This window comes from Berghia stephanieae, chromosome 2, assembly GCF_034508935.2.
Source record: "Berghia stephanieae isolate SIO BIC M18660-M18661 chromosome 2, UCSD_Bste_1.3, whole genome shotgun sequence".
Lineage (NCBI taxonomy): Eukaryota > Metazoa > Mollusca > Gastropoda > Nudibranchia > Aeolidiidae > Berghia > Berghia stephanieae.
Genome location: NC_088361.1, coordinates 32,618,126 through 32,730,625, shown reverse-complemented (window position 1 = coordinate 32,730,625; position 112,500 = coordinate 32,618,126). Strand labels below are relative to the sequence as shown.

At 35.6% G+C, this 112,500-nt stretch overlaps 4 protein-coding genes across 8 annotated transcripts in view; 2 read left to right on the top strand and 2 right to left on the bottom strand.

The window, feature by feature from the left end:
* LOC144964737 (peptidyl-prolyl cis-trans isomerase B-like) overlaps positions 1-1,098 on the top strand; it is a 10,812-nt gene extending 9,714 nt beyond the window's left edge. Inside the window, exons 5-6 of the mRNA XM_078899297.1 lie at positions 32-216; positions 695-1,098. Of these exons, the coding sequence (XP_078755423.1) occupies positions 32-216; positions 695-865 (356 nt within the window). The 3' untranslated portion in view covers positions 866-1,098. The remainder of the gene's footprint in view (positions 1-31; positions 217-694) is intronic.
* Positions 1,099-16,660: 15,562 nt separating this feature from the next.
* Positions 16,661-49,882, bottom strand: LOC144964734 (uncharacterized). The gene is made up of 16 exons (XM_078899292.1): positions 49,565-49,882; positions 46,270-46,376; positions 45,455-45,533; positions 44,913-45,091; positions 42,619-42,647; positions 38,541-38,612; positions 37,831-37,905; positions 35,210-35,277; positions 34,503-34,589; positions 31,691-31,817; positions 31,340-31,464; positions 30,519-30,616; positions 28,969-29,161; positions 27,521-27,616; positions 24,655-24,760; positions 16,661-23,301 (listed from the first exon to the last, which is right to left on the bottom strand). The coding sequence occupies exons 1-16, from the start codon at positions 49,617-49,619 to the stop codon at positions 17,691-17,693; spliced, it is 7,107 nt and encodes a 2,368-aa protein (XP_078755418.1). The 5' UTR covers positions 49,620-49,882; the 3' UTR covers positions 16,661-17,690.
* Positions 49,883-49,899: 17 nt separating this feature from the next.
* Positions 49,900-80,750, top strand: LOC144964733 (ras-related protein Ral-A-like). 2 transcript variants are annotated; one of them, XM_078899291.1, is made up of 6 exons: positions 49,900-49,989; positions 61,709-61,842; positions 64,097-64,305; positions 66,866-67,040; positions 70,986-71,073; positions 78,611-80,750. In XM_078899291.1, exons 2-6 carry the CDS (start codon positions 61,735-61,737, stop codon positions 78,649-78,651), a joined length of 621 nt encoding a protein of 206 aa, XP_078755417.1. In that variant the 5' UTR covers positions 49,900-49,989; positions 61,709-61,734; the 3' UTR covers positions 78,652-80,750. The 2 variants fall into 2 exon arrangements, with proteins under 2 accessions (XP_078755417.1, XP_078755416.1); XM_078899290.1 differs by lacking the exon at positions 78,611-80,750 and adding an exon at positions 67,619-67,765 and having other exon boundaries at positions 70,986-75,764.
* A 17,205-nt stretch (positions 80,751-97,955) lies between these two features.
* LOC144964732 (inositol polyphosphate 1-phosphatase-like) lies at positions 97,956-112,035 on the bottom strand. Of its 4 annotated transcripts, none has more exons than XM_078899287.1 (7): positions 111,726-112,021; positions 110,713-110,994; positions 109,194-109,416; positions 105,982-106,099; positions 104,191-104,334; positions 103,259-103,433; positions 97,956-102,407 (listed from the first exon to the last, which is right to left on the bottom strand). In XM_078899287.1, exons 3-7 carry the CDS (start codon positions 109,401-109,403, stop codon positions 101,888-101,890), a joined length of 1,167 nt encoding a protein of 388 aa, XP_078755413.1. In that variant the 5' UTR covers positions 109,404-109,416; positions 110,713-110,994; positions 111,726-112,021; the 3' UTR covers positions 97,956-101,887. The 4 variants fall into 4 exon arrangements, with proteins under 4 accessions (XP_078755413.1, XP_078755414.1, XP_078755412.1 ...); XM_078899288.1 differs by having other exon boundaries at positions 110,713-110,805; positions 111,726-111,915; XM_078899286.1 differs by lacking the exon at positions 110,713-110,994 and having other exon boundaries at positions 111,726-112,035.
* Between the last annotated feature and the right edge of the window lie 465 nt (positions 112,036-112,500).

Genomic DNA, 112,500 nt, shown 5'->3' with positions numbered 1-112,500 from the left:
AAAAATACACTGTTGAAATCCATCCAAATAGGTGACAGCATATTCGGGAAGAATTTCGCAGACGAGAGTTTCGCCATCAGTCACAATCATGCCGGATGGGTGGGCATGGCCAATTTTGGAAAGGACAGTAACGGATCACAGTTTTACGTATTGCTACGGACTGCTAGGTGGCTGGATGGAAAGCATGTTGTTTTTGGCAAGGTCATCAACGGAATGGTATGTGGAAGCTTTATACAATCAATAAATTATAGGTCTATTTTATTTAAATAGCGTCAACGTGTGCTTCAAAATTTGTATTTATTTCCTAAGTAGACTATGTTAAGCCAAAATTCAATTTCATACAGTACAATTCGCCTGTTATTATAGTACTCTTCACTGCTTGTGGCTATGCACTCATTTGACTTCCGAACTGGTCAAATTCTTCTTCTTCGTTCCCCCTCATATAGTCCCTGTTTGAATGTCTTGTTGGTGAAGGAACACCGTCTTCCTCAGCTCTGTCAGTGGCCCATATAATTTAGTCAGCAGAGTTTGTTAACAATTCTTTAAGATACAGGGAGGTAATAATATAATGAAAATATCATTTATAAAGGGCACAGTATGTGTTAATGTGTTAATGAATCCAAACTCTGACCTCCTTAAATAATACTCTACGCAAATCTAATCTCATTCGACTAAAAAACCATTCTTTCCTCAGGATCTCATACAGAAAATTGGTGAGCTGGACACCAATCAAGGAAACAGTCCAGTGAACCCCGTGAGAATCGTCAACTGTGGCAGTCTCAAGCTGAAGAGGCCATACAGTTTGGACGAGTCACAATTCAATACGGACGGTGATATTGAACGAGTTGAGGGAGACGAAATCTAAATGAGTTGAGGTTGGGTTGAGTGGGTCCTACATTGACAGAACCTCTCTCTCTCTCTCTCTCCTCTCTCTCTCTCTCTCTCTCTCTCTCTCTCTCTCTCTCTCTCTCTCTCTCTCTACTCTCTCTCTCCTCTCTCTATCTCTCTCTCTCTCTCTCTCTCTCTCTCGCTCTCTCTCTCTCTCTCTCTCTCTCTCTCTCTCTCTCTCTCTCTCAGTTTGTCAGTTTGGCTATAAAAAAGGAGGTGGGGGGGGGGGGGGGGAGATGGAGAGGAGGGGGGGGGGGGTGTCAGTGCGTGACCATATTGTTTATATGTGACCAACCGCGTTAATCTAGTATTATGCCGGAATGGACTTATCTGTCTCAAGTTCATTTTTGAAAATCGAACAAAAAATTGTTCCGTCTTTATCTGCAAAATGCGATTTATCCATCACAGCAGATTTTATTTATACAATAATGTGGTGGCTCTAATATTGTGTTATTGGGTTGAAAGATAAAAATGTTTAATAGTTGATCATATTTGTTGCTGTTGGTAATATCTAGGAATTCTGGTGGAAGAGTGTTCCATTCCTCGATGGTTCTTGGGAAGAAACTGTTTTTATGAGTCTTGTTTCTGTGTGTTGGAATTGTGAACTTACTGCTATGATAATTTCCTTGTGAATATACAGTGTTGTTACTAGTGTTGATGACTTGTTGGGCTTTTTTTTTTACCTATGTTTAATAAAATTTAAACGTCAGAGAGAGATCATAACGATCTGATATCTATATTCTTATTTTTTAGTTGCTATTAGTATTAAATACTTCGATGTAACCTGGGTAATAAGCAGCGTATTCAGACATAAAATAAATTGTGAATTGAATTGAATTGTACGTAGTCTCGGCTGAGCTGCTTATTGGCCTGTATGGATTCAAAGGAAACTATAAATAGAAGTATTCCATCTGCTGATATTTGTATCGTATTATTTTGGTTTAATACAAAACAATGATAACGACATTGACGGTGTACTCTTATTCTATGGATAAAGCTTAGTAGTGTTGTGTTTTTTTTAATTTATTTATTTATTTAAGGAGTTGATGGCAGTTATTTTAACTCATCATAAACTTGGGACTTAGAGTACAAACACACACACGCCACACCATAGTGCGGTAGATTATAATAGTGGATGAATATGGATCTGATGAGATGTTGGGTTCCCAGAGATTCAGTACTTAGTCCGGTTCTTGGGGGGGGGGGGGGGGGGGGGGGTGGGTAAGTCGGCCTTCTGCCTAAAATCATCAGAAGTTTCGATCGATCTGCCTTACCACCAATACGCTGAATGTAGGCAGTTAAACTGTCCCCAATACGAGAATTGTGCAATGGGTATCAAGTATCAGGCATTAGCGATGAGTGCATTCAAAATGTTAGAAGTAGATGAGTGAGACGAGGCTGTGACTCAACGACGTCAAGACAGGAACTGCATGCGAGAAATAAGAAATGGAAAAGTGAAATGGAATGTCGTTGAAGCAACAGATTAATAAGTTGGTTAAATATCCCTCTTTTCAATTAGAAAAGTTTGTTTCCGTTGAACGATTCATAATTGAGGATGGAATATCAAACGTGTGGTTGTGTTCCTCTTGCTATCAAAATTAGATTACTATAATGCTCTGTTATGTAGCATTTCAAAGCATAATCTGAAACGTCTGCAGACTGTCCAGATCAGTGCTGTCAGACTAGTATTCATGAGACGTAGGTGTGATTCTGCCATAACTTTGCGTCATTTCAGCCCAGTAAAAAGGAAGACGATTGAAGAGTGAATAGATTTAGATCTAGCTATCGACGGGCAAAGAAAATTTAACACAATGGTCAACAGAAATCAGAGGTAATTCCAAGAGTTGTTTTTGTTTTGTTTTTTTTTTGTTTTTAAAGGTTTTACGACGCTTGCATTAAATTTAGGCCATATCAGCGCCAGTAAAAAGGAAGAAAATTGTATAGAAAAAAAAACATTCTACATGTACAATTACAAGGACTTGAAGAAAAAGCATGACAAAAGGGAATGGTACAAATAGAGAACAGATGTAGATTCCAAGAGCACAGTTTCATGTACTTAGTTTGAGATCACCTAACACAGTCTCATTCAGACCAGCACAAAATCCCACTAAGAGGAACACACTCAAATGTTTGTCATATGTCCAGCCTCAGTTAATAGTCTACTAAAGACAGAAAGCAAACTGGAAAAACATTATAGGGGGGCCGAAGACACAGTAAGTGCCATCCTGCCCACTATGGGAGGCAAGGAACCCCACCCAGAAGAAAAGGTAAGACAAAGGGGAATTGGTTCAAATAGGAAACAGATGTAGATCCCAAGACAAAGACAGAAAGCATGTTGGAAAACATATTGGGGATAGAAGACACTATGGGAGGTCAGGAACCCCACCCAGCTGCTGAACATTTCGATCAAATAATCAATTCAAAATCAATCAATAAATTATAAGACAGCACCAAAAAAAAAAAAAAAAAAAAACATACAAACTCTAAATGCGTACAGGACCCATCAAAAATTTTATTTAATTTATATACGAATATTATATGTATGTATATCTCAATTTTTATGGACAAATCTCACACAATAGTAAAGTATTCATTGTACATCATGTTCAAAATCTAAAGTCCTTATGACAATACAGTTTTATTTATTTTTCTTCTTGCAGAGAGGAATGAGGATTTTGGGAATAAAACTGAAAAAAAAAAAGAAGAAAATGTACAATTTTTACAAATTTGTATCATGTAGAGTATATATATATATATATATATATATAAATCCATATACATATATAATATATTATCAATCAAAAACACAATAACGATAGTAGTATTAGTAGTACATAGCATTGTTGTCATGATTCAATAAGAATAAGATTCTGCAATGATTATAAATATTCTTATTTTGAATCATGCCTTTCAGTACACCAACAAATACTTTACATATTCAACCGCTCTTCCACTCCTTCATTTAAGAAATACTCAAGCCTTATCCACACCCTCGAGCTCATTGACATTATAATATTTAAATAAATAAACGTCAAAACTAATTTCCTATGATTAAATTCAATGAAATTTGCTTTTGAAATAAATACTGATTAGCCATACTCCTGAGAAAATAAGTAATAAATAAGAATAATACTACAAGAAACAGACTGGATAACAAGGATGAAAATGGCATTTGGGTGTCTAACCACAAACAAACTTGACACGAAAAGAATGTTTTTCACAACAAACCATTATGAGCGGTAGGTATGTGGTGACAGAGATTCGTTTCTTTCTTTATTTTTTTATCTAATTTTTTGTTTGAGGTAAAAAGACAGTGGTATTAAGTTATTATAAAGATCTATGGAAATATCTTGTTTTAATCAAATGTCCTTAAGTCTGCAATTCTACTCAGGATAGCTGATGAAAATTAGTTACGTTCCATTGTTCTTTAAGTCACTTAATATCTCGTTATTTTGTGTCAAATTTTACAAAAGTCAAGATAGACCTTTTGTCACAGAAACCAAGCTCAAGTTTCATTTCGTTTATAATTAAGGATTTTATGGTGCTTTCAATCCTTTTAGGTCATTTCATCACTCGACACAGTAAAATGATGAGATGATTAAAATGAGTTTAGAGAAGCATTCTCATATTATATTCTCACAAACCCTGAAAAAAAAAATAGGACAGCTTATAGTGTTGACACAAGTTTGATGAAATCTTGATATTATAAGGAGATAGGACCAGCCGTTTTTCCCCCTTTTTACAAGCAGGTCCTGTAATTATAAAATGAAGGCACCCGCCTAGTTTGAAATTGAACCTGTTTGTTTTGTTTTTAAGGGTTTTACGGCGCTTGCAACACATTTAGGTCATATCAGAGCCAGTAAAAAGGAAGAAAATGGATAGTAAAAAGTTCTAGAATTACAATTAAAGCACCCAAGAAAAGGTAAGACAAAGGGGAACTGGGAACAAATAGGGATCAGATGTAGATTCCAAGAGCATACGACCAATGTACTTAGTTTGAGATCACCTATAAGTCTCATCCGGACACAAGCACAAAATCCAACAGAGAGGAATACACTCAAATGCTTACATTATACACTAAAAATAACAAATATAATAATACATAACAGAGAGATGATTTACAAGGAAAAAAATATCATCTCCCAAAACAATAACTATGCATTTGACTGTTTCCCTCCCAGCCAAGACTCCAACCAGGGCCAGGACAAAATCAAGTAACCTCATTTCAAGACAAAGACAGAAAGCATGTTGGAAAACAGATATAAGGGGATAGAAGACACAGTATGGACCTCCCTGCCCGCTATGGGAGGTCAGGATATACCCAGGGTATTGAACCTGATATGGTCTCGATGCCTCGCTGAAACCAAAAACCTAAGCATTTAGATATATGTCAGATCAGAATAGAATTCGAAACCAAGGTGGTCTAAAGGTAAAGAAAAAAAAAATTGCCATAACAGTATTGACTAAAATCAATGACTATAAAAAATAAACCAATAAAAACATTTTAAAAACTGCCTTTGACTATCACAGGCAGTGTTCTTAAAAACAACTTCCAACTGGTGAAGTAGTTTTCAGATTCTTGCCACTCCTGAATCCTCAGTTAAAAGTCTACTGAAAATGGTATCTTGTGGTAAACTGTGCACGCTTAAAGTATAAAATCAAGCAGAGGATGGTTTTCTCTAATGTATGCGAGAAAATACATCAAACCCAGAGATGCGAATTCTAATTTAAAAGTGTCAGTTGCAAAATCAAAATCATGTTTTTAAATCATAAGAACCGTTATAAATGGTCAGCAAATCAAAAGAGGAATACAAGGGGACATGCTGTGCCCCTGACCAGATGTAAAAAAGAACCCAACTTTTATTCCCTCTCAGCCAGTCTGCATTGATTTGACCAGTATTTCTAGGCTAGAACCTTTATTAAAGTTACCAAAAATATCTTTTTAAAAATCGCGCAATGCTGGCTTTTGTGAATATCACAACATTAATTATTATAGCAATGTTTTGATGAAGCCAATAACAATCGTTGATTTTTTAAAACGAGTTTTCCCTAATGAAGCAATATCAAAAGTAAATTACATTTGATTAATATTATTATTGTTAACAACAATAATAACAATGATAATCGTGATGATGATGATGATGATGATGATAATAATAATAATAATAATAATAATAGTAGTAATAAAAATAATAACATTAATTACATCCCTGACACGTGTGACTAGAGATTTCCTACTAAAAAAAACTATTGGTGTCTTTTTTTTTATTCAGTAACATAGACTTGGTGAAGGAACTCAATTATTCTTATATTGTCTGTTGTCTATTTCATAGCTATAATTCAAAATTCATTGATTAAAATAACTCTCTTACATGTCATCATCACTAGCATTGTGGCCCTTTTATTTCTCTACTATAACAAGGTGAGAGTTAATTACACAAGTCTATCTTTAAAACAAAAGTCATTTATGATCCTTGTACTTCCCCAAGTTTTATCGCTCGTGTAAGTGTTATATGAAAACTAGTTTATCAGTGCTGATGGTAACAAAAAGCGAAAAAGGAAGAAAATTTTGAACAGTTGTCTTTAAGCTCCATTTTTACTGCAATAGCCCCCCTACTTTAGAGCAATTTAGATCATAAATTTGAATTGACACAGCTAACTTCTGCAGAGTGAGAAACTGCACCTGTAAGTACCCCACACATCAACTCTTCTCACATTCAAATTGGAAATTGGAAAGAGGGGAGGAGGGGGACATCGGCACTGGTTTATAATGGAAATAAAACTCTTTAACTCTCTCGAGTTCACCCTCATTGAAAATCCTACAAATTTGTTAGATTATCCATGCATGTGAACTCGAGAGACTTAATGGCGAGTACATGTACTGGTCAAAGTTTTAAAAGTTTATCCTGAACATAACAATTAAAAAAGACAGATATGATTATTTACTTCTCTTTGCGGATGCCCATAATATGTAAAGAGATAAAAGTACAATAGTCATTCAATTAAACCTAGGAAAAACAAAAGAAAAAAAAAAGATTGAGGATATCCATACGAATAGAAAGAAAACTGCAGGTATAAATAAAGAGAATATGCCATTTGTCTAATGTTGTAGGTCCATTCGCATGAGTTCAAAGATTTAAAATAAAGCACATTTATTGTGACTGTACAATGATGATAATAAAAGGATAAAAAAAAAAAGAAATATTCAACTGTTAAAATGTAAAAAATGATCAGTCTCACAACAATTTTTTTAGTTTGAGTAATCAAGTCTCGTTAATTAAGGATTTATAATTATAAAAACCATATTAATGCAAAAGTTTGGTGCTAAAAATTTGTTGTTTTTTTTTTTTTTTGACTGAGCGCATTTAATTACAAAAAACAAAAAAACAAACAAGAAATGGATCTAAAATATAAAAATACCTATATTCTGTAATAACCTCATTATCTCCAGATCATTAGAAAGAACTGATTTAACGTTGACAAATAAAAGATAAAACATTTAAAATTTCACAAGTTATATTCATGTTTTTGTTTTTAAGGGTTTTACGGCGCTTGCAACACATTTAGGTTATATCAGCGCCAGTAAAAAGGAAGAAAATGGGATAGTAAAAAGTTCTAGAATTACAATTAAAGCACCCAAGAGAAAGTAAGACATAGGGGAATGGGAACAAATAGGGATCAGATGTAGATTCCAAGAGCATACCACCAATGTACTTAGTTTGAGATCACCTATGTCTCATCCGGACACAAGCACAAAATCCAACAAAGAGGAATACACTCAAATGCTTACATTATACATTAAAAATAACCAATATAATAATACATAACAGAGAGATGATTTACAAGGAAAAAAATATCATCTCCCAAAACAATAACTATGCATTTGACTGTTTCCCTCTCAGCCAGGACTCCGACGAGGGCCTGGAAAAAACCAAGTAATCTCATTCCAAGACAAAGACAGAAAGCTTGTTGGATAAGATATAAGGGGATAGAAGACACAGTATGTACCTCCCTGCCCGCTCTGGGAGGTCAGGATCCCCACCCAGAAGTTATATTCATTTAACCTTTCAAATAAATGTTACCAGCGATGACTTAGTTGGCCCTCCCCCTTATGAGTTTATTTCTCCCTTATTATTTTTTTCTTTCTTTCTTTTTATCCTTTTCATATTTTTTTTTTCAAATCACAGCGCTGTGACTGTTCTCTGTGAAAGCTGTATGTAACAATCGCAGACCTTTTTCCACCAAGAGTTAAAATCACATCACTGAAACTGCTCTCTGTGAAAATGGTATGAGTTGAAAGTTTAGTGGTTAAGTTAATCTCATTTTCCATTGCCTTGTCGTCACCTTGGACTTGGACAAGTTTGAGAGAAGTACACACAGTAAAAACAGGTTACTGAAATTCAAGGGACTTGGTATTGTATTTCGGTTGAGGCAAACCTCACTCAGTTACCATGATTTTCCAGGGGTATTATTATTCCACCGCTTTCATTCATCCCACTGTCACATAGAATGCATCGCATTAAATTCTTCAACTGCACGACTTTGTTGTTGAAGTAGTGAAGTGTGTTTGTGTGTGCGTACGTATATTTGCACATGGGGATGCTGATAGCTCAGTTGGGAGAGCACTCGCTTCACACCCAAAGAGACTGAGTTTAGATTTTTCTGCCCCCTCCGCCCAGCAGTGATTGGGTAGCTGGGTCTGTTAGATCTAATGGAAAGTATTGTGCAATAGACTAGCGTCCTATTCAAAGGGTAGCAAGCAATTGCTATTGTCCATTCCACGCTATAGAAACCGGAGTAAACTCCAGCTCCATGAGTCGAATGGCTCTGAAGAACTTTTTTTAATGTGCACATAAACAAGCGTAATGGTAGTAGGTGCCAAAGGGAGCAATAGTATATAACTCCAATGTCATCTTGATACTCCCAGTCAGCACATTGACATTGTGCCCTCACCATCAAGGAAGAATGGACTGGTATGGTCAGGGTGGATTTGGTTGATAAGGGGAAGTGAGTGGAGGAGTAAAGAGGCCACAGAGACGAATAAGGCATTGTGGATTAGTTTGGGCAGAGAGAGAGAGAGAGAGAGACAGAGAGAGAGAGAGAGAGACAGAGAGAGAGAGAGTTGGTGGTGAAGTGGAGAGGGTTTCAGCCAGCGGAGGTGTGTTGAATGGATACGAGAGCACATTGGGCAACAGTTGTAAGGGGATTTTTTTTTGGTTATCAACATTTTTTTCTTAGGTTTTTCAGTTATTCTGCAATTTCTTTTCGGTTTAAAGATTATTTGAGCATACTGGCTTTCGGTTTATTCATACTTGATTAACAGAAATAAAGAGGAAAAAATGACAACATTTTGATATCTTTTCGGTGTAGTGGATTTTTTTCGGTTTAGACAATTGTGGTTTAACCAGTTTTTACTTTACTTACAAGAAAAAAGAAAAGAAAGAGAAAAAAATAAAAAGAGGTGATAATGGTTAAGAAAAATTCTTCAAATTGTAAAGCACTAGACATTTAAAATAATGTTTTTGGATAAATCATAATACTTACACAGAGAAAAAAAAAAAAAGTAACTAGCATTTATCACAAGACTCGACCATTCCTAAATGAAATCAAAATCTCACCACATGCATTTCAAAATGGCATATCTGCATGATCAAAACAAATTCAGAATAATAACAAAGAAACAGAAAATAACATGGAAGATAAAATGCAGGTTTCAACATTCATACTAATCACAATGAATATCACAAGCCCAGTACTAAATGCTGCACATTGACTGAGAAAAGCAAAAAAAGTGAGGTATGACATGGAAGAAGAAATAAAGAAACAGGGGGACATGGGGGGTAACAATAACAATTAATAATCAATTGTCAACCAAAATGATGCTTTTCGAGAGATCAGAAATCTGGAACAGAGAACATAAAAAGGGCAAGCATTTGATGTAATACTAAAACAAATGAAAAATTCATACTGCCTTACAATGACAATTCAAATTTGATTTTTTTCATTTAGGCCAGAAAACTTTCACTTCAAATTTGATCAATCAAGATGACCCTGAATTTGTCCAAAAAAATTTAACCAGAGACTTCTTCAGAATAAACATCTTTGGCAGTTTAATCTTAATGTTTGAACAAGTCTGGAATCATCTTAATCGATCTATATTTAGAGTTATAGTTTTTTGTCAAAGTGAAAAAAAAAAAGTATTTTGTCAGTGCCTCCAGCAGAATATGTGGCAATTAAATACTGTACATGAAGTTTATCCTTCGTGATCGCAAGTCCGGGGGTTTGTCACATTACAGTACTTACAAACAAACACCTTTTTTAGACGGATAGAATCCCCAATCCATTTTTTCCTTCTGATTGCCCTTTAACCGGGTACGAAGTGAAAATTACATGGTTTAATGAGGAAAAGCTCAATAAAGATGCTGGACATTTGGGCCATATGTCCTGCAAGGGACACTGGCTTTTAAATCTAGCAGCTCTTTGTAATGATCAATAATTTCCTTTTTTACACTATTCATCACCCATTTGTCACTAATATCCCAAAAATGGATGGATAATTCAGTCCGATGGCAATTGTTTGTAAGTACAATTGTCTTGAACTGCTACAGATGTAGTTGTGACATTAAATAATTACAATTCAAGCACAATAACATTTGTACAATTACTCAATTAAATAATAAAATATGCAGTTTTCAAGAAAAATTCATAATAAATACACATGAATAAAATGTGAGCAATAATAAAATGTGTTCAAAGAAAAATGAGAAACAAAAACAAGAAAAGGACACATTTTGCCAACGTTGAATCCTGTCTATTTTCTAAGACAATTGTGTTCACATCTTTATTCCATTTACTTATTGCTGGATTGTTCAAGTTTTAATATGGGATGTACATCTCTACCTTATCTTCCACCATCCATTTAAACATACAAGTCCAGATTCCGATGCGTATAATTTTTTAATCTCTCAGATTATTGCCATTTAACATTTTAACAAACAGAAACTCCACTTAATAATCATTTGTCTGCAAATGGCCTCTGGAACGATACATTAGAATTTTAAAGAAGTAAAATAAAAAGCCTGTCTTCTATTAGTTGCAAAATTATGATAATCCAATAAAAAGGCATTTTGCACATAAGCCCACCCTGACTAGTGTGAATGCTTATGTTAAAGCAAAGGAATCGATTTATAAAACTTTTTCAAGCATTTCATTAGCGTTCATTTAGACACCAGATTCGCATTGATATGCCAATAGTTGAATCATCTATACCGATATTGACAGCTTAGACTATACCACTTTTTTTTCTATACAAAGGCTTTTTCTTTCACAAAAAAAAAAAGATCCAAAGAGTTATTACCTCCCCCTTCAATCTCCTCTTGTCTCAAAAGGCCGAAGGTTTCCCTCCCTCCCTCCCAATAGTTTGTCTTTGTTTTAAAGGTTTTACGGCACTCGCAACACATTTAGGTCATTTCAGCCCAAGTAAAAAGGAAAAAAATGGAATAGTAAAAACAAATTCTAGATTACAATTAAAAGCACGCTAGAAAAGTAAGACAAAGAGGAATGGTACAAATACAGAACAGATGTAGATTCCAAGAGCATACCATCAATGTACTTAGATTGTGAACACCTAAAAGTCTCATTCAGATACAATCCGACTAAGAGGATTACACTCAAATGCTTACATAATACATTCAAAATAACAAACATAATAATACACAACAGAGAGATGATTTACAACAAAACATATCATTAACCAAAATGATTACTATACATTTGACTGTTTCCCTTCCAACCAAGGACCCGTCCAGGGAAAAGACAAAACCAAGTAATCTCATTCCAAGACAGAAAGCCAGTTGGAAAACAGATATAGAGGTATGGAAGACACAGTAAGTGCTTCCCTACCCACTATGGGGAGTTCAAGAACCCCACCCAATTCTTCAGAATTCAAAAGCCAGCAATTTAAAGAAAAGAGAGAAAAAAGGGCAAACAAACCTCACAGCCACCCTACCAACCAATGATTCTAATTTAGTATCTTATTTCATTTTACTTCAAATTCCTGCAGCTGCCAGATAGAACATGTAAGAAAATGTTTTTCATCTTTTGATCGATTAAGATGATCCAACAATTATCGAAAAGTGTCAAAACTATCATTTCTTTGAAGTTTGACAATACATTCAACTGCTTCCCTCTGTGCTATGGACCGATGCCAATACCTAGAAAAGACCTGAGATATGGAAATCCAGAGCAAAGACAACAGCTATGGAAAGAGAAAACAAATATAGAGGAGCAAAATACACAGCAAAGGTTACCTCTCTGCAAACCATGGTTAAAATTTTTAAACCTATTAACAAGATGAAGGTCATCTAATAAGTTAATGTTTTGTGTAAAGGTTTTCTGTATAAAATGAAGAAAAAAAGAACATTTTGTCAAAATATGGTGGTGCAATAGGACAGTATGATACATGGAAGTAGAAATCAAATATAAGAGAATGCATAGACTTTTGCTGGTAGCACCCACCAAATAACCAAAAAAAATGGAAGCTGATAGATGGAAAAGGTTACTTAGTTCACATAATAGGACAATATTCTTCCTTTCTGGGCAAAGCCATTATATTTCAAAATTATATCTTGTACTGGCTTTTCAGACTTATACTGAGCTTCTAACTTCTAACTTCTTTTATCGCTGGTGTGATAGTCTTCATATTACAGATCTGCAGTCTGTCTACTCTTACTCGCTGCAGAGAGAGGGAGAGAGGGGGTGGGGGAGGGAGGGAGGGAGAGAGAGAGAGAGAGAGAGAGAGAGAGAGAGAGAGAGAGAGAGAGAGAGAGAGAGAGAGAGAGAGAGAGAGAGAGAAAGAGAGAGAGAGAGACAGAAGGGGGGGGGGTTGTTTTTAAGGGTTTTACGGCACTTGGAACACATTAAGGTCATATCAGCCCAGTAAAAAGGAAGAAAATGGGATAGTAAAAAGTTCTAGAATTACAGTTAAAGTACCCATAAAAAAGGTAAGGCAAAGGGGAATTGGGGAATTGGTTCAAATAAGAAACAGGTGTAGATTCCAAGAGCACACTTTCAAAGCACTTAGTTTGAGATCACTAAAAGTCTCATCCAGACACAAGCACATGTCCCGACTAAGAGGAATACACTGAAATGTTTTACAAGTCATATATAATATAAAGAAACATAATACAGTGCGTAACAGAGAGATGATTTACAAGGGAAAAAAATAATCTCCCAAAACTAACTATACATTTGACTGTTTCCCTCTCAGCCAGGGCATCTGGCCAGGACCAGGACTTCTTCTTCTTCTTCTTCGTTCCTCTGATGGACATCTATGGCTGCAGTCCGACATCTGCTATGAAGTCTGTGGTCCGCTTTAGGTCCTCAGCCTCACCATAGAGCTTTGTGTTGAGTGTTGTAGGGGTGACCCAGTGGTTCGAACGTTGCACGTTGTATAATGGGCAATCCATAAGCACATGTAAAGTGGTTTCATGGTCGATTCCACATGGGCAATAAGGGGTTGTTCCAATACCTAGCTTTGTAAACATATGTCCTCTTAGTCTATTGTGTCCTGTTCGGAGGCGGAATAGAGTGACTTGGCTACTTCGCTGAATGGCATGGATTGGATCCTGCTTGTTGTGTTCTAGGTGTGTGTCATTCCTTTCTTTGTCTATTTTTAGCTTTATTATTTTCTTTTGCTGATGGTAAGTGATTGACGACTTCGGTTGTTCCTTCTGGGCTCCTTCTTTGGCCAGTTGATCGGCAATTTCATTTCCATATATACCTACATGACTTGGAATCCACTGCAGCACAATTTTTCCTGTTTTATCAGATAAGCCCTCAAGGGCCTCCACAGTGTGTGCGGCTTCAGAGTCCTGGTAATTTTCAATAGACCGGAGAGCATCATCAGAGTCTGTCAAGTAAACCACATTTTTCCCGTATATTCTGTGATCTCTGGATAGTTCTTTTGTTGCATTGAGGATGGCTTTTTCTTCAGTTTTAGTACTTGTGTACATTGAACCCACTGATACAGATATTTTTGTTTCTGTTTTATCTGTCCAGTGTATGAGTGCACCAGCACCTCCATTCATGAGGGGGCCGGAAACTGAGCCATCTGTATAAACTCTTATCCAGTTGGTCATTGGGTATTTTTTATCGATCATCTTTAGGGTTTGAGCATTGTCATTATTGCTTCGAATGTTTTTCTTGTTGATGGTTATGGATTTTTGTTTCTTTTTCCACGGTGGTGGTTTGAGATTTGGGACATTGATTTGGGCAATATCTTCCTTTGGTGTCACTTTATATTCGCTCTCTAGTTTTTGTCCCAAGGCGATGAAGTTTTCCCTTTTGAGTCGATTCTCTTTCTTTTCCATTGTACTTGGATGCAGTGGTTGGGATTCCATGAATTTTATCTTTGAGAATTGTGTCACTATTTTTAAATTTCGTTGTTCTTTGAGAGGTTTTATTCCTGTGTGGGTTTCCATCTTGAGGACCAGGACAAAACCAAGTAATCGCATTCCACCAAGACAAAGAAAGAAAGCAAGTTGGAAAACAGATATAGGGGGATAGAAGACACAGTAAGTACCTCCCTGCCCACAATGGGAGGTCATGAACCCCACCCAGAGAGAGAGAGAGAGAGAGAGAGAGGGGGGGGGGGGTAAATCAATAGCAATCTGCCAATGTAGTGTGAGTGTGAGGCTTCAAAGAGTGATAAACAGACAAAAGCACGGCAATCCTACCAAAACAGACATTTTTTGCTGAGTTGGCTTTACTTATCTGTCAGGTCATATCCTTACTGCATATCAAGAAGAAGAGCTCATAAGATGTTGAACTATTAATATCACGTCATAAAATATATTTTGCCAGGGAGAAAATAGTAACATTAAATTATCTAATGCAATTTTAAAGCAACATTCTGAATAATGTAATCTAATAATAAAAATAAAATAACAATTACAATATTACTATTATTATTATCGTTCTTCTTCTTATTATTATTATTAGAAGTATTATTATTATTACTATTATTATTAATAATAATAATAATAATAATAATAATAATAATAATAATAATAATAATAATAATAATAATAATAATTACTTTACTTCACAACTATAAAAAAAGAAGTTTACATGACAAGATATTGAGTGATTAGAATAAGAGGTTTAACAGAAAACTACAGGTCAATGCTACTATAAAAAATATACAAAGTTATTATATGTATGCACAACTACATATTGATTCAAAAAACAAATTATCATAAAATCTTAAAACAATAATACACAGATACACAGTAGTCACACTATTTTACAGCAGACGACTTAAATCTAAGCAGTTCTTGTCCAAAAATATAATATAAAGTGAGGCAAAAGTAGAATGCAAATACTCAAGGGGCAATTTTCTTCATTTCAAAGGGCAATTTTAACATTTTTGCACAACTCTTACAACTAGTCGGGTTTGGTTTTTAAAAAATAAAAAATCTGAAATTTCCTTCAGCAATATGCATTTCTGGTTGAGGTTGAGCAGTGTCATTATTTGTGAGTATAGAATGATATTCATTGTCTTTTTTTTTCCTTTTTTTTTTTTGGGGGGGGGGGGGTGTTATGGCGCTTGTGAAAATTTTAGTTCATTTCAGTAAAAAAGACGATAGGAGAAAAGTTGCAGATCTTTAGTTAAAGGCAACGAAGAAAAAGTAAGACAAAAGGGACTTGGTCAAAACCCATCAATGTGCCTGCTTTGACATTACCTAAAAGTCTCACCTAACACGAGCAAAGGATCCCAATATGAAGGATACACTCAAACGGTTACTAAGTACCCAATATATTATTCAAAAACTTAAAGACTATCATAGTACATAACAGAGGTGTTTTATAAGGAATAAAATATCTCCCACCCCCCAAAAAAAGGGAACTTTACATTTGACTGCCTCCCTCTTAACTAAGAACCCCTGCCAGGATAAGGATTAAACCGAGCAATCTCAATCCAGAATAAATACAGAGAGCAACATGGAAAGGGAATTGAAAGCAGGAATAGAAAGATACAGCAAGAAAGAACTCTCCATTCCCTAGGAGGGGGGGGGGCTGGAATAACCCACCTCAATATTTATTATGTCTAAAATTTAAGATAAACCAACTTTGTGCAGAACCATGACGACATGAAACTAAACAATATGTTGTGATCAGATCAGAACCGAGAGGGTAAGTGTTGTAAACTTATTCTTACTTAATGTATATTATATACAGTGGAAGTCGGATTCAACAAGGTCTTGAGGATTGGACCTCAAATCTCTCATTGAATGCAACTTTGGTCTTGCAACAAAGGATAACTAGTGAAAAAGTTTGTTTAGATAGCTCCTTTCAGACGTACTAGACTGTACTGAGAATATTTTGGGATTGTTTGGTTTTGTTTTCTTTCTTTTTTTTTTTTTTTGATAAGCTTGTTCTTTAGGGGGGGGGGGGGGGGGGGGTCTTTTGTTTTTACAAATCAATAAAGTGAAACATTCATTCCATTTCTCATATCAAGTTAGTCTCTCTCTCTCTCTCCATCTCTAACACACACATACACGCAAATAAACTACTAACAGTGCCTGCCACACCCAGCTGTACTTTACATATCCACATCTACCAACCCTTTCCCTTCTTGCCTTTCACCAGTGAGAATTCTACACATTATGGTAAAGTAGCAAGTGCTACCCTGATTATGTACTTTTTTAAAGCAGGGTACATACAAGATATTATTGATATTGTAATTGTACGATGGAATGCGACTGAAAGCTTTTGTTTTATTTTGCGGTTAGTATGTGTAGCCTAATTGACCTTGCTGAATGCGACTTTCTGGGCTAAGATGCTCGTTGAATGCATTTTTTTTTTTTTACAAAGAAAATATAGGACCAAGAAACAGGGATTTCTGAATCCGGCTTCTCAATCAATGCAACCTCACTGAATCCGGAGCCTTGAGTTTTAACTCTAATTTCATAACTGGTGAAAGCATTGCTAAGATACTGAACCAGATATAAAAATAAAGAAGAATTTATTACAGTTATCTATGTCAAAGAAAACATGCCATTGAGATCCAACCCCTGGCATAAGCTCAAATACATGAGACTATGCCAAAAAGTCCTTGCAGGTCATAAGAGATGCAGGGGAAAAGTTTGCTTTGATACTACAGTTCCTTAAATAAAAGTTTAAAAATTCAACTAAAGAATACTAGAAAGGCTGATTATTGCATAATCCCACATCGTATCTGGAATATTTATATTTCAAAATTTAGAGTTATTTTTCTACCTTATCCTTATGTTTTCTTCATCACAAGACCAGAGTTTTGAAGTGATTACTGCTATACACTTGATGCCAGTGTTTCAGATTCGAAATCATTTACAATTATCCACACAAAAAAAAAACAGGCAGACTAATAACCAAGAAATGTTCCATCGTTTACCTATTTCTTTCAAAAAGTAATAAAGCAGCAATGACAAATCTGTCTTTTTATGTCATTTGACACGGAGATGATTATAAGTTACAGTTTAACCCAGCAAAAGACAATATTAAGGTCAAAGCAGCAGTTAAGGATTCATAATTTGATGTGTTTTCTAAGGCAACAATGAAATGGGGATAAAGATTTTAAATGTTCAAAAAAATCAATTATTCTAATAATTTGAGTAGTAAGCCTGTTATGCAATATAAATACACAATTTGTTTTCCTTAACAACTGTCATATTGCATTAGATGCATAGATACTTATGCCTCACTCAATACACTCGAACCAAATAATAGTAAAAATAAAAAGGCAGCATATTATAATCAAATCAACTGTCACAGCCAAGAGCAACATCCATCAAATCATCATCAATCTCAAACGGGGAATCAGATCCCCTGGGGGTGGAGGCCCCAGAGTGGGTCCTGGGGTAGGCTGGAGACTTAGTGGAGAGGGCCGATGTAGGTCTACTGCTATTGCCTGTTTGAGGAGAGAATGCAATCGACTCGAATGGACTGGAAGGAGGCATTTTATTATCACTTGATGAACCAATAGGGGGAGTGTTTATTCTATTAATGCTTGTTGGTTCACCAATCTTGTCAGATTTTAAATTTAAAATTGGGTGAAGGGTCTTAGGTACTGGACTATGACAGGAACTGTTTTTGTTTACGTTTATAATATTACTCTTATTGCTAAACAATTTACCCATGGGCTTGACTGATTCATCGTCAATGATGAGATCATTGTCAGGACTACTAATATCACTGAGGGGACTTTCGACAGATTTAGAAAGTTTTCTATCAGAATGTGGTACTACTGGTTTCATAGTATTAGATTGAGGGATCACAGTGGCATGACTGTCGCTATTTTTATCAAAAAACCTATTGACTTTACTAGTATCAGGTGATTTCCCTAAATCTGGACTGGATGTTCGTTCTTCCAAGTCTTTAATTGATGGCACCTTGAAAATCCTATCTTTATTCAATTGAGACATGGAAGGGCTCTCACCATTTGATTTTGGCATATTGATGGAAGGCGATGGTGTCCTTGACCTTGCCAAGGGACTTTGGTGTGATGGGAATGATGGAGTTGAACTAGGTGACATTGTTGGTAAAGGAGAAACTGTTGATGATCTTGACTTATGTTTGACATTGTCAAAAGAATAATTACAACCATCATCAGTTACAGAGGGGTAAACATTTTCCCCTTTTTTAATATTACACTTTGAGACATCATCTTTGTCAACACAAGTTTTTGATGAAGTCATTAAAGAACTCTGCTTTTCAGACAGCTGAGGTTTTTGAGATTTAGTGGAGGGATCGAGATTGCCATGTGGAATGATTTTGTTAGACGTTGAATGGTGACTGGGGTCAATGGACTTTGATTTTTCATTAATGGATAATGAAGACACACCACGACTATCACCTTGAATTTTATCACTAATTTCTTTGCTATCTAAAGATTGACTAGCATTATTACATTTTGGAGTCGTAAAATCCAAACTGGCACCAACCGCATTATGCTTCAATTTGTCCACGATTGCTGATAAGGAACTTTTTCGACCCCGTACAGCTGGCAGATTAACTTTACTTTTCCCATCTGCATTTGATGAGTGAGATGGTGTCGTTGTAGCTACTTCTGACACACTTCCTGAAACAGAACCATCATCATGGGAAGACGTATTGCCATTATTACTTTTCTTCTGCCCACTTGAACCGCTTTTCAAGTCTAATGAATTACTACTTGTCACAGATTTAGTATTGGATGATGAGACTCTTGTGGACGAAGAGTTTTGGAAAACACTCGTAACAGTGGTGGACAAAGGTTGAGCAGAAAGTTGGTGTGGTGAGGATGTGTTTGAAGGAACAGAAATAGAATTGTGGGTTTTTTTGTTTGTGTTCCCACTGGTGGAAACTATTTGCTTATTCCCATGGCCATGACTGATGTTTGCTGTGGTTGTTGGCTGACTGTGAGATGAAATTACAGAAGTTGAGTCACTTGAAGGCCTTATTGCATTTTTCAAAATGGATGGTTTTGTGGTGGTTGCAGAGCTTGTTTGTCCGCTAGAATGCTTTTGAGATGAGGATGATGAATATAATGATGAATTAGATGAAGATTTTAAAATTGGAGAATTCTTTGAGGCACCTTGTACTGATTTGATTGGAACGGTGAGGGGAGACTTTCTGCTGGAGGATGACGATGACATGCTCATTGAATAACGGTTGGATGACGAAGCTGATTGGACATTGGGGGAGCGATTTGGATTGCTGATATTAGGTGATCTGTTAATGTTGGGTGAGGAAGTAAGACTGGGTGATCTATTCAAATTTGGAGACTTACCAGAACTCGAGGAGAGATTTGGGGATTTACCAGCACTGTTTACACTGGGAGACCGATTAGAACCAGTCACACTAGGGGAATGACAAGCGTTGGGAGACTGACTTATGCCTCCTGTGTTTGGTGATTTGGTGATGCTGGACTGAGAACGAACACTATTAGACTGAGAACTACTGAATCTCTGAACATTAGTTGAATTGCTGTATGAAGAAGCCTGAGACGTTTTCATATTAGCACCAGCAGAATTTACATTACTCATTTTAGCATGAGGATTGATATTGTTGTTCATTTTAGCACCACTACTAAACGATTTTTGGGATGAATTTGTACTTGTATTATTATTGTTATTATTATTACTAAAATTAGAATTAGAGCTGCCATGATTCGTATTTTTGAGGATAGAAGAAGGACTGCTTGTTTTATTACCACTACTCCCTGATTTTCCTCCCAATGAATGAGAACCTGTCTGTCTGTGACCTGAAGCTGGACGCACTGATTGGTTACCCACTTGACCTGGCTGACGGTGCTGAGGCCCCATTGAAGATCTGTTGTTGAAAGGCAATGCTGGCCTGTTGTTGCCCCAAGAACCTGGGGGTGCCATTCGATTGTTGTTGTAGTTGAAGTTGTTTCCAAATGCACCTCTCCCACCTCCAGGCCCAGGTCCAGAAGGACTAACAGTATTATGACGGCCAGCCGTATTATAGCTATTGTTGGACTTGGAGCCCGATGAAGGACTCTGGTTGGTGCCAGCTGCAGGATCCAGACTGGAGGTTCGATTGATGGAAGCGTTAGATGAGGAAGACAATTTAGGTATTCGAGGCAAGCTAGCAATTTTACTGGTAGTTGGGGCATTGGGAAGGATGCTGGATAAAGAAATTTTAGCTGTGGTAGTCATTGGAGAATTTACAGATACGGCTGCCAACGATGAAGATGATGATGAAGCTGAAACAGATGCCTGATTTCGACGTTCATGATGTCCGGATGAAGATGTACGACGTTCTAAAGAACTTTGACTACCTGTTCGTTTTTCTGTTGACAGTGACGTTGAAGAACTACGCTTATCCATTTTCATGCTCCCAGCAGTAGTAGTTGTTGATCCAGAGATTTTTGGAGTGGACTGACTGATACTGATAGTGGTTCCAGAATTGAGCATCGTCAAAGGCTTTAATCTGATTGTTGCTTTGGTCACCAACTTTGGATCCGTTTTGGAATTAACTGAATTACCTGATGATGCTTTGGTAGAAGATGCCCCTGGTTTAACTGAGGATTTTTGCACTGAAGACTTAGGTGCTGTTGCTGCTGCTTGAGGACTATCAACTTCAGTGTCTTTCTCTTTGAATAAATCAATCACAGGCACAGGAACAGGCACAGGCATGTCCTCAGTCACTTGTTTACTAGATAATACTTTGTTTTCTCCCAGACTTTCAGACTGCTGTCTGGGAGGAACTTTTGACTCAAGAGGACTTTCTGATAATTTTTTACTAATTTCATAACTCTGTTCTGTAAACTCAGAGAAATCAGACTTATCACTTTTGTCAGTCACAGTCTTTTTGGCAACACGAATCTTCAATTTAGGAATTTCACTTTTTTCCTCATTCTCAACAGTTCTGTAAACAGACTCACTAACAATATTATGCTCAGTTTTCTTTCTCTTCTTTTCCCTTCTTGATTCTTCTTTTTCCTTTTTCCTCTTTGTGGAATTTGTTGAACTTTTCTCCTTCTTCTTTATCTTCTCCACTTTCACTTCCATACTGGGCTCTGAAGGCTTTTTCTGTTTATTTGTGGATATCTGAAGTCTTGTGGGGGATGAAGAGTAAACATAACGTGACATGATAGGATTATCATCATCATCCTCATCACTTTTAAAATCAAATGTTCCGGTGCTATCCATTTTAGAGGAATGCAAGTCCATCTCATCAACAGAATTACTTTGCTTCGTTAAAGTCTTCAGATTATTTTGCTGCTTCAATGTAAATTTCAATGAGACTCGTCCTTCTGCTGAAAGCACACCAGATTCTTTGTCGAGCACTTCAGATTTTACCATAGATTGCTGTTGTTCTTGCTGTTGCAATTTCGACTGATCCATCAAATTGTCAAAAATGCCTCGAACCGGTGGCTTACTCTCGACAGGGAGAGGAAAATCTACACTAGAAGACTTTTGTAGGACATTCATTGTTGAAGGCTTGATTTTGGGTTTTACATCGTGCATCATAGCATGGTTTACAGGTGTCTTCCCTTCTCCAATATTCCTCACCTTGTCGGGTTGGAAGGTGGAATTGATGAGCTGATGCTTGGCCCCCGTCGATGTTATCGGGGGCCCATCAGAGGGTGCCAGTAATAAGCTACTCAATTTTGAAAAGGAGCAGCTTGTTGGCGTGATATTTCCTGCATCAGCTGGGTCGTAGCTGTTTGCCCTACCTACCTCTCCCGACCCTTTGAGGAATCCCTCAAGAGAGGTAGAGGCGTTCTCGTTTTTTGAGCCCTGTGGTGAATTTTGAACGTTTTGAACTGAGTTGGGTATCCTACCCATGGTATTATCGCTTTCGTAAAGCAGCACGGATATATCTGGTTCTGCCTTCATATCCTTGTTGCGTGTAAATCGTTTATCGAGGCTGTCGACACTGTCTACCAACTTTTTAAGGCTAGATTCGTCCTCTGTGAGATCTATAACATTGCCCTGCGTCTGAGGTCTCACAGCCGAGTGATTGAGCATTGGGTGGTGAGTTGTGGCATGATGACCATGAGGAGAGGACATTGATGATGGCATGCCCATTGTCATGGCAGGGTTATAGGTTGTTGGGTCAATGCCTACGCCCCCTATATCCATCTCCATGGAACATCCCAGGTTGGAGAGACGATCTACTGAATCATTACTACTGTCACTTGCCAATCTCTGTTTGGCAGGAATGGCTGGGGGAGCATTGAAATCAGATTGAGACTTTCTCTTACGCTGACGTTTAGTGGTGGTCGAGGAAGTGGTGTTCTGAGGGGGATTTGGTTTGCAGTTCATGGGAATTATGTTTGTGGCTACAGAAGTGTTGTCATCTAGAAGTCTAGACAACATGGGATTATCATTAATGTCTGACTGATTGTTTCCTGGGGTATTCCCCTTTTCCTCCTCCAAAGAGGAAGTGCTAAGAGCAGGAGTGAAAGCCTTTTCAGATTCCGGGGACAACAAATTCCTTTCATTGTTGAAGGGATATGTGTTGTTAGAATCAGATGACATGGTGCGAAATCCCTCTAGACTGGGAATCATGTTGTTTCTGGACTCTTCCATTATGGTTGGCATGAGGTGAGTTGCCTGTCCATTGTTGACAGATGTTTGCCCTTTCGTAATCATATGAGGAGATGAATGGTGCTGCTGCTGAACAGGATAGCTTGGTGGGGGAGGAAGTGGTGGTGGATGAGGAGGCTGAGGGGGTGGCCTGCTTTTTGTAGGTAATATGCTGGCTTGCATCTTAGCTTGTCGTTGCTGCATTTCCTTCTGGAGAAGAGCCTTTTCTAACCTTTCTTTCTCCTCTGCCAGAGCTGCCTCCTTCAGCTTAGCCAGATGGGATCGGCCCTTTCTGATCAGCCAACGGAGCATGATTGGGATTGACATGCATCTGAAATTAAACAATGACAGGTGTTTATTGAAAGCCTCTTAAATAGATGTGCCCTACTTATACACTATAAGCGGCTATATGGTCTTGTGGTATGATACCCGCTTTTGGATCAGAAGGTCCTGGGTTCGAGCCTCGCTCGGCACATAGTTGAGTATTTGGAAAAGGCTCTTTGCTCATTCTCTTACCATACTCAGGTGTAAAATGAGTATCTGGCCGTTAACAGTGTTGCCTCTACTGAAAAAAAAAAAAGTAAAATCACATAACAGACGTCTGGTCTCGCTCTACATATCAAGTGTTGCTGTTGGTCAGTCCCTTTTGCAAAGCACTTTGTGGATATTGTGCTAGGTTTTCTTTCTATTTTTTTTTTACACTAGAGACTTTGGGACCTGTAGCCCAATAGCAGTGTTTAAATGGAGAAAAGTACTCAACACCAGACAAGCATCATGCTAAGGAGAAAAAAAAAAAACAACAATCAGTTTCATGCTTTTGGAAATCCAAAATAGGGGTTTGAGAATGGAAATAAGAGATGTCACTTTAAGTGACTGCAGACATTTTCTCTTTCTGTCATTTTTGCCAATCAATCAAAATACTGTAAATTCAAATATTTTGATTTCATTCGCATTTAAGATAAGTTGGACAAAGTGTCTATTATTCAGTACCGACTGGACATATCTTGAGACGATCTCTCATATATTTCCAATGTATAGATATCACCCGGGGATCTTTTCTTTTTTTTTTTTTTCATTTTCTAAGTGGAAAAAAAACAAACAAAAACAAACCTCACGAAATTACAAGTTAAGTGTCAAAAACATAGTATATCTTTATATCATGAATTAACACAACTTCTATTTTTAAAAACCTTCCATCCCATGATTGGTAAATTCTTCAATCAACCATACAAAATTATGATGAAATGTATTACAGGAAAGAGGCTGTCATTTTTTCTAAATAAGATGTGTCCAAAAATCACAACTTACAAGCAAAGAATATGTTCTAAAAGCTCAATGAAAATTAAAAGAGTGTTTTTCTAGAGTACAGTATGTAAATGCATGTTTCATATTCACAATTGCCTAAAATAAACTATTGAATTGTTTTACAGAGACATGTCGTTACAGTTATTACATTATTCTTCCCAAAAACATTTTGAGTAGAAAAAAAAAGTTTTCATTTTCCACAAGCAAAATACATTTCGGATAGGGGATTGCATGTTCAATTAAATAAATTGTAAAGCAAACAAGGTCTAAAGAACATAACTATGATGACATCCACAGTTCTGACACTTGTATTCCTTAAATAATTCTAATTTCCCTAAAGAATCCATCATCACTTATCCATTGTGAGTTTCTAACATACCTCTGAAATACCCTTGAAATAGTGTCATCCGAACACATCAAATGATCTGGATTGGTGCAAGAGACTTGACACTTCAGACTTGTTATATCTGACAAATCAATATCAACTGAAACAAAAAAGGATAGTGGCTTTTAACTAACCATTCATAATCAAAAACAAAACAAAAAAATCTTCAAATAAAAAAATGGAACGATGGAGAAATGATTAAATCTTAACACTAGTAAAGCAGTGTTAACGAAGGAAATGTTTTAAAATATTAAGCGATAAGAGGCTTCCAATACTCTAAGATGGTATAAATACAAGTAAAGGTAAAAATCAAAAGGCTTTAAAATATAACATTACAAACATTGAACAATTCTGACACAGTAATTATGTTAACAATACAAAATAATTTGGATTTTTACAAACTGTGATTAAAATGTTCACTTTATAAAATATAAACTTTAAAAATTATTTCGATTTATTCATCTCTATGGGGAAATTTGTTTTTCAAGTCTACTTTAACTCTCTTAGGACTAATCCTGTAAATATACGGGACTAGTCACCATCTTTGTTTTTTAAGTGCTCATGCATGCGTGATCGTCTTCAACGTTAGTTAAACATTTTACTGTTGAATGGTGCAGGGCAGGATAATCGATTACTAGTTTCAATTTTATAGAGATTTAGAGCAAGTCAGTCAAGACGGACAAAAAATTGATATTTATCGATATTCTTAGCTTCACAATATGCCACTCAAAAGTGAATTATACTCAAGAATGATGTTTTATTAGTTACTTTTGACATTTTTGTATTGTTAGGTGTTTTCTCTTAGACTCAAAAACAGGTTTTAGAAGTATAATAATAATACCCATTTTATTCATTACAAATCATTTTCCCAGAATTTTTGCAGAAAACCAAAAAATACACATTTTCAATAAATCTCAACATTAAAACTGTAACAGATAGTGGTGCAGTTTATGTTGTATATAATAGTAAATTTCAAATTAATTATCATATTTCAGTAAGATACAACAAAAACTTTATGATTAACTTGGTTTTTTAAAAACCTAAAAAAAAAAAAACAGTCTTCAACGGTTGTAGAGGTAAGAAAACCTAGTCTCAAGAGAGTTAAGGGAAGACAGAACTACTGTGAGTATCAGCAGAAGTCAGGCACTGAAACAGCTTTGATGTAAAAGTATTGAATCAAGTCCCTCCAGTCTCAATATGTTACCACAACTATTGCCAGTATGTTCAAATTATTTTGACTAATGACACCAGTGGATAATGGACTACATAAAAAATACATTATTCATAGTGCCGCGCTGAAGACCGGTCTGGACCGCGGTCCGACGGTCTTTTAGCTGTGAACCGAAGACCGGTCCCAGAGGGGAAGATCGGCGGCGGTCCTCACTTCTTATCACCTTTCAACTAGTGCTGGGCGGTCCTTGCAAAGACCACGGTCCTACGGTCTCGCGCCATAGCCTACTACTTCCCCAGCGATTCGTTGCTTCGGTTGCCTATCTTCCACCAATCACCACCCATCCCACTTAATTAATCGCACCCACCCCCCTTTGCCATACACTAAACGACACAGACGACCATACAGGCAGACGGCCACCAACCTCCACTCCGCAAACCGCCCTTTCGTGTGTGAGATGGGGGGAACAGGAGGCGCACGCCTTGGACGATTCCATTATACGGGGTAAATTTCAAAATTTACTACACCATAATGATCGCAATGACAATGATCTATGGTGAAGGCATGACCCCTCTTCTCTAATGGGTTATTGTTTGAAATGTATGTGACTACAAAAGATGTGTGTGTTTGTGTGTGTGTGTGTGTGTGTGTGTGTGTGTCGAACCTAGCAAGTAGCAAATCCGATTTTTTGTTTTCTTTTGTCCATCTCTTGTCACCACTCCTTTCTATCGCAGTGTTGTCATTTAAAATAATACAATAATATTAAAATTTCGTTTGGTGTTTTTACTAATCAAATAATATGAGTTTCATTAGTTTCTTCCTTCCAAAAAACCCAGTTATAACGTCTGAATTTAAAAAAAGTCCAATAGAATATTTGGGGACCCTGATAGCTCAGTTGATAGAGCACTCTCTTTATACGCAAAGGGCCAGAGATCGATCCCGGGTGCAGTCGATTTTTTTCTGAATCCCTGTCTACTCAGCAATGAATGGGTAGCCGAGTTTGTTAGATCTGGCGAAAAGTCACCATCGACCCCTCTTATCACCTCATCCACCCCCTCTTATTATAACTTCATGTCTCTCTCTTACTCTTCAATGCTCGCTGCCCTCTAATGTGTGTGTGTGGGGGGGGGAGGGGGGGTAGGAGTTGCGTGTGTGTATCAACGCCACGAACAACTCGATCAACGCCTTGGGCGATGCCATTATGCCATTATCTCCGTTAATGGGGATAAATTTCAAATTTTATTAAATTATCGAAGTAACAATGAAGTACGGTGAGCAAATAAAGAAGGCATCACCCCTCTTCTCTAATTAGGTTACAATTTGAAATGAGTGTGACTACTCCGTGTGTTTTACTCCTGTAGGCCACGGTTTTCATCGTGTAGCGGTCTTTAACGGTTCAAGAATGAACGATCCCACGCTCTCAAAGGTCAAACCGGTTCGAATTTCCAACAGTCTCTCAGGAATGTTCAATGTCGAAAAGGACCGGTCCTTGCGGTCTTCATTTCCCAAGGACCGTAGGACCGTGGTCCTTAAGCTTGCCAAGGACCGCTCAGCACTAATTATTCATGGAACTGGTTTAATGTTATCCTTTAATATGATGAGACAAAATGGAGCGACACATTTTAGAATGAGGTAAACATATCATCAAATGTATTCAAGCATCTTTCTCCTCCTGATAATTTGACCTACCTGTAATCAGTGAATCGTAAGCTGGATGTTCAAATGCAATGGTCAGCTGCTGTAAAGACACAGCATTCACCTCAAACACAATACTGTCTGCGGTTTCTGGATTGAAGAAAATTAATGGAATAATGGTTCAATCTGTTGTTATCAAACAGATAATTACCCACAGTGTTTTATGCTACAATTATTTTTTAAAAGTTTGGATTTCTTTCTCCAAATAATCATTCTGCTTTACCGCACACTCCGCTAAATCTACACATTTATTCAAAGGATTAGGCAAAATGGAATGCATAGAAAACTAAATTTATGCTAAGGACATCTAATGATCAAAAGGGTATTAATCCTGCAATTTCAGCTCTCAAACTGGCATGCCAGAACGTTCCAGCAAACCTTCATCCATGAGGAGATGCAGTGAACCAAGTACAGCTTTTGATCTTCTTTAATATTCCTACAGCTCTTGCTGGTTATATCAGAATCGTAAAAAGGAACAGGGAGCTCAAGATATTATATATTAGGACTTAGGTCCCAATAAAAAAAATTATACAAGGGGGAAACGTCAAAAGAAGAAACTAAAGAATACCCCAAAGCATTTTATCAATGGGTCGTTTTAAAAAATCGCATCCAAACACAGCCACTGGAGGGAAGCTCAACTGTTATAGTATGTAAACCAATAACAATCATAAGCTAAAAGGAAAGAAATAAAAACCATCCACTAAATTTATTTATTCATATATCAGTGATGATACTCACAAAAAGTCAAAAAGGAGGAAAAGTCTCGGAAAAACGGAAAACTCACCTAGAACATTCTTGCACCACAGGAAAGTAGGCAGGATGACTTCTTTTGAGTGCTTGAAGAGTACTAGTGTGTTTTGGGCCTCTTTCTAGGTGGGGGCCCAACCTGTTTGGATTGCTTCTTTATATGAAGCTTATAGGATCGTTCAATTTTAAAACGCCCGGAGTCCAGTAAAAGGAGGAAATTTTTTATATATATATATATTTTTTTTTTTTTAAGAGGTATTATTAAAGATTTATTATATTAAAAAAAAGTAAAAGGAGGAAATGAAGGAAATATCCGCGGATCGAGGATCTGAGGAGGAAAACCGAGGAAAGGAAAGAAAACCGCGGATTTCCGCGGAAAAGTATCATCACTGTTATATATAGCATATTTCCAAGGATTCAATATGCTAAACACACTTCATTTAATAGTTAATTTATTTTTTTTTTTTTTAAGAAAGAAAGAAAGAGAAAAAAAAAAGATAAAAAGAATATTAAAACAAACACCAAAAAATTAAAAAACATACATTTGACTGTTCTCTCAAGGATAATGGAAAAATCACCCTTTTCCAAGACAAAAATAAAAAGTTAGATGGAAGGAGAGGAAGAGATATGGAGGAAAAAGTAAATCTCAAACAGAAAAATGTCATTTATTATTTTTTTAAACGGGAATAACTCACCCATCTTGGAATCGGGCCTGATACAGCTACTGACAATGATATTGAATAGAAGTTGTTGTCGTAGATGATTGAGGATTTTTGGCACATGGGTGGGATGAGTAAAAGGAATACGAGAGACCATCACCCCTTGCTGGTCCTGTGATCCTCCATTCAATCCATTTAGGATGTAGACATGATGCTGGTCAGGTAAAGACTGTTGAAGGATTCAAATTAAATATCTAATGCAGAAAATGATATTAATATAATACATTAGTAGCTCTATTTCTTATTGCATATAATAGTCCACCGGCTTATTAAATGCATCAAGTTGTTTAGCGTCTTTAAGTGTCAAAAGTTATACACATACTCAGATATTATCATCACAGATGGGATAGTCAAAAAATAATGTACAGTTGGCTTAAATAGTCACCAAATTTTCTAATGGCTGCCATCTTTAATTTTGTTCACTGTATTTGCCTGAAACGAAATTTTTCAAACCATTTTTGCTCTAGTTCAAAATGGTTCAGGGAAAGATGTAGCGTAAATTAATATGAAATATATATAAAAAGTAAAGTTTAAAAAGAAAAAAATTAATTAATTTAACTCTTCCATTTGTCCAAAGTGACTGAGTGTTTTACAGCATTGCACTGTGATCCAGACGGTCCTGAGTTTGAGCCCTATCCTACTTCAGGCATTTTCATTTATTTCCTTGAGCAAGATTACTAACCACCAATTTGCTCACTTAGACAACATGGGTGATTCCTGTTGACGACAAATATCCTTTTTGATGGATTATCTATATTCCTTCATGGAATGCCTGGGCGACGGGATCTTATGGCGCCGCTGCGAAAGGTGTAATTTTTTTTTTTAATTTTTCCTCTTAACTCTTAATATTGCCCTAGATAGATAGATAGATAGATAGATAGATAGATAGGAGTAGAGAGGAGAGAGAGAGGAGAGAGAGAGGGAGAGAGGAGAGAGAGAGGAGAGAGAGAGAGAGAGAGAGAGGAGAGAGAGAAGAGAGAGGAGAGAGAGAGAGAGAGAGAGAGAGAGAGAGAGAGAGAGAGAGAGAGAGAGAGAGAGAGAGAGAGAGAGAGAGAGAGAGAGAGAGAGAGAGAGAGAGAGAGAGAGAGAGAGAGAGAGAGAGAGAGAGAGAGAGAGAGAGAGAGAGAGAAGGAGAGAGAGAGAGAGAGAGAGAGAGAGAGAGAAGGAGAGAGAGAGAGAGAGAGAGAGAGAGAGAGAGAGAGAGAGAGAGAGAGAGAGAGAGAGGAGAGAGAGAGAGAGAGAGAGAGAGAGAGAGAGAGAGAGAGAGAGAGAGAGAGAGAGAGAGAAGGAGAGAGAGAGAGAGAGAGAGAGAGAGAGAGAGAGAGAGAGAGAGAGAGAGAGAGAGAGAGGAGAGAGAGAGAAGGGAGAGAGAGAGAGGAGAGAGAGAGGAGAGAGAGAGAGAGAAGAGAGGAGAGAGAGAGAGAGAGAGAGAGAGAGAGGGGGTTGGGGAATAAGCTAAATTTTTGCTCAAATCGTGGGTATTGTATAGAATCTGCAACAAATATATACAAATTATTTGTACTTACAACATGAAGCCTTTTGCTATTATTTGGACTGTGTGAAAGTGACTCAAGGATAAGAGACTGCAGACTTTTCACTTTTCCATCTTTGTGGATTTCTAAGTCTGAAACAAGAGTTGGAAATATATGTCAAGTAAATACAAAGATGTCTGACATTGTGGACTATTAATGTATTGAGGGAGGAAAGGAGTAAAACATAAATTATAAAAAAAAAAAAAAAAAATAAATTAATAACATTAATTCTTTATAAAGTGTTTGTGGACATCTTTTGCACTGATGAAATAATATTTTAGATTTTAGAATATTTTCATTGACAGACATTTTTTGTAATACCAATAGGCATGTGGTGCGTTCCAATATTTTATGCTAACAAAGCAAAAATCCTTAATGGAATACAAATTAAAGTTAGATGTGTGTTGTAGTGTTCGTGTCATTTGTTGATTATTGCGCATTCTATTAAATCTCTAATCAAGATCTCAATCAAGGCATTTCTTGTAATAATAATAATAATAATAATAATAATAATAATAATAATAATAATAATAATAATAATAATAATAATAATAATAATAATAATAATAATAATAATAATAATAATAATAATATAATAAGGAAGAAGAAGAAGAAGAAGAAGAAGAAGAAGAAGAAGAAGAAGAAGAAGAAGAAGAAGAAGAAGAAGAAGAAGAAGAAGAAGAAGAAGAAGAAGAAGAAGAAGGAGAAAAGAATCTGGATCCATAGAAGATTCATCCGAACAGAGAGACTTTGTGCAGCCTTACAAAACCTAACTTAAACTCCAAAACTTGTATTTAAAGAAACAAACAACTTACTTGTTAGGGCAGTGATCTTTTGAATGAGATGCGTAGAAACAGGGATGCTTTGGGGCAGGACAAGAACAAAGCTGGCAGGCAGCATGGTGCTGTTCATGGAACTCCAGCTAGAGAAGGAAGGTAAGCTGGTTGGAAAGACAAATATATTTATTATATCATAAGCAACAACATACCACCACGGAGAAAGAAAAAAAAAACAAAAAAAAACATCCCATTGTTTGTAAGCCCCCGAACATAATTTTTTTTTCTCAATGAAGGCCATTGTCAAAGCTTAAACCACTCTTGGTTACAGCAGGGTATATTTGGCAATAAATAAAATATTCCAGAGTTATCAGTGTCTTAATGACATACCTTTTTCCATCAGAAGTCTTGCTGACAGTCATGAGTGGCATGGTCTGTAATTTATTGGATGGGGAAGACTCCCCTACTGCTTCAATACAAACTGTGACGCTTTGACCTAAAAAGTTATCTGTGATGGCTGGAAAGAAAAGAAAAGAGAAAAAATCAGATGCAAAAGATTATTTTCTTCACAAAATTAAAACCAATATACGCCATATACTTATAAGAGATATATGAAGTCCTAAGGGAATTATGTCAAGAGGTACACATTAAAAAAAAAGAAAATGAAAATGGGTCTGGCAGACATTAAGAAGGGAGGAAAACTGTGCAAAGAAAGTCCTTAGTGGGTGTAACCCACAGTTATGTGAAACAGGTTACCACAAACAACCTGACGACAAACAATAAATAATGAGTAAACTATCGTAAAGATGTCCTGAACAGAGACTGACTCAAATAGAAATCAGTGGTAGATGCCTTTTACAGGGGCTCCTTGCCAAAATAGCCCCAAAGAGGAATCCGAATACATAAAAAGTGGAATTTGAGACCAAATATTGGAATCAACTTACTGGTTATTGACTATGACATGCTTTGTTGCAGATAATGTAATAGACAACCAAAAGTACTCAAATGATACAATATAAAATCTGCAAAACTGTGCAGATTGTTTAAAGATTGGAAAGGTGTCAAATAATAATAGCAGACACAGGCCCTGGAAGTCTCAGAGCAAAGCATTGAATGGATGGATTTACTTTAACCTTGTCAGGACCCCCCCCCCCCCCTCCCCCGCACCTCATAAAACATACATACATACAAATACACACGGCCAACATTAAATAGGGAAAGTAGCCGACTGTATTCAATAATACTACCAAGGGAGACAACATATAATATTACCTAGGTCATTGACCTCACATATTGGAGCCAACATAATAATAATACTTCAGTCATTGACCCCCCCCCCCCCTCCTCTTCAATGAAATATACTATTATCTGACACCAACTGCATACACCATGATAGTACTAATCAGACACACGAAATGTGGTTTGATTGACCATAGAGGGTGATGACATCGAAGTAAGCCACAGCTCACACTTTAATTTTTTTACTAGACATTAAAAAAAAAAGAAATTTCCTGGATTTGAAAAGCAGAATTTTTGTCTTGAATCCAGAATTTAGACCAATTAAGCGAAATGATTCCGCAAAAAGCAGGAGGGTAGGAGCCTCTGCTTTTATGCTCTAGATGGAACAACAAGGATTAAGTCGGTAAGGTAAAGAACTCTTAATTTCATTATGATTCTTTTAAAAAATAGAACTTTTTAGAATATGAAAGCATTCCAAAGTTGTTGAAGAATAGTGTGGATTGTTTTTGTTTTTAAGGATTTTACAAAGTTTGCAACACATTCAGGTCATATCATCGCCAGTAAAAAGGAAGAAAATGGGATAGTTAAAAGATTCTAGAATTAAAATCAAAGCACCCAAGAAAATGTTATACAAAAGGGAAATGGCTCAAATAGGAAACAGAAGTAGATTCCAAGCGCACACCATCAATGTACTTAGTTTGAGATCACCTAAAAAGTCTCACCCATACACATGATCCCACTAAAAGGAATACAGTCAAATGTTTACAAATCATATTTAAAAATGAAAAGATATAACAGTACGTAACAGAGAGATGATTTACAAGGAAAAAAATATCGTCTCCAAAAACTATAACTCTACATTCAACTAGTTCTCTCCCAGCCAAGGTCAGGACAAAACTAAGTAATCTCATTCCAAGACAAAGACAGAAAGCAATGGGACAACAGATAAAGGGGGATAGAAAACACAGCAAGTACCTCTCTGCCCACTGTGGGAGGTCGGAATCCCACCCAGAACGGTGTGGGGAGGGAGGCGTATTAACTAATAAAGGATATTATGTATACATAATGGCCAACTTTACAGAGATCAAAAATAGAACATCCTGATCCACACAACCAGTTTGGTCCTTAAAAAATGTTATAAATCATTCTCATGTTTATTGTGAAATAGTAATCCAAAAGATGAGATACGTTCCCTTCATTTTCTGAGTTAAGTGTAAGCGATATCATGAATTTCTCATTGACAACAAAATTAATTCATAATGCTTTTACAATCAAATAAATTCATAATGAAAACAACAAAAATTATAAATGTTATTTTAACCAATCAAGCTATAGTTTATGCTGAAATGAAGGTTGTATGCAAATAACTAAAATAAATTTTGAAACTAGTTAACACAGTATAAATATTAAGATGATATATAAATAGGGGCTCTGCATAGATTTTTTTCCCCCAGGAAAATTCAGGTAGAACAACGAAGTGGTGGGTGTGGAATAAAAATAATGCTGTAGTAATGAGAGTGTGTAGTTGCATTTTGTTTTTGACAAGTTCTGGGTTTTTTTAACCTTACCTTTTAACCTTTGTGCGACTATGTGGTCTAGTGATATGACACTCACTTTCAAATAGGAAGGTCCTGGGTTCAAGCCTCGCTCGGCGCATAGTTGAGTCCTTGGAAAACGCTCTTTACTCACATTCTCTCACCACACTCAGGTGCAAAACGAGTACCTGACCATTAACAGCGTTGTCTCTGTCCGAAAAAAAATGTAATATTGCCTAACAGCCGTCATGTCCCATCATATATGTTAAGTGTTGCTGTTGAGCATGTTTAGTGGATATTGCACTATATAAACGCTCACTTTTTAATTTATTTTTTTCCTCCCCATAATATTTTACTCTTTTCCTAGACTGTCAAATCGTAACGGTTACAATTTTACCATGACAGTTGATCGCTATACATTGACATACCTTCAACAGTTAGAGGGTGAGCAGTTAAAGATTTTTTGTCCAGCAAATCATATGGTGACACAAAATAAATCAACTTCATTGGTTTTCCTGGAGAATAGAAAAATTGATCATGATGAAGTCAAGTTTTATTGTTTAACTGAGAGTGAACTTTTTAGGAAAGCAAAGCATGAAAAAAGAAAGACATAGATGTATGGGACCCATCACCTGGTATTAAGAGGTGTCAGTGCTGATGGTGCCAAAAACTGAAAAGGGAGGAAAATTTCGAATGATTGCCTTTAAGCCCCATTATTTTTACAGCATCCCCCCCCCCCCCCCCCCCCCCCACACACACACATTTTTAGAGCAATTGAGATGATAAACTATCATTGATACTCTAGCTAACTTCTAAGAGTGGGAAACTGCACCTATCTGTCCAATCAAATCTCTCACTGCCAGTACATTTGATTGAGGGAAATATAACTTTTTAAAAAAGAGGAAATTCCTCCTCTGACTCAAAAATCGCGGATTTCCGCTGATCCGAGGAAAACCATCAGCATTGATGTGTCATTTATATGCTGAGCTATTGGGTTTATGGTCAAATATATAAAAATTAGGTTGTTTTTTTTTTAAAGCAAGAAAACAAACAAATCCTAAAGCTTCCAGTTTTAACTACAACAAAAAAGGTTTAAAAAATTAAATTTCTTGATGGACAAGCAACTTGTACTTACCTGCCATTCTTGGCAACATGACGCCCAAAGGACACTTGTGAATATAGTTTGCTACTCCGCTGATTGAACTAGAATCAAAACAAAAAGAGAAAGAAAGAAAAAGATACAGGAACCAAGTATAATTTTTAAATAGACAAAATAAAATATAACACTGTTGTATAATGACAAAATACATTTTCAAAAATTGTTAACCAAAAACTTCTATGTTTAGATCAGAATTATATACTTTTTAAAAATCTGTCTATGTACTATGGGCTGGCTTGTATGTCGAATATTGTATTGATTTTAATACTTGGGTCTCACATCATCAAAAATTTAATCTACATAGCAGCCAACTTTTCAAGGAGCTAAAACAGAACATCCCATCACTTCAACTCAACACAGCACAATATGATAATCATAATGGTAATTAATTTATCTTCTAGACGCCTATATAATAATCACATAAACTGCAGATTACCATTTCAACTGTACATTAGCACAGCTTAATGCCTGTCAATAAATATAGTCCAGGAGTTTGCTTGGGTTAACTGCTACTTTTGTAGTAGCTTTTCCACTCTTCAGAAAATATGATGTAAATTTAGGCTTACAGCAAGGGGTGCAGACTGATTTTATGATAAGAAGACTAGCCAACATATCTGTGCTGAGGAATCCTCTGAAATTGGTTTTGTTCTTCCTCACGTTCAAATCATTCACAAGTTGAGTGAGGGATGGTCAGAAGTAGTGCCGCGCTGAAGACCGGTCTGGACCGTGGTCCGACGGTCTTTTAGCTGTGAACCGAAGACCGGTCCCAGAGGGGAAGACCGGCGGCGGTCCTCACTTCTTATCACCTTTCAACTAGTGCGGGGCGGTCCTTGCAAGGACCACGGTCCTACGGTCTCGCGCCATAGCCTACTACTTCCCCAGCGATTCGTTGCTTCGGTTGCCTATTTTCCACCAATCACCACCCATCCCACTTAATTAATCGCACCCACCCCCCTTTGCCATACACTAAACGACACAGACGACCATACAGGCAGACGACCACCAACCTCCACTCCGCAAACCGCCCTTTCGTGTGTGAGATGGGGGGAACAGGAGGCGCACGCCTTGGACGATTCCATTATACGGGGTAAATTTCAAAATTTACTACACCATAATGATCGCAATGACAATGATCTATGGTGAAGGCATGACCCCTCTTCTCTAATGGGTTATTGTTTGAAATGTATGTGACTACAAAAGATGTGTGTGTGTGTGTGTGTGTCGAACCTAGCAAGTAGCAAATCCGATTTTTTGTTTTCTTTTGTCCATCTCTTGTCACCACTCCTTTCTATCGCAGTGTTGTCATTTAAAATAATACAATAATATTAAAATTTCGTTTGGTGTTTTTACTAATCAAATAATATGAGTTTCATTAGTTTCTTCCTTCCAAAAAACCCAGTTATAACGTCTGAATTTTAAAAAAGCCCAATAGAATATTTGGGGACCCCGATAGCTCAGTTGATAGAGCACTCTCTTTATACGCAAAGGGCCAGAGATCGATCCCGGGTGCAGTCGATTTTTTTCTGAATCCCTGTCTACTCAGCAATGAATGGGTAGCTGAGTTTGTTAGATCTGGCGAAAAGTCACCATCGACCCCTTTTATCACCTCATCCACCCCCTCTTATTATAACTTCACGTCTCTCTCTTACTCTTCAATGCTCGCTGCCCTCTAATGTGTGTGTGGGGGGGGGTAGGAGTTGCGTGTGTGTATCAACGCCACGAACAACTCGATCAACGCCTTGGGCGATGCCATTATCTCCGTTAATGGGGATAAATTTCAAATTTTATTAAATTATCGAAGTAACAATGAAGTACGGTGAGCAAATAAAGAAGGCATCACCCCTCTTCTCTAATTAGGTTACAATTTGAAATGAGTGTGACTACTCCGTGTGTTTTACTCCTGTAGACCACGGTTTTCATCGTGTAGCGGTCTTTAACGGTTCAAGAATGAACGATCCCATGGTCTCAAAGGTCAAACCGGTTCGAATTTCCAACAGTCTCTCAGGAATGTTCAATGTCGAAAAGGACCGGTCCTAGGACCGGTCCTTGCGGTCTTCATTTCCCAAGGACCGTAGGACCGTGGTCCTTAAGCTTGCCAAGGACCGCCCCGCACTAGTCAGAAGTCCTAACATGAAGTGAGCAAGTCTTTGAACCTTCAACACCCCAAGAGAATCAATAAATTTGCTTACTGCAATCCACCGCTGAATTGAGGAAAGCTGAAGGAATTCCTGATACAAAGCTTTCAGTGCTAAATATTTTGAATTCATACTCCAGTTTGTCCAGAATTGTCTCCATCCTTTACAAGGACCCAACATTAAACTTTCTGAAACACAACTGTTCTTGCATTACCCCCCCCCCCCCCCCCCCCCCCCCTCAGCATGTTTCAAGATCTCATTTTCTAGAGGGAAGTTAGCAATTATATATAGCCTTCAGAAAATAGTCTCAGTCACACTTATAAAATAGCAGTAATTAATTTCCATCAATTCAAAAAATTTAATTAGCAGGTCAAATCGTAACAGTTACAATTTTATAGTGGCAGTTGGCCATTATGATTTTAGAATTCTTTTTAATGTATAAACAATAGTAGTGATACACACCTCTGAAACTGTGCCAATTGATTCAGGTCTTTCTCTAATGACTGGAGAGCAATAAATGCTTTTGATTTCAGTTTTCTGTGAAATAAATAAAAATGGAGAAAAATATATAGGAAAACATATATGAATAAATAATCTTTGAGACCGATAAAGCTGAGTTGGTACTTTACCTTGTAACAAAGCTAAGTAGTCTTAAACATAATATAGTAATCAACAACTGGGATAAGAAAGCTTGAAAACAGGCTCTTCAATGTGTTGATAAGTAAGTCACTCTACACACATCTTACCCACTCCACTCATGTCATTACCAGACAAGCACCAAGGATGAAAATTGGTTGAGTGTTTAATATATTTTCTATATATAGTGGATGAGGGATAACTCGATACTTGAGAAAAAAAATTCAGTTATATGAAAAGTTAGCACCTTGATTTTTTAATAAAGGGAACTGGGAATGGGACCAAAAAAAAAAAAAAAAAAAGGACAACAATCTGACGAACAAGAAAATCAACTTATGTGGCCTCAAGTTATCTGTTGCCTTCTGTACATATATTTTTGTGTGTGTCTGTGTGTGTATATGTGTGTTGGTGAATATCTTTTATTTCAATTGTCTTTTTGTTTCCTATTAGGATAAATATGTATATACAAAAACAATTACAACAATTCTTTCCATTGATAAACCAATCGTATAACTCATTTCAAACCAAATACATACTCATCATTTGTGACTTGATAAATGCTCTGTAAACCTTGTAAATGCTCCACAAACTCTGAGAAATCTCCCTTCCTGTAATCAAAAAGCAAAAATATCTTAGACAAATGACAAATATGAGTGGTGGCAAATGAATAAAGGACATAATTTGAAGAAAAGAATATTTCAATTTATTATCTGTGTTCTTTTATGACAGCTTTGCTTTGCTTTGCTGATCTGTCTGATTTCAAATCTTGTTTCTAGCTAAATTGGAGACAAGGAGTTTGAATGGATGCAAAATGAAAACTGAGAGAATTGGATTTTAAAACGATAGTTTTAATCAATTCAGATATAACTAACTCATCTTAACTTAACAATTTAAAAATAGTTCTATATATTTCATTTCAAGATCAAACGATACAAAAACTATTATTTCATCATAAAGGAATATCATGGCAAGGTTATTTTTTTTAAATATTTGACCCAAAATTGTTTTCTTTGCCTTCTCACTGCATTTCAACTTTTGTGTCTTTACCTGGTTTTTCTGATCACCCACATATTTCAAACAAGTTCATTTAAACCTTTAAGAATGAATTACTACTTCTAAATCACGATTTATTTGTTCACATCTGCAAAACCAAACCATTGTCAGATAATTGTTCAGGGACCTCGTTTCTTCAGATGTCTATAGCAATTTCAGACCTGCCAACCGTCTACAGAAGATTTCTGAGAAATTCCCTAAATTCCGCGGAAGATTATCATTACTAACAACATGGGTGAGGCAAGGTAGGCCACAAAAGCCTGAAATTCATTCCCAACAAATCCAAAAAGCCTGAAACTTATTTTGAAATTTGAACTTCTGTCTCAAAACAGTATTATGTTGGGGTGATCTTGAGAGCGGAAATGAATTAAAATCCATTTCAAAAAGCTGTAATTCCAGTTCCAGTTTAAGCCAGAAATCTTGCACCCATGCATTAGTGATAATAATATTTATAAGAAAGGGGTAATCAAGCATCGACTAGATACAATTCAGGGTGTCTAGCAAGATCTCAGACTGAAATATCCTACCTAGCAACCTAAGAACCAAATGCAGCACAAAGTATTCCAAATACGTAAAAACACACATATGCTAATCCGTTTGCTTAGAATTGAAGTCTTCATTGTGACTTTCATCGAAAAGCAGCACATAAAAGTCAGCCTCTTTTACTATTACTAATACTAACAAGTGGTTTAAGATGACAGGGTCCAGTCTAAAAGTTGCTAGATAACTAACTTTAGTTCTGATACATTTGAATCGTTTTGAAATAACACTTTCCCATGGGATCAACATTCCAGAACAGAAAAAATAATAAAAGAATCCAACTGCCTTAACTTAAGGAGCAATACAAAACTACAATTGTAAAATAATGAAATAATTTAGAAATGCATAGCTGCTAACCTGGTATATCACTTGTGAAGAAGTTTTGGGGATGAAAATCATTGCGATTTAGCTAAAATACAGGAGATTGCAGTTTTACTGACTAAAAGTTTTACAGCAATTGGTTTTTAAAAATGACAAACTCTATTTCCTTTGGTGCAATACAATGGTTCTAAAGTAGCAGCAGTAAAGTGAACCTCTAGATTTAATTAGCAGTAATAAAGGATAATATTTATATTCTCTTGTTAGTTAATTAATACTTTTAGAATTTATTGACTAACAAATGTATTATGCTAGAATACTTGTTGCTTAGGACTTTAAGTCTACAGAATGAATGAATGAATGCATAATCAGAATGTGGAATGTCTTGTCACATATTGATGTTATACTAAATTATAATTTCCATAAACGATCAATAAAGTATATCTTATCTTAAATACAAGGAAATTCCCACTTATATACTTTGACAAGATAAACACACCTAGAATGCTATATATTTATTTCTTTTGAACCTAAACCGTTACAAAAGCTTGCTTGTAAAAAAAAAAATAAGGATAAGATCACTAAATTATTTTTAAGGATCAATTTCACATTCTACAAAGTGACAAAGGAAAAGACCAGCAATGTTTATCTTTATAGGCATTTAATTTTCGGATTGAATGCCTCCCAATCAATCAAAGATGTCGACGTAAATATATTTTTACTTAACACAATGTAATAAACAGTGAATGTATGAATACAATCTGAGATGATTAAAAGTAAATTCCACGACTATATGTGCATATTTCTATACCAATCTACAACACAGCATGAAAGTTTTAGCAAAAGAAAAAACAGGCGTGAAAAATGATAAACTGTTGATATTTATTATTTATGATGTTAATTTTCCCGACACCAAAGACAAAATCAGACCTCAAATGACTGAGGCGAAATTTCCGACCTATCTGGCCATCCTTCTCATTGTGCATAGCAAATTCTGATTCAATCATTTCAATCATTTATGGTTTCAGCAAATCAAAGACATAATCTCCACAGAGACGCCAACTTTAAATTTGACTCACAGGAGTTTCAGACACCACTCGTAGGAATTTCAATGCCGAAAGAGGAATTTTCGAACACAAGAAAAAGGAGTTGGAATGGTATTTGGCATTGTGTTTACATATTGTACAGTTCTAAATAGATAACTGATTAGAATTTTATTATGATACATAAACACATTGCCAAATACAATCCCAAAGTTTCCTTATTTCAAATGAAGTAAAATGCCAAAACATAATGGTAGAAATTGTAGTACTGGTGGTAGTGAGGATACGGTGGTTTTGGTGGTTGTAGTAATAGTAGTAGTGATGATGAAGATGTGATAGTGGTTGTTGTTGTCGTAGTAGTGATAGTGATGATGATATGGTGGTGGTGGTGGTTGAAGTAGTAATTGTAGTGATGATGATGTGGTGGTGGTATAGTGGTTATAGTAGTTGTGGTCGTGATGATAATGGTGTGGTGGTGGTTGTAGTAGTGGTGGTAGTGATGATGATGTGGTAGTGGTGGTTGTAGTACAAATGGCAGTGATGATGATGTGGTAGTGGTGGTTATAGTAGTAGTGGTAGTGATGATGATGTGGTGGTGGTTGTAGTAGTAGTGGTAGTGATGATGATGATGTTGTAGTGGTGGTTGTAGTAGTAGTTGTAGTGATGATGATGTGGTGGTGGTTGCAGTAGTAGTGGTGTGATGATGATGTGGTTGTGGTGGTTGTAGTAGTAGTGATGATGATGTGGTGGTTGTAGTAGTAGTAGTGATGATGATGTGGTGATGGTGGTTGTAGTAGTAGTAGTGGTGGTAGTGATGAAGATGAGGTGGTGGTGGTGCTTGTAGTAGTAGTGGTAGTGATGATGATGTGGTGGTGGTTGTAGTAGTAGAGGTCGTGATGATGATGTGGTAGTGGTGGTTGTAGTGGTAGTAGTGGTAGTGATGATGTGATGCTGGTGGTTGTAGTAGTAGTGATAGTGATGATGATGTGGTGGTGGTTGTAATACTGATGGTAGTTGTGGTAGTGGTAGTGATGATGAAGTGGTGGTAGTAGTAGTTGTGGTACTAATGATGATATGGTGGTGGTTGTAATTGTAGTGGTAGTGATGATGATGTGGCGGTGATTGCAGTAGTAGTGATGATGGTTGTAATACTAGTGGCAGTGATGATGATGTGGTGGTTGGAGGGGGGTATCCTTGGAACAAATTGACCTCACCGGAATTTGATGGAAGTTGCCCGGAACCCGGAATTTTTTGCTCCAGACCAGAGTTTTGGCATCACTGCCTCCAACTACCATTTTGACTCAAGAATTTTTGTGGTTGTTAGTTGGTAGTGCCCTTACCAGATGGGGAATGGGTCCAATCCCGGGTTCAGTTGTGATTTTTTAAAATGATCCATTGTCCACCCAGCAGTGTTTGGGTGGCAGAGTCTTTAAAATCTGGTGGAAAGTACTATGCGATAGACTAGCATCCTATCAAAAGGGCAGCAAACAACTGATAATGTCCATTTGGTGCATTAGAAACAGACAGACTTAGTTTTAGTTTAACGGAACACAGATTATCCAAAATCATCTGAAGAAGTGAGTAAGTTATAAGTAAAATGTATCACTGACACACCCATAATATATTTAAAATCTAAGAACAGATAAAATGTTTCACTTACTTCAGAATCTCTTTTAAATCCGGGCAGTCCTGCAAAAAAAAATTTCTTAATCAAAATTTATTCTAAAAAAGACCAACTATTACCAAACTAAATAATTACACATGAATTCATTATGATAATTACATAATTCAGGGTCCCCAGACAAATCTTGAAAAATGTTTCAAGATACCAAAAAAATTTTTAAGACCTTTATCCACAACCAATCGGGTTTCCCTATCAACAAAAAATAGAAAAAAAAAAATTTAAAAAAAAGAATTTCTCATGCAATACTGATTTGCAAGTGAGCCAACACCAAACATATCAATTTAAATAATATCTCATGCATACTACAAAATTACCTTTTAATCCTTTGCTAGCTTTAGTTGTTTATGTCAACAGAAATTATCCACCTGATCTCCTTAAATGATTCAATAAGTGTCTTGAGTATGCCTACTACTAATGTTTAAAAAGTTTGTTGACAACATTGTTATTATATCACCAACCACAGTCATTAATTCATGAAGGCAAAGCGCTATACTTGATAAACACCAAACCTGTCTAAACATATTAACACAACTATATACAGTCCTTGAAATATTCAATTACAATGATTTCAAAGAGGCTACTTTTTCCTTAGTTTGCTTGAAAATTGAGGATATCTGATCCTCCTTTTCCTTTGCCAATTTTCTTAAGGCATTTGCAGAGGTGGATAAAGCCCAAATGTTCATTCACTCCAGTGACTTTCTCTGCTTTATCAGATTTTTTAATACTTTCCTTCCTTAAAGAGATAGCATTATAAAAAAACTCCAATTTCTATTCTTTAGGACCGCAACCTACTCATTCTTTAAAATGTTTTACAGATGTCCACCAAATACAAAAATCATGAGACAAGAGGTATGTCCTATCGTCCAACTAAAAAAAAACCAAAAAGGTTTACCCCTAAAATAGAAACTGATTACCAGACGTGTGGCTCATTTTAATGGAAAAAAAAAGAAGAAAGAATTTTACTTTTGTTTGCTCGCTGTTTACTTCAATAATTATTTTTCTGACTTAATTCCATTTGATATCATGTATAAACATTATCAAGGTCCATTTATCTTTTTGAAATACAGCATTATAATAATCTTCCCACACCACCACCCATCGAAAAGATGTCTCAAAAAGAAAAAAAAAAATCTAGTTCAACAAGGTCAATTTCAGCTATGACTGAGAAACATCTGATTTGCCCTGAATGTCGCATAGTTCCCAATCTTGTATATCAGTTAAGATGGAGTTTGGGATAAAAATAAGAGAGATGTAGCTAAAATACGGGAGGCTGCCGTGTTACTGGGAAGAAATCAAGATCATTGCATAAAATAAAATAGAGTACATATTTCAATCATTTGTAAATGGAAATAACTTTGATAAAGTTTATCTTTATAAGAATTTCATTTTCTGATTGAATGTCTCCTTATCAAAGATGTTACTTAACACAATCTCTGTAACAACTATGAATAAGTATGAATAAGATATGAGAACATTTAAAATATATTCACGCTTATATTATGCATAACTTTAACTTTATGCAAATTCTCAAAACAACATGAAAAGTATTAGGGAAAAAAGGGTGTCATATTTATATGTGATATCTAATAAAGACATGGTAAAAAATCAACCAAAGTTGGTCATCACAAATTGGCACATTTATACCAGCAAATCCCTGACTTTTTCCAGACTCCCTGAAAAATTCACCTTTTCCCTGATTTGCTGGGGACCCTGATAATTGATATTAAATGTGGTAGATAATGTTGATTGTTGAGGGCCCCTCTTGTAGCCAGGCAGAAGGTGTCGTAACATTCAAGTTCCGGGTTCAAACACCCATTGCCACAAACGCTGGTATTCTCTATTGTCTTCTGCAACTTCTCTACCCACTTCATCATAGTTATGCATGCAATTTGTTTATCTTATAGTTTAGATAACATAATCGTTCTTCAAACATTTTAGAATATATAAAAGGTTAATTTTCAAAAGCATACTACTTTTGGTCAAGAGATTAAGGTGTTCAAATAAATTTAGCATAAGACAAACCATATCTGACGTGTATGATTAGAAATATGACAGTTCTTTCTGAGGCCAGAATCACAGGCTCTTTCACCTTCTTGTATTATAATTATAACCTAAATAATTACAATAAGCTAATCTGAAATCTAAGAATTTTAATGCATTTTGATTGACTAACGCATATGAAAGCACCACAATTCAAACATCACTGGATGTGTACCAAGTGAATGACTAAAAAAAAATATACCTAAATAAATTGAATCGATTCTACTTACCATGACATCTCCCTGAATTGATAGTTTCACATCCAATAATTCACCACTATCACTCAATCGTATTTCAATGTAAAATGAATCCATGCCTAAAGATATCCTTTTGTCCCCTATATCAGTATTCAGCCCAAGCTGTCTGCCGATAAGATCCAGCCTCTCCTTTAGCGTTTGTGCAGATAAGACTAAATGAAAAATAAACATTACATGATGACAACTTTTATCAATCAGCTGCAGAATACATCAAAATTCGATTTTTTTTAAAAAAAGAAAGAAAGAGAAAATAAGTTGTCTATACTCAAGCAATCCTTGACTTTAATCACACAGTATCATTGTCAATGACAACACCGAAAAAAATATTATAATTTTACTTTAATGACCAGATTCAAACAGCTATCGATATGAAGATCCATGGAAAAATGGATCAAAAAAGAACACAATGCATGAAATGTTACTGATAGGCACACTGTGCTAAAACATGTGTGCCCAAAATGATGGTTTATGACTGTAGCCTACAATTCTAACTCAAAACAAAAAAAGATACTCACCCTTAATCGCCTTTTGCATCTTGTCGAGGCAATTTTGAACAGGTGCAACATCCACAGCTTCATTCTGAGATCGCCGTTCCTGAAATTTTAAATAAAAAATATTCTTCACTCCACATGAAACATATCTATGTATTTTCCATCACACAACTTTAACAAAAAAAACACAATCCTAAATCACAGAAAAACATATTTCAAAATGTTTTTTTTTAAATAATACAAAATATATTTATAAAAAAATAATATTGATGAAAAAAACATATAATAAATCTGACAATATTGATAACACTAAAATTCACCCTCTAATCAGGTTTTACAAAGAAAGTTTTACCTCTTTGTCATTCTGACCTGCTTCTTACTATTACAAAAAAATTTGTAAAATTATGAAATATTGGTTACAATTTCAAAATATTATGAACAACTCTAAGTCATTAAACTTATTGAAGTTTACAGTTGATACCAAAAATTTAATGGATTTTGAAGTTAGTAAATTGTTGATTTTAAAAGTTAATCATAGTGATTTCAATTTCTATTTCCTAAAATTTACGAATTTTTAAATTTTCAAGTAGGCTGGTCTGGTCATTTCGTGACGCTCCTGTTCCAGATTTTAACCTTTACAGTGAGGCAAGCATTTGATTTTACCATTTTTACTAAGAGAGCTGTGAAAGCAATATTCCATGTTTGAAAAATTCAATCCCCAGTTAAGATAAGAAGATACATTTATGGATTGCATATGTAAGGTTTTGACACCATTCAAATGACAATTTAACCCTAAATTCTAACAATAACACGGAAGTGTGAAATTCATGTATACTCACAGCCACAGCGGTGCGCACAGAATTGATGCTATTCATCCATGACCGGCTTTGAGACATTTTATGCCGCAACTTGTCAATTAATGGAGCACACTTCTTGACCTTAGGCTCTGTAAAAAAAATTTAAATAAAAGTATTGTAAAATTTTTAATATTAGAAATGATAATAAACAAGAGTGCTTGGATGTTACATTTTTATGCCGACAGATTGAAGTTAAAATATGCTTATTTAACTTTGCGGCTTAGCTTTGAAGTATAAGAAAAAAAATTGAAAAAGGCAAGTTAGCAGTAAAAGAGTTGCTTCATCGATGTTGATGTGGTGATGGTTGTAATAGTAGTAGTAGTACTAGTGATTAGTAGTAGTGATGATGATAATGACATAGTGGTTAGTTGCAGGAGTGGAGGTAATGATGATGGAGGTGAGGCTTGTGGCAGTGAAGATGACGATGTGATATTTATGATGACACTTGAAGTGATGGAGGCTATCCTGGGAACCAGAATACCAAACCAGGATTTGATGGAAGTTGCCTGTAGCCCCGGAAAAATTAGTTAAGGCCAGACCAGTGAAACCGCAATTTTGGCATCTGTTTCACCATTCATATTATTCAAATTCCAATCCATATATTTATATTTATAAAAACAGTGAAGTTGATATGAGAGCAAAACGATTTACCATTTCAATCAATATTCCTTGTGAGTTGTATTTTGTGGATAATTACATAATTGCTATGATGAATTATTCCCAAAGGTAAAACAACAGTAATACTTTTATATATGATTTTGTCTTCCCTTTTGTCTTTCTCGTCAAATAAAGCGGGTTTAGACTACCTATTGATAGTTACTAGAATCATAATTTTGATTTGCATTAATTTTATGCAATTATCAATAATTAAAATATGTTTTTTTAAACCAACAAACAAAAGCTATGCACCCATGGGAGACTATTCAGACTGAGTAAATAATCTGTTGATTGCACATACACATTGGAATTTGAGTTCGAATAGCCACAGGAGACTATTCAGACTCGAGTCCGAGTAACAGCAGCCTTTTTTTTATTATCGGGGGGGGAGACCCCCCGTACCACCCCTTTTTTTTTTGTATGGGAGGAAACCCCTCCAAACCCCCCCCCCCCCCCCCCTTGACCCTAACTAAAGAAGATACTATAACTAGACCTGTAAATGAGCTCTATAAAAATTGACTGAAACTCTTCGACAAACTGAAGATTCAATTATTTTTTTTAAAATAAGGGCATCATTGGAGAGGAGAGTGATAAATACAATATATCAAAATAGTGGGTGTTATTTCTTACTGGAAGTATGACTGCCATAATTTGATGTAGAAGGAATGCTAATAAGCATGTCATTCATATAGGTAAAGATGACTTCATCAAAGTCATATTCCTGCCTCTGGAATTTTTTTGACATAGAAAAATAATCACCATTATCATCTTTTCTAGCCATGACCAATTGAATTTATTCCTCACGGGACTCACATCTTTATCGATGCTCGACAAGTCTGAATTGCGATCCACGAACAGACAGCTCAGCCATTGTGAGAACATTAGAATAATGTAGCAATGAGCAAACTTGATTTTCAATCAGTAAATGACAGAGAAAAAAAAGCTTAAATATGACTTCAGGCCAATACACTGAATTATTAAGTAGAAGTGAATTATCAAGAAGAAACTTCGGCAGGCGTAGCGGAAAAATTCAAAGAATCGAAATGAAGGTAAATCGCCACAAAACAGCAAGTTCGCTTGGGCTTGAGCAAAACAATGCCAGAAAACGTCCTGATTTGCACGGGAATTAATTAGGCTACTTACCATTGTTCCTTATGATCAGGTACTCAATCAGTGAAGAAACGGTCAACCAGTTTGTTTACAACGTGAGGCAATCGAAATGTGCTTGTAGCAATCTATTCTACCTTTTGATTTGAAGATGTCTACATAACGGACTTGCGGCATTTCGCAATTTACTTTATCATAGTTTTGAGACTCGAAGGGTAAATGTGGTCAATTTTGGCTTAGATGAAACAGTGAAATTTATCGCTCGGTGGCTCAGTTAAAATTGGCTACAGTTGGAATCACGACGGATTGGAAAGTGAAAAAATAATTTAACGAAGGATGTGTGAAAATACCCAGGGAAGTGTTCAGACACGCCTTTTATAAAAAGCGTCGCTTTGTCTTGGCAATATATACATCGTTAATATAAACGGTCCCCATGAGCTATGCGTAGCGCTGTGGAACACTCCTAATTATTTTACGGACATTCGACTACGATTTGTGAAATCTTTCTTTTTTTATTTCTTTCCTTTTTTAAATATTTGAATTTGACAAATTGACTGATTTCAGTTAATTGACTGAGAATTTACAGGTCTATATAACCTGATGAAACATGTTTGTCATCATTTGCAAAATCGAAACTGATGGGAAACACAGTAAGTAATGGCATCAGACGGAATTGTAAACGAAAGCTGACACAACAAATTGTTTTTGAAATTAGAAAAATCACACCATTTGCTTGATAAAACCTATCACTATCTTAAATAGTAATACTAAAATACTAATTGAAAGTCCATAATGGCTAAAAGATTACCTTAGTAATAATAAAAATGCTGTGAAAGTACAGAAGTCCTCCCAAAAAATTCCCTTGATGATGAAGTAATGGATTTACCTTTTGAAATTTGAAGCTTATTAATAAACACACACACATAAATAAAACAATCTTAATCTTAATTTAGAATTTTAAAAAAGAAATATTTTCAACAAATGTGAGAGAAAATTGGGGCTGTTGCTTCATCATCACATTCCATGATTTTTAACTGATGTGATACACAAATTACCAATGACATTTCTTCAGCAGATAGTTTGGTTTGCTTTTCTTCCCTCGTTTAGTTTTATTAGAATAATCTAATTTAGATAAGTTAAGTAAGAATGAAAGAAGAGAAAGTAAGAAGACGCCAGCAAAACCATCATAATTTGTAAAAGTAAAATGACTGCTGATGAAATTTCAACAATCGATTTCATAGTTGCTCTGCACTGCTTCGATAATTTCTTTTGGAACCCAACATCCGACATCTAAATCAAAATCATCTGTCCACAACAAAATACACTTGTCACTGGTCAGGTTTTTTTTTTTTTTTTTTTCAAATATGAGAAATTATAAGAAATTTAGAGGAAGAGATAAGTCTGCTTCCAAAAATGTTATTATTCAATTCAACGTGAAGATATACGTAAGCAGAAATCAAAGTCTTGAGGGGGTCGAAACGTTTGAATTGGATCATACTCTGTTGATAATTACCGTGCGATAATTGGTGCTCCAGATAAACAGTGGGTAACCCAGCTTCATCTGCCATCTTTGATTGTGCACTCAACAATTTTCAATGGCCTCTACCTATAAGTAGCAGCTTGCTTCGGCGTATGGTGATGGGATGCATGGAAGTCCAGCAATAAATCCATTGTGAATAACATAACATTTCATTTAAGTCAATTCAAAAAAGAATCGATGTCCATGTTATTATCATTTTTTTCCAGAAAACATCAAAGATATGCGTAAATTTGCATCTCAGGCACTCGTAAACGAACTTCCCCAGCCGGGGTCACTACGCAGGGTCACCGTGACGTCAGCGATCCCATCACACCTTTGTAACTTTTATCGCCATTTCCAGTTGGGGAAATAAAAGTTCATCTCTAACTGTTTACATTCTCTTCATTTTGTTTTCTTTGGTAAGGCTCTTATGTGATGATGGGGAAAAATCACGACACACTGAAAAATATACCATTCAGTTCTTATGCTCCTGGCTAAGTTTTCTGGCGTCCTTTATCAAGAATTAAACGATGTGTACCGAGACCCGGTGTCGAATGATAATAATGAGACTTCCAAAAATATTAATATGATTCTGGCACTGACTGACTGACGCTGTGAAGGCGGAAATAATAAAATAAAATCGAGAGTTGCTAAATAGATGACAGCAAAGATGCTCTGCATTCATACCTGGATACCTACCTGGATACCTCTGTATAGAGCTTTTAGACTTGGTGTAGTCTCCTTCGCTCCTCCTCATCTATTAATGATTGGACCAATTTTTATAATTGAACTTGTTTCCTAGGGTGTTGCTTATCTCCAACTCTGCTTTGAATTTATTCAAATTTTTTGCTGATACTGTGGTTTCTTGTAGTTTATTCCAGTTATTTACAATTCTAGATGAAAAAAAGTTCCTTCTTTCATTTGTTTTAAAACGTTCTTTTTTCAGTTTCTTGCTGTTTCCTCGTGTCTGAATGTTCTTGTTTGGTTTAAGGAATCCTGCCTCTACCCTGTCTATTCCCTTTACTATTTTATATGTTTGGATCATATCTCCCCTTCTTCTCCTGTAATCTAAGGTCGGGAGATTTAATTCTTTCAATCTCTCACAGTATGTTTTGTCTTTCAGGTGTGTGATAAGTTTTGTTGCTCTCCTTTGCACTCTTTCCAAACAGTCTTTGTCTCCCTCAAACTTCGGATACCATATGCAGTTAGCATATTCCAGCTTTGATCTAACCATAGTCTTGTAGATGGTAGTCATGTGTTTTGTTTTCAGATTCTTGAAATTTCTTTTCACTATTCCGAGTGTTTTACTAGCCTTAGATTGAACATCTTTAATTTGCTTCTTGAAGTTTAGCTTCCTATCAATAAATACTCCTAGGTCTTTTTCCCCATTGGATTTCTGCAGGGGTTTTTCTTTCATTATATAGTTTGCTTCTCTGTTGTTTTTTCCTAGTGAAGAACTGCACATTTATCTACATTGAACTCCATCTGCCATATTTCGGACCATTCTTCAAGCTTTTTCAAATCTTGTTGTAAGGTGTTTCTTTCTTCTTCTGTATTAGCTACTCCATAGAGCTTAGTATCATCGGCAAAGATTTTACATTTAGATGATAGATTGTCTGGCAAGTCATTGATATAAATCAGGAAGAGAACTGGTCCCAGTACACTTCCTTGTGGAACTCCACTTGTTACCAGTCTCTCTGTTGATGCTGTTCCATTCACTATCACTTTTTGTCTTCTATCTTTGAGGAAATCTCGGACCCATTTGACTGTCTGATCATTAATTTGATACTGTTCCAATTTCCTGATTAGGCGCCAGTGTGGAACTTTGTCAAATGCCTTTCTGAAGTCGAGGTATATGACATCTAAATTGTTGCCTAATTCCAGGTCTCTCGTCCAGTCATCCATTGTTTCAAGTAGGTTTGTTACTGTAGACCTTCCCGCCATGAAACCATGTTGATCTTTGCTGAATAGTTTGTTCTTGGTCATATGATCAACCATTTCTTCTCTAATCAGCTGTTCCATGAGCTTGCAGACGACAGATGTCAGGCTCACTGGTCTGTAGTTTTCTGGATTTTTTCTGTCTCCCTTCTTGAATATGGCTGTGACGTTAGCTTCTTTCCATTCCCTTGGTAGTCTTCCTTCTTTCATCGACTGGTTAAATATCTTGGTTAGGGGTTCTACTAGCTGCTCTGCTAAGTTTTTTAGGATGTAAGGATGAAGTTTGTCAGGTCCAGGTGATTTACTCTCCTTTAGGTTTTGTAGTCTCTTCATTACTCTCTCTTCAGTAATCGGCCATTGTGTAGTATCTATATTACTTCTTTTAGCAATATCTGGCAAGTTTTTCTGGTTCTCCACTGTAAAGACACTTGCAAAGAAGAGATTTAGCACCTCTGCCTTGTCTTCATCTTCAGATGCCCAAGTGCCATCTTCTTTTTTTATGTCACAGGTTCCCTGTCTTGTCTTCATTTTACTGTTTACATAACTCCAAAATACTTTAGGATTTTCTTTGGTTTCCTCTGCTATCTTGTTCTCATACTTTTGATGCGCTTGTCGGACTATTTTAGTAGTTGCTTTTCTCACTCTTTTGTATTTGTCCCAATCCTCTTCCTTTTTGCTTCTAGAGTATCTTCTATTTACTGCCTTCTTCTTCCGTAATGCCTCTCTCACTTCCTGCGTCATCCAAGGTTGATTTCTTCTCCCAACCCGGTTCCCTCTGCTTTTCGGGATGTTTTTCTCGAAGCATTGGTTAAGTACTCTGGTAAATCTACTCCAGTTGTTTCCTACGGTGTCCTCGATTAGTATTTCCTCCCATTTGATATGCCCCAGTTCCTCTTTCATACTCTCTAGATCAGCCTTCCTATATCTGAGTGTCAGTTTTTCATCTACAGTCTCTGATGTCGCCCTCAGTTGTAGGAATATGGTCGCATGGTCGCTTTTTCCCAGTGGGGGCTCAGTCTTAGGTCGATTATGTCATTTTCTTCCTCCATCAATATCAAGTCCAATACGTTGGGCTTTTGGTTTTTTCTCTGTCTCGTGGGTTCTTTTATTATCTGTTGTAGGTAGCAATCTTCAATGGTTTCTATGAAACTTTCCTCCAGGCTTCCCTCTTTTGGTTCGTCCATCCCTTTCCACTCCAGTTCCGGCATGTTGAAGTCTCCCATAATAATCATCTCTGAATGTTTTTTTTTGTGATGCTCTCCTTATCATCTCCAACATTCTCTCATTATTTTCTCCTGTGCTATTTGGGCTCCGATAAATCACTCCTACTAGTATCTGACTTTGTCCAGTTACTCCAATCGAGCACCAAGCGCTCTCCCTAAAGTCGTGATCTGTGAGTTCCTCTATGGGGTTAACCTTGAGGTTCTCTCTCACCAATAAGTATACTCCTCTGCCGGAAGTTTCAAAATCTCTGCTAGCTATTATAGTGTATCCCTCAATACCTAACTCTGCTATGGTTGGGTGTGTTGTTGCATTCTTTGGCTTAGCTTCTGTTATTGCTATTACATCTGGATCTTCTTCTTCTGCCATAGCCTTTAGCTCCTCTCTCTTATTCATCACACTGTCTGCGTTCGTGTACATGAACTTCAGGGTATTTTTCATATTCACGTGCTGCCCCTCCTTATCATTTACTGGTACTTCTCTTTTTTGAATTTTCTTGTTGTCTTCGAGTCCTTGCTCAGAAACATTTTGGGCAATTGGACTGACACGTTTCCAATATAGTCATTCCTCATCCCAGTCCCAGTCATTTCCTCCAACATCGCTGTCTCTCTTTCTTATTTGTTCACTAAACTTTTCCCTGAAAATGACCCTTTTCTTATATATGACTACATCTTCCCCTGCTTCTCGTCTTCTCTTCAGCTCTTCTCTTAACTCCTTGGCCTGCTCTCTTTGCATAATTGTTTGGTCAGCTCCAATATACACCTTTTGTAAGCATTCCCGTTTATGGTCTTTCAACTGTTTGCTGTTCCTAAGAGCAGTGTTACGCTGATCCGTTGACATCAGACTTATTTTCATGGGTCTTGGTCTATCTTCTCTTCTGCCCAATCTGATCACTTGCTCTATAGGGTTGAGGCTGTCTTTGTTTCCATGAACCTGCAACTCTTTGAGTACCATTTGGGCTTTTCTTATATCTTCCTTGTTGTCGCCATCTTTAGCTTCTGGTATGCCATACATAATTACATTCTTCACTCTCTTAGCCCTTTCATTTCTCTCCTCTTCTAGTTCCAGGTTCTTTTTCACCATTGCCTGCTTCTTCTCCTCAGTTTCATTGATTTTCCTCATTTCATTTATATCTTGTCTTACTCTATCTGACTTTTCTTCTGTACTTCTCTTGAGTCTCTCCTTAATCTCACTCGCCTCAGACATAGGGTAGGCCTCTATCTCATCCTTTGCTGTTGATTTCACTATTTCTATCATCTCCTCTGTGAATTCACCTTTTGGAATGATATTCACACTTTTATCTACGTCTTCTACTTTTTTCCTGAGTTTATCTACTTCCTTTTCAAGCTGCATGAAATTGCCCAAGAACTTTGAGGCCACTTTGTTGCAGGACTTAGAGCAGTAGTAATGCAGCAGCGGACATTCTTTTTCTGAGTCTTTCTTCAACAGTTGATAGGTGTCATCATCTATCTTTTCACACAAAGTATGAAACCACTGGTCACAGAGCTCGCACTGTAAGCATTTCTCAATCTCTTTGCATACATATTCACATTTTCCGCAAGTCTCAGTCCCAGCTTTTGCTTTTGCCTTATTTGTACTCATCGGTGCAGGGCTTTCTTTCCTACTACTGCCACTACTAGTACTGGCACTGCCAGATCTACCTTTCCTACTACTGCTGTTTAAGCTCATCTTCTTACTTGTTAAATGAATAGATCTATCTAAGTCTTAGCTGTACTGTATCACTGTATCTTGTTGTTCACTCCAATCTGATAAGTATCTAACTAATCTCAACTAGATATCTCAAGTACACACACAAGCCGGAATCCTCTCGAAGGCAGAAATTACATAAATCCAATTCGAAAATGAACAAGTTTTGATGTCCGATATTTCATTCAAGTTTTGTGTTTCTGGTGAGGGGAGCGAGAAGATTCAATATCAATATTGAATAATAATATTGAGTACTATTGTCACTGCCAAATATTTCTAGAATTTAGATCAAGAAGATTGAATCAGGAGAGAAATGTAAACACGTCCGTCATCTTGGATTCAAATAATAGTTCATAATTTTACTCAAGGGCATGCTTTTCATAAGTTTTAGGGAGAAACATAAGTCGGGTTTGTATTCGTTAGTAGATCTTATCTAATCGTCCAGCTAAGGCCTAAGGCTAAACTAGACGTCTAGATGAAAGTTATCCTACAGTCTACAGTAGCTACAGATAGTGGGCAGAGAGGTACACACTGTGTCTTCTATCCCCTTATATCTGTTTTCCAACATGCTTTCTGTCTTTGTCTCGGATTGAGATTACTTGGTTTTGTCCTGGCACTGGCCGGAGTCCTAGCTGGGAGGGAAACAGTCAAATGCATAGTTATTGTTTTGGGAGATGATATTTTTTTTCCTTGTAAATCATCTCTCTGTTATGTATTATTATTTTTATTTTGAATGTATATTGTAGGCATTTGAGTGTGTTCCTCTTTGTTGGGATTTGTGCTTGTGTCTGGATGAGACTTGTAGGTTATTTCAAACTAAGTACTTTGGTGGTATGCTCTTGGAATAAGCATCTGATCCCTATTTATTCTCAGTTCCACTTTGTCTTACTTTTTCTTGGGTGCTTTAATTGTAATTCTATAACTTTTTACTAACCCATTTTCTTCCTTTTTACTGGCGCTGATATAACCTAAATGTGTTGCAAGCGCCGTAAAACCCTTAAAAACAAAAACAACAGTAGCTACAGTCTTGTCTTGAGGGATTTTTTTTTGGGAGGTGATAGTTTAGATTTTATATAGGCCCAGGCCAAGACTCTTATAGGCTAGTGATACCCAACTTCAAGTTCAAGTGGCGTGGTCAAGACTGAATCATGAATGAAAAATATTCATTTATAGATTTTTTAGTGAGTTGGGGTGGGGGGGGGGGGGGGAGGATTTAGTTTAAAACAAAATTGCCATTTAATTCATTATAGTTATAGTATAGGATGTCCAGCGAATTAGGCTTTCAGTGCCTTTGCTGATCTAAGGTATGGATAATTCTTTGTAGTCATCTCAGTTTGATGGGGGGGTTCAACTAAACTGAATCTATAGTTGAAACAGAGGCTGTCAAATTGTCTCTTGAAGGCGTTGAGATTTGGAGCATCTATGACTGAGATTGGGGCCTGGAGCTTCCATGACTGAGATTGAAATTGAAAGGTTGTTCCATTGATCAATTACCTGCTGTCTAAATAAATGCTGCCTGAGTGATGTGTTGCATCTGGCTTTGTTCAATTTATATTTGTGGCCTCTGGTGTTACTGTCAGCAAACACAAATAATCCAATCTGGACATAGTCCGGGTCATGTGGAAATTTATATGAGTATGAGTATGTGTATGAGTTCATCGTAGAGGGCCAGTGGCCCGTTGATGGTCTTTGAATCGGTCTCCACCAACTTGTGGAGGTCGAAAGGCTGGCTTCAATGGGAAATCGGTGCTGTATTTTAGATCCTGCAGGAAACTGTCAATTTGGCTTTTAAAGCTGTTTATGCTTGGTGCTGTAACTATTTTTTCAGGCAGGCTATTCCATGTCTCAACAATTCGCTGACTAAAGAAATTTTTTCGGATGTTTAAACGGCAATTTTGTTTGGCAAGTTTATAACAGTGGCCTCTTGTTCTTTTGTCCTTGTTAAATGTGAGGTAATCTTCTACGTTTACTTTATAGAGACTGTTGGTCAATTTATAAGTTTCGATTAGATCTCCTTTCAGGGAGGTCTAATGCTCTGAGTCTATCATCGTAGCTGAGGTTTGAAATTTCGGGAACAAGTTTGGTGGCTCAGCGTTGGACATTTTCAATAAGTAAAGCATCTGATTTATTGATGGGGGACCATACACAGTTTCCATATTCCAAGTGTGATCGTATTAGATTTTTTAAAAGAGTGGTTAATATGGGTTTGTCTATATATAGTCGAAAGATCTTCTGACAAGTCCCAGGATTCTATTTGCTTTGTTAAGTCTTTTCACAGTGCTAGCTAAAATTCAATTTGGGGTCTTTTTCACATAAAGTACTTTCCAAATTGATTTCAACTCCCTTACTATCCTTCATCCTGTAGAGATATTGGCTGTTGTTGTTTCCTAGGTGCATAACCTTGCATTTATTTGCATTGAAACGGAGTTGCCATTTTTTAGACCACAACTGAAGTGTGTCTAGGTCATCTTGCAGTCGGCCAGCTTCTTTGACATTATTTACAGATGAAAAAGCTTTGGCATCGTTGCAAACATTTTTATGAAGGAGTTTACTGCTTCGGGCATGTCGTTTACATAGCATATAAATAAAACTGGGCCCAGGACACTACCCTGGGGGATCCCAGATAGAACTGGTTTCCATCCTGGGCTCTATTTCATGGAGCGGGACTACGACGATAGTCCTAGACTAAATCCGTAGTCTCAGACTAAAAGGCGTTATAAGCTATTCATGAAGCCGGACTTAGACTAAACGGGTGAAATTTACACCCGCGATTTAGCAGGCGTAAATATCGTAGTCTGGGATTAAATTTCAAAATCATATGTGCTCTAGGCTGGGGGAAGTAATTGTACAGCGATTAGAACAAGGATACCCGACAGTTTTTGATTTTATATTTATTTTTATTTATTTATTTATTTATTTATTTTTATTTCTTCTACTACTACTACTACTACTACTACTACTACTACTACTACTACTACTACTACTACTACTACTACTACTGCTGCTGCTGCTGCTACTTTCACTATTATCATTACTCCTAATACTATTACAACTACTACTACTACTTCTACTACTACTACTACAACTACTACTACTACTACTGCTATTACTACTACTACTATTACTACTACTACTAGGTACTACTACTACTACTACTACTACTACTACTACTAACTACTACTACTACTACTACTACTACTGCGACTACTATTACATTTCTATTATGTCTTTTATCGTCCATTATTTCTAGAAATTTCAGTCTCTCACTGGCCTTATCATTTCTATCACCCCACGCTAACGATTCGTTCACACTCCAACCATCGTTGAGTACAGACGATCCTATTTATACTGCATTTCATTTTTGTTTTTTGTTTTGCCGACGAAGGGTTTGTACCCGAAACGCCCATTGTCCGTATTGTTCCCACCGATTCCTCTCCATTATTCATTCGTTAGTATTTTAGGGACCCCATGCTTCAGGCAGCGCCACCGCTCTCTATTTAGAACAACGCTACACAGTGGATAAGTGCCATCGTTACTTATATTTACTAAAAACATTACACACACACACACATTCTCAAACAATTTTTACACTCCTGAACTTGTCTCACACTATTTTTATTTGTGGGGCCAAAATAAAAATAAAATAAAACGATCAAAACAAACACGAAGAAGAAATAGATATGATTTCTGTGTTACTTCGTATGACGCATGCGCAGCTGGAAAAGTAACACATTTCTATGACGTTTTGCGATACGTTTCCGAGGAATCCTCAGTTAAAAATAGATTGACCTCTGTAGTCTGAGACTTCGCTAGCGTAGTCAGAGACTTGATAGTCAGGGATGAAGTCTGACTCCATGAATAGGTTACTTTCCGTAGTCTCGGACTGCCCAAAATCTTGGACTACAAAGTCTCAGACTTTGCTATAGTCTGAGACTACCATAGTCTCGGTCCAAGAATCAGATCCCAGATGCTTCGCCATTGATCACTACTTGCTGTTTGCGGTTTAGCAGAAAATCTTGCAACCATCCCAACACACTGCCACTAATTCCATATTGATCAAGCTTATAAAGTAGGTGTTGGTGAGGGACAGAATCATAACATTTTGCAAAACCTAGGTAGATGGCATCAACCGGCATACCATTGTCAAGCATTTGAGTCCATTCTCCAATACAATCAAGGAGTTGTGTAGTGCAAGAGCGTCCACTAAGAAACTGATGCTGGTTATGTGACAAAAAGGGGTTCATAAAGTTCATTATGGCTTCTCTAAGACAAGATTCCATTTGCTTGCAGATTACTGAGGTCAAGCTTACTGGTCTGTAATTTGATGGGTCCGATTTTTTACCTTTCTTGTAAATAGGACATACTTGAGCATTTTTCCATTCGATTGGGAGTGTCTGTTCAACAAGTGACTTATTAAAGAGTAATGTCAAGGGCTTGGAAAGTTCATTACATGCCTCTCTCAGTAATTTAGAGTGGATCTTGTCTGGCCCCATTGCTTTAGAGGGGTTTATCTTTTTTAGCTTTTCTAGGACCTGCTTTTCAGTGATAATGGTGTCTTCAAGAAACTCATCATGCCACTCCGTTCAAAGTCAGGAAAGTTTGAGAGCTCTTCTCTAGTGAATACTTTAACAAAAAAGTCACTGCTAGTTGTGGAACCATCGTTCCTTTCAAGGTCTACTATACCACTCTTAGATTTTAGTTTAGAGTTTGCATATTTGTAAAATGGCTTTGGGTTATGCTTTGATTTAAAGGCTAATTGTTTTTCAAAGGCTCTTTTAGCTTTTCTTACTTCCCATTTCACTTGGTTTCTGAGCTTAGCATACTCTTTCTATCATGTCACCTCTGATACATCTATATAAGCCATACTGTGAATTCCAATCATTTTCAGTCGTTCTTCATAGCCTTTATCTTTTACACCCGGTATTATCTTTGTTGCTCTGCGGAGCACACCTTCTAACAACTTCTTGTCCTTTTCATATTTGGGTGACCATACTGAGTTGCTAAATTCCAGGTGAGGCCGATCTAGGGCATTAAAAAGTATTCTCATGGACTCCAAATTGAGAAATGTAAAGGACTTTCTAATGAGTCTAAAGATTCTATTGGCCTTAGTTACTTGGATCTCAATGTGCTTTGAAAAATGAAGTTCAGTGTCAACATTAACCCCTAGGTCTTTTTCAAATTTAGATTCACCGAGAGCTGTCGTGTTGTTACAGTGGTGATTTCTCATTTCATAATTAAGCTGACAGTTTTTCTTTCCTAGGTGTAGTACGATGCCTTTCCCAGCATTAAACCTTAGTTGCATTGATCTGCCCAAGCAACTTGTGAATTATCTTTCTGCAGACTGTCCTTATCGCTTAATTTGTTCACTTTACTGTATACCGTACCTTGGTGTCTTCAGTAGTGCCGCGCTGAAGACCGGTCTGGACCGCGGTCCGACGGTCTTTTAGCTGTGAACCAAAGACCGGTCCCAGAGGGGAAGACCGGCGCCGGTCCTCACTTCTTATCACCTTTCAACTAGTGCGGGGCGGTCCTTGCAAGGACCACGGTCCTACGGTCTCGCGCCATAGCCTACTACTTCCCCAGCGATTCGTTGCTTCGGTTGCCTATCTTCCACCAATCACCACCCATCCCACTTAATTAATCGCACCCACCCCCCTTTGCCATACACTAAACGACACAGACGACCATACAGGCAGACGACCACCAACCTCCACTCCGCAAACCGCCCTTTCGTGTGTGAGATGGGGGGAACAGGAGGCGCACGCCTTGGACGATTCCATTATACGGGGTAAATTTCAAAATTTACTACACCATAATGATCGCAATGACAATGATCTATGGTGAAGGCATGACCCCTCTTCTCTAATGGGTTATTGTTTGAAATGTATGTGACTACAAAAGATGTGTGTGTTTGTGTGTGTGTGTGTGTGTGTCGAACCTAGCAAGTAGCAAATCCGATTTTTTGTTTTCTTTTGTCCATCTCTTGTCACCACTCCTTTCTATCGCAGTGTTGTCATTTAAAATAATACAATAATATTAAAATTTCGTTTGGTGTTTTTACTAATCAAATAATATGAGTTTCATTAGTTTCTTCCTTCCAAAAAACCCAGTTATAACGTCTGAATTTTTAAAAAAGTCCAATAGAATATTTGGGGACCCCGATAGCTCAGTTGATAGAGCACTCTCTTTATACGCAAAGGGCCAGAGATCGATCCCGGGTGCAGTCGATTTTTTTCTGAATCCCTGTCTACTCAGCAATGAATGGGTAGCTGAGTTTGTTAGATCTGGTGAAAAGTCACCATCGACCCCTCTTATCACCTCATCCACCCCCTCTTATTATAACTTCACTTCTCTCTCTTACTCTTCAATGCTCGCTGCCCTCTAATGTGTGTGTGTGTGGGGGGGGGGGGGGGTAGGAGTTGCGTGTGTGTATCAACGCCACGAACAACTCGATCAACGCCTTGGGCGATGCCATTATCTCCGTTAATGGGGATAAATTTCAAATTTTATTAAATTATCGAAGTAACAATGAAGTACGGTGAGCAAATAAAGAAGGCATCACCCCTCTTCTCTAATTAGGTTACAATTTGAAATGAGTGTGACTACTCCGTGTGTTTTACTCCTGTAGGCCACGGTTTTCATCGTGTAGCGGTCTTTAACGGTTCAAGAATGAACGATCCCACGCTCTCAAAGGTCAAACCGGTTCGAATTTCCAACAGTCTCTCAGGAATGTTCAATGTCGAAAAGGACCGGTCCTTGCGGTCTTCATTTCCCAAGGACCGTAGGACCGTGGTCCTTAAGCTTGCCAAGGACCGCCCCGCACTAGTCTTCAGCGTACATTAAACACCTGGATGAGCTAGATAGGACACTGGGTAAATCATTAATGACTGGTCCAAGGACGCTACCTTGTGGTAACCCACTGACCACTTCTGCCCTATCAGATACTGTGCTTTGTACACTAACGCTCTGTTTTCTGTCTAAAAGAAAATTTCAAACTCAGCTTAGAGTATTCCCATGAATGCCATATGTTTCCAGCTTCTTTAAATGTGGGATAGAGTCTTAGCAAATGATAATGCCTTAGCAAAGTCTGGGCAGATTGCATCGATTGATGATCCTTTGTCTAATATGTCTGTCCAGTCGTTCTCATTAAGATGTTGGTAGAATGGCCAGAGACAAATGTAATCATATGATCATATATGCTACTTGCCAAGAATTACATAAACTTTTTATTTATTTTTAAATTTTAATCATTAATCATTTGTATTATTACAGGTTGACAGTTAAGAGCTCAAGGCAATATGTCCAAGGCAAAAGCTGCACAGCCTACTGTCATCCATAAAGTTATCATGGTTGGCAGTGGTGGTGTCGGGAAATCTGCTCTAACTTTACAGTTTATGTATGATGAGGTATACATGATTACATTTTAAAACTTTCTGATGTGTCACTTTAATAAGACTGCAACTATTCATTGAGTATAGGCTACAGGAAATAAGATTTTTCAGTTTAGGGAGGCCAGTAAAAGGCAGATCTGTATCATCTTAGGGTCAGCAGTGATTATAATCTTCCGTGGATCCACGGAATTCTGGGTTTTTGGGATTTTCTCAGAGATTTTGCAGTGTCAAACATTTTCCTCTGATAAAAGTTCAGGTCAGTGGTGGATCCGTGAAAATATAAACATCATGTCTTGTGTCATATTTTGACACCTGTGCTCAGTTGCATGAATTTTTGTACACTCCCATTCTTATGGCATCAGTCTAGACAAATTGGATGTCAAAGAGAAAGGGGAGAGGGGTGAATGAGTCTAGATTTCATATGTAAGTAGGTCAAGAGTGGTGGTACAATTATATTCCATTTAAAAAGATAATTTTAATACCTTCCCCCTAATTAGAAAAAAAGCTCCATCAATTAAACTTTCTCTCTCTGTCTCTCTCTCTTTCTCTCTCTCTTTCTCTCTTTCTCTCTCTTCTCTCTCTCTCTCTCTCTCTTCTCTCTCTCTCTCTCTCTCTCTCTCTCTCTCTCTCTCTCCTCTTTCTCTCTTTCTTTTTCTCTCTCTCACTCTTCTTCTCTTCTCTCTCTCTCTCTCTCTCTCTCTCTCTCTCTCTCTCTCTCTCTCTCTCTCTCTCTCTCTCTCTCTCTCTCTCTCTCTCCTTCTTTCTCTTTCTATCTTTACCTTATCCATATATCTCTCTCAGCCATTCCTCTATCAATCTTCATGTTAACTTTATAAACTTTATCTGGTTATAGAGAGATGATATTAATCTGTTACAATGATAAGATGTGCTCAACTTAGTTTAGTCTTTTTACCTTTGTTTTTACAATGTTTAACAATATTAATTTATTAAAGATACTCAAGTTTTATTCGTAAGATCCGTAACCACCGGGCTACAGTAACAAATATAAAACAAGTAAAAACAAATACTGTCAAGCCTTTTGACCAAAAATTAATTTAAAATCTTGTGAATAGAAGGAATTTTAAAAAAAATCATTTTAAGCAAAGGACAATTCTTTTAAAAATTACATAAAGTAAGTTATATCTCTACTATTTAGAATATATATAGATGTAGTAATATAATATTTGAAACAGTGATATTTTATGTTGTGATTTTGTTTTGAGTTTGATCGATGGACCAATACATTTTCCTCCTTTTTGACAAATTGCCATTATCATCACTGGGTTAGGTTGTGATCAAGCAATGCCCATAGCTAATTCAGGTCTGCTGGGAGGTACTGGCTTTTCAACTTTAATATTCATATTACTATTACAACATGATACTATACTGAAATGGTGGCATTCTTTTAGGTCAGAACAGAATTTTAGCATATTTAATCTCAGGGAGTCGGTGTCTGGTGAATCACACAAATGTTGATGCCATGGTTCCAAAACAGATCCTATGAGAAACATTTTTCCTGATTTTCTATACTCAACAAAGCAGAATTATTGCACTGTCTGGTTTTGGTCTTACTGTGCTAGTTCTTACCAGGTCACATGTGAGGAGCTAAGCCGAGACCTGAATATGACGAGGACATCTACCTCTTTCAACTATGGAAGATGAACTGCCCTGTTTGTCTTCACAGGGGCCTTGTCTCATTTTGGACAATTGAATGACATAGGTCATTTTTGTAACATTCAACGCAAAATGCCAATATCAAGTTCTTCATTTTCAATGTATTATGGAGATAATCTGGTTTTCAAGCATTTCTCTACTTGAATAGTGATAAATATTTTAAAAACTGAGAGACTGGTACCTAAAGATGGTCAGAAACGGCTTATCAGGGTAAAAAAAAATTGTTGATCATTTCAAAACAGCCTTATGTCACAGCTTCAATCCCTCTCTTCCGTAACAAGAGTTTGCAAGTGAATGATACAATCTGACACAATATTTATTATTCTAGTGAACATGTTTTATAATGCCTGCATACTCCCTTTTTTCCCTTAATATCCTGATCTTTATACATATTTTTTTATTTGTATATTGGCCAATTTATTAGGAAAAGAATCTTGACTTAACACTTCTGAGATCATTAAATAAGATAAAGGGTCTTTAAATTTCATTTTAAAATAAATATAGAAGGCAATGTTTTGCCAGTTACACTATATCCAATACCGATGCATTATGATGTGTGACTGTGATTTTGAAAGGCTAATATAATCTCTTTCAGTTTGTTGAGGACTACGAGCCTACCAAAGCAGATTCCTATCGGAAAAAAGTTGTGCTGGATGGGGAGGAGGTTCAAATTGATATCCTAGACACAGCAGGGCAAGAAGACTATGCAGCGATAAGAGATAATTATTTCCGTAGTGGAGAAGGATTTCTTTGTGTGTTTTCAATAAAAGAGCAAGAATCTTTTCAGGCTACTCAAGACTTCAGGTATAAGTAATATTTTTTTAAGTTTCTGTTTTTTTCTTTTTCAAGATGTAGGAAACTTATTTGATGGGGGAAAAAATTGATTAAAGTTGTTGTCAATTTCATTTACCTTACATCATATCTTATTCTTTTCACCAATTGTACTGCAATAAGACTCCAGCTTTTGTCACTTTGTTGTTACTCATCTCTTGAAATCAAATGCATCAAGCTGTTACCAGAGGCTCCTACCCTTCCGCTTTTCGCGGAATCATTCCTCTTAATTGGTCTACATTCCGCGATTCCGCTTTCAAGGCAAAAATTCCGTTTTTCAATCAAGAAAAATAATTTTAAAATGTTAGCTATGGTTTATTTCGTCATCATCCTCTATGGTCAATCAACTCACATTTTGTGTGTCTGAGTATTTCCTTCATAGTCTGTGCAGTTGATGTCAGATAATATTATATTTTAGGGAGGGGGTGGGAGGAGTCAATGACTGAAGTATTATTATTATTGTTGGCTCCACAATGTGAGGTAAATGACCTAGTAATATTATATGTTGGCTCCAATCAGTGGTATTATTGAGTAGGCTTCTTTCCCTATTTAATTTTAGCGCTGTGTATTTGTGCGTATGTATGTATGTGTGTGTGTGTGTGTGTGTGTGTGTGTGTGTGTGTGTGTGTGTGTGTGTGCATGCGCATTTATTTGATTAGGTGTGTGTTGGGAGGGGGTGGGGAAGGTCCTGACAAGGTTAAATCCAACCATTTAATGATTTGCTCTGAGACTGCCAGGGCCTGTGTCCTCTTATTATTTGACCCCCTTTTTAGTCTTTAAACAATTTGCAGTTTTGTAGACATTTTATAGTATATCATTTGAGGACTTTGGATTGTCTATTACATTATCTGCAGCAAATCATGTCGTAGTTAATATTAGTAAGTTTATTCCGCTTTTTGGTCTCAAATTCCGCTTTTTATGTACTATGATTCCTCTTTGGGGCTATTGGGGGTAGGTTATTTATATTGGGGTTCAAGATTACTGCTTTGTCATAAGACAGCAGACAAATGCAGCCCTTAACATAATAGAAGAACCCACAAACAAAAGGCTCAAGGCTCACAACTCACAAATATGAGTTCACAAATATGAACCAAGATAGAGAGAAGAAGAGTAATAAAGATAGACAGAAGGTGAATCGGCTTGATGGTACAACTTCCGTATGAGTGCATCCAAGGAATATGCAGTAGATAAGACGAACATGATATCAAGTTAAACAAAAAGAATGACTAAATGTTTAAAACAATTGAACACTTATTACGAAAAACACTTACACTACCAGACAACATACTTAAAAACACATGGTTACATTTCCAAACTACATCAACCAGTCGACCATCTCCATTTCCACACACAACCTCACACTCGCATGACTCAAGCAGGGACTGAACTAAAATTCACACAAACCAAGGTCCGTGGGTTTGGCACGTGGCCAAAAGTCGAGGAACTTGAAATTACTTTAGGGGATGATATAATATTAGAATTATCTCTCTTAGACCATAACACAAACTAAAATTGCATCATTCTTGGTGCCCTGATTAGTTACCAATGCAGATGATTCTAAATTGAGCAAAAACAGTACAATTTCTGGCCCAAGGCATTTTAAATTGTGATTTTTATTGGTTTTGTGGTCTAGTGTTACACAAGGTCTGTGGTCCGGAGGTCCTGAGTCAGAATTGGGTTGATTGTTGGAATATTGAGTCCTTGGAAAGGCTCTAACTCATATTTTTTCGCCATACTCCAAGTTTAAAATGTATTTCTAGTCGTAACAGAGGGGTTAACGTCTGTGAGATAGTTGGATAGAAAATAACACTTATATCAAAGGGTCCCTGGTTTGAGTCCAGCTGTCATCTTGTTTTATAATTTAGCAAGAAATTTATCCCTTATTGCTCACTTTTGATGCTTGATGTTTTTTTTTTGTTTTTTTTTAATGAAGATATACCCTTTAGATAAAGGGATATTTTATTTAGATTAAAAAAAAATTTTTTAACCATTGTCTCAGTTGAAAAATATAAATTATAATTGTGCTGAATAGGTGTTATATCTGATCCTTTCGTCATGGTTGCGGTTGCTGTTGGAAAACACTTGAAGTGGATATTCGCTATCCAACAGCCTGTTTATGTTTGTTGGTTGTTTTGTTTTTCTTTCTTTTGTAACAGCAGCTTCAATCTTTAATCTTTGGTTGAAACTGGTTTTTTTCCCTTAAAATTCATATCTTTTCTGCAATTATCATACTGATTTATCTATATTTCACATTTACGTCTCAATGTTTTTTCATTTCCACATTGTTTTAGTAAGAGACATTCTAAGACATTCTATTTTTCAATGCTGGTGGTTTTCTGCAGAGCTAAGGAAATCCACAATTTTGGAGTCAGAAGAGGAGTAGAATGAGGCATAGAGGCAATTGTTTAAAATTTTCCTCCTTTTTCATTTTTTGTCTCCATCATCACTAATCTTTAGTTTGATATTAATGAAATAATTGTGTGATTAGCATTAACAGTTTTATATGGTTTCTCTTCTTTTTCTTGCATCACAGGGAACAAATATTGCGAGTGAAAAATGATGAAAACATTCCTTTTTTGCTTGTGGGTAACATGTCAGATCTTGCTGAGCAAAGGCAAGTGAGTGTCGAAGAAGCAACGAAAAGAGCTCAAGAATGGAAAGTAGAATATGTGGAGACATCTGCTAAAACAAGAGCAAATGTTGACAAAGTAAGGCTTTCATTTGTATCACATCAACATTCTCTCTTTTATTTCTTGGATTTGGCTTTAGAGACTCTATTCTTCTGATTGTAATTCAATTTTTGCACAGCGTCAACGCTTTTCTTGTTGTATGTTGTGTCTCGTGCTATTCTTTTTTTTTTAATCTTGCCGTTCTGAACAGTCTGGACGTTTGTGTTTTAGGACCATATTTGTGAGCTTTTTAGTGTGGTCCATCTCGTTAGTCTCAAAGTTAAGAACTGTTCAATTTTATTTAATTGGTTGTGGGTGAGGCTGACATTTTCTTAGCCATATTTGTCTGTAGGTTTTACAAAGCTTCAGGCTTTTGAAAGGAAGAGGGAATCCTGGTTTGGAGGTTAAAATTTATCACTTCTTTTTTTTTTGTTTTAAAGATCAAGTCCTGTTTTTCTAGCAATACAAATTTGCAGGTCTGCCCCATCTGAAACGGTTTCCATGAATATTTTTTACCTTGTGTCTTGTTTATTCACCTGACTCTCAGTGTGAGAATGACTTTTACTTTTATACATTGCCATACTGAATCATTTCTTCATAAATGCATCTAACAACAGGTGTTTTATGAATTGTTGCGTTTGATCAGCAAATATAAACTGTCTCCAAGACAACGAGCACGCCCACAATCGGCTGCCACAGCTCCTGGAAAATCTGCTACGGATAAAACTACTGGATGCAAATGTCTTATTCTGTGATTCCAGCCTGTAATTTATTATGTTCTCTAACCCTGACCACCAATCCTACCCCAATCCTTTCCTTTCCTTTTTTTTTAATAACATGATCCTTCATTCACTTGTGTATTTTAAAAGCTTTATATTTATTACCCACACTCTGTAACTTCAATATTGATGACGAGTAATATATTTACAAGTAAGACATAGCATGAATTCATCATTGGACAGTGGGGCCATGGTGTGAGTAAGAAAGGCAATGTTATAATGACACGAAAATGCATTATGCAGGGTGGGGTTTTTTTAGGTTATGAAATTGAAGTGACAAGAAAAAGGTATCTGCGTTTTTTTCATAATTCTATTTGCGCACAGAAATTGTTCAAAATAGTATTGATACTAATTTTTATGAAACCATACACATTATTGATTTTTTATTTTAAATTTGCACTATGTCAAAACTGGTCTTCTGCCTCTTTTTTTTTACACTAAATTGAGGCCTTGTAAATATTATGTTATGATCTTCACATCAAGACTGGCATTGAGTTTTTTTTTTTTCAAAAGCAATGTGTTGTACAGTTAAAAATACCTTTAAATTCCTTACAAAAGTACAGAAAATTTTAAAAAGTCAACTCCTTGGGTTAGTTCAAAGTCTATTTGGATATGTTCAGATAAAGGCTGAAAGAAGCAACATAACCAGTGACACGAGAAATGTTCGCAAAAACTTGGGTTAATTTAAGTTAAAAAGGAGAATGATTTATAGTGGTGTTGCTAAAGTGTCATCTTTAATCCAATCCTCATGTATGACATACAAAATCTGACTGAATTTCCCATCTCGTGCAAGAGTCTAAATGATTCAAACTCAAATAGTTTTCCTTTACCTGTTATTTCTATATTGTTTTTTTTTAAAAGATGTACTTTTTTTTTTAATGTAGAGGGCATAAAGGAGTTTTGGTGTATTTTCATAACTTCAAAGCCATGCCATGATTACATATGTATTTTTAAAATATACACATTGTCCCCTCTCATTTATTTTATTTTATGCTGCCGTTTGATAGACTTCTGGATTACCCCAGACCAAAGTTACACGACAAAATCATTCAGATTCTAAGTTTTTGAGACTATTAAGTAAGATGAGACGCTCAACATATCCATAACTGTCAAATGTCCATTAATTTGCGAATCTGCGCTCAATAATCCAATAAATTGGCTCCTCATCTTTGGATATTATGGTGATTCCTGCATCAAGCAACTAATGCCTCTAAAAAAAACTACGTGCACCCTTCCGTGGTATAGCTGAATGAGTTTTCTGATATTAAGTTGCCTAAAAGATTTTTTTTTTGTGTAATATTTTCCATTTAGAGGCAGTTACGTCACGTTTTTTTAATATTGTGTAAATTTCCTCCCATTTTAAAAATTTCCCACTGGCAGTTATGATATCAGTGCTTAAGTCTTCCTCAATGTTTAAAAACTTTGGACTACAGAAATTTATAAACAGATGAAGTTTGGACTTATGCAGTATGTGTAATGAAAAAAATCAATCGAAATTGTGTTAAGATTAAAAGACTCCATGCCTAATTTTAAATGCCATTTGCAATTTGACAACATTGCAAACCTTGGAACAAAATGAACCTTGGTACAAGGCAATAGTGACATTAAATATGTAAAAGATGTGTGTTTCTAAATGATATTAAAATAAGTTAAGTTTATCATTCACATGGTTACTACCATCCCCCAACATTGTCCTGCACATAAAATTCAATCCCAATTATCCCGTCTAACTGATTGTGCCCTATGTAACTTCATGGTTTGTTGAACTATTAGCTTTGAATTTACATGAATATATTCAAGATTTCAAATGATATGTCAAATATCAAGGTATTAGGGCAATATTCCATTGCTTATATCTATGTTTGATAATCTGCTGTAGTTGATGGGTTTATTTATCAGTATCGTGGTGTTTCAGTAAATAGTCTTCTATTATAACCTGATTATAACAATAAAACCACAAGTTGGGCTGTCACTCTCACTGGAAAAAAAAGTGCCTTTTACTTAGATTCAGTCAGTCAAAATATAATAATAATAAAGGATAAAAACTTTACAAGTTTGTCTAACAATTTGTTAGCCACTCCTTTTTGTACATGTGTCAGAACCTGTTTAACAATTAATTAATAATAATCGAAGGCTATGGAAGTATTGTGACAGATAGTATCTGAGATACCATTAGAAAAACATTTTTTGCAATTGCATGTAATAGAAAGAAACAGTTGTTGCAGATGCCCGCAGGTCATTTAAAAAAATATTTCTAGGCATATTTTTATATTCATATTTTAGAATCAAGCCTTTATACTGTAGTGAGATCTTACATCACTGATATGGAGTTTAACTATAATCAAAGTTGTTCCCTTGCTTGTTTTTGGACCTCGCTGATTTTTAATAACACAAAAAAAAAATGTAAAACACCATTCTGGAAATGGTAAATAGATTTGAAAGACTCGACTATGACATCTCTCATTAGCAAATTAGTTGCTCAATGGAAATAAATAAACTTATATATTATCAACAACAAAAAAAGCAAATATATACATTGTTAAAGATTTATGACTAAGAAATAAAAAAGCTATCTTCAAATTAAAAGATTAGAAACTAATTATGTGACAGATGACTGCATGTGAGAAATTAGAGCTCTCATGACCGGTAGGTGTTTAAAGAGACATTCAACTAAAGTACAAACTTGGAAAATAAGCAGAAAAGATTTACTGGACTATTTTGAGTTAAAATCAATGGTTTGTTTTATCCCTTCCTTGTTCCTGTACAATCACTTTGAAATATCAGGAAGCGGATCATCATTATTAGAAATTGTAACCAAAATGTGATTTAATTTCGCTTTTCTTCTTACTTGAGCTATGAATCTGATTCTTGGCTGCATGGAATCAGTCAAAGTAATCTTTTGGGGTTTTTTTTTATTATAGAACTCATTTTTTGGTTGAAAGTATTTGATGGATATATAAGAAAAATGATTTACTCTGCCTAGCTCACATGATAAGAAAGCATGCTCTGACTTGAAAAGTTTGAAAAAGAACAATCTCTAAGCGGGTCAAACTTTGAATAGCTCTACTTTTATATTAACAGCAGCCTATTTCTAATTGCTTAAACTTTTACTTTTGAAAGCTGATGAATTCAGTCATTAGATTTTGTTGTTGTTTTACCGTGTAATGTTTTGATTAATTTTCCTTCATTCTTATTTTGTTCTCAGGTGTTTTATGATTTGATGAGGGAAATCCGGTCTCGTAAGATGGAAGCTAGCAGACAAAGCAACGGCAAACAGAAAAAGAAAAAAGAAGGTGGCAGAAAGAAGTGTATCATTTTATAAATGACAAATATTAGCTAGACGTTTTTGTTTCAGTGTATGATATGGTGTAATACCAGCACATAAAACGTATATGTAATTATTTATAGGTGTATGCATGATGAGCTGATAAGTTATTGTTGTTTTAGTAATTTCTATGCTATATGTGCTATGTGTTCTCAATCTGCCTTACGCTGACAAAAATACCTTTTTTTCATGTTGCTCAGAATTTTTTTACTTCATATATTGATGAATTAAGGCAACCTCAACTTATCAGTTATTCTTAAAACTGACACTTCTTTTAAGTCTGAGGTTTAAAATGTTTATTACGAGTTGTGTGTCACTTTATGTCATAGGTACTGAAAGTAAAAAAAAAATTCTGGCCAAAATATGAAAAAAGGTATTTTGTCAGGGTATAGCAGAATAATTTTGACTTAATAGTGATATAGAGAATGACAATCTTTTTTACTTTATCAACTTTGCTCTCTGTTTTGACATTTTTCAAGAATGGTGTGAAGTGCTTTATGTGCCAGGGGAAGCTATTTGATTTTTTTAAAAATGAAAAGCGCTTTGCAATTATGGATGAAATCTATTCATTATTGTTACAGTAATATTTTATAAAGAGGAAAATGTCATGCTAGTCCAACAATATAGTTAACCAATTTTTACCATTTAAAACAGCATTCATATATCATTTTAATTGATTGATATATGGTGTTAAAGACCAAAATGTAAGACAGCTTTTAGCCGATGTACGACAGAATAGCAATACAGCAGAAACTGGTTAAACCAAAATTTTGCAGTAAACATGTTTTGGGTTAACCTTAGTGAGTACCAGGAGTAATTCTAGCTTATTTCTCCTATGTACAAGCACTATAGTTTTCTTTTATCTTTAAGTTGCCTCAATTAGAGTGATGAAGTCATGCTCGACATTTGAAATGTGTCATTACAAATTATGAGCCTGAACCAGTAAAAATTTTCAGTCTATAATGTCAAGAGCATTTTGTTTACAAAAGTTGATTATATTAGAAAAACCTTTTGGAAACACCTTTTTCTTGGTTTTGCCTTAGAATTGAGTTTTGCCTTTATTGATTATCTATAGTTTTTAATTTGTTACAATAAATTAGATAAAATTCTCAACGTAATTTCGGAGTCATTTTTCAATTTTTTAATTTTTTTTTAAATTTCCTTTGGTTCAGCCATTTTTGATCTAATCAGTTTTCACTTTACTTGGGTCTTGGGTAAAATTTCATAGTCAGGATAAGAATGAGAAATATAGGGTATATTCCTGAATCATAGTCAGGATATCACAATTCTAATATTTCTATCATTTTTTGTTCTTTTCAATTAGTATGTTCGGTTTTATGGAACCTACAACCTACTTCTGGCATTATTTTGACAATGTTAAGAACTTTAGAAATGTACCACAAGTTTTCTCATCATCATAACACCTGGAAATAAAGTTAATTAGTTAAATATTGAATATACATCCACAGGAATCCACAGTTGTGCTTATTCAATATTTATATATTATGGAGAAGAAAAAGAGATGCGAGATAATTTTTTTCTCAGGGGTGTTTTCATTGATTTTTTAAAAAATTTATTTGGTGGTGCATGGGCTGTGGATGGTATTGCTTTCACAGGTTTGCAATACACCATTGCTTTTAATTGCCATTTATAACTGTTGGTCCTGTATTTTTATCGGACTAAATTTTAACAGTCAGCTGAAATTATCAGATTTTTCTGTACAAAAAAGTGTTTTGTATGTAATTATGTTGAAGTACATAGACAAGGATTATTGCGCTGATCCTTGTTGACAAATATGAATTAAGCATGATGTATGGTGAGTGTATTTTGTTTGTCTTTGATTCAAGGGGGTTTCTTTTTTCCTTACCTTCTCTGGATTGTGGTGATGACACCCAAAACACTACTTCACTACAGATGTGTATTTTGTTCTTGCCTCATGGTTTCATTCCAAGAAACATGTAGTCGAGTCATTCATTAATTTATATTGCTAACCATTGTCACATCAGTCACATACAAGGTTTGAATTTACCACTAACCTGATGTTAGATTTTAAATGTTTTCATCAAGAGAATTGTATCAGTGGTGCTAGAGTCACATTTCTGTTACATCTCATTTTGACTGTTATTATAACTAGATAGATGATGTGACAAATTATAGTTTGAAGGAAATTTTATTCTACCTTTAAAATGTTAATAACTCATAATAAGTAGCTGAGGTTGTGAAGGCCTGTCACTTGCACAAATTATATCCCTTTAAAGAGATGAGTTAGTTTTTTTGCTTTTTTTATTTTTATTTTTTTTCTTTGGAGGGGGGGGGGGGGGGGGGGGGGGGGGGATCTGAATTTGGCCAGGTTTAGATTCATACAATTTCAACTCATGAATAGATAATTTATACAGGAATATTTATCAAAATATTTTGTCTAATTCATTAAGTGGCTTCTTTCCAAGTGGACGGTTTATCACATTTGAAAGAACATTATTTTGAAAAATAACTATGGGAATTTTTCATTGTAAGATGGATGAAAGATTTTGTTAAAAATAATTGCAGTTTAGATTATTTTCACATGAAATTCAATTTTCGATGTCTAGATCAGCCTGACATACCAATACCAGATTGAGGCAGCGGGTTACAGCTGGCCATTTCACTTCATGATGTGCGCAAAAAATACTGGAGGATTTAATGTGAATTATATCTAGTCAATTTATTTTTCCTCTTTACTTTTGTCCATTTGTTTCTTGTCTAGAGTTTTTGGAGTCAATGGTCGGATCATGACAAGATTCAGGGATTTATTTTAGTGGAAGGGGAGGATGGGGTAACTCGCAACTTTTATTTTCCTACTAAGAGAATTAGATAATGTTTGTATGGATACTATTCTGTTATTTGTTTTAAATGTATGTTTCTGGTCGAGTCAATTATGACAACATATATAAGGGAGATTTTGTTGGGGGTTTTTTTTTAATTCAATGTAGATAATGATATTAAAAGTCTTGTGGAAATCCCCTAAATCTACTCTTGGATAGTGCGTTGGTGCTTACCTCATTATTTCCATATGCTTTCCTTCTTTATTGTTAATTTTATCTGATTTTTTTTTCGTCATTTTTCACCTATGTGCCTTTGTGTGAATGCATTATATAATTATCTAATTCTTTATGGATGTGTCTGTGATTGATTATGTTATTTTGCTGGGAATGACTTTTCGTTATCATTTGATATCTTGTAGGCTCTTTGCCGCTGCTTTTGCTCAAAGAATTTGTGTGTGTGTGCAATTTATGGGTGGATCTAGTAATGATAATGCCTGCTTTGTTGGTGTCCAGGCCTAATGCAGGAATGGAAGTCATGACGACGTTCCATTCGTTTTAATAGCTCTTTATGTACAGCTTGAGCAAGCAACTTAACTAATTTAGTTACTGGAGTCAACATATGTTTTTTGTTGGGTTTTTTTTTTTTTTTTTCATAAAGGGGTGGGGGGTCAGTTATCATTCCCCACCCCTGCAAATGTATGATAATACCAGGTTTATATATTGAGATTGATGGCACTGTGTCAAAATGGATTCGAAGGGTAATTGCTTTAAAATTGTCGTCATGATCATTCATTAATATTATTTTTGGTTATCTCTTCACCACCACATCATATCAGCAACTTTTTAAAAAAAATATTTAATTGATTGTAGAAGAAATCCATTTTGTTGAATTTTGAAAAGTTGATGATTTAGAGTTCATGAATCAAAAAATATTTGATGATGTGATTTACTATTTGTAAGATTTAATCAGCAATATTTGAATTTTTTTTTTGTGTTGTTATGTTTGATTTAATCCTGGCCCTGTGAAATTATGTTTGACATAAACAATTGCATTACCAAAGGTGGTTATCACTTTTTAGTTGCAACATTATAATAATCCACCCGCAAACCACCCATTGAAAACATCACTCAAAAAAGACTACCAGTCAGTAACAGAAATCTAAGGAAAATATGGAGCATTGTTCAAGTACCTATAAATTATCATTTCCTTAGAGAAAATTATATGATTTAAAAAAAAAAAACTTTTAAGTAAAAGAAAGAAAAAAGACCAACAAATTTTAGTCAGCCTTTTGGAGCAAATCAGAAAACAGGGGTTCTCTTTGCAGTTTAGACATTGTGCACTGTGGCTTTTCCAATTGTCATGAAATTCAGATTAAATATAGTTAGCGCAATGCAGATTCATCACAGTTGTGTTTGCGTGGGTAACACAAATGGGAAAATAAATTTTCACTAACTTCAAAAGTCCCCTTTTTCAAAATCAGATTATTTGTGATTCCTGGCAGATAATTGAAAACAACCAAAACTATGAAAAGAATAGGATCTTTGGAAAGAAAACTAGTCCAAACGTTATAAAGAACTTCAGAAAATTAATCATATAAAGCGCTCATTATCAAGACCCTCAAAAGGCAAGTGACCATTTATAATCACATAATGACTGAGAGACTCCTTATTTGGCCCTTTTTGTCAGCAAACTCAAACTGCTTTATTTAGATGCTGAATTATATTAATTCACCTCACCAAGAATATATATATAATATATATCAGGCCTGTAAATCTTCCGTATATTGTCGGATTTCCGACAGTACGATTTTGCTCTTAAGTGCTAATATTTTTTTTTAAAATAATAGTAAAAATAAAATTCGTAACGTCAAAGAACAGAACCAATAAAAAAGAAAATAAAAGTTTTATTTCATTCCTCGACAAAAATAGATTTTATTCCGTTTCAAATGCCGACTTATAAGAAGAAAAAAAAACAAAAAAAACGTTTGATTTGTCGCATCAACTATGATATTATCATGCCACCTATACGCTCCATTAGCCGTGGATGTATTCACTGCCTGGCTACTGTGCCACAGCCAGCGAGAGTGGGTCGTGAAGTTCGCGCGAGTCGTCTTCACACACACGCCTAGTCAGTAAATAACGTACGCACAGAAGTTTGTCGAACCGGACCGGAAAGTTTCTCTCTATTTGCTACCGTCACACATGCATATCTCCGGTTCTTATTTCTCAGTCTCTATATTTCTTAGGTTCGTCCGGATGTGAGACGGAATAAAATTAATGCGAAATAATTATTTTTCTTCGAAATATATATTCTTCGAAAGCTCTCACACCACTGCACCACCTCCTCTTCTTCTTCTTCTTCTTCTTCTTCTTCTTCTTCTTCTTCTTCTTCTTCTTCTTCTTCTTCTTCTTCTTCTTCTTCTTCTTCTTCCATAAGAATTAATCCAAATAAACGAAAGAATCAGCGTAAACAATAAACACAAACAGGAACGAAGATACGCAGCTGTGTTAAGCACGAGATACACATCCTTCAAAAGGGTAGGAATTGTTCTCTTCCTTTCATTTTACAACTAACTCAGACCTGGGCCCTCAAAAAATTGGGATTTTTTTTTGGTACCATAAAATAAGGACCTCGTTATAAATAAGTAGGGGAAAGTGACCTGATTTGACTAGTCAATTGACGTGTCATATCTGTGTTTTGTCCATATTTTTGTCCTGTTGTGTCTATTTTCGCGTGTTCAAAAAGTTCCGACAATTTTTTCACCAACCATTTACAGGCCTGATATATATATATATATATATATATATATATATATATATATATATATATATATATATATATATATATATATATATATATATATATATATATATATATATATATATATATATATATATATATATATATATATATATATATATATATATATATGTGTGTGTGTTTCTACTTTTTGAGATTTTTCATCCATGTGATAAATTCAAATGTAAATTTTATTTTAAGCATCAAATGGCACAAGAATTTCCTTAGATTTGTGTGAATTTGAAGTTTAAATATGATAAAATAATAGACCAAATGAAAGGGAAATGATCGTCAATATCTCAAAATGGGAAAAAACAGAGTTAGGGAGTTTTGGAAAACCACTCTTCATATATATATATATATATATATACACACACACACATTTTATTTGCCTTTAATACTGTATAACACGAAAATAAATAAAATTGCGTGTTTGCAGTTCGGCTGACTGAAAGTTGTGGTCGCGCTGCAGCCACACAATACGTAATTCCTCAGGGTCAGTTAATGGTATGTTAGCAAGTTTGGCTGTGAAAATAAATATATATTTATACGTTACACAGGTATATTGCTCATTGTGACATGCGTAGCCTTTCATAATTATAATTTTTTTTTAACAATGCCAGTACATCTCTTTTTCCTGAGCCAGTAACTGCTTTTTTTCCCTCTTTCAAAGAAGCCTACATTTTATTCTCCAATCACAATCTCTCTCTCTCTCTCTCTCTCTCTCTCTCTCTCTCTCTCTCTCTCTCTCTCTCTCTCTCTCTCTCTATCTATCTATCTATCTATCTACCTCTCTCTCTCTCTCTCTCTCTCTCTCTCTCTCTCTCTCTCTGATTATTACTATTGTCATCTTTCCTTTTACTGGCGCCAAAATGTTTTGTAAAATCCTCAAGGATACAATATAGATAGAGATAATTTAAACTTCCCATCTTCTTTGTTTTTCTCGGTGATGTGAGCTTTAGTGATATAATTTCTTAAGACAAAGTGAGAAAGGTCATTTGTTGGGTACAATTGGTGATAACCAAACTTTTCGTTGGCTTAACAGCCACAATTTATCACTGCATTTTGTTGTCCTAAATTTCTTGTGGTGATACACTACATTTTATAAGCACATTATACCCGACACAACGCACCTCATTAGTGCAACTTCACACTAAATGTGATTTGTTTAAATGAAACAATAAATGCTTGTTCCTCTGTTACAGAAAACTTATATGTATTTCATCAATGTTTTAATCTTAGCAATAAGACCAAGCCTTTGATGGTTCTGTTTTGTTTTTTTCTTTTTCTTTTTGTTTTAGAGGTGTTTGAGAGGGTGGGGGAGATAGACAGGGTAAACAGATTTTTGCCTGCAATTCTATAGTTTAATTGTGCCTGTCCCCCTTTCCCTTTCAGCCCCCATAACAGTGTAATGCCCCAAAATTGTTGCTTTGGTTGTGTTTTTACTCTTATTATTTGTTTTCATTCTATTGATTAATGACTAAATAGTTATCAAGCTTGGTTTCTTCAGTAATTCTGTATTTTTACTTTTGTACTTATTTCTAAAATATGACTTGTTTGATTGTTTATGTCCTTGTACCTATATAGATGCAAAACGTTGAAGCTGAGGCCAGAATCTTTTAGACATATAGAAATCAAAGGCTCCGATGTTTTGTATTACAGTAAAATCTCGTTATACCACCATGTCTGGGACCAGGGTGTATTTTCTTTGTTTCATGTAGACATTATACCAAAAAGTTGTATTACTCATTTGATATAGTTTGTGCTTATAAAATTGGCGATAAGCTAGGTTGTTGGTGATGCCATAGATGTGGGGAGGTTGATATAGCGAGGTTTAACTTTTTCACAAGAGGAAAATCCAATTACTTTTTCTATCTGTTTATGATATTGCTGCTATCTTTCAGATTCTGACCGCCTGGTAATACCTTGTTGCTCCCTGATGTAGTAAATCACTGTGGTTGGCGTCCATGTGAGAATGAGAATGCTTTTGACTGGACAGTGATGATGAGTCATGATTAGGCCATTGTTGCACGCTGGGCAAAGCTGGGCATCATCACTAATTCGACTGGTTCCAACTTGTTGTTGACCTGGTGATGCTCTACTGTTATCTAATTTGTGCCATTGCTATGTCATTTTTTTCGACTCGTAAATAATTAAATGTAAGCCCTTGATTTTACCCTTCTTCACTGGGGAGGTCCTTCTTGCGGATACTTCCATATTTATTACAGTCCACTCCGGATAATCGCAACTTTCGGTTAATCGCAACATTTCCCAAGAAACTGAATTAATTCTATATAAAACTTTTTAAAAAGCCCCTGGTTAATTACAACAAATTTCCAACCTCAAAAAGTGGCAAATTCACAAAATCTCATGATTGAATTTCATCATGGGTGAAATCATGATAGATTGAAGAATTGAGGTTGGGCAGGGTTTTAATGCTACAGAACAATGTTTATAACAACGGATTAGAATTTACCTTATATGGTTTGAAACTGATTAGTAGTCAAATCAAAATTGCTATAAAAACTTACAAGTGGTGGTGATAACAGTGTCTCATCATTTTATCTGACATCAACCAACGATAGCGCAGCTTGGAAAAGAAACACGAAGACTGAGAAACCATGGCTCCCCCTATCAAGAGGAACGATATCACGTTACAGAAAAATCTTCAAATCATCAATGAGTTCAATTCATCTCCTAAACCATCTCAGACAGAATGTGCCAAAACACTTGGCAGTTTTCAAGGCTATTAAAAAACAGTGACCGCGTTGAAAACAGTTCCAGCACATCATCAACTCTAAATCGCAAAAGACAATGAGATGGAAACTCAACTTTGGTTAATGACAACTTTTTCATCTGATCCCAAGATGTTGCAATTATCTGGAGGGGACTCTATTAAATCTCTTGACCTTCACACTGAATTCTTTCCTTGTCTTGAATGAAACTGCTTTGGTTTTGCCCGACCTGGCCAAGGTGAGAGACATGTCAGATGAATGTTTCATCTCTCTATAACGTACTATTTTTTAGTTATTGTGTAACTGATTGTAACAATTGTTTCTAATCCAGATTTGTGACCATTTGAGTGTTCCTTTTTTGTGATGGTGGGCAAGACTTTAAGTATGCTTTCTTACTAGAATGATGGATCGAATTCTCTCTGATGTTTTCTCTTTTCTATTTGATGAGACTTCTTGTCTTACCGTTCCTTGGGCACTTGTACATGCATGTCAACCCAAGATGTATCTTTTGATTATTCCATCTATATTCTCTGGCGCATATGACTTCAAAGTGTGTCAAGCACCTTTTACACTCCTGATAACACACAAATAAACTTTCACATAAATTATGCAAGGTTATTTTTTTCATGTTCTCAGGGCAGGAATTTCTCTTTTTGTTGTGTTTTGTATCTGTCCATCAATTATATATTGGATGTATCGTCTTTATTGCAATTGCCTCAATACTCCTTAACACGTTTCGCAATCTTCCTGTTGTATATAACTATAACGGTGTATGACATATTATTCTCTAACACTTGATTGAAGTCATTATAGATGTTTCATAAAACAACTGTGAATAAAGTTTATTTATATATATTTTTTATAGAAAATTCAATATGTATCCCGAAAATGGTATTGATGTTCAGTCTGTGTGTAGTATATTCTAATTAAGAGTAGTGATTAGAGTCACTGGCATTCTCAAAGGTTTTGGCAAAAGAGAATATCTGGGTGGAGTCTTTTGACCTTCCATGGTTAGCAAGGAGGTCACCTTTGCTGTGCTCTCTGTCCTTGTCATGGAATAAGATTACATGATTTTTTCTTGACCCTGACTGGAGTCCATGGGAAACTGAAATGTATAGTCATAGTTTTGAGAGATGATATTATTTTTTCACTTGTGAATCATTTCTCTGTTCTGTATTGATATTATATTATTTTTATTTCGAATGAATGTATGATGTAAACATTTGAGTGTATTGCTCTTAGTTATAGTTTTATTTTAGTAATTTTTTTTTAAATTTATAATTTGATGTATTCAATCAAAAGAAAGAAATGAATACCAGTTTTTTTCCATGTGTGATACCGTCACAGATGCCTTTATTGTTCTTATATGCAGTGTCTTGATGCTCAATAGAAACCTCAAAATTATGGTGACAAGATTTCATTTCCTTTCATTATATCCAAGTTATATGTCACACAAATAGAAAAGTCAAGACTGTTGGATAGCGACGGTAAACAGATTTTAATAATATTATATGATAATTTTGTCTTACAAAATTAAGCACATTTATTTGAGGGATACATATTGATTTTTTATACGTATTTACATATGCATGTCAGCAAAATTGAATTCAGCGGAATGTTTGTTTGTTTTGGCAAGGGGACCATATTTCATTATCATCGATTGAGATAAAATTCAGCAGCATCCATAATTTTGTCTTCAAGTCTGAAATAGCTAAGTAATTGTTTTCTATATCAGTTGGCTTATTTTATTTTTGGTCTAGTTTTATAGTTTTTCATCATCTTTTATTCCTTTGACCCTTTCAGGTAGGTTTTCATGTCTTACAGTTTTTGCCTAGACAGTGAGGGCATTTAGGATGTTTCATCCACTTGCTGCTCTCTTCGTGACAAAATGTAAAATTTAATTCTAACCATTTAGATACTCTGAGAAGTGATGGCTTGTAAGAAATTCAATCTCACCTTTTAGGGGTTAGATATTAAAATTTGCTATTCCTATTACTGAGTCTTACTTTTTTAAAGATTGAACTCGAACATTTCCACCCTCCCCCTTGACTTGTAATCCATGAATTTAGAACTGATATAAGCGGTCCATCAGTGTATTTAAAATGGAGTGTTGTATTTTCTGTCGGACAGCTGACACAAGGAATAATGAAGATGAGTAGGGCTTATAGCTTGCTCTGTAGTTTATGGATTAAAAAATGACTTCAATATTATTCTATTATTGTTGCCTCATTAATATATTATTGTTGTTGTTGTTATTATTATTATTATTATTATTATTATTATTATTATTATTATTATTATTATTATTATTATTATTATTATTATTATTATTATTATTATTATTATTATTATTATTATTATTATTATTATTACGAGTATTCTGTTCTTCTGTAACATATTTAGCCTGTCACACTTATTTACTGTATAATATACATGTGTAATTTGTTTTTGTTTTGTTTTTTACAAATAAAGATGAACAATTAATCACCACTATGTGTACTATTTTTGCATTTCTTTTAACTGGGTGGGGTTGATGACCTCCCATAGTGGGCAGGGAGGTACTTACCGTGTCTTCTATTCTCCTATATCTGTTTTCCAACGTACTTTCTGTCTTTGTCTTGGAATGAGTTTACTTGGTTTTGTCCTGGCCCTGGCTGGGAGGGAAAGTCAAATGTATAGTAGTTTTGGGTGTATTCCTCTTTGTTGGATCTTGTGCTTGTGTCCGGATAAGACTTAAAGGTGATCTCAAACTAAGTACAGTGCACTCTGGATACGTCGACGTTGCCTAAGTCGATTTTTACCCAAGTCGATTTTTTTTTCTTGGTCCCTCCCCCTTCTTCCTATATAGTATTAGTAAAAAAAAAAAAAACTCCGCATAAGTCGATGTCGCTTAAGTCGATGTTCTTATCACTCATGACTACAATAAAATCACAAATAAACAAGTATTTCCGTTGGTTAAAAAAGATACCAGTAAGAATTTTAAATGGGTAAGAATATCCGCGAACGATTGGCGCACATCGATGTGATGTAGGTGCTTTGTCTGACTTCCTTGTTCAATGTACATAAGCAGTATCGAATAACTTTGATTTCTCCATCTCAAATTTTACATTGTTCAAGCTCAAGATTTTTTTTTTTGTTCTAATCCCAGGCCATCCATTCCATGTTATGTAATGACCCTCTTAATTAGTATCAATTTTATCAAGAAGAATTCAAGTCAAGTCTACAACTACAATGGAAAACCTATCGCGGAAAAGGAAGATTCGATGCATTTGGAAAGTTTGGCATGCGACAGAAAATCATCGCATAGGAAATTGGCATGCCAGCTATTTCTGTCTCGACGATTTACAAGAAGCTTGACCTTGACATAGAGGCTCCTACCCTTCCGCTTTTCGCAGAATAATTTCACTTAATTGGTATACATTTCACATTCAAAGCAAAAATTCCCCTTTTCACCTTTCCCATCCAGGAAAATTTTTAAAAAAGAATCTCTAGTGAAAAAAAAAGTGAACTATGGCTTATTTCGTCAGCATCTCCTATGGTCAATCAACACACATTTTGTGTGTCTGATTAGTCCCTTCAAAGTGTGTGCTGCTGATGTCGGATAATATTATATGTTTGGGAGGGGGGTTGACCGAAGTATTATTATTATTATTGTGACTCCAATTCGTGAGGTCAATGACCTTGGTAATATTATATGTTGGCTTCAATCTAAATCGGTAATAATATTATTGAGTATGGTCAGCTTCTTTCCCTATTTAATTTTAACCATGTGTACGTGTGTGTGTGTGAGTACCGGCACGCCCGTTTGTTTGATTAGGTGTGTGTGTGTGGGGGGGGGGGGGGGGGGAGGGAAGGGTCCTGACAAGGTTAAATCCATCCATTCAATGCTTTGCTCTCAGACGGCCAGGACCTGTGTGTTCTCTATTATTATTTGATCTTTACAAATTTTATATTTTTAATCATTTGAGTACTTTTGGATTGTCTTTTACATTTTCTGTTGCAAAGCATGTCATAGTCAATAACAGTAAGTTGATTCCGCTTTTTTATATCAAATTCCGATTTTTATGTATTCTGATTCCTCTTTGGGGCTATTGGGGGTAGGAGCCTCTGATGACCACTAAAGAGACCGCGCGATATGAAGGGCTTTACTTATTCTAGATTGGTTTGCTTCGTTCACATGTGTTTTTGCTCATTTGGTTACGCTCCGGTTAAGTTGATTTTCGGATAAGTCGATTTTTCTCTCGGTTCCCCTGGGCATCGTCTTATCCGGAGTCCACTGTACATTGGTGGTATGCTCTTGGAATCTACATCTGATCCCTATTTGTTCCCAGTTCCCCTTTGTCTTACTTTCTCTTGGGTGCTTTGATTGCAATTCTAGAACCTTTTGCTATCCCATTTTCTACCTTTTTACTGACGATGATATAACCTAAATGTGTTGCAAGCGCAGTAAAACCCTTGAAAACAAACAAACGTTTCTTTTAAAACTTCTATGATGCAGTTTGCGACCAAACTATGCCAATAATAGCACTTTATCATTTTGATGGATTGCAAAACGGTTTGGCATAGTTAAGAGGAAATATGTTAAAATCAGTATTAAGACTCTCTCTCTTTTTTCTTTTTCAACTTATTTTTTAGTTTTTAGTTTTTTTTTGGCACAAACAATAGATCTACTATTTTATGTAGGATAGATATTTTTATTAATTCATTTTAAATACCCATGTATTTTGTAAAGCTTTTGGTGCATCCTTCTCGGTGGGGAAGTAACCATCTTGAAGAGATAGATTGGCGGTCGGTGGAATTCTTCACTGGTCTACCGCCCTTTTCTCTTCCATCTCCCAATATGTATCTGTCTTTTCCATTCCTTTCTGGAATGGGACCCATTTGGTTTGACGCGAGCCCATAGCAGAATGAGAGGGGGAATCAGATGGATTTATTTTTTTATGAGATATTTTATGTATTTTGTAATTGTGTTCTAACGCTCTTTGTTTTTATAACCATTTGAGTGTATTCCTATTGGCGGAGATCATATGACAGTGTCTTTGTGGTAATTTTATGGGTTTGAGACAGTGTCTTTGTGGTAATTTTATGGGTTTGAGACACGCTACAAGGATATATTGCTCTTGGATCTACTTCTGGTTCTATCTGTTAGTATAGTATAGGATAGAGTGTCCAGCGAATTAGTCTTTCAGTGCCTTTGCTGCTCTAGGGTGTGGATAATTCTTTGCAGTTATTCAGTTTGATTGGAGGGTTCAACTAAGCTGAATCTGTAGTTTAGACAGAGGCTGTCAAATTGCCTCTTGAAGGCGTTTAGGTCTGGAGCTTCCGCAACTGAGATTTGAAAGTTGTTCGTCTTGAGTGATGTGTTGCATCTGGCTTTGTTCAATTTATATCTGTGGCCTCTGGTGTTACTATCAGCAAACACAAATAATCCCTTCTGAACATTGTACAGGTCGTGCGTAAATTTATATGTATCTATCTTGCCGCCTCTGATACGCCTATATGCCATACTGGGGATTCCAATCATTTTTAGTCGTTCTTCATAGCCTTTATCTTTTATGCCTGGTATTATCTTTGTTGCTCTGCATGCGGAGCACACCTTCTAACAGCTTCTTGCCCTTTTCATATTTGGGTGACCATACTGAGTTGTTAAATTCCAGGTGAGGCCGAACTAAGGCATTAAAAAAGCATTCTCATGGACTCCAAATTGAGAAATGTAAAGGACTGTCTAATGAGTCCAAGGATCCTATTGGCCGTATTAACTGGGGTCTCAATGTGCTTTGAAAAATGAAGTTCAGTGTCAACGTTAACCCCCAAGTCTTTTTCAAATTAAGATTTACTGAGAGCTGTTGTCATTACAGTGATGATATCTCATTTCATAATTAAGCTGAGAGTTTTGTTTTTTTCCCTAGATGTAGTTCCATGCACTTCCCAGCATTGAACCTTAGTTGCCATTGATCTGCCCAATCAACTAGCTTGTTAATATCTTTTTGCAGATTGTCCTTGTCACTCAATTTGTTTACTTTGCTGAATGCCTTGGTGTCGTCAGCGTACAATGAACGCTCGGATGAGCTAGATAGGACATTAGGTAAATCGTTAATGAAAATGACAAAGAGGACTGGTCCAAGGAGGCTACCTTGTGATACCTCGCTGACCACTTCTGCCCAGTCAGATACTATGCCGAGTACAAGTACACTATTCTGTTTTCTGTCTATAAGAAAGTGTCTTACCCAGCTTAGAGTATTCCCCTGAATACCATATGTTCCCAGCTTCTTTAAGAGTCTTTGATGTGGGACAGAGTCGAATGCCTTAGCAAAGTCTAGGTAGATTGCATCGATTGATGATCCTTTGTCTAACATTTCTGTCCAGTCGTTTAGTGTCATTAAGATGTTGATAGAGCATGATCGGCCAGAGACAAAGCCATGTTGACTGTTAAATGTTCTGTGATGTTGCCTCTGACAATACTTTCCATTATTTTGAATACAATAGAAGTGAGACTAACAGGACGGTAGTTTCCCGGGTTGGTCTTATGTTGACCTCGTCCTCTCTGGCTTACCTTTTTCTAACTTGAGTGTTTGCTGGACCTAATTCTTTTGAACTGGTCTATCATCTTCCCTTTTCACTGGAACAAAGAAAGTGTTATAAGTGCCGTAAAACGATGGATTTCGCTTAGATCTGTATCTGCTCACATTGACTAACTTTGACCGTCCCGTGCTTTTCTTTCTATTTCTTTTTTTCTTCTGTTTTGTTTTAACATAACATAACATGTGGTATAGGGCAAAATAGGATAAGATCCTTTGAATGCCCTTAATATTAATTAGTAATGCCATAAATCTATTGATTAAATATTACAATAACGATACACGTGGTAAAGATAGTATTTCAACTTAAATGTACTCATGTGGTGTACAAACATATATCTTTAACCGTGACATGCAAAGCGCACACACAACCACACACACACACACACATACACACGCGTATAGAAGATAACCATAATAATATAATAATGCATAATATATACATACAAGATTGAAAGCCATGTCAACAGCAGAGCAAACAAGTATTATTCGTCATATATAAATCTCCCATCATATAATTCCCTGTCTACTAACACCTTGAAATAATCCATAGATTTTGCATTCTTTGTTTCAAATTTCAAACTGTTCCATTTCTGAACAATACGAATACCGAACCAGTTTTGTCTTATGTTTCTTTTGCATCTAGAGACAAAAATCTTAAACTTGTCCCCTCTAGTAAAAGTAATATTAGAATATGAAAAAAAAATCAAAAAAGTCTATCCTATCCAGACCATGCACCAATCTATAAACCTGAATTAAATCCCCACGAATTCTTCTATATTTCAAACTGCGTAAGTCAAGAAATTCTAACCTTTCCTTATAAGATAAATACTGTATTGTATAAATTTTTTGGGTAGCTCTCCTCTGTACACTTTCAATACTAATAGATTGTCTTTTATATAATGGGCTCCAGATGCAATTTCCGTATTCTAGAATTGGTCGAACGAGCGATTTATACAAATATAAAAATGTGGTTTTATCAAGACTTATAAAGGTTCTATATATTATTCCCATCATTTTGTTTGCACGGCTTACACAATTATCAATATGTAAATCAAAATTCAAATGTGAATCAAAAGTAACTCCCACATCCTTTTCATAAGGCACAACGGAAAGTAGATTTGACATAGAAGTATCGGTAAAATAATTATGACATGGATTATATTTTCCTATATGTAATACTTTACATTTCGAAACATTAAAATCCAAATGCCATGTTGTAGACCATTTGAAAAGTGAAAATATATCATTTTGTAGAATGTTATGATGTTCAGTTGTACTATAGATCTTTGTATCGTCTGCAAACAGTTTGCAGGCTGAATTTATGCCACATGGTAAATCATTTATATATAAAAGAAATAAAAGTGGTCCCAATACGCTTCCTTGGGGTACACCGCTAATTACATTCTTAAAATCCGACCCCACACCATTGACAATGACCCTTTGTATTCGATTATTAAGAAAGTCTTTAATCCAGTTAAAGATATTCCCTTTAAATCCATATGTTTTTAGTTTAATGAATAATCTCTCATGAGGTACAGAATCAAAAGCCTTGCGGAAATCAAGATAAACAACATCAATGCATTGATCACGATCAATTAACTTGGTAAAATCCTCCATCACCTGTAAAAGTTGAGTAATGCATGATCTCTTTGATCTAAAACCATGCTGGTTATCGTTTAGCATCGTATGACTTTCAAGAAAGTCCATTATTCGGTCTTTCAAGATAGACTCCATAACCTTACAGAGTATGCATGTTAAGCTGATGGGCCTATAGTTTGCAGCATCTAGTTTGCTTCCCTTTTTATGAATGGCAGTAACATTGGCTTGTTTCCTTTCAATGGGTAAGGTACCAGATTCAAGAGACTTATTATATATTGTTGATAGCGGCTGTGATATTTCAAAGGCCACTTCTTTCAGTAAACGGGGATGAAGGGAATCGGGTCCCATGCTTTTAGTCACGTCTAAATTCAACAATTTTGCAAGTATGTCTTCTTGTGTAATATAAAAATCAGGGACGTTTAATTGATTTGTAACATTGAACGTTGGTATATTTGTAGTGTCTTCTTGAACAAACACAGATGAAAAATAATTATTTAAAACATTAGCTATATCTATATCCGAAGTAACCTTGGTACCATCATCTTTCAGTAAAACACTAACACCTGGTTTTCTTTTCAACTTTCTGTTTACGTATCTCCAAAAGCCTTTCGGACTACTCTTACATTCGTGTGCCAATGTACATTCATACGTTTTCACAGCATTTTGAATCGTGTGTTTGGTATTATTTCTAACCTTGACATAATTATGAAAATTATCTGTTGTAGGATACTTTTTGAATTTCTTATACAATTTATGTTTCTTATTAATTGTACGTTTAACGTTTTTTGTCAACCACAATGGTTTATTAGAACTAAATTTTTTGTTACATCTTAATGGAATGTGTTTAGATTCTATACATTTTAGTTTGTTTTTAAAAAACAACCACGCTTCATTCACACCGTAGCCTTCAAGAGTATCCCAATTCACGGCATTTAGGTCTTCTCTACAAGAGTTGTAATTACCTTTGAAATAATCAAAATAAACATGTGAAGGATGTTTGGCGGATGAAAGATTTAACGATATAAGAAGTGAGTCATGATCACTTTTACCCACCGAAGGCAAATGGTCAATGTTATTAATCCAATAATCATCGTTACATATTACCAAGTCGAGTATATTACTAGTTTGGTTCAGTCGGTGTCTCGTAGCCTGTGTCACCAGCTGAATAAAGAAAGCATCCCTAATTGCCTCGACAAATAGATAGTCGGGAAAAGTTAGACATGGTTCTGTCCATTTAATGTTAGGAAAATTATAATCTCCGACAATGATCACGCAATCAAATTTCATTCTACCTACTGACTGTAAGGTTTCTTTTATATCCCTAATGAAAGTTAATTTGTCTGAATTATGAGACCTATATATATTTCCTACAAGTATGTGTAAATTATTATATTCAAAATCACACCATACACTTTCACTAATTATAGGATGATCAAAAGAGAATATATTGGCATTAACACAATCCAAAACATAGATAGCAACACCCCGACTTGGGTAATCATTCAAAAATAAGTTATACCCATCGATAAAAAATTCAATTTCTAAATCAATCTCAAGTTTAATTTTTGGCATAATTTCAGTAAGACATATTATTATGGGATTATGTTTCTGTATCATACATGTTAATTCTGATCGTTTGTTAAGCAAGCTATCGACATTAGAATATAATACAACAAAATCATAATTTGACAAAGGAAGATGAAAAGGCACATTTGTTGAGGTGTCACTATCAGGTGTTCCAGACAGGTCTGTGATAAGTCATTGGTCGGAGTTTTGTCGTGTCGATTTAAGACGTCTTGAATGAAATTCTCTTCCCCCGGGACTGTAATAGGTTTTGCGTTGGGTTTGGTGATGGTCTATCTGGCGTTGTGATGGTAGAGGGGTTGTCGACGTGATGCACATTTGGTCTTCAGTCTGTTTAATTGTACGAATTCGAGGGCTGGGCGTGTCGGCGCCAGTTGATTGTATTTGGGCATCGAGGGGACTGTCTGGATCCAACCTCAGTCTCACACCATAGATGGTTACTGCCATGACTTGTCCGTTCATTGACCATGCCGAGTCAATCCTTTCGTCATTTTTTGCTGCTTTGAGCAGATTGAAATTCTTCTGCGTTAAGTCTTCAAATATTGAAATGCCCGAGCCTTTTAACTTTTTTCTGGCCTTGAGCACCATATCACGATCCAATCGCCTGACAAATTTGATAATTATTGGCCTGGGTCGATTTGTTTTCGTTCTCCCAGTACGGTGTAAAGTGTCAATTCCGGTGATGTCAATTTGAGTTTCTAATCTATTTAATAAATCCAGAACGAGTAAGAGGCAGTCATCGGTGGTTTCGTTTGTTTTTTCTTGGATTCCAAAAATGCGGAGGGAATTTCTCTTCGAATAGGTTTCTAATTCGTTGTTTCGTTTTTCGGTCATTTCAACTTGTTTTTTTAGATTTATGTTGATCATTTTCATTTCCATTATTTCATCTTTATTTTATTGTAATTCATGTTTTAATTCCATGTTTTCTTGTCTTAGTTGGATAATTAGGTCTTTGAGGTCTTTCATTTCGTTTTTTATAGTAATTTGTAACGTTTGAAGTAAGTCTTGGTTGTCGAGCTCTTTAGAAGGGGTAGATTGGGGGGAAGGGATATTTTCGAAATTATCCGAGTTTCTTTTTTTGCGTCCTTTCGGCATCTTGCCCAAATTGGGATGACGTAATTTGATGTTATTATGACATTGAAAAAAAAAAACAAACAAAAAAAACGCAACCGTTAGATATGCAATGAAAATCAATCAATACACTTATATGGACGTTTTTAAAGTTGAAACGAATATGACTATAGAAAACAAATACGAAAATGAATATATTAAACAAACTCTCATCTCCTGATCCTCATCTTTGCAACGTAAAATACATCAAATTCCATAACAAAACAGTATTGAAAAGAAGACGTCCCCCATCTTGATAACCGGAAATCATATAATAAATGTTTTCTTTGTTAAGTTGATATGATTTATCCCCTATATACAGCTGTATTAACAAATTCTGAAATGAAAGACTAGATACAGATGTACAATATTATATATTGACTTAAATAACAATGTGAAACTGAATGTACATATATATGATTTGTAAACATTTGAGTTTGTTCCTCTTAGTTGGGACAAGTGATTGTGTCAGGATGAGACAGATGATCTTAAACTTAGTATACTGATGGTGGTATTCTCTTGGAAAAAACACATGACCCTTATTTGAACCATTTCCCCTTTGTCTTCCTTTTTCTCGGGTGCTTTAATTATTATTCGAGAACATTTTACTATCTCATTTTCTTCCTTTTTACCGACGCTTATATGGCCTGCATGTGTTGCAAGGGTCGTAAAACCCTTAAAACAAAAACAAGTCTTAGATGTATGTTTTTTTTTGGCCAAAGTGTCAAAAGGCATTATGATAGTGTGTAACACAAAACCACCTGCAAAATTCGTTTACACTTTTCAATTCCTTCATATCATACCCTTTGTTTATACCGCAGACAAATGCAGCCCATGACATAATAAAGAAGGGCCCACAGATAGAAGTCTCCGGGCTCACATCATAAGATTATGAAGAGCCAAGATGGAGAGAAGTAGAGAAAGATATAGAGTGACAAAGTGAGTCGACCAGACAGGACAACTTCCGTAAAGGTACACCAAGGAATATATGAGAAGGTGATAAGGCGAATATGCCATTGAATTAAACATAAGTAATAATACAAATGTATTAAAACAATTAAACATTTATTACAAAGCAATGTTTATCTCCTTAAAATTACGAATTTTTAATTGTACAAGTGGGCATGTCTGCACTATGGGAGGTCAGAAATTCCACCCAGTGACATTACCTAAAAGTCTAATCCAAGCTCAAGCAAAGGATTCCGGAATCAGTATGAATGATACACTCAAATATTTACAATGTTTTTTTTTTTTTTTTTTTTTTTCAGGGTTTTACGGCGCTTGCAACACATTAAGGTCATATCAGCGCCAGTAAAAAGGAAGAAAATGGGATAGTAAAAAGTTCTAGAATTACAATTAAAGCACCCAAGTAAAAGTAAGACAAAGGGGAACTGGGAACAAATAGGGATCAGATGTAGATTCCAAGAGCACACCACCAATGCACTTAGTTTGAAATCACCTACAAGTCTCATCCAGACACAAGCACAAAATCCAACAAAGAGGAATACACTCAAATGCTTACATTATACATTCAAAATAAAAATAATAATACATAACAGAGAGATGATTTACAAGGAAAAAAATATCATCTCCCAAAACAATAACTATGCATTTGACTGTTTCCCTCCCAGCTAGGATTCCGGCCAGAACCAGGACAAAATCAAGTAATCTCATTCCGAGACAAAGGCAGAAAGCATGTTGGAAAACAGATATACGGGGATAGAAGACACAGTATGTACCTCCCTGCCCACTATGGGAGGTCAGGATCCCCACCCAGTGTTTACAATGTAAAATTTATTCAAAACGTAAAGCTATAATATATTTACATAGAATTGAGAAATTAAGGAGCAGGCACTGGTGTAAAATAAAGATCTGAAAATATGTGTATGAAACAATCAGAAAAAAGCAAGAAAGAAAACCTAAGAAAAAAAACATAAAAAAAAAAAATCAGTATTTCTCTATTAGGGGAGGAAGACTTTTTTTTTCTTGTATTTTTCTTTCTTGCATTGTCTGACACTGTTTTATTCACACTTTTTCAAATTGCTCAAAGAGATGATTTATATAGAAAAAAGTATCATCTCTCACAAAAAAGAATATGCATTTAACTGCTTCCCTCTCCTCTCAGCAAAGGACCAAGAAAAGACTGAGGAATATCAACGAGAGCAACCTGGAAAGGAAAAACATATAAGGGGATGGAAACACATCAAGAGTGACTTCTCCACCACAGAAAATTAGCCACCCGTAAGGGAAGGAATTTTGCAAACAATTTTCCTAACCCTGACAGAGTAGATGATGATGTTAAACTCAAACTTCCCTGCGGTGTGAAGCAGAGATGTACAGTTTATAAAGCATAATTTTCATTGTTGATAAGAATGAAATAAACGCAATCTTTTAATATTTTCAATTGCTAAAAAGCCATAAAAACACAAATTCAATCAATTGGATTTCTCATTGTAATTTTATTAGGGATCTCTATCATCATTTTTATGTATATCACATTTGGTAATTCATAAATTAAAAACAATAAAAATATACAACAACAATATAAGATCATTTTGCTTCGTGATCAATACAGAAATATAAAATGTCAAAATACAGACCATAAAAATATTGCAACTTTGAGCATGAACTGGTGGGAGAGAATTGTATAAAAAAATACTAGATCATGGTTTTAAAGCCTCTATAAGCGGTGCTCGACTTTACTCCTATCTGACATATCTTACAGTTTTCAGCGACAGAGCATTAATGACAATGCCGATTTCAACAATTCCTGCTTCAATGAAGCGAAAGTCACATTGCTATTACTGCTCTCTTGGTGAAAAATTGACGTCTGATAGGAGTAAGAATTGCCCGTATTTTTAATATTACGGTATTTTGTCAAAACTTAATATATAAAACATCTTGAAAAATCCATGACGTAACTTGTTCCTGTATGATTTCAATAATTTTATGTCGTAAAAGTTAAAATAAAGCTGTTCTCTTTATTTGTGATTTATTGGGTTTAATTTCAGATTTTAATGGCTCATTCTTCACTTATAAGTCATTTTCCGCCTGTGACATATGAGATTATTTCACCAAAGGGCAAAAATAGATATTTTGAGATACATTTCCTTGTAAAAAAGACCAAGCTTGGAGACAATTTATTAGATACATTAATATTCGCAACAATCCGTAACATATTAAAGAATTTACTTGACAAATTCTCGACACATTTAGGGCATTTCAACACCGGTAAAAAGACAGAAAATGGGATTTTTTAAAAAGTCTATATTTAGTAATGCGAGGGCTGTCCCTGAATTAAAATAAAGCCGTAGCTGTAGCTCCAAAATGTTTTCAGCAAATTTAATGAAACTTACACAGCAGATGTACATACCATTTGTCTACTTCTCTACATAATTGTCATGCTGATCTATGCATTTTCTCCACTGAAAAAGGGCAAACATACCCTACCTTTAAAAAATTGACGTCAAGACTTTTGAGCCAATTTTCAACATCTGATTTCAGTTCATTGTCAACCTTGACCTGCTTTGCAGCCAAGAGACGCTTAAGAGATCCAAACAGATGATGAAAGTCAGATGGTACCAGATCAGGGCTATGAGGAGGATGTGGTAAAACTGCCCATCCATGAGTTTTCAGCCAGTTTTTGTGATGTTTGTGGTATATGGTGCTGCATTGTCGCGTTGGAAAACAACACCCTTGCTTAGCCGCCCCAGTCTCTTTTGCAGCACAGCCTTCCCTCAACTTGTCCAATGTTTTGCAATATCTCACTAATCACATTTTTTAAAAGTCCACTAAAAGAACAGCTTTAACGTTCCAGAACACAGTGGTAATAATTTTTCATCTTCGGCAAAGAAGAAACCAAAATTAAAATTTAGAAGTACATTCCAAGAGTATACTATCAGTGTATTTAGTTTGATATCACCTTTGAGTTTGATCCAGACACAAGCACAGGATTCCTCGAAGAGGAAATTACTCAAATGTTTACAAAATATAATCAAAATAAAAATTATAGCAGTACACAACAGAGAGATGATTTACAAGGGAAAACAATTATCATCTACCAAAACTAAACTATACATTTGACAGTTTCCACCCCTCAGCCAAGGACTCCAGCCAGGGCAAGGACAAAACAAAATGACCTCATACCAAGACTATGACAGAGAGCAACCTGGGAAAGGAAATATAGGGAGATAGAAGACATAGCAACAGTGACCTTCCTGCCCACCTTTTGAGGTCAAACGACCACATCTAACGCTCACACCCATCTGCCTAACTCATCCATGATGGTCCAGCCAACCCTCTACATACAAATGATAATACAAAGTGTAATATTAAGCAAGGACTGGAGGGGGCACTGTATTATACAAAATTTTTGTTTTTAACCAAATGATCTACAACACCAAACATGGATTTGTCATGCTGACAAATATAAGTGAAGAATTTATTTTTCTTCACTTGTGATTTACTGAAAATTAGACCTGACGACAAGTAATCATTATAATATAGGTAGTTTGAAGTAATCAAGGTGGTAGTTGCTTTTATAAATTTTTCAGTTAATTGTTCAATTCAAAAATTCTAAAGATTTACATACATATCAGGAATGTTTAAAGAGACTTTTCCAACCAGCTCATCGGCAGGTAATTTTTCCTGCTCTCATTTCGTTTTTATTTTTTTACATAAATCAATCAAAGTATGATAATTCTCAACAAAATAAAAAAGGTAAAGAAAGAAAGGAAAGGAAAAACTTCAAAATGAGTATGCAGGAGATAAAATAAACATTACTAAGACTTACAATACAACACTATGCAAAGATGTTCTACACTAGCTAGAACACACATCATCTTCAACAAAAGAAAGACCCATCTGATTATCTCCAGCAGGGTCCAGGCTAAACCAAATCTGCCATAAAGCGCCTTTTACATTTTGGCCAAAATATTTATATTTCATACATCGATAGATGAACTCTTCCGTGTTCACATGAAGAGGCAATAAAACAAATTTGATTGATTCAAGTTGAACGTGATAGAGTTAAGACGGCCATGTACATGTCAAAAAGTCTCAAACCTGATGTTTCCCTTTGAAGTCTCAGGGTTGAGATTTTTGTTTTAAAATCAAATTGTTTTTTATTTTGTAAGGGTTTTACAGTGCTTGCAACACATTTAGGTCATAGAAATGCCAGTAAAAAGGAAGAAAAAGGAATAGTAAAAAGTTCTAGAATTACAATTAAAGCATCGAAGAAAAGCAAGACAAAGAGGAATTAGTTCGAATAGAGAACAGATTTAGATTCCAAGCACACATGACAGTGTACTTAGTTTGAGGTCACCTAAATGTCTCATCCAGACACAAGCATAGGTCCCCACTAAAAGGAATACACTCAAATGTTTACAAAGCAAATATGGGAAGGGAAACAGTCAAATGTATAGTTAGAGTTTTCGGAGATGATAGTTTTTTATTTGTAAATCATCTCTCTGTTATGCACTGTATTATTTTTGTTTTACACACACACACACACACATATATATATATTATATATAGTATATATATATATATATATATATATATATATATATATATATATATATATATATATATATATATATATATATATATATATGTGTGTGTGTGTGTGTGTGTGATTCACACATGATTTACAAATAAAAAACTATCATCTCCGAAAACTTTTACTATACATTTGACTGTTTCCCTTCCAGCCACGGTATCCGGCCAGGGCCAGGACAAAACCAAGTAATCTCATTCCAAGACAAAGACAGAAAGCATGTTGGAAAACAGATATAAGGGATAGAAGACACAGTGAGTGCCTCACTGCCCACTATGGGAGGTAAGGAACCCCACCCAGAAATCAAATTGTTGGATATGGTGGACATATCAATCTTTCTAGAAATGAAGTGAAAGCATGTGGCCAAAATGAAAAAGGTCTTTTGTCTGTAAGGCAGAAACGGTCGCATTGCAGAACATGACAAGAAATCAACAACATAAGATGAAAACAAATCGATGGATAGAAGAGAGAGCAAAGAATGATAAATATTGACACTCTCTCATCCCAAAGGGTTGGCCATGAACTTGGTTCAAATGAGTGCCTAAGACAAAATAAAATAAAAAGATTCTATCTACGTGTGCTAGATTAAAATAATAACAGATGTTAATGACAGACAAAATGTTGATGCTTTTGATCTAGCGAGATTTTTTTAAAAATACTGCTTTCATCAAATCTTTGTCTAAAAAATAGATTACATTTATATAGCGTGTGCTATGCTCTAAGCACCCTACAATTGTTTTTTTAATGTATTTCTGAATCTGAATGAAGCTGACTCAATTTGAAGGCGAAGAGAGGTGTTGAATGTGACAGTCATTGTTGGTGTTTACGCTGAATAATTTTGATAATCTTCGCTTTGTGTTCACACATGATTCGGGAAGAGCATTCCAGTCTTTGATAGTGCAGGGTGCAAATGAATATTTGAAGTTGTTGAGTTTGGAGATTGGTGTTTTTGTGTTTTTGAGAGGGTTTTTCTTTGAATGAATGAATTTTGTTGTATGTCTGGTTGTTCTCTTGAGATAGCCGTCATCATGTTTGTAATTTTGAACACAATGTTAAGGGTGTGGTTGGATTAAGTGTTGTTTTACTGCGGGATATTTTCATCTTGTAACATCTTGTTTCATTGAAATGCATGCCCCAGGTGTCTGCCCATTGTTCGAGATTTTGTAAGTCTGCTTGCAGTTGTATTTGATCTGATCGTGATTGTTTTGCTTGTTTTTAGGGGTTTTACGGTGTTTGCAACACATTAAGGTCATACCAGCACCAGTAAAAAGGAAGAAACTGGTATAGTAAAAAGTTCTAGAATTACAATTAAAGCACAAAAGAAAAGGTGAGACAAAGGGGAATTGGTTCAAATAGGGAACAGATTTAGATTCCAAGAGCACAACGTGAAAGTACTTAGTTTGAGATCATCTAAAAGTCTCATCTAGACACAACCACAGGTCCCAACTAAGAGGAATACACTCAAATGTTTACAAATCATATAATATAATATGTAAACTAAACATAATACAATGCATAACAGAGAGATGATTTACAAGGAAAAAAATATCATCTTCCAAAACTATATACATTCGACTGTTTCCCTCCCAGCCAAGGAACTCCGGCCAGGGCCAGGACAAAACCAAGTAATCTCATTCCATGACAACGACAGGAAACAATTGGAAAACGGGTTGGGGGGATAGAAGACACAGCATGTACCTCCCTGCCCACTATGGGAGGTCAGGATCCCCACCCAGTCTGATGGTGATTTGATGTGTCTGTAGAGAAGTCATCTGAAAAGAGCCTAGCCCTTATGTTGGAATAGCTTACATTAACACACAAGACGAGAAATGCAGCATGTTGGTGCTAGTGCAGGTTTTAGACAAAGACTATGTTGCTTTACACCTAGGGAACCTTTGAATTTAATGTCCATTTCCATGAAAATGAGCAAAAACTGTTCAAAATGCCTTTCCTAAGGACATACAATCAAGATGTCGAAGCAACGGCTGAAACCATTAGACCTATTTTAAGGTGATGTTGTGAATCGAATTTTTTCTATAATTTAAAAAAAAATTTGTTAGTTTTGTTTCAGTTGAATAAATTATTTTCTTTTTCTTTAATACTAACTACAAGAGTTCTTCATGTATAAGAATAGCACCAATAATAATCACATTGAGCATAGCATAGGCATTGATTTGAGCAATCTTCACTCCAAATAAAATTAACATTTCACATGTTATGTTCCAATAATCAAATACAATTTATAAGCAATATATATATATCTATATCACCTGTGTACAAAAAGACAAGATAAATGCAATTGGTTCTAAACAAACCTACAATACAATCATATAATTACAAATGAAACAAAGTTATACATACTGTTGTACTCTGGCAAATCACATTATTTCAATTTTTACCAGAATGTTTTTACTTCAAATACGGATTAAAATGATCCACAACTTATTAAAATGTCTAAAACCCGAAACCTTCAAACACATATAAAATTTGATAATTTTTGACATATCAGGGGTCAACTAATCAGTTGGCATTTGGGTCAAGTATTCTGGATGAAATGAATTTTTTTTTTTTTAATTGTGATTTTTATATAGCAATAACCCCTGGCCAACAGCAACACTTAACAGGACATGACGCCTGTTAGGTGATATAACAATTTTATTTCGGACAGAGACAGCGCTGCAAACAGCCAGGTATTCATTTTACACCAGAGTATGGTGACAGAATGTGAGTAAACAGCCTTTTCCAAGGACTCAACTATGCACCGAGTGAGGCTCAAACCCAGGACCTTCCGATCCAAAAACAAGTATCATACCACAAGACCATATAGCCGCACGATGAAGAAAAAACTTGTTTTCTATTTTTTATTTATTTTTAATCAGTGAACAGCAGCATTTAACATTCAACTGATATATTTTTCATCTGAAATAATGATTAAAAATTTTTCATTAAGTGCAAGATGCTCACAGTACACAGTTTGACTTTACTTTAAATAGTGATTCATGTAAAGACAACACGTACTCGCTGCAATCAAGATATATTTGAAAAGACCAAATTACGCATTTATCAGTTTATATAGTCAACCAGTCATATTATTTTTATAAAACTTCAAGCTTCTACTTTAAATTCATCACAGTCTCTTGTTTGAAATGTCTTCTACTTCATTGAAAATGTAGCAAGAAGACGAAGTTTTCAATTTCAAAATGCATGTTTAAATTTCTTGAAAATGTAAAATTTAATTATATTATCATTATAAAATCATACATTCGAAATTAAATGAAATTGTTTAAATAATAATAAATTGATCAAATTAAAGCAAATAAATAAATAAAATTTACTTGATAAATCGCCAAAACTTGTCTTTAGGATCTTTTTCAAGGGTAACCGAGGCATCAGTTACAATGCAGCACTATAAATGAGCAATAGGATTTAAGTTTCTTGCTCACTCAGCTATCTCAACCCCTAATAAACATTGTAATATTAAATAATAATATAAAGAAATTTCTATAGCACCTTATATCCATAACAAAGCTAATTGGCGCTTTGAAATAACAGAAAAACAATAAAACATGTAAGTAAAGTAAGCAGTAAAAAAAAAAAAGGCAACAAAAAAAACAACAAAAACTTTTCAATAACCAAATACATTTTACGCATGAGTTTTATGAACATTATATATAATCGTTAGGATGAAAACAATGATTAAAGGATTTCCAATATTTTACCCAACCAGTAGTCATTTATAATTATTTTTAAAAACCTACCTCATTCCCGTTACTGAGAAGGGGCGGGTGCCACGCCATCATTTATGGCAAAATATTATGGACTCCTCTACTCTTTAATGATGATGAATGACAACTTGCTTTGTGGGAAGTAAAATTCCTGGGTTATCAGTGGCTGCAAAAGCTTTACACAAAAAACACATAGCCAGCAGCTCAAGATGAAGATCCAGGTGATGCACAAAAGAATGCCGAGACATATGGTGAGTTGGTACAAAGCCTTGATGATAGATCCCTGTCATTAATTGTCAAAGAAGCTGCAGACGATGGAAGAAAAGCCCTCAAGATATTGAGAAAAAGATTATCAACCACAGGGCCAACCACGTATTATTTCACTACACGCAACTCACTGCATTGGTAAATGGGTAAAATAAAATAGTAAGAGTCTACATGGCTAAAAAAAAAATGAGTATAACAACTTTGTCAATGGCAAAAAATTTTTCGCTGTAAACCCTTCTTACTTTTTTTTTACAAAGCTGGTTGGAGAAGAGTAAGAGCTCAAATGCCTTATTACATATTTTTTTCATTTAAAACAGGTTCTTCTTTTCCCCACTACCTTTTCAAAACTCACATCTTTCATTCTATTAATGGAAATGAATAGCTCACACAATGCTGTGTATTCTTGAGGATAAAAATATAATAAAATAACATAAATTGGAATATACTACATAGGACTGTCACATGATTCCTTTCTTCCATTCCTGAAACTTTAATTTCCAACAATGGCATCTAATGTTATTTTCTTATTAATCTTTGTATCCTAACAATGGATTCTGATAGTATGTTCTAACATATAACGAAATACCACAAATTCTGCTTAAGACCAATGATACAGGGATGTTATTAGAGTAACTTAAAACAGATGGATTAATTTTATTTGGATAATCAGGATCTTAGCCAGAGACCATTGTGGTAGATTTCCTAAAAGCAAACATAATCGTCTGTCAATTGACACTGATTATGTTTCATCAATTTTATTCCCAGGCTACACTAGCATAATGAATATTTTGTGTCAGCAAAATGACAATTTTCAGAGAAGCATGGCTAGTAAATCATAATTTTTCCCCAAAATAAATCAGCATAATATTACCTCAAATACAAAGTGTTTTTCTAATTTTTTTTTCAATTCAGTCTTGATATTTTCAGGTACTATAATCAGTAAACAGAAGCAGAGAATACTCGACAATTAACACAGATATGCACTTTGATTCAATTGGGAAAACCATGGATTAAGATTCTTTCAACACCTATTTACATGGTTTGATTTTACTAATCACACATCATATCTAAATATGAAATTGAAATATTTTGTAATTCTCAGAAGGGAATAATAGTAGTCACTACTATTAACTTGATAAATCAAAAAAATTGACATCTGGAGCATTAAATAAATATTCAAAGTCCTAGAAAGTCCTTCTAGAACTAAACTTTCATTTACAAAAGGTTTTATTGACTTAATAAATTCTTAATTCTTTGTTAATTCGTAGGAGTGGTAAAATGGTTCTCATACATATTCAACGTATTTGAGTCTATATTCATTTTTTCTACAATTGCTCACTACCACTATATATGGTTGAGCCTCCATCCTATGAATTTGCTGTCTTGAATCTCTATCTCTTAATAGTTGAGCCTTCAGCCTTCATTATTTCTCTATTATGATGTCACTGCTCTCATACCATGTACTCAACAGAGACCTCCCTCTGGCTACAATAATTGTCTAGAACTCTACACTAAAATAAGACAGATGATATGGACATTTTGGATTTCCCTTTTGTCAACAAGACATGATGAATGAAACTCTAAAGCCTTAGCAACGCCATCCTCTCACCTCTCATTCGTCCTGAATGTTTCTTTAATCATGTTTTCTGACAAAGGGGAGACCTAAGGCCTAGAGCTCAGTTGGATGCTGATTTGGATAAGTAATTAAGTAGATAAAGGAGAAACTGAAACGTCCACATTATCTGTCTTTGTGAATTAATTTGAAGCTTCCACTCCATTTGACTATTGTTATTTAGTTCTTCGAGATTCAAGCAGCAACATTTGTATTCAACTACTACAATAAGTTAGTAGGTATTCTATATAACATCATATTCATAAAGGCAGCAATGCCAGCAATTTTTCTATAATTAGTTGCATTGTTGTAAGCTACTGTTCTCTTTCAGATTACATGAGAATTTATGATGAGATGAAAACTTGAGAAATTATGATTCCAAAGAAATTCACTCTCACTTTTAACAAAGATTCAATTTGTAGACAAGCAGTTCAAAATGGTGTTGACGTCTTTGACTGAACGATAAGCGATTATACCGGGCAGACTCTCTTCATCTCCTGACGTGGAATTTCTTCGACTTCTGATTGCACCAGCTGATTTGATGTAACTGACTTGTAGTTTCAGTAAGTCTTCTTCTGTAAGAGGTTCTTTAGATTGACTGTATTCATTTAATGCGTGTCTGTAGCTGATAATCCCTCCTCCAATTGCACACAAAACTGCATGAACTGCACAACAGTCCCAGCGGTAAATTGATCTGTGAGATAAAACATAGGCATCTGTTTGAGCTAAAACAGTTGATAACAGTTTATAACCAGCTCCCGAAGCATAAACCAACTCACAGTGCGAAGACAAGGATGCTTTCACTGCATCTGCTTCACTCTGACTGAGAACAATCCTCAATCTGTCCCTTGGGGCAGTTGCCTTGCTTTGTGAGAGAGATGTGATGTTTAAAGAATGGAAATGTATGCCCCAGATTGTGTGAGAATTCCAACTGAAACAAAAAAAATTATTGAAGGTTACATTTAACGCTATGACTGTGAATTGGCATTTCTTTTTGCCAATACTTGTCATAAAATATTACATTGTTGATTATATACTTTTTGTAACCTGTAGTGATTATTTCTTATATCATTATAATTAGTTCTTGTGATAACTGTACATATGATGTCTTGTTTTTTACAGCTGAAGTAGCAACATTAATGAAATGAATTGGATAGCAACGCTGAGCAACCAGTGGGGGAAGCATGCACCATACAAATTAATAAATAAATATAATATATAAAATTAATTGAATTCTTTTACTCTCTCTCTCTCTCTCTCTCTTCTTTCTCTCTCTTCTTTCTCTCTCTCTCTCTCTCTCTCTCTCTCTCTCTCTCTCTCTCTCTCTCTCTCTCTCTCTCTCTCTCTCTCTCTCTCTCTCTCTCTCTCTCTCTCTCTCTCTCTCGCTTGCTCTCTCACTCAACTACTCAAAATGGTTTAATAAGTGAATTACTTTGATACTTTAAAAAGTACAAGCTCTGATGAGTGTGTTCACTAACAATATGGATGACAATGATTGCCAAAACTCAGGACCTGGCATTGTGCACTTAACACACATTGTCCAACTCCAATGTGAATGAGTACCCAGCTGTTGGCAGTGATGGATATTTTTAGTCCAGAAAAGATGTCTAAATATGATTTGTAATGTATGGAATTGATATTAGCTTCCAAATAACCTGCTGGGGGAATGAATGAAGCATCAAGTATGGAGAATCCAAGAAAATGTGAGATATAAAAGTTTTATCATATTTATTACTTATTATTTCATCAATTGAAAAATGTGTTAAGTTCACACATCCAAACCTTTGCAATTCTGCATCAAAACTGGAAAATGGCTGCACAATTACTCCCATGACAGGCACACCTGAGGATTTGAGATAGATTCCGACCAACACGGCCACACACTGTAGTCCATCAGCCACTAGACCATCCTCATTCTCCTTTCCATGTTTTCCCTTTATGTATTGACCTGTAGCATCTGTGGAAATGGCAGGTAAAAGATATATGATTAAAATCATTTCATTTTCATGATGGTAGAGCACATAATTTCGGACAAAGGAACAGATGTCGATCCCAGGTGCCGTCAAGATTTTATTTTGTTGTTTAAGAGTTCCATCCATGAATGGTCATAGGAAAAAAATTGGATTTGCATGTGTTGGTTTTTACAAATGGTTCCTTGTATTTTGATGGTTTGTTTCCTCTTGTATTGTGTTTGTTTGATTGATTTTGATTTTTGCTCTAGGGAACTTCTACTTATTTCAAGAAGTATTTGAAATCTGCCTTTTTTCAGCGCTGAGACAACACAGGATTCATACAAGCCATGCAACACATCAAAACAAGCAAGCATATAAACAAATACGACAAACGAATAAACTAATCAATCAAAGTGTACTTTTGAATGAAATAATGAATAGATGAATGAATGATATGAATAACTGAGAGAATGAATAAAATACTTTAACATAATATATAAAGCACCTCTCACTATCAATGATTGGACACCAGTGCTATATAAATAATTTAACATCCAAGTTTTAAAAAATGTCTGACCAATTGGACATCATGTCGGTGATCAGTTGCTTAAAAAAAACCTTTGTTGAAGCCTGGGTCATTTTGGTCTTGCTAAAAACCTTGGTGAAAACATTTTAGTTTCTGGTCATAATGCGATAAATAATGGCAAAAATTATTTTTCGATCAGATTAGAGTAAAAGTATAGTTCAAACATGGTCTCTCACCAATTGGGTCAATCCAGAGTGCACACTCATCGATAGGGATAATAACATCCAGCTCTCCAACTGGGATGGCAGGAGATTTACCACAGCTGTGAACTGCCTCAGCTAGAAGTCTAGAAGCCTCTTCATTTCCATCCAGTACAAGACCTATTGTTAGAAAAAATGAGAATGTAATCTATAAGTGCCAAAGGAGCCAATTAAAATTTCGAAAAAAAAAAGAAAAAGAGTGAGAGTAAAGATGACTCGGCTCTATATGTTTTTGTTTGTTTGTAAAAGTTAAGGGCACTTGTGACACTTTTAAGTCAAGTCATTCTAGCACCATTAAAAAGAAGATGGTGGGATGGTCAAAATATCTTAGATACAGCATCAAAACAGACATGTGGCATGGGCAACTTGCTCGTTGTTGTGAAATGAACAAAAATTTGTTGTTCAGCAGAGTTCACCATGGGTATTAAAATGCCACAAAAATGACTCTTATTCATTCACATTCAACGTATACAAGATGCCTAGATTAAAAGAACAACAGCATTTACAGCGGAGGCCAATATGTTACAAAGAGAGATTGCAAGACGGCAAAATTGTTTTCTCGCTATGAAGAATCTGAGACCACCAGTGATATGCAAAGAAGCAGTCAACCAAGACCGACAACGCTACATCAATATCACTATATTGTGAGCTGCCATTTATGAAATTCACTTTTACCAAACACAGCAACCTGTAGAGAAGTCGCTAGGAAACAAAGAACCGTATCGTCTATGACTATTCAACATGCCGTCTTTCAGAAGCTGGTTTGGTATGCAGAAGTCCTCATATTGTACTGAATATGACTTAATTCTCCTACAAACCTTCAAGAACTGGAAGATTCCTTGCATCACGAATGGAACAGTATACTGCAAATAACACTTCAAAGACTTGCCTTATCCATGCGCACACAGTGTCAAGCCCTAATTCAAGCCAGCAGAGGTCATACACCGTACTGAAGGAAGTTGCAGCCAAACAATGTTTCTCAAATATTGTGCATTTTAACACTGACCCTCCTCCACATTTGTGGGTACTGTGATTTCATTTATTCCCCTAATCATTGTGAATTTGGATTCATCTTGATGTAAAATGATTCATCTTTCAACATTAAAATAAAGTTTAACACCAAAATTCAATAGATATGTTAATACTTCATTGGAAGAAGTGTTGCATTATGGATCTTACACTGGTCACTCTCTTTAAATAAAAATTACAATTTTGAATAATTTTAGAAATTTAAGCTTGCATATTAATTTTACGGTCAAAATAAACCCCAAGATTCCGGACGCTGTTTCTAGATATGCCTATTTTACAATCTACAATATTAATATGGGTAGACGATATTACATTTTCAGAACATCTGTTTTCTAACAATAGTATTTCAGTTTTTTTCATTGTTTAATTTTAATTTGTTAATTGTCATTCAGTCTTTAACGGCAATGATACACAACTCCAACCTTCATCACATGAGTCAATGGGAAAATAAAATTGTGTATCATCAGCATAAAAATGAAAGCCAGCAGAAAAAGAGCTAATGACATCATTCAGAGGTGCAGTGTTCATTGTGAATAAAAGAGGGCCCAAGACTGATCCTTGTGGAGTGCCAAAAGGTAAAGGAACAGTTAGTATCAGAGACATGTTTGTGTTTTACGCTGACTAACTGCCCCCTACCACTCAGATAAGAATAAAACCAATTTAAAACTGCCCCATCGATGCCATATACACTTTTAATATGTCGAAAAGAATATGTTGATCAATGGAATGAAAGCTTACTTAATAAAACCGTAGTTTCCTTCACTGTAGGTCGAACTTCCACCACAATAGATTCACCATTAGCATTGGTAAATGTGTTACTCTCCTCTCCGTGAATATTTGATGAGAACCCAGGAATCTGTCAATGTTTAAAAAAATAAACATGTGCATTAATATACTAACATCTCATTTCTAGTTTCACCATGCTCTACGCTTTCTCATTTATTCCCCAGAAGGCTGTATGTAATAAAATTTCCATTCAAACAGTACAAGTTGTTTATTAGGTGTACCTTTAGTCTTGCAGTATAGCGTTATTACATACATACATACATACATACATACATACATACATACATACATACATACATACAAACATACATACATACATACATACATACATACATACACACACACACACACACACACATACATACATACATACATACATACATACATACATACATACATACATACATACATACATACATACATACATACATACATACATACATACATACATACATACATACATACATACATACATACATACATACATACATACATACATACATACATACATACATACATACACACAAACAGACAGACAGTCAGAACGATACGATTTATTTTCTGGGAGAGCAGATAATCATTATATATATTATATTATGTCTTTTTACTTGTATTGTGTTTAATAGAAGTAAAAAAAGAAGACGAAGAAGATGGCATATGATGGTGATGATGATAATGATGATGGTGATGATGATGACTACAATAATGATGATGATGATGATGATGATGATGATGACGACGACGATGATGATGATGATGATAACGACGGCGACAATGTTGATGATGATGATTCACGCCACTCTGCTTGTTATTTTCATTAGTTATCTTATTTTTCCACAGAAGATTTGTTAATTAATTTTATGGCGGTTAGAATGAAGGTTGCCTTATGTCGATCTGTCCTACATTTTGCTTCTAGATACTGTCTTCCGGAGCATAGAAGTTGGAATATTTCGCTCACTGGATGCATCTTTTCATTGACGTTTAAAGCTTTCTTCTCAACTGCATTAATATAAGTTGAGTCAAGGCTTCTAAGGTCGGTGTTAATTATTTTTGAAGCCTCTCAGAGGGTTCTATGCAGTTTGGATTTTTCTTTTGTTCCACAGCTTCCATACCACGTTGTGATGCCAAACGAAACAATACTCAATATTAGTGACTTGTAGATTTGTATAATGGTCTTTCTGTTTGTTTTTGTTTTGTTTTTAAGGGTTTTACAGTGCTTGCAACACATTTAGGTTATATCAGCGCCAGTAAAAAGGAAGAAAATGGGAAAGTAAGAAGTTCTAGAATTACAATTAAAGCACCCAAGAGAAAGTAAGACAAAGGGGAATGGGAACAAATAAGGATCAGATGTAGATTCCAAGAGCATACCACCAATGTAATTAGTTTGAGATCACCTAAAAGTCTCATCCAGACACAAGCACAGGTCCCAACTAAGAGGGATACACTCAAATATTTACCAATCATATAATATAATATGTAAACTAAACATAATACAATACATAAGACAGATGATTTACAAGGAAAAAAAATATCATCTCCCAAAACTATAACTATACATTCGACTGTTTTCCAACCCAGCCAAGGAACTCCGGCAAGGATCAGGACAAAACTAAGTAATCTCATTCCAAGACAATGACAGGAAACAATTGGAAAACGGGTATGGGTGGATAGAAGACATAGCATGTACCTCCCTGCCCACTATGGGAGGTCAGGATCCCCACCCAGAATGGTCTTTCTGTTCACATCGAAAAACCTTAATTTTCTGAGTATGTACAAGCGCTGACATTTTTTGATGACATTGTTGGTGTGCGATGTACAATTGCTTGAAGACGACATGCATTTATTTATAGGTCTGATAACCCAGTTCATTATCGGCTCGTTGTTGTAATGGAAATCTCTAAAAATGACACAAAATATTGTTCACTGCAACAATGTTAAACTAAGCCCATAATGCATTCGTCAGACCTGCCTATATGTACATGTCACTTGAAGATGATAACAATTAACAGATGCTTCTTTTGCCTTGATATCCGCACTACAATCGATGTTGTACCTAAGTCTAAGGATTTTAATTATCTTTTTTTATTATTATCTTGGTAGGTAATCCATGACAAAACAACTGACGAAAACAATTTCAACTTGCTTTATGATCTATCTCAGACAGGGAAACCATAACCATAACAACACCATAAAAAAATATAAAGCGAGACAGCTTCATACATTGAGTAATTTTTTAAAACATTTGAGTGTATTCATACTAGTGGAGGCCTGTGCTGATGTCAGGATGAGACATTTAGGTGAACTCAAACTAAGTACACTGATAGTGTGCTCTTGGAATCTACATCTATTTTCTATTTGAACCAATTCCCCTTTGTCTTACTTTTTCCTCACATCCTTTTAATACCTAGAATGCTTTTACTATTCAATTGTCTTCCTTTTTTACTGGCATTGATTTGACCTAAATGTGTTGCAAACGCTGCAAAACCCTTAAAAACAAACAAACAAACAAACACCATTCAGGCTGACAGATTTGGTCTTGGCCGTGATATTTAAATTCAATTTATGTTGTTGCATTGATGGCTGAGCAGTATCTCAGATTATATCAAAGTCCAGCAATGTTGAGCATAGTCAGAGACCAGATAAAGATCACAAAGATTGCAAAACTCTGGTCCCATTGTGTCTGTCAGGCTTGTAAATTTTCAGCCCATAGGCTGATTTCAGACGTAACATCTAGAACGAATGACACATGATAAATTTGACTGCAGATACTTCTACCACATCATTTCATTGAAATATAATATTCCTATCGTTAAAACTACTGTTTCTAATTTTTTGGTGATTATTGAATATTACCCTGAACATGTCAATTTTCAATTTGATTGAGCGTTTGTACCTTTTTTTTTCCATTTGAAAAAATACCAGAAATCTCTAGGGAGAACAAGAGGGAGATAGGGGACTAGTGTTGAATGAATTAAAACTACACGAAACTGTAAAATACACAATGAATACCATTTCTTTCTAGGATCTTATTTTGAACTTTCCATTTTAAAGCATTTAGTATTAGAGATTGGAAGCAGTATATAAATGCCATATGCTTTAATTCTTATTGACCATTATTGATGTTCATACATCATTCTGAGCATGCATTGGACTCATTGCCTTACCTCTTTAGTCAGGTCATGACGGACAGTTTCTTGAATTAGAACATCTGCCAAAGTTTTGAAATCTTGAATGAATAGATTGTTTTTCTCAATACTTTTCTTCTCTTGGATAAGCAATTCAACCAATGGCTTTTCTTTGCGAATGATGCCTGCAATTCTTGATGCTTTGTCTGAAGCCTCTAATAAAATCTTGAGTAAGCTGTGAGCATTCATTGTCAAAACAATTCTGAGGGAAAAAAAGAGAATGCCATCTTTTGTTTCAAAATACAGTGTTGGTTCATTCCCTTAAAAGACAAAGAACTACTACAAATCAACTAGAGTAAACATCAGGATCTGACCTTACTGGTATGATTACTCCGCCTGGCTGGGAAAGGGTAGCTCTTCAGTGGAAGCCATCTGCCACTCAAAAAAAGTGGTATCAAGCATTGAAGTCATGGGTTCAACACATAAACGCTGTGAAGTTTGTTAGGCAGCAGTTAAGCTTAGCCATAATATTCTCAAAACAAACATATTATAACATAGAGACAATTGAGACATTAAGTAAGCTCCGATATTGGGGGTGAATATTAATTCAGAAAAGTAAGTGGAACAGGCACTTATGTTGATAATAACAAGAAATGAAGTGAATAGAAAAGTGCCAGAAGACAATAGAGAATAAAAACGTCGCGGCGATGGAGGCTCAAACCCACAACCTTACGGGTATGACAAATCCACCTGACCCAGAGAGGGTAGCTCTACAGTCGAAGCCATCCACCACTCAAAAAAAGGGATATCAAGCATCATGTCTATCTTGAACTGCTTTCCCGACTTCTTGAGGTCATGGGTTTATGTGGTTGTAGTGCTGTGTGTAAATAAAAAACAATTCCTTATTACAAATAAAAACTGGTGATTTGTTGATTACCTTCTTTTGTTATTCAGTTTGAGTGTGTGTATTATATATTTTGAGATAAGCTCTTGGTTGTTGATTTTTTTTTCTCTTTTTGTTTTCATGCTGATGATTAATACCCAATTATTATATATTGACTGGGTCGACCTGTAATTCACCAAGCTAGCATAGGCATAGCATCCACATGTCCACAATTGATGGTGACCAAAGAGTGAAAATTTGATGAGATTGATGACAATGTGAATGGAGAGTGAAAAACTCAAGCAAAGATCATCACAAGATATCATGAGATCTTTGACACAAAATTTAAAATTAAGCCCATTTGAATGGCCAATCCTTCTGCAGTATTTTTCTGGCTTCTGTACCGTTTTTTCAACATCCGATAAGTCACAACATCCTGTATAGGTATGATGGTGGTATTAACCAAATTTTGATCGGATCCCAATGTTTACTCAATGTATTATCATTATCATTGATATAACAATAATAATAATAATAATAATGATGATAATAATAATAATAATAATAATAATAATAATAATAATAATAATAATAATAATAATAATAATAATAATAATAATAATAATAATAATAATAATTTTTTAATCGAGCCCACAATTGCGTTCAGTTACAGACCTGCTCAATCGTGCACGTCAGTTAACGGATTCAACCCTGTGGACAGGAATACTCGCAAACTCAAGTCATGCCCACCGCCTACTGAGGAATATACTCAAAAGATGCACAGGGTGGCTTTAGACAAAGATCCTATATTATATAATATATAAATCTTACTTAATTCCCTTTATTCATTTGAAATACATTTTGAGAAGGTTAATTACTTCCTTTCATAACATCCACCGTGAAGAAAATGAGCAAAAATTGATTCTGTTTGTGGTTTTGTAACATTATTTTGATCCTCTGGGTGAAAATAAAAAATAAGGGAGGGGGTGTAGGGGGGGGGGGGGGGGGGCGAGATTTGTCTCTATAATTTTCAAAAAGATTATTTTAACTGATGCATAAAACTTTATTATCAATATATTGCTAATATCTAATACTAGCATAATAATAATATTTGCAAATTAACAATCATTTTTTTTATATTTGTTTATTGGTAGAGATCAAATGGGTAACCTGTTACCTTATGAATTTTTTCAGTCATTTTTCATCTTCCTTCAAATCAAACAAGTGGTAAAAAAAAAATTGTTGTTTAAACATTCAATCTTTAATGCAATGTTCTTAAATCAAAATCCATTAATTAGTACTCTTGTAATGATTTTTTTTTTCTTCTGAATTTACTGAATACTAAGCAAGCTAGCACTAAAAAATGGCTCAGGATAAAGGATTGGGTAAAGAACTGGCTGTGATCGCTCAGGGTCGAATCAGTTAAAACACTTCAAAATTCATAAAAATTTAAATTTAGGCAGTCTGGCATCAATTTTCATTTTTTATCAGTTTTAATGAATCAGCAAAGATGCTTATTCATGAACTTCTGAAATTACTGAAACTGAAGTTGAAGCAAAAAAAAAAAACACAAAAGTCTATCTCTATTGTTATTGTTAAAGTTAATTCTTTGAGGTAGTTTATACTACTATATATACTATATCATATAGTTATAGACATTGATGAGCATAGGCTATACCTAGGCCTACCTATTATTTAGGGTAGAGGCCGAGTATGAAGAGTCAAGAGTCTAGAGTAGAGACTGGTGTCACTGGTGTCGGTGCTGCCAGAAATAGAACTCTATTAGTATTAGCTTTGGAGTCTCTATTATTATGGCGAACACAATTTTACTGCCGTGATGTCAATCATGAATGTTGAATTTAATTGCATGTCGCGAACAAAATACAGCTGTGATTGAATAGGTTACGTAAGATGTCTTGACATCGAATTGTTCTTCAGAGAAACTGGGCGACTGATGCACTACGGAACTGTCTGTTGGTTTGTTATTGTCCTAGAGCTAGTTTATGCAGGACTGCCAGATTGCCACTTTCGACTTTAAAAGTTGTCAAATAGAACATTTAATTCAGAAAAGTGAGTGGAGCAGGCACTTATGTTGGTAACAACAAGATATGAAGTGAGTAGAAAAGTGCCAGAAGACAATAGAGAATAATTTATTTATTTTTTTTTTTTTCGCGGCGGTGGTGGGGTTTGAACCTGCGACCTTATTGGTACGACAACTCCGCCTGGCAGGTGAGAGCGTGGCTCTACCGTGTGAGCTATCCACGAACACATAAAATATTCGTTTCAAACCCAAAGTCATTTCTAGATCCCTCTCTCACCCACTTCTTGAGATCGCCGATTCGTTCACCACCATCGCGAAGTAATTTTGACCAGCAGTTAAGCTTAATAGCCAATATTCTCATCACAAACATATAACATAGAAACGATTGAGACATTGAGTATGCTCCGGTGTATGGTAATTTT

What these genes read in the sequence shown, in the direction of transcription:
- LOC144964734 (XM_078899292.1), bottom strand. Translation starts at nt 49,619, where the DNA reads ATGGCAGATGAAGCTGGGTTACCCACTGTTTATCTGGAGCACCAATTA. An exon ending in ATAGCAAAAGGCTTCATGTT is followed by an intron (nt 29,162 to 30,518) that starts GTAAGTACAAAT and finishes ATCCTTCAACAG; the next exon opens with TCTTTACCTGACCAGCATCA. An exon ending in TTACGATTCACTGATTACAG is followed by an intron (nt 24,761 to 27,520) that starts GTAGGTCAAATT and finishes TTTTTGTTTCAG; the next exon opens with TTGATATTGATTTGTCAGAT.
- LOC144964733 (XM_078899290.1), top strand. Translation starts at nt 61,735, where the DNA reads ATGTCCAAGGCAAAAGCTGCACAGCCTACTGTCATCCATAAAGTTATC. An exon ending in TACAGTTTATGTATGATGAG is followed by an intron (nt 61,843 to 64,096) that starts GTATACATGATT and finishes AATCTCTTTCAG; the next exon opens with TTTGTTGAGGACTACGAGCC. An exon ending in CAAGAGCAAATGTTGACAAA is followed by an intron (nt 67,041 to 67,618) that starts GTAAGGCTTTCA and finishes ATCTAACAACAG; the next exon opens with GTGTTTTATGAATTGTTGCG.
- LOC144964732 (XM_078899286.1), bottom strand. Translation starts at nt 109,403, where the DNA reads ATGAATGCTCACAGCTTACTCAAGATTTTATTAGAGGCTTCAGACAAA. An exon ending in GTCATGACCTGACTAAAGAG is followed by an intron (nt 106,100 to 109,193) that starts GTAAGGCAATGA and finishes AAACATTGACAG; the next exon opens with ATTCCTGGGTTCTCATCAAA. An exon ending in GGAAACTACGGTTTTATTAA is followed by an intron (nt 104,335 to 105,981) that starts GTAAGCTTTCAT and finishes TTCTAACAATAG; the next exon opens with GTCTTGTACTGGATGGAAAT.